At 42.2% G+C, this 123,765-nt stretch overlaps 10 protein-coding genes across 13 annotated transcripts; 6 read left to right on the plus strand and 4 right to left on the minus strand.

The window, feature by feature from the left end:
• Nucleotides 1-14,924: 14,924 nt before the first annotated feature.
• LOC105017851 (5-hydroxytryptamine receptor 1E) lies at nt 14,925-27,278 on the plus strand. 2 transcript variants are annotated; one of them, XM_020056126.3, is made up of 2 exons: nt 14,925-15,303; nt 25,790-27,278. In XM_020056126.3, the coding sequence occupies exon 2, from the start codon at nt 25,883-25,885 to the stop codon at nt 27,011-27,013; it is 1,131 nt and encodes a 376-aa protein (XP_019911685.1). In that variant the 5' UTR covers nt 14,925-15,303; nt 25,790-25,882; the 3' UTR covers nt 27,014-27,278. The 2 variants fall into 2 exon arrangements, with proteins under 2 accessions (XP_019911685.1, XP_010881101.1); XM_010882799.4 differs by lacking the exon at nt 14,925-15,303 and adding an exon at nt 24,835-24,956.
• A 1,126-nt stretch (nt 27,279-28,404) lies between these two features.
• On the plus strand, nt 28,405-45,110 carry znf292b (zinc finger protein 292b). Of its 2 annotated transcripts, XM_034287788.1 has the most exons (9): nt 28,405-28,585; nt 33,202-33,356; nt 34,379-34,457; nt 34,689-34,824; nt 35,016-35,218; nt 35,651-35,787; nt 36,104-36,245; nt 36,334-38,560; nt 38,594-45,110. In XM_034287788.1, the coding sequence occupies exons 1-9, from the start codon at nt 28,424-28,426 to the stop codon at nt 43,792-43,794; spliced, it is 8,442 nt and encodes a 2,813-aa protein (XP_034143679.1). In that variant the 5' UTR covers nt 28,405-28,423; the 3' UTR covers nt 43,795-45,110. The 2 variants fall into 2 exon arrangements, with proteins under 2 accessions (XP_034143679.1, XP_028970395.2); XM_029114562.2 differs by having other exon boundaries at nt 36,334-45,109.
• A 192-nt stretch (nt 45,111-45,302) lies between these two features.
• cx28.8 (connexin 28.8) lies at nt 45,303-48,537 on the minus strand. Its single transcript, XM_010882800.4, has 2 exons — nt 47,853-48,537; nt 45,303-46,822 (listed from the first exon to the last, which is right to left on the minus strand). The coding sequence occupies exon 2, from the start codon at nt 46,802-46,804 to the stop codon at nt 45,998-46,000; it is 807 nt and encodes a 268-aa protein (XP_010881102.1). The 5' UTR covers nt 46,805-46,822; nt 47,853-48,537; the 3' UTR covers nt 45,303-45,997.
• Nucleotides 48,538-48,615: 78 nt separating this feature from the next.
• smim8 (small integral membrane protein 8) lies at nt 48,616-49,454 on the plus strand. Its single transcript, NM_001311056.1, is given in 2 exon segments — nt 48,616-48,887; nt 48,998-49,454. Coding segments are annotated over 2 exon segments (276 nt in total). The 5' UTR covers nt 48,616-48,770; the 3' UTR covers nt 49,157-49,454.
• An 840-nt stretch (nt 49,455-50,294) lies between these two features.
• Nucleotides 50,295-67,729, plus strand: LOC105017854. The gene is made up of 23 exons (XM_010882802.5): nt 50,295-50,796; nt 51,095-51,169; nt 51,263-51,383; nt 51,860-51,962; nt 52,797-52,910; nt 53,000-53,116; nt 54,339-54,499; nt 54,775-54,921; nt 55,167-55,269; nt 55,444-55,572; nt 55,676-55,861; nt 56,020-56,276; nt 56,445-57,440; nt 57,546-57,654; nt 57,839-57,946; nt 61,415-62,956; nt 63,058-63,180; nt 63,282-63,410; nt 63,538-63,730; nt 64,114-64,238; nt 65,160-65,350; nt 65,753-65,886; nt 66,061-67,729. Exons 1-23 carry the CDS (start codon nt 50,775-50,777, stop codon nt 66,291-66,293), a joined length of 5,418 nt encoding a protein of 1,805 aa, XP_010881104.3. The 5' UTR covers nt 50,295-50,774; the 3' UTR covers nt 66,294-67,729.
• Nucleotides 67,730-69,703: 1,974 nt separating this feature from the next.
• On the plus strand, nt 69,704-75,591 carry cfap206 (cilia and flagella associated protein 206). Its single transcript, XM_020056448.2, has 12 exons — nt 69,704-69,902; nt 70,004-70,087; nt 70,170-70,260; nt 70,346-70,534; nt 70,668-70,826; nt 70,904-71,118; nt 71,637-71,756; nt 71,879-72,074; nt 72,198-72,338; nt 74,609-74,802; nt 74,898-75,041; nt 75,200-75,591. Exons 1-12 carry the CDS (start codon nt 69,795-69,797, stop codon nt 75,425-75,427), a joined length of 1,869 nt encoding a protein of 622 aa, XP_019912007.1. The 5' UTR covers nt 69,704-69,794; the 3' UTR covers nt 75,428-75,591.
• Nucleotides 75,592-75,731: 140 nt separating this feature from the next.
• On the plus strand, nt 75,732-79,731 carry slc35a1 (solute carrier family 35 member A1). Of its 2 annotated transcripts, none has more exons than XM_010882806.3 (8): nt 75,732-75,922; nt 76,833-77,013; nt 77,166-77,325; nt 77,424-77,576; nt 77,716-77,782; nt 78,270-78,446; nt 78,849-79,001; nt 79,187-79,731. In XM_010882806.3, the coding sequence occupies exons 1-8, from the start codon at nt 75,910-75,912 to the stop codon at nt 79,318-79,320; spliced, it is 1,038 nt and encodes a 345-aa protein (XP_010881108.2). In that variant the 5' UTR covers nt 75,732-75,909; the 3' UTR covers nt 79,321-79,731. The 2 variants fall into 2 exon arrangements, with proteins under 2 accessions (XP_010881108.2, XP_010881107.1); XM_010882805.3 differs by having other exon boundaries at nt 78,849-78,983.
• A 289-nt stretch (nt 79,732-80,020) lies between these two features.
• Nucleotides 80,021-88,813, minus strand: rars2 (arginyl-tRNA synthetase 2, mitochondrial). Its single transcript, XM_010882808.3, has 20 exons — nt 88,668-88,813; nt 88,302-88,375; nt 87,724-87,826; nt 87,131-87,214; nt 86,867-86,964; nt 86,027-86,082; nt 85,811-85,894; nt 85,632-85,708; nt 85,375-85,533; nt 85,047-85,153; nt 84,478-84,573; nt 83,994-84,054; nt 83,819-83,895; nt 83,590-83,714; nt 83,172-83,239; nt 82,264-82,373; nt 82,024-82,113; nt 80,459-80,533; nt 80,288-80,351; nt 80,021-80,165 (listed from the first exon to the last, which is right to left on the minus strand). Exons 1-20 carry the CDS (start codon nt 88,722-88,724, stop codon nt 80,079-80,081), a joined length of 1,752 nt encoding a protein of 583 aa, XP_010881110.2. The 5' UTR covers nt 88,725-88,813; the 3' UTR covers nt 80,021-80,078.
• Nucleotides 88,814-90,679: 1,866 nt separating this feature from the next.
• On the minus strand, nt 90,680-95,473 carry akirin2 (akirin 2). Its single transcript, XM_010882810.3, has 5 exons — nt 94,954-95,473; nt 92,257-92,400; nt 92,005-92,154; nt 91,816-91,887; nt 90,680-91,668 (listed from the first exon to the last, which is right to left on the minus strand). Exons 1-5 carry the CDS (start codon nt 95,129-95,131, stop codon nt 91,658-91,660), a joined length of 555 nt encoding a protein of 184 aa, XP_010881112.1. The 5' UTR covers nt 95,132-95,473; the 3' UTR covers nt 90,680-91,657.
• A 1,950-nt stretch (nt 95,474-97,423) lies between these two features.
• On the minus strand, nt 97,424-102,030 carry cnr1 (cannabinoid receptor 1). The gene is made up of 3 exons (XM_010882813.3): nt 101,792-102,030; nt 101,613-101,676; nt 97,424-100,617 (listed from the first exon to the last, which is right to left on the minus strand). The coding sequence occupies exon 3, from the start codon at nt 100,561-100,563 to the stop codon at nt 99,157-99,159; it is 1,407 nt and encodes a 468-aa protein (XP_010881115.1). The 5' UTR covers nt 100,564-100,617; nt 101,613-101,676; nt 101,792-102,030; the 3' UTR covers nt 97,424-99,156.
• Between the last annotated feature and the right edge of the window lie 21,735 nt (nt 102,031-123,765).

Genomic DNA, 123,765 nt, shown 5'->3' on the forward strand with positions numbered 1-123,765 from the left:
TAACCTGTTGCGGGTAGCGGTAGCATATTGACGGTGAGGGGAAAATGTCCACTGCAGCCAAGGCTCCAAACCAACAGCAGTCCTGTCACCGGATCTGTCCTCAGGTTAGAGGATGGGGCGGTTTAGAATACGAATCCTCTTTACTAGCTAAGTCCATTTACACGTACACACAATTATTGTAAACTTGGTGTAGGGGTACTGGTAGCGGTAAACCACAAGCAGGAATACACAAGGTTGTAACGCGAGTTCTTCCACAACGGTTGGTTGGCATATAAGACAATGAATGGGATGTGAGTGGCGACATCTGATACACTTGAGTTTACAGTAACAGCATTCGGAGAGTTTTTTTTTAGAGGCAGGGAGATGAGCAGCATATTGTTTGTGCCGTCAGTGTGCCTAGGTTTTACCAGCCACAGATGAAGGTGGTCATGAACTGCGTGGGACGCTGCAGCCAACTGAGAGCACGCGGCTCCATCAGGCTTAATATATACTCGGTCTCAGGGGGCCTGAAGAGGAAGAAAACAGCCTGCTAAATATAGGTATTTCTAGAAGTCACTCAGCGCGGAAAGAAAAAGTGGCATTACTTTGTTAGGGAGTGCCAATAAGCTTGTCCATTTTCAGTTCAGTGTATCGATTTTGTAAACATTTGCATTGGATGTTGTGTTATTTACAGACCAAGCAGGAGTGTGTGCTTCATTTATGTTATCCAGCTCACTCGTTCCAAAAACGGATATTTTAAGATGCATTGTTTGTGTTGCTGGCTATAATGTCTGATAACGGTGGGAACAAAATAATTTAATTGTGCCTTATTTTTTCACATTTGGTCGTTGAATCTAGTGGCTTTATATTTGTTCCACTTGATTCTGCCCCTTATAGGTTTTCTGTACAGACTATACGGGCATGACAAAAAAAGTCATGTTTTTTCATAGGTTTCATGGATCAACGCCACATTGTATTTAGAGGAAAAGAAGCATAGAAATAAGCCTAGCTTGAAATTAAGCAATCCCACAAATGATTGGAGAGGAATGAGTCAAGATCCTGATTTCAACAACAATGAATAATTGTCTAATTCAGACTTAGGTTTTTGTTCAAAATGGAATTTGAAAGTTTTAAATAATCCATTAAAATGTTGGCAGTATGAAGTGTTCTTGATATGGATCAACGACATTAACAATCTCTTAGAGGCGCATTTTCATCCGTTGCCTTCACTGTGTCATTCAGTTCTCTCCAAGAGCAAAGAAACAGACATGACTGGAGTCATGTTAAGTGACGCTGTGACTCACTTTAAAACTACTATCAGTGGCACCAAGAAAATCATTGGGAATCATTTGGAATCATTTGGAATCATTGTCTCAAATGTAATAGGATTGTTGAACGTTGTTTGCTTTCCCTAAAGGAAATTCAAGGATTGTACACGTCTAAAATGAACACAACATACAACACAGTCTAAGCCTATATCCTACGCAATGCAGTACAATATATGGAAACAAAACCAACATTGCCGTGCCAGCACAGTTAAGAAGCTTCTCTATCTTCAAAGACAAATGTCAGGTGGCTCATTCCAGGGCTGATGTGAGACTCAAGCAAAAGCCCAGAGATTCATTAAATGATCAAACAGACTCAGAGGATCATTAAGCTGATGCATGTGGGAGCATTTATGCAGATAATTATTCATAATTAGGTCTTGTCATGCACTTCCATTCAAAAGTTTGGGGTCACATAGAAATGTCCTTGTTTTGCATTAAACATACTAACCCGATTCCAAAAAAGTTGGGACACTGTACAAATTGTGAGTAAAAAAGAAATGGAATAATTTACAAATCTCATAAACTTATATTTAATTCACAATAGAATATAGATAACAAATCGAATGTTGAAAGTGAGACATTTTGTAATATCATGCCAAATATTAATTGGCTCATTTTGGATTTCATGAGAGCTACACATTCCAAAAAAGTTGGGACAGGTAGCAATAAGAGGCCGGAAAAGTTAAATGCACAGATAACGAACAGCTGGAGGACCAATTTGCAACTTATTATGTCAATTGGCAACATGATTGGGTATAAAAAGAGCCTCTCAGAGTGGCTACTCCTGGCTACACAGAACTACTCCTGTTCTGTGAAGGGAGTAGTACACAGCATTATACAAGATCTTCAGTTTCTTAGCAATTTCTCACATGGAATAGCCTTCATATTTCAGAACATGAATAAACTGATGGGTTTCAGAAGATAGTATTTCGTTTCTGGACATTTTGAGCCTGTAATCAGACCCACAATTGCTGATGCTGGAGATACTAAACTAGTGTAAAGAAGGCAATTTTTATTGTTTATTTAATCAGCAAAACAGTTTTCAGCTGTGCTAACATAATTGCAAAAGGGTTCTCTAATGATAAATTAGCCTTTTTACAGTATGTTTGTTTTTCTCTTTGGTAATCCTGCCCTGTGTTGTGACTGGTGACTGATATCATGCCTCGGGTTGGGGACATGGGACAATTTACAATTAGTAGTCACAGCTTAAGGTGTCTTGATCTGTGACGCAATATTTTTATAAGGTATTTTACATTCAAACAAATCCAGATTCTCCAAATGCAGAATGCCTCACATGTATTGTTCAAGAAGATGATGTTCGGCTCAAACAGCCATGGCGAGTTAAGTCGCTACAAACATTAGGGTTTTAGTATAATCAGTTTGCATTTGCTCTTAGAGCAAAAGATTAAAATGAGCTTGTGAAACATGTTTGGCATTTTATTAAATTTGTTATTAATTTATTTATCAACACATAATTTTACAATCCATAACAGAGACATTCATTCTAATAATAAGAGGAGTATTAAGAGTTATTTGCTGGGGAGGGGCCAGTGCCTCAACCAATATGATGGAAAGGTTTCTCTCAGAATAAGTGAAAGAGAAATACTATGCAAGGATTTAAGACAAAACTGAAAGAAAACTAGACCTTTCAAAAAAAAAAAATCGTATGTTGATGATGTTTTGCTTTGCTTTGTACAGCTCTGAATGCAATAATGTGAAAATCATTTAAATCCTAAATTCAATAAAAAATTGTACAAAGACAACATATCACATGTTGAAACTGAGAAATGTTATTGTTGCTTAAAAAATGTGAAAGAAACTTGTTTATTTCAGTAAGACAATGCCAAACCACATTCTGCACGTATTACAACGGTATGGCTCTGTACTAAAAGAGTCTGGGTGCTAAACTGACCTGCCTGCAGACCAGACCTGTCACTCATTGAAAACATTTGGCGCTTTATGAAACAAAAAATATGTCAAAGGAGACCCTGAACTGTTGAGCAGCTGAACTCCCATATCAAGAATGGGAAAACATTTCACTTTCAAAACTACAGCAATTTGTCTCCTCAGTTCCCAAACGCTTGTAGAGTATTGTTAAAAGAAGAGGTGATGCAACACAGTGGTGAATGTGCCCCTGTCCAAACTCTTTTGAAACATGTTGACATAAAATTCAAAATGGGCATTTTTCCAAAAACAATAACATTTGATTTGTTGTCTTTGTACTATTAATTAAATATAGGGATACATGATTTGCACATTGCCTTCTGTTTTTATTTGCATTTTACACAGCGTCCCAACTTATTTGGAAAAGGGGTTGTAGTCCAGCAGATACATAAAATAATCTTGCTTTTTATGATTGGCTTATTCAAAAAAGGTGTTCACTAAATATGGAATAGGGTGCAATTTGGGACACATCCTTGGGTCTCAGAGAACGCCAACAGAGTAATGTGCAGACACACAGCTGCATTCTAGCAGAGCTACTATACTTCTGTCACAATCTATCTGCTCAGATCCTGTTAACAAGGACAGAAAGGTTGTGCAGAGTAAGGCTTTTGGTTTTTCACTGGCTTACTTGAAAAGAGAGCGGCTTCCCCAAAGTACAGCACTCATGCCTAACTTGGAAACAATTATTATTTCCTCAAATAAAGTCTAAAAGATGATGCTTGGGTTTGGTTTTCCAATAATATTATACAGCACAGATTGAAAATGGGTTCCTGAAGGGCAGTTTGCTGAGCTGAGCCATGAGAACACAAACCATCCTGTTGCTATCGGCCAGATGTAGGATTAAATATATATCACAGTCTGCATCCCAAATGCCACCCTATTCCCTAAATAGTGCATTGCTTTCCCTCGCACCCATGTACTGAACTAGAAATAGGACACAGGGTTTCATCTGAGACAGACTCACTACCCATATAGGGCTGCTAACTTGAACCACTGATCACCCAACGATAGTGGACAAAACTTTGAGCAAAACAAAGAACTTCCTTCTTATCAGATTACTCTGTGAAGATAGGACATGCACACTCTCATGGTAATCTGATGATGAGGTTCTTCAGAAAACAAGTGCACGTGAAAATAAATGAATCAGACGTTGCAGTGCACAAGTTGTAAATAGTGACCTCGGAGCACCCTGTCGTGATCAGAAGGAGGCGGTTATGGTGGGTTTGCATCCTGGATGCAATCCAATTTCTCGCATAAAGGGCACTACCTTTGAAAGGGCACTGTAGAAAGAATAGGATGCCATTTGGGAAGCAGGCAGTGTTTCCATGGCACTGTGCAGCCCGACTAGGGCTCCAGCTCACCCCAGCACCGCCGCAGGACTTCCAGCACAGTCGGTGACTTTGGTGGGGCGAGGCGAGCTTGATATATGGCTCGGCTTTCAGCATTCAAGTCCAATTGAACTGTCTCCACCACAGTGGATGGATGGACAGTGCGCATGGGGCACATTAAAAACAATGACTTACTGAGACAATCACAACACAACAGGAAATATGGTTGTCAAGGTGAAGCATTCGAATGCTGTAGAAACAGATTAGAACAATTATAGAATAGAATCAAGCTATAGCTCTGGGGGTTTCTTTTGTGTCAACAAATTCTTTCCTGTTTTACATACAGAAGCATTTTCCACTCACATGGCTGTTGTTTATTGCAGTACTAATGCGTTCAGTGCTGGCCTTTGTTTTCCTGAAAATTAATGTAGTGTTTGAATTGTATTGTGTTCAATGAAAGAACAATAGCAGTCATATCATCCATTTTCTCTTTGGATTTAAATTTGACATCGATGGATGACCCTAACAACAATAGTAGGATTACATTTTGCGCTGTTGTGGGATCTCAGAACAGGATCGTATTTCATACCCGCGGTGTTTCACGGCGCTCAAAGAGCTGACCTTGTGGCACGCAACACTTTTATATCTTTCCTAGACTCCGCTCTGTTAACAGGCAGGGACTGAGTTCATCTGAAAGCATATTCTTCACAAAGCGCCTATCCAGGCAACTATTCTTATACCCACAATGCAGTTGGTCTGTGAAGATTGGGACCTTTTCGCCTCCTGTTTCTTTCCTCCGCATCAGTCTTGTTTTTGTATTGCGTGTGTAGTGTTCTTCTTTGCACTCCTGGGAAGAGAAAATGATATTGCATCTAGGTTGAATCTGTCTCCTGTAGACCTTTACGAGTACGGCTCAGGTTCCCGAGCTGTGCTCATGACTCTTTTTCTTATTTCTTGACAAGGTGACAGATCGGTGAAGCAGTCCAGGTATCAGTTCCAATGCCCAAAACAAAATAAAACACAACCAGGTTGCTGGGATTTTTTTCCTCCAACATTACTACTAATCAAAGGTTCATATTTCTGTCACACCCTGTGACGTCTTGAGCAGTGTGAGTATTGCAACAAGAATTACTGCATTAACCTATTATTTTTACAATTTGCATCCGAGGCAATTGTTAGATGTCACACTGACCTATTGTTCCTATTGGGCTCTATTTTGATCCCTGCAAGATAATCAATGCGACACTCGTGCTTTAGACGATGGGCTATTTTTCTCAGCATGATTGTGTTAGGATCCTTTTAGGAACATTGTGGTCTTAGTTTTTTTGCCAGATAATTTATCTTGCACTGGACGTCCTGTTCCAGTAAAACAGTCGTAGATTTTGGTTGAGGAGAGCAGAACAACAAAACAACAGATAATGTCCTTTTATTCTGTGAATATCAGAATCCTATCAATTCTGACAAGGAGTTTCTAAATATTGATATCACGATGTTCCTTCAGTTAAATGGTTTAGTGGAAGTGATTTTTTTCTGATAACATTCACATTATCTGCAAAAACCTACTGTACCTGCCATCTAGTTCAATTGCAAAGAAGAATGACACCTCGGAGCTTGCATTTAAAATGAGCTGAATGCTCTGCTATTTGACCAAGGTTAGCGCTCTTGCGTGAAACATAACCCTTATCCTAACTTTAACCCATACTTAATCTTAGCCTTAACACTTACCCTAATCGTTTTATATTTCAACTTTAATTGAATGCTTTCAGAGTTAGAATATAAGCTCCGCCCGCTCCATTGACCAAACAGATAATATTTTTTACCCATCTGCTAATCTATTATCTGTATCTTCTGTACAGTGCTATTTCATCTTTATTTATTTTTTCAGATTCAAAACCAGAATGTTCCTTCAACAGTGACATTTCTGTCAGAAAATGTGACAGTCGAGGCCAATGGTAACGTAATCTGGTAATCATTACTAGGGGTCTTTTTGGAACATTTCAGGCAGTCCTGGTGTTTGGCTGTTTTTCCACCCTCTTGTCCAGCCTCTGTATTTTGGTGGTGATATTCTGACTGGGTGTGACGTGTCTAAGACATGACAAGGTCACTTTCGGAAAGAGGAGAGATCACTTCGAGAACATTGCGTTTCTGGAAAAGCATGGCAATTTCAGCGAGGTGATCATTTGATTTGAGTGCACCTTTCTTTGTCAGCTTGATGCCATTTTAGGCCAGGGACACATTGTATCTGTGACACAATATTTAATTGCTAATCTAGTGAATACAGTGCCAGTAACCAAGGCTACTGAGATTTTTGACAGAATAGTAACCTCTTGGTACTTTTTGTAATATCACGAACCACCAGAAATAGATATATAACAGGAGGTCTCTCCCCTATTCAGCAGAACTTGGTATACACCTGGCACTCCCCTTTTTAGGCAAGGGTAGTTCACACTTTGACCTGAAAGATAGCCACATCTACTGTTTCACAAACAAAAATCAACAATTAAAAAATCCATGTCAGTGGATTTCTTCATTGACCTTGATTTTCCATCCTAGACTAGGATTAATCTGTGTCCACAAAACTGGCCCTAGATGTTTAGCTGCCCTGAGAAGGTCAGTAAGTTCTAACTTGGCAAGTCTGCCATTATAGAGGTCTCCTGCATGCATGCAGTTTTTGTGTATTAAACTTCATACATATAGAAATTGTTGTCTTGCCTTTTGCATTCTCCAAAACACTATAGGACATAAAGACATTTTATATATGACTCAGAATTGACTGCGTTGTTTCACAGAACACCTTTTATTTTCTTATTGCATCAAGTTCCAGTGCTGATCACTCTCTGGTCACCTCAGCTCTACTACACAATTCATTCATACACTTTTCATTATCTGAGTATCTCACTAGCCAATCAATTATGTTGGAGGGTGTTTAGAGTCACTACAGAGTGCGAGTCAATACAGGCAGATGGTTAGAGTCACTACAGGGTCCGAGTCAATTCAGACAGGTGTTTAGAGTCACTACAGACAGGTGGTTTGAGTCACAACAGGGTCCGAGTCACTACAGACAGGTGGTTAGTATCACTACAGACAGGTGGTTGGAGTCACTACAGACAGGTGGTTGGAGTCACTACAGGGTCCAAGTCACTAAAGACAGGTGGTTAGAGTCACTACAGACAGGTCTCATAATTTAATTCCTATAATACTGAACTTAGTTCATTTGGAGACAACATGGCCTGAACGGTCCTTTGCTGAAGAAAACTTGTTTAGTGTTACTATTGTTCTAAACATTGACATGACCTGAACATATTGTCAACCAGACAGAAATACATTTACATCTAGCCAGGACCAATGGGCAGAATGCTGACAGACGAAAGGTCTTTATTCCACCAATTATCTCCTGCTCAGGGAGCCGTTTCCCCCGTTTCACACTTCGGCGACAGTCCTGATGTCTTCATTAGGAGTTGGATGGATGTCTTCATTAGACGTTGGATGGATGTCTTCATTAGACATTGGATGGGGCCTGGGCAGAACTGCTGCCGAACACCCAAGGATGACTCGGCACTCTGTGAACGCCCCTGAGTAGCGGTTCAGATTAACTACGCTCCTGGGGATTTTTGTATAAGATAAAACCTTGCGTTGAACACCAGCTCTGCCTCGTCTCTTCAGTCCCACTCAGACACTGAAGACAGCGGTTGAGTTGGATGCACCTGCTGATCTTCTGTGTGTGTCTTCGACCTTTAGGCGACCTGCTCGTGGAGTCACCTCACATCTTACCCTTTAATGATGGCATGTTCTCTTCCAAGAATCGGTTGGTATTCAACTGCTAGAGGGCCGCTGCACTGCAGCTGACCTCGTATGGAACCTCTTAGAGGGATGTATGTATGAGTGTGTGTCTGGTGGGGTTGACAGGCAACCCTAGCAAATGGATAGAACGGGCACATTTTATCAGGTTTTTAACTTTATTTTTAACAACAAAAAACAAGTTCCATGAACTGAATATACTAATAAGAAATTCTAAGATGTGAATGCTGCGCCTATAACCTCCAGACCCCGTCAAAAAGAAAGACAATATAAATAAAGACGTGGACACACAACAAGTGATACAGTAGCTCAGTCCACAAGTCATTCCGACCTGTAGCTGCCTGAAACGGATATCCTGCTACACCATGAAGACACAGCCCCGGAAAACATCATATCTTCCAATGTCACATAACATACAATTATGCTGACATGTCCCCTGTTTCCCGGCCCTTCCAAGGGGATGTTTCCTGTTCGAAGCAATCAGCACCACAGGGTTGGGTCGCCAAAGTGTGATCGATGGGTGGGCCAATCAACTTTGCAGATGACTCGAGTCGATTCTGGTCTATCTCATTCACTGGCGCCGAAGAGTCCAGGCGCCACGGAGAGATCGACCGGTCGGTGGCTCAGTCAACCCTCCTAACAAACCCCTGGAGGTGGTGGTTGACCTGGGGGGAAAAACTCTTAGTCAAACCCCATCCGGCTCTGGGTTTCTAATGTAGAAAACATCCTCGTCTCCTGCATCAAGTCTTGTCTGGGTCCGCATTAGTTGCATTATGTTGTGTGGTCCGCAGATAGGGTCATCCGTCCAGGTCCTACGTAACTCTAGGGCAGGACGCGCGCAGGAAAGCTGACCCCATATACCCGGGGTCACCCACTGGACCCGAAATCCTCTTCTGGCAGGTGGACGGCAGAAAGGCAGAACAGAAATACATCCAGCCGCCTGAACTTTCTCCCCTCAGGCTGTGGCCCTCATTACCCAGCCATCTGCCCCACAGGACAAATAAGACAATGCTCACCACATCAAGTCACCTCCAAACTGTCAACCTTAACATCTACACTACATTGCCCTGAAAACCCACGTCCTTTCATCTGGGTGAAATGTGCACACCAACTGTAAGTCAATATTTACTGAGTACTCGTTACATTGTTCGCTCACCATCCATTGGACTATATACACATAGCAGGGCACGTCAACTCACCATATTTGTATTGTATTCTGGGGGCCTATATGTTGTCCGTCACAAGTTACTTAGTGATTAAAGGGGATTTTGAGCTATGGCCCCTGGTATTCATCTCATAGTCCACCTTATTATCCTACATAGTGGTCTACCTTTGACCAGTTCTCATAGGGTGGAAAGTGTGCTGTCTTGCTGCAATGCAATCTCAGCCTGTGGCCCTGTGCTCCCTCCCATGCAACCGTTGTCGATACTTGTTTTTAGTACCAGGGTTGGGGTCGATTCCAGTCAATTCAGGAAGTTGACAAGTGCAATTCCCATCATTAGTTTTCAAGGAGGAACCTTCTGAATTCCAACTGCAGTTTAGCTGATTTTTCAAGTGCAACTGGGAGTTGGATTCACTTTTCAATTGGACTGTAATTCTCTCCAACTCTGTCCAGTATGTAATGGTGATCAATCGCTGTAATGGCATTCATCAAATGTGTGTAGTGGTGCAAAGTCCTTTCTATCACAACAAATAGAACTGTGCAAATTCCTCCTGGAGCTAGAAGTAAATGGTCATGGCGATCCTGGGGAAAGGATTGCATAGAATATGGAGTGCTTGTGTTGGATTGAAATCTTTGCAGCCAGAAAAGCATTGCTTGATGGAAAATGTTATGAATGCAGAACTTACTCAATATTGTGAATTGACAAACTCTTATATAGGCCAACAATCTATCGATAATGTTTTTCTATCTATGCCCCAGAAGACATTCTTGATGTGATAAAGTGCTTCTGCGAATTGAAATGTCAGTGATTCATAATTCTGTCACAGTCGTTCGATGAGTGCCATTCGGTCGATCGGCCTTGCATTGTATGAATAGTGGTTATAAAGTACATCAACCCATTCAAGGGCAACTCTGAATAGGGTACAGTACCAGTCAAAAGTAAGGACATGCTTAGTCACTCAGGTAATTGGGTAGGTTTGTCCAGATTTTTTACTGGTACTGTATGTTCACACAACATTGCGCCAAATGATTTGAACATCTCAAGTTTGCCTGTGTTAAATGATGTTACTTAACATTATTTATTTTGAATCGATAGGCTTTCAGTCAAGATCTCAGAAATAAATAATATATCATAAACAAGTAAGGTTCTCTGTCAGAAATAATTTAATAGCTCTGTAAGCAAAGTGACAATTTCTTTGCAAATTCATCCACATCACAGAATCAAAAGAATGGTTAGGATAATCACTTCAAATAATTTCTAAACTGGTGATAACCTGGAACCAATGACAGGCCTATAGTTCCATTAACCACTGAAGCACAGTACCACACAAGATGGAACCAAAAGAAGGAACTGAATATCCTCTTTAAACTACAGCATGTGAATCTACTATCTTGACAATAAATACATGGTATAGGTTGCAACTGAGTTGACCCCTAAACTAATGCATCAAATTGGTTGGGGGTATAATACACTCATTCAGACATACGGCAACTGAGCTGATTGCAGCTTTGTGCTCCTTTAGGTCAGAGATGGAACTTTCATTCATCATCTCTGCATCAGCTACAGGCTGTGTTGAATTACAGCCAGGTTTTCATATAGAAATTGCACAATTTAGAAAGCATTGCAGACCTGTTTCATTAAATTGTACCTTAATCCCACTGTCACATTCACAGACATTCACACAGTGGCTATTAAACACCTAGTGCAGTTTTGCAAGGCTTTCCTGTGAAGTCTAATCTCATTTCTAAACCTCTCCCCAAGAGGCTCAGAGAAAAATTCCCTGGGGCCAGAAGCCCCAGCCTGGTAAAGGGTTGTGAGGTTACATCCTGCAAGACTGTTCAGGAACACACTTCCTGTTTTTAGCCAAGCAATCTGCACTGGTTTGTGTGTCTGTGTTACTCTTTTACTATCTTAGCCTTGTGCCTGAGATATTACCTGTCCACACTTTCTCAACAGTCCTTCTATCAGTTTGCTTTGACTTGTAATCTCTTCATACACACCGTAGAGTCTCACAGAACTCATAGAATCTCCCTGCCCCAATCCCAGTCATTTTCCATGTGGACTAGTTCATACTATTCTGGAGTAATTCGTTAAGGGAAGGGGAGTACGAACCAAGTCATTTGATTTGTTTAAAAATCTGTCGTAACATTAGAGGCAGGATTCTACACAATGCCTCTTTAAGGTTAGGATATGGGAAAATCCTGGTTGGAACCAAAAACTCTCACAAGGATACTAAAACAAGGGGAATAAGACCTTGTAGGGATATTTCGCCGGTCCCCATGAAGGAAAATACTATCTTGCACCTAGGGTTTGGTTTTAGGGTACAATTAGGGCTAGGGTTAGAATTACAGGTAGGTTTAGAAATGTTTGGGTTCCCCACAAGTGTGGTAAAATGTTGGTAAGTGTGTGCGTGTGTGTTGGTAAGAAGTGCCAGACAGCCAGTGAACACCATGAGATGCACCTAGCGATAAGTGCCCATTTGAAAGCTAAATAGAAAAGGACACACCAGGACAGTGTTCATACCTCAGTCAACCATGAAATTGGAAAGTTGGAAAGCTGGTGATTTTGAAGACAATGGGCACACTTTTGAATGTGCATGACATAATACACCATTTTCCCAGACCCTTTTTCCCCGGCTCAACAGCGCCACTAATACAACCAGTGGCCAGCAATCACAGAATCCATCTTTAAGGTAATGAGTTAGCGTTCTGGTGTGAGGCTATGGTTGGGTTTTTGGGGTTAAGATTACGGTTTAGTACAGGATTATGGGATAGTGATGAAAAGGAATAATTATTTAGGTCCCCTCGTAATGTGTGTGTGAGGTTGTGTATGCTTCATTGTCGCCCCCATGTAATGTCCCGATGTGTCAGAATGCCTATGAAAACCACAAGCTGCTCCTAGCGACAATGTATCAAGTCCATCTCGAAGTGCAAGAGAAAAGGACAGTGCAGCAGTGCGAGAAGGTGTAACGGAAGGGATTCCTTTCTGCTTTCATACCGGACCAACTTGTGCGGTTTTGTGGTGAACGGGACATTTTGCCAAGTGAAGTAAAGTAAGTCAGTAAAGCTAGAGCCACCTATTGAGCAGGGGCACGTTTCTGTGTTAGGGACCCTTGCTGTATAATTTGGATCCTTGCTGCACAATATAGTTGTATATTGTGATCTGGTACAACAAAAATGTATACCAGATGACCTCACATAGTCTTTCAACACAATGTGGAATAGGAATTACAAAGCAAGTACTCATTTTCAGTGTATCAATAGGAGTTACATATTCTGCTCATGTCTCTGACAGTGAATTGGCTCCCAATAATGGATATAAGCCATTCCCTTCGCTCACTTTCAGCCATTTGGGATTTGTGAAAATACGAGCTACACACACTGAATCCACATTAGTATTCATGTTTTAATGAACAGCTTCAGCGGAGGACTCCAAATTAGCAATTCATTGTTGTTATTATTATTAATTGGTTGGTTTATTGTTTACCCTTTCATTTCGGTAAACGACATACTATATTGTAGCTTACTTCAAATCACAAAACGGAAGGTGTTTCATGTATTATTTAGAATACCAAACTAATTCTCTATTACAGTTCTGTACATTTTGTATATTGGTAGTATTTTTCATTTACCTTAATTCAAACGGGTAATCCAATAAACAACAGTTTATTTTTATTGAACAAATGGCCAACTGACAATGCACATGATGATCACACATAATATATAATAGACAGACACATTTCCCCTATTTGTTGGCTATTTTTTAAAAGATAGAAAAAGATACACAGGCTTTATTTCTGTACAGGAATTCATTCTTGGTTGTCTATATACATCTTAAGTCAGTAATATGTGTTTTCAACTAAATATTTGTCATCAAGCTAGATACCAAGATATTAATGAAAGGGAACTTGTTCAATTTGTGAATTGTCCAGAGAAATTAAATGAAAATGATTTAGATCTGAGTTTTGCAATCTAGAGAATATAATGTTTGTTTTGCATTCAGCAATAATTTAAGATGTAATAGGGACTTCTGTAATGCCTGACAGTCAGACTGTGAGTAGGCAACAGCTACTAAGCTACAGAAAGTGCAGTGGAATATAATACAGTATCATTAACATAAAAATGAATGTTACCATTTTTCTCTGCATCTCCATTATAATTCATAACCAGTGTATAACCAGTGTAATATATAACCAGTGTAACCAGTGTAAATAACCAGCACACTCGCATGCACCTCACGAAATTCAGATCTGACCCCTTCAGCCACATAGCCTGAGTACCATCACTCAGATAATCCTCAAAGCCTAGGCAGGCAGCATCATTAAGGCCTAACCACCTCAACTTGCTCATTTAGAGTGAATGATCGACAGTGTTAAAGGCCTTTGACAGGTCCACACACAAAGAGGCACAGATCAGCTTTTCGTCAAATTGTGAACGCCAAGTTGTTACTAGTTCCTCCGGTGCCCCTCGACTGCGGCCGCATTAGTTTCGAATCCGGGCCCCGCCATTGCAGAGGAAACTCTGCAAAGAGATAACAAAGTATGCTACAATGTGATACTCACAGACGTACGCCCTAAAATTTGACGCAATCCTGTGAAATCAAAACTGGTTATAATCTAACTGTAAAACAAATGTTTCACTAATTGGCTGGTGCATTACTCAAGGCAAAGAGAGATCAGTGCAGTAGTTGTTTCTTAGCCATGTGCCACACTACACTTGGGTATCACTAGGAAATCTTTCAGACGCTCTTACCCAGCCACTTACTGCCTTTCCACACTGGTACTGAAATCGATGTCATATAACCCTGGCTGTAGGTGGCATCCCTCTTCACCATCTGAGCTTCACAGGACCACCACACAACCTAATGCTGGTGTATATACATGTCGAAATTGGCAACCTCTTGTTGATGTCCTGTGTGTGGTTGTGCCTTCCTTTAAGTTGTCTTGCCAAACAATTAGTGAAAATGACAAGCCGAAAAGAGCGCCAGCAGATCTGGGACTGGGCAGTGAATCAGTCACACAGGACGTACAAACCTACATATAGTCCATCTGATTAAAAGACCTGGGATTAGTGTCTCAGTGATATTGATAGGCCTAAATATGCTGTATGTCCTCAGATGTTGCTCTCCAATGGGCTTAAAGATGTTCTCGTGGGATTTTGGTCCTTATCACCAGACCTCAATTCCTACTTTACACAGGCCTATTAATTTTATCAGTGAAATGTGTAGAGTTGGACATACTCCTTAGTGGACAGACACAGTGCCTTCCCGTTGTCTAACTGCTATATTGCGTTGTAATGCTGAACAGATTTTGGCAAAAAGCGCCCCCTAGTGTTACAGTGCTTTAAATTTCGGTTTTTGGTTATACCCACAGCCGACGTTGATGTTAAGGTGACGAAACCAAAAGCAGCCAAGTGGCTGTAGAAATTGGCAGAATGATTTGCATGCGTTCTCCCGATGAACTTGACAGTTTTATAACAATGCGATCGGTGCAGAGCTATGTCCAATTCGACTCTAATGGCCCGGTTTATTCCAAGGAACTACGGACCCGCATTGGAAAATCTTCGGTGGGCAAATGTGAGGACACCTGATGAAGGGTTCTGTGCGTGCAATCAAGCCGCGGGAAATTGGGCTAAAAAAAAATCCCCCGCCTGGTTGAAGTCTACATACGTGCAGCAGAGATTACAGGACGGACGGTTTGGCTCTATCCATTTACATGAATAATGGGAAATGACAGTCCAAAAGAGTTTGGAAAAACAAACCACGGTAAGTGATGCGCGGCGCCCAAAACTCACCTACAGTTCTTAATGAGCGCACGCGTACCATTGTGTTATGGAGTTGACTGTAGACTGACCATTCACAATTTTCTCTAACTGAATTGTCAGTTAATGTTGGTATAATTGCTGATCGACTGCTATTATTACATTTACAATAGCGACAGTGAAAATGACTTAAAAATGTCTGACTTTTTCTAATAGTAGCAATACCTATATTTTAGCTTATACAGCTCAGTTACTTATTGAACTTCAAGGTCGAAAAACGAAGTCGGTCAGTTTTCTCCTTCAGGGAATACATTTTATTTCATTGGATGTATATTTGCTCATGCAGATCTAGGAAAATGTTTCGAGGGTGTTGGCCTATCTTTCCAGAAAAACAAAAACTGAAGTTAAATGTTTTTAATTGAATAATGCTTAACAGAATGCCTTTGACAAGTATAGCGACTCCTGTTTAAGAAGTAGGCTAGGCTACAGGCTATCTATTCCATATCACTAAAATCCCATTGCTTATTGAAAGGTTGTAGATTATAATTTATCATAATTAAATATAAAATGACATATTTCTCCATTTGTTAAATATGAAATATAAATTTTGTCCTTTGGACAATTTAGAACATTAAGAGCTTTGTGCAATATAAATTCCACGTGATTAGGCCTATTGAAAATGAATGAAAATTACACTGTAGTATATGTGGCTACACGAGAAAAATATAGCAGTTGGCTCAGTGTAACTGCAGTACGAAACGGCCTCCCATATGACGCAGCGGTGTAAAGCTCTCATTCGTAGCAACCTGGCTGACCACCACAGTCTTGGTTCAAGCCTTGACCGTGCCACAACTGACGAGTGGTTTTGTAGCCCACTGAGAGATGCAAATTGGCCAGCATCGCCCGGTGAGTGGGGAGGCATCGCCAGCAGGAATTTCCTGGTGTCTTGGTGTTCTAGCTCCGGGCGCCTGCAAAGCTGAGTTCGTCAGGTGAGTGAGCGCTCCCTAGTGCAGTACGTACAACATCCAAATGGCTAGGGAAAAGTTTGCCTTGATCTTCTACTCTCCGGAATCAGTTGGGAATTGTTGGAATTAGACGTGGCTTTAAGAACAATTGGATATAACGAAAAGTGGGAGAATGAAAGGGAGATATGAAATGATGTGAAAGGGGGGGGGAAATGGGGTAAAACAAAAATATTTGATTGCAGTCATTACACTGCAATTTTCAAATTTAGTTGACTGCTATTATACTTTAACTGAAGTTTGCAACTGTATTTCACATGTCAGTTTCAAACGACATTGCACCATGAGGAATTGTACAGAAACATAGAACTCTGCACACCATTTCCCAAATTGCAAAGTGTGCAATGGAGTATGTATATGTACTTTTACTAGGCTATCTGTGTGCAGGGGCTGTGGGTGGTAGGCCCATCACCAATTACATGTGTTTGTGTTCGGTTAGCTACGTTAATGTTGGTTAAGTTGACAAGACAGAGAATGCAATATGAGCATCTAAGAATAAACGTATATACTAACATTGGTGGCATCAGGAGATTTCTGCTGGAAATAAATACTTTTTTTTTATAGGGATGCGATTGATATAGATCCTCAGATATTCAATTTGCAGAGATTAACTCTCTCATTCCATCCTGGTTATCTGAACAGGAAGTGATACCACTGGAACCGAATTATTTTGCAGATGACAGCTGAAGTACAGAAACGACAGAATTATAGAATGTACAGAATTCAAAATACAAGCAGAAACAAAGACACACAAATTGATGATAGGAAGGCATTAGGCTTTCACACAAATTATATAACGTTGTGATTTCGGTCCAGATGATCAGGATCAGTCATTATTCACACTTAGTTCACACATGGCTCTTTGCAATGTCTGACAGCTGCACTTTATTAAGCTACTCTACAGCTTGAAGTCCGTCCCAATTGGCACCCTATACCCAACAAAATAGTGCGTCTGACCAGCAGGGATCCTTGGGCTCTGGTTGAAAGTGATGCACTATGCAGGTATTAAGGGTCCTTTTGGGATGCGACCATCTCTCTTCAGTCCCTTGCTCTGGCATTTAAAGGCCCACTCCAGCCATTTAGCACTTTTTTATTCTTACCATATCATAGGTTTCACTTATTCTAATGTTATGTCCCTTATGTAATGTAACATTACATTATAAACACCTGGTTGGACTGGGGCAAGTGAAATCCCATGTTAATGTCCTGGTTGCTATGTTAATGTCCTAAATTCTACATAGTTCACTTAATGTCTGTTCAAGCAGACAAGCATTGAATAGGAATCATCCTGCCTCAGTTGCTCTGTGAACATTCGGTGTATCGTCTATATATATATATATATATATATATATAGAGAGAGAGAGAGAGAGAGAAACTCATCATTAAGTGACTAACTTTACTTCTCTGGATTGGAGAGAGTTGATTAGAAAGGGAACTGTTGTTGCTGTAATCTACCTATTTTCCACATGGAGAATAAACTTTACATACAGCTCCTTCAAAGGGATATAACATTTTTGAGCATGTTAAATCAAATGTTTCTCTTACTTTTGGTGATGAAATCACTTCAGCAAGTATGGTGTGTAATTGCCCTTTAATCGCATGTCTGGCCCTTCAATTGTGCATGCAGGAACAAAAAAAGAGTGTGCTGATTTTGGATGTATCCTTAGCCTGCTGCTGCTATTTCAGACAAATTAACCATATACACAAATAATGTACTCACTGTATTTTACTGGGAAGCCTACGTTGCAATTTTGAGAAGATCCTCTGAATGTTTAAAGTGTTTCTGTCAACCCGCAAGACATGTTTATCATTGTTAGCAACCGCACACAGAAAGGGCAACATGCTGGAAATGAATTTCCAGGTATTGTATTAAGTTTGGCTTTTTAAACCAATAATGACTAAACAGGGGTTGGGTAAGGCCAAGGTTGCATTGATTAAATTGTAGCCGTGAGCCTGCAATTTCGGATACTTCCCAAACCGTTGGGACAAGAGAGACCGTTAGTAACAGTTAGTAGCTTTTTGCGTTACTATTAACCAAGTAACCAGCTTTGGTGTGACTGGGAGTGAATGGTAGCAGAACAAACATATCACCATCATAATGAAAAAGGAACACAGTCGTAAAACAATTGCTTTACTATGACTGGGCTACATTGGACGTTTACATTTTTTCCCTACAGCACAGCCGGTTTTCAGTGATAGTTCTGTGGAATGTCGCAATGCGAACACTTCTGTGTGGAATCTGAAGTTGTCTAAACCTTTGTGTAGCGTTGTTGAACCTCGTGCTTAAGGCCCTATGTACCCTAATGTTAATGTATTGATAAGACCTTTTCATATCTGAGATTCGGCCAGACGGCTAAGACAATAGCCTCAACAACAAACAGCCTATGAGTGTTGCTGAAGCGGAAACTGCTGCTACATCTGAGATCTGAGAGGATTGTTCTGTCTCCTTTTGTCATCCTGTACACAATACCATAACACATGCGGCATCACTTCAACCAGGTTGCTCGCTGGTTTACAGGAAGCAGCCGATGTCATGGTTCATTCCTAGTATTACCCGAGGAAGGCCACAAAAAACCGAGATACTCTGCCAGCTCGCTTCAGCAGTCAGGCAAAAATCAATACCGTCATACTATTTTTCCTTCCGAGGCGCCATTTAGTACATCAGTCGAGACTGATGACTCGTGGCCTTGCTTTCTGTCGATCGTCGTTCTTAATCACCACATAAAATAAACTCCTCACTCTAGCAATCCTTTTATAGTGTCAGACGATCACAGGCCAAGGTTTTCTCTTGGGGTGTCTCTGTCGTTTGGGATTCTGTGGAGGATATAGTCAAGAGATAAAGGAAGAGAAATTGCAGCAAGAGTTGAAAAATGTACTAACAAAGAAGAAAAAAAAAACAGACGAGTCGAGAAACACCAATGGCTTAAAACGAGGTTGCTGTATAATTGCCAATCCAATTAAAATATTGACATCCACACAAAGCAACGGTGATTGATTATGTATTCATGTCTGTAATTCCTGTTCTGTGCGGTTTGGTTGTGTCACTTGCAGGTTGAGGATGCCCTGAATGACAAAGAACTAGAGGTAACAAGATTATAATTTTTATCATGAAACCAAACCTTCCCATCCAATGAAACAAACAGTATCAAGTGCATACATTATTTCATTCCTCACACTGGCCACCGATGGGAATCGAACCCACAACCCTAGTGTTTCAAGTATGATTCTCTTCCAACTGAGCTGCATGGCTCTCTGAACAAAACTGCAACATTGAACAGAGACATTTGAAAACAAAGTCTCACTTCATGTATCCCTGTGGAGCTGTGCAGTGTTTCATGTGAGATGCCTACCACCAGAGTTGCTTCAGTGTACACATCAAAATTGCTAATGCGAAGTTACACCTCACTTATCCATTTCTCCGAGTTATTAAATAAAACGGTGGAAGTCACACAGGACATGTGTGACATTCAGTAATAGCAGAAACTGCAGCTCGCGGGGGTGCTATCACGCCAACATGGGGGCCTTCTGCCCCCACAGAACACCCAATTTGCCCATGCCAAAAGAGAGAGAGAGAAGCATCAGGGAAGCAGTCTAGTCTCAATTCGCTTCTTAAAAGGCTCCATCCTCAAGCGTTCCCACTGGTCGCTATATTACCTGTTCTTATCAGCCTGAGAAAATGATATTTACGTTTATGGTGTTGCGCGTGATTCGGGGGTGAAATATAGGCCAGGTGTTTACTCCAGGCGTTTATTTCTGCTGACAGCCGGAAATTTTTTTGTTGAAGTCTTCTCTTGGAGATCTAGGAATACAGACGTATAGTGTTTTCATATTCAGGATCACGCTCTTGACAAAGAATCTTGTCATACACAGCCTTTCAATAGCTTATGTAGTCCCTCACTGCACTCCAAACACGAACTAGGTAGCCCCTAAGCACTAACCCATGGCACTTTCCCGTCGACATCGGATGCAGTTTTAATTACCTAAAGTGCTGGTCCAATTCACAAAAAGCTGTGAATTGGGCCCATGGTTTAGCCTGAGGTGAGGCTAAACCATATCACCCCCAATTCAATGCGAACTGAAGTCACGTCTGTAACGCTTGTGGTCGTGAAGTGTAAAATTCTAATCAACACAACTACATTTTGGTGTCAGACTCCTCGTGAGGTGTGTAGCTAGGTGGGGAACTCCACAGAGAATCAGCCAACTCACTTCCAACACGTGCAATTGCAAGTATACTCAGATGTGACTGCGTAAAAAACATAATTTAAGGGCTGAGGTTGTAGGTTTTTGGGGCTGTCTACACCGCCCCTTTCCTCCTCCGCCAATGCTCAGCTTAGGGGAAGCAGTTTGCCCCATACTTAATCTACTTCCAGTTCATTTGTATCCGTCATGCAGATTTCACCTCGCCATGATACATCCCATTTGGAGCCTCTCTTTTCTGTGTCATAAATGGCACCATATTCCCATTGTAATGCCCTAGTCTGCCTACCTTGACCAGAGCTGCGCAATACTCATTACCAGAGCTCTGGTCAAAAGTACACAATAAATAAGGAATAGGGGGCATTAGGGATGTGCCCGCTCTCTGTCCCCTAATGGGCAGAATGCATTCAGAGCTGGGTGGGGGTATGGAAGTGCCAATATTATGCCTGGATGTTGTAGCATGTCCAATTGGATGTGAAATTTAAATGGACATACTGCTGACCTTCCCTCGTTATACTTCCATTTCTATTTCCTGTCACCTCTTTTCTGAGAGAGTTATTGGTCCCTGTCATTTTTAGGGATCAGGTGGCAATTTCTCTGCCGGTCTAGCTTAATTGCCCTCATTGATTTAACATGAATGTTCCTTTCTCTGGCAATGGGATCACTGGGAACATGTTTGAAGGATAGAATCGGACTAGTGTTGGCTAGGATCGATTTACGGTATGTTGATGATGGACTTTGTGAGACAGGTCCAAAGGGACCGGGCGTTTTTTTAATTTATTATAACGCAGGATCACAATTGCAATCTCCACTTTATAGAGACCATCGATTTCTCCGGCGTGATGACAGCCCAGTAATAGCATCATCGAGACCTCTTTACTGTGACATCTCTGGCTCCCAACAAAATTAATCTCAGTCAGGAGTCAGTAAGTGATTTAGATTTAGACATTGAATACATCAAAGCTTTAAAACCCAATGATTTTGTCCATAAAGACATCCTACTCCCTCTGGTGCCCAAAGCTCTATGGTCCATGATAAATGTCAATGCACTAGGAATTATGGTCATTTGTCTGTGCTCTTAATTGTAGTAATTGGCCTTTTCCCTCCTGTGAATTATTGTACTTTACTCAATGGATTTTGAGATCTGTTTATTCAAGCAATGACAAAAGAAAACATATATGGAAATAAAATGGATAATATACACAAAATACCTTACAGACAAAACCAAAACAAACAGCATGAAGACAAAATGTTAAACAGACACAAGCCAAGAGTACATTTTGTAAAAGGTTATTTTGGAGATTACTACAGTCCCTTGTGTTGCCCATGTAATCATTTAACTTCATAGCAGATAGCAGCAGACACCCCTTTAAAATACAGATTGAGTCAGTCTGCTTCCAGAATAGCTGCAGAAAATAGCCCCGTTCTCAAGCTTAACAGGAATGTCTGTGAATGTACATTTAACAGCGATAAGATAACGTTTCAACAATGTATTTGTTCTCCTTGATATTGGGAATAGTGAGTGTGTAGTGGATCTTGTTACAGATGTCAGGCCGTACCTCCTCGCAGAATTCTGTGGCTTAGTCAATTCCCACATCCTTTGAAGGGGGATGTAAGAGGATTCACACTGATCGGATGAGATGCAGTAAGTCTTAGCAATTAGTACTTTGATGGATTCAAAGTAGAAATAATGTATTCCTAGTAAGAATCAATTTGTTTTTTTAAGTCAAAGGGCAGATTGACCACTACTCATCCGGTAGCTGGCTGTAAAACCAGACATACATTTAATGTACTAAAGTTGTCCTTGTACCAAGTGAAGCAAACTCAATATCATTAAACGGACTGAATAATAGTGGATTCACTGGATTCACAACACAGTATCATATAATATTTAGTGAATATTCAACTCTTTCCAGTGGCTTTTCTGCATTTAACCACATAGATTGTGTTCCTGTATGGAAAATAGAAATTTAGGGCAGAAGTAAAATAAAAAAATCAATATCTAGTAAGAATCTGTTAAGATACCTAATGAATGACATATCTAATCTCATTATACATACCCTCCCTGGCTGAATTACCCAACAGTTCCACAGAAATAGTAATTAAATACATTTACAAACTGTTTTTCACAGCAGTCACAATGTGAATCCCATTAGCAGAAGTCATCAGTGTTCCACCTAATCGTGACAATATCAGTTGACAATTCAGAATGATTAGGACAATTTAGCATTAGGTAATGCAATAATCAATACTGAGAGTTTAAAAATAGAAAAGATACCAAGGAGTCCAGCCTACACTTATTTCAAAAGTGGATTACAGGAAAGACAGATGTAGTGAAATAAATCTGATCGATGTTTACAGGCAGTGGCTTGGTCGCATCCGACTGTCTGTCTGTTTCTAGAACAGTGTTCCGGAGAAGAGATGAAATGTGTGTTTTAAGCAAGGTTCACTCCATGACACTTAGCATTGGGACTGTTGCCATGGTCATGTAGGCCGGTGGTGCTGAGCAGTGATCTGTCGAAACATTACTGTAGCTCCGTGGCGTGGCTGTCTAACAGGAATAACTTTTACACACTGCATCAGGGAAGAGTTGAAAAAACATTGCTTTCCATTAAGTGCAAAGAATGAAGATTATTTATGCTGTCCGACGCAAAAGATTGTGCCGTTAGTATTGGAGTAATGACAGGGAAAACAGTTATCACAAAATGGTGACTTATGTGACTTTGCGAGACTAATTTATGCTCAGTGATTCTTCATCCTACTTAAATTAGCACTCTATACATTATGCTTCAATGTGCAGCTGGCCCTTTTATTTAAAACTACCCAAATTCAGGATTTGTGCCCATTTTTAGAAAGATCATCATTGGATGTGTGCTATTGCAGCTGGCCTCAGTAATGGTTTAGCTCATATTTTAAGCGTCCACTTAGGCAGGTAATGATCAGCTTAGGACATGCTGAAGAGATGTGGAACATCAATTTGGTCTCTGAAACAAAGATTTTGCAATACATTTTTAGGTACTTTATGCTCTGCCGAGGAAATATTAAACGCTTCTGAAATTACGATTCAAATTCCATTGTGACTGAGTCTTACAGTGAAATTGCTAGACTCAGTGAGCAAACACATCAATAGGCGAAGGTTATTGCATGGTGTATGAAATAGAGTTGGGTGGTCTAAACAACACGGACAGATTCGATTTAAATATACTTAGAAGTACTAGGAAGTGATGGCAGCGTTGGAGACGTGGGGTCATTCCTCGGGGGAGGTACAGCACACTAACGCGTAAGGCGAGTCAAATTGCATTTTCAGAACTGTGTCAATGAAAGGAAACGGGTGTCTTTTTTCCTTCCTAACGGACGATACACGCAAAACACGATTACACGCATGAAGTAAAGGCCCGTCATTTCCCACCGAGTGATATCGTCGTTGAGCCTAGGCGTAATCACAAGGAACAGGGGGAGGCATTTTGAAGGACATCTCACTGGTTGCAGTCTACAGATGATTAGCCTGAATAACATAAAAAATGCAATATTCACATGTGTCCTTTCAAGTCCTTTTAATGAAGGAACACACACCTACCAGGTGCACCATAAACGACTGTGACTAATGCCTGTATTTCAGTCAAATATTAGTCTCAAAGGAATGCAATCAGCTGTCTTGACTACAGTATACCCTATTTCACAATACGACAGGGGTGTTTGTGAGACCTTACACCTCTGAAATGGCTTTTCTTATCCCAGTCGGTAGCTACATTAAGGAAGCTCTGGATGGCTCTTGTGGGAAGGCAATAAGATGTATTGCCCACACACCATTATATTCAATTAAGGAGGGCCTGCATGAGGAAGGCCCTAGTAATGACTACCCAATTAGATGAATAGTGAAATCCTCTTTGAAAGGTGCTTCCCAAGCCAGTTTTATAACATGTTTCAAATATATAGATAGCCCACAATTGTTGGATTAGTCACACATTTTTTTGTTCTTATCAATTCCCTCTACTCCCTCTAGCGGATTCTGTTAGTAGTTACGTCCTGTTTTACTGGCTCGTAAAAATATTTTTCAGCCCTTTTACTTAGGCAGAAAAACTGCTGACAATCTCGAAGGGATGCAAAAGACTCAATTATTCTATAATGCGTAATTACTCTAAATTATTTTAGCACTTTATTATTGACCCAAGGAGAACTGTAACTGCTAATGACCTTAGCTGCTCTTCATGTTGTGTATTCAAATACATACAGTGGTGTGGCCCACCTGTCCGTGTTTATATTGACTCAGCTGAGGTGTGCGTCAGTAGATGCAGAAGTGAACGTGCTGACAGATGCCGCTGAAATGTTCCGTCTGACTAATCCAGGAACAGTTGCGTCCCAAATAGCTTCTGTGTTCTCTGTGTGTAGAACCATGGGGTTGTGGTCTGTTCGACTCCAAAACGCAACATGGGGGAAGGTAAACACAGCATGCACATTGGCCGCATTTGATCTGTATATATGGCCCTTGTTGTGCTAAGGGTTAGACAGGACTTCTGATATTAAATCATGTTAAACTTTGATTATTCAACGTGGACTTTGCTTACGCTGTTATTAGCCACAAACCAGTGGAACGTAACAGATCAAAAGTGATACACTATGTAGGGACTAAGGTGAAATGTAATATATATATTTATATATATTATACAATACAATACTGCCAGATTAGAGTCTTATGTAATTAGAATGTAATTAGAAATCTGGTACAATAAAATATCTTTATGTGAATGGTATAATAGTGGGTAAAGGAATGTTTTAATGATCATCTTCTTTTAATTTGTTTAATTCTAGACAAAGATAGTGTGGACAATTATCAGTGTCCTCCAATTTAGGATACATCCCCTTTGGTCTACTCAGTTTGTTAAACGTCTTTCCACCTCCCACATGACAATGCAGTCTCCTTTTAAAGGGGATGATCATTAGGGTAATTTTGCATTTCTTGCCATGCAAGAAAATTAATGCAACAACAGGATGTTCGAATTAAACAATGGTATCTCTATTGAATAATCACCTCCAGTAACCAAGGGAAGCTCTGTCAATAACAATACCAGGTGAAAAATACAAACACTAATTTAGTGTTTGTCAGAGAAAACAAATGCTGTACTCTCAACAATATAGCAATTGCCAAACCTGTTTGTATAATGATGTCCAGTGGAAGTTTTATAAAGTATCAAAGCTCCCTGGTTCACTGAGGTCATTATCTGTTAAGAGATATCCACTTTCTAATATACTGTACCATATATTTTTATGCAGTGTATTACAGGGTGACCCTTGACCCGTAGTGGGCATCCTATCCCTGGGAGAGAGTCCGTCCAGCAGAAGCGGGAGAGCCAACCCTGTCTGGGGATGGAGAGGTACCTTGGAGGCAGTTCCACGGGTCCCAATGTCACCAACAGCACAGGAGCCCCAGACAGCTCTTTCCCGGGGGTGGTGTTCACGGACAGGACGGTGGTGCTGGCGGTACTCCTGGGGCTTCTTACCCTCCTCACTGCGCTGGTCAACGGTGCTGTCATCACAGCCATCTGCACAACCAGGAAGCTCCACCTGCCAGCCAACTACCTGATCTGCTCCCTGGCGCTCACCGACTTCCTCGTGGCCCTCCTGGTCATGCCGGTCAGCATCCTCTACATCGTCACGGAGACCTGGTCGTTGGGCCAGGTGGTGTGCGAGGCCTGGCTGAGTGTGGACATGACGTTCTGCACCTGCTCCATCCTGCACCTATGCGTCATAGCGCTGGACCGCTACTGGGCCATCACCAAAGCCATCGAGTACGCCCGCAAGAGGTCGGGCCGCCGGGCCGCCGTCATGGTGGGCGTCGTCTGGATCATCTCGGTCTTCATATCCATCCCGCCTCTTTTCTGGAGGCACCGGCCCGGGAGCCAGGGCCCGAAACAGTGCATCATAGAGCACGACCACGTGGGCTACACCGTCTACTCCACGTTCGGAGCGTTTTACGTACCCATGACACTCATCCTCGTCCTGTACTATAGGATTTACAGCGCGGCCAAGACGCTCTATCAGAAGCGGGGCTCGTCGAGGCATCTGAGCAGTCGGAGTGCCGAAAGCCAGAACTCTTTTAAACACTGCCGTGTGGCGCACACCTTCTGTGTGTCGGACCTCTCCACCTCAGACCCCACTCTGGAGTTTGACAGGATCAACGTGAACATCCGCATCCCTTCCTTTGAGACGGAGATGGAGGCGGCCGACGAGAGGAACCAGATTTGCACCTCCCGGGAGAGGAAGGCGGCACGTATCCTCGGTCTAATCCTGGGGGCTTTTATCCTCTGCTGGCTGCCATTTTTTTTAAAGGAGCTCCTTGTGGGCTTACAGCTCATAACTGCCTCGCCACAAGTGTCAGACTTTCTAACCTGGCTTGGCTACGTCAACTCACTCATTAACCCTCTGCTCTACACCAGCTTCAATGACGATTTCAAGTTGGCCTTTAAGAAACTGCTCAGACGAAAGCAGCGTCCGTAGGCCCTCCATAGGCTCGTATGGAACATACAGCATTGCCCCATTGAGGTTGACATTTGCATTGATGTCAGTTATCAGATGCTCTTATCCAGACTGACTTAAGGTAGTGAATGCATTAATTTACTCACTTTTTCTGTTCTGGACCTACGTGGGAATCTAACCCACAGCCCTGGCATTGCAAGCGCCAAGCTCATACCAAGGGAGCTACACAGAACCCCATCAGAGAATGTATGAAGGAAGATTCAGTGCAGTGTGTCAATTGGATATATGGCCGGTGTAATGTACTTATCTAAATAAAACGGAATATCAAATATGTGCTGCTTCCTTATCTTTTCTGTTAATGTACCAAGAATAATTAATTTAAAAAGGCTTTGTGAACTGACAACGTCTGTTAAAACATTGTTTTAACAGTACATATTCTATGTATTTCAATTTTATGTAAATGTATTTTGTTACAGTTAACCATCAAAGCCTCACATGAACTTAGTAGATTCTATGACTGTGTGTTGTCCGACCTAGGGGTTTGAAAGTGAACGGTAATGCACTGAACTGAACACCATTCCTGTCTTTGCCTGATGGGTTCCCTTCTCTCTGCCTGTTTCAACCTATATTTTGAAAGCATTTTTTGACATAAGAGTGGAAATGTGGGAAAGGCAACAGAGATGTCACACGAAAAAAGCAGCATGCCAGAATCAAACTCGCACTGCGGTAGAACCACGTGAGCAACAGAGGCAGCCGCAGGCCGCTTGACCACAACGTTTTAATATCTTGACGAATGATATGACCTAAAAAGGTCTGCTGTACTCATCTAATCCCCACCCAGCACAGCCGTTAAAGGACTGGCCTAGTACCACGGAGCCCTGCTACTCCATAGGTTTCTTTCTATGTTGCAACCTAAATGGGGAAGTTGTTTGAGCTTCAATTCTTCAGCATCTTATTGCTTGCTTTTTGGGGCTTTAGGCAGGCCATTTGTACAAGCAATTTGTGACAATATTTGTGAAAACTGCTGACTTTAAAAAGGCTTCGGAAACTACATTGAATTGATGTATACGTTAGTTTTGTGGGACAAGACTGAAGCTCAATCTCAAATCCGCTGTAATGAATACGATACTAGAATGATGTTGAACCGATTCTTTAATGTACAAAAAGCATGAAGCAACGATGAACAAACCCGCTCATAATTCCTTGATTGCTGGATGTCTGCAAGTTTACTTGAGACATGCAAAATGCGAGCACAATCTCCTTAAAATTACCTCAGCTGTTACATTATGCCTGAGCGCCCCAATGTGGAATATGAACCGGGAGTGCCTCTCGGTGGACTACAGTGGCATTTCATTCTGCGTCAGTGCGTAACGATTTTAGTCACATGCTATCTGTACGCGGCAGTGGTACGCGACGGAGTTGGGTGTGAAGATGGCGGACGAAGAGGCCGAACAAGATCTCAGCGCACAGACCGATACCAGTGCAACGATTGCGGCACTCCGAGAGAAATTGCAAGTGTTATCAATTACCCTGAGGAACAGTACAGACTCTCCAGCTCAGTCGTCTTCTCGGTATTGTCAAGACTTTTGCCAGGTTAGTTCTTTCTCTGTGCGTGTGTTGGCCATTCCAAAATAACCCTCGAGCCTGTCATTAGCATACTGTAAGCTAGCTAGCTCACTGTTGGCTGATGTTAGTTGTCAATTGGACTGCTTTGACTGTAGAGTGTTGACGTTATCAATGGTTTAACGGTTTCCTTATTCTAGTAAAATGGTGGACTTTATTTGTTGTGACAGTTGCTGTTGGGTTCTACTTTGACATTCGCACGATGCGGTAGCTAACTAACTAGCTTGCTCGCTTACGCTATTGAGCTAGCTAACGGTTTTGATGTTGACACTCGGATATCTTCTTGATGATGTGTGCTGACATTGAGTTATCATAGGCGCAATGAGGAGGTGCATCGTTACCCCTGGTTTTTTTTTTCATCTCAAATTCACCCAGGGACACCATAGCTTTTAGTAAAGCTAAACTATAACCATAGCTGTCTCAGCTTGTTAGTCATCTCCCAATTTTAGTACTCTAGTTAGCTAATCAAGTAGCGTGCTTAGGTCGCTAGTAGTACTAGCTAACAAATCATGGCTTTGTTCTGCCTTAATGTTAAAGGCCGCAGGTTTTGCTGACACGTTTCAAATAAAAGTGGGACGTTTGTGTCAGTGCATGGTGTCAGATTTTCAGAAACAGATATCTAGTTGTCTCATCATGTTGTCTTATTGTTCCTGATAGTGCGTTATAAAATTATGTAGGCATTGTCACAGTTTCAATTAACTACTCCCCATACCATCTTGACATGGCCAGTTGTGAACCTTCGTCAGCATGTCAAAAAGATCCTTTTGATTTTGCACAACATCCACCCACTTAGACCGATGCAAAACTGAAACTGGCTACGTGTTTTACTTCAGTGTTTCTTTGATGTAACTATTGTTTTACCGGCATGTATTTCTTCCCTACTATCAGATACTGCCTATATTAGTTCTGCTTCACAAACTCCAGTTGTTATTCGCATGTGTAATGGAAATTTTATTTTAATCCAACTCCCTGAAACACCCTCAGAGCCAGATCAAGGGATCAGCACCTTTGAGGAATCTATCGTTTTTCACCTTGTTGGTTTGGGGATTAAAACTAGCAACCTTTTGGTAACTGCCCCAGGAGCATAACTGCAGGAGTAACTCCACCATGTAATGAACACTCCTATTACCATGTTCTTGCATTTTCCATTGTAATTTGTCAGCTCATAAACAAATTGTTTATTGAGTTAGTGTAACCAAAGCTATATATATTTTATTCAATACGTATTAATTTTTTTAACCAATGGCCCAGCTGGTTTCAAAACCCACAACCACCCCTAGGCTGTAGTCATTAGTGCACATTGAGGCCCATTGATTGCTACCGTAATCAGTTGCATAGTGTCCTAAAAGAACAGTAACCGGTGCTGACCCTGTACGCGTGCCGTTTTGATCCTGTAGAAACGTGTTACCGATATTGTTTGGCCTTTGATGTTGCACCAGTTGTTGCAGCAGAATTATTACCCAAGCATGTGTGATTATCTGTGGCTTGGGGCAGTGACCGTCCGTGTCCTGTGTGGGAGGATGTATGGACACTGAGGATGGATGAGCAGAACTGCAGCGTGGTTTCGATGTGATCATCGTTCATGTCCCCCCCCCCCCCCCCTGCACATTTGTATTCAGCACAGCGTGTTCGCAAAAACAACATGCTAGTTTAAACTTTTTCCCCACATCCCTGTTGGAGATTCGTAATAAGTCTGCTTTGTTTTCCTTCATGGCCTGAAAATATATTTTATTTTTACTGGGGCTTGGTTCAGCCACGTCATGCACCTTGGTGAAGGTTGCTTGAAAGAGCACAACACCCGGAGTGGCCAGCTCGGATCCCAGATCCGCCGTGACACTGGCCCCCCTCTGCTCATCATGCTGGAAGAGTGTGGTGGTATTAGGCTACCAGCCACGACGGAGAGATGTCAGTTCATTAGCGTCCCGCCCGCCCGCGGGCCTCTGCTCTGTCAGGAGGCCGCGCGTAGTCTGGAGGGTGGAGACACGCTGCTACCCCCGGGCCACAGCGTGAAGGGTGATGAATATGGATGACTCCACTGTGCTCGGTGCTGTTATTCTGGCTGGACTGGTGGCGTCTGAGCCTTTCTACCAGACTTCTGCCCAGGTCCCCCTCCTGCCTTCTCCTTTGTCTAATTGGGACCAGATCAAAATGGAAGGGGTGTGTCGTGGACGCTGTGAGGAAGGTCCAACAGAGGCATTGTTGTACTGGATTATTTACATGATTAGGCTTGTTTCAACTGAGCATTAGGCACAAGGTATAGATAACACCTGACTGCTGTTTGGTTTTGTCGTTTTACCATTGTCCCTTTACCCTTCGCTCTCACAATTGTGTCAGAGAGAACCAATCTATCGGTTTTGGTTTTTACTGGTGTTGCTTGGTGGGTTTGATATTCCCTGTCAATGCCCCTGTGTCAGACTAGGGTTGCGTTAAGGGTCTGTCGAGAGAGGCGGGAGAAAAGCAGAGTAGATCCTAGTCCAGTCCCAGCTTATGTGAGGCAATGCTGCGGCTCACAATGAAATGAAATACACATGACCTCCGACCTCAGCGGTGTCTAGCAGCTGTGATATTTCTCTCCGACGGTCTGACGATGTTGATGGATTATATCCCTGCGTTGACACACTTAAAATAGAGCACTGGGCCCGCGTGTGTGGATGGTGGTGGTTTGTTGGGGCCTGTTCGTTGTGTTCACCACAGGACTCTGTATGAACGTGTTCCTATCAATTAATGGGGATAACTTTGTCCGTCAATATGAACGCCGCTCTTTTAAACTCTTAATGGTGGTTGATCTTTTCCCTCTTTTCCGATCCGGTCGCAGCTGTGTTCGAACTCTGGTTCAGGTGAATTAAAAGGGCAGACGTAATATAAACGCCTGCAGAGAGATGGAGACTTAAGAGGAAGTCGGACAGGTTGTCTTAGCCGGCTGAATTGGCCCCTCTGTCTGTGAAAATGTACAAAGTTTACTGGTGTCTCGTCATGAAGGCAGATTTGCAGAGGTCGTTAGCTTGTTGTTTTTGTCTCAGCAGTGACAGACAGGTGGAAACACCCAGGGAAGGGACTAGGCAGTCTGCAGCGGTGTTACGCGCTGCGGGGAAAGTGCTATGTTACGGGAGCCGTCTGCCCTGGCCATTGCTTAGTTTATCTCCCTGGCTGCTCTTCCCTCCTGCAGGTTAATCGCCTGGCAGACCTTTCTAATCATAGCTGGCTGGCCCAAGCTTCCTTAATGAACCCCCTAATCGACCCTTACATTGCGCTCAGAAGCTTAAAGGGATTTTCTGAAATGAAGCCCTTTATGTACCTCCCCAGATGCGGATGAAATTGCGCTGGCCATTTTATGTCTACGTGTTCAGTTTGAAGTTGCCCTGTTGCATTAGGGCTATTGTGTTGATTGGGTAGCCAGATATTGGTGCACTGCATGCTGTTAAAATGTCAATCGGTGACATCACTCTCTCTGAGACCTTAAAGTAGTTGTTTCTGCTTTTTTGGAGGCTGAATGGTAACAGTGCTTTGTTTGTGAATGTTGTCATATTCAGAGGGACATTTGTGGGGGCCCTGCATTAGTCGTTCTGACACTGGAGGAAGCAAAACTTGCCCTGGTGACGAGTCCCAGATTGCTTTGTTGGGCTTGCCCAGCTGTGATGGTTGCTGTGGACAAGGTCAAAGGGGGGTTTCGTGTAACGGGTAGGGAATTTGTTATCCGGTTGGAGTTAGTCGGGACACTTTGTGGGTGACTGCTGTTGGTGTGTTCAGACGGCCATTGGTTTGCAGCCCCACCTGGGGTGTTTGGACCGTGGTGGAAGAGGAAACCGTTACAAACCTCCGGACACAGCCTCGCGTACCTACCTTGGGGAAAAGTTATCCTTCTGTTCTACAAAAACATTGTCAAGTGGTGTTAGTTCACCGTCCACCATAGCTTGGTTAGGAGCAGAACTCTGATACTCTGGTGGTTTAAAATGGATATGTAACCATTGCTTGTAATTTCACATTGTTTTTGGCAGATGCTGTTGCTGCCGCAATCAACAGGGTCTTCACTGTGAATCCCATTGAGATGGCTAAGCGCTGAGCCTTTAAATGTACCTCACAATTGCAATGTTTTGGTTTGCACTGTCTTGCAACTTAATTAAAGCAGGCCCTATCATCAATGAATTGACTGGGATTGTCTACATGCAACAGTCTCGGTGGCGGGGGAGATTATTATTATTTTGTTTTGGAAATGTCATTTAGATTTAGAGAATCTTATCAATCCTGATATAGTTTCAACTTTTAAAAACCAAAAGGTTCATCAACTTCATCTACTCACAACATGTCAAGTAGTAATAATAATAATAAATGAAATGCTTTGTTTGAGTGGAGAAGTTCTGCTACAGTCCTGGGGGAGGAGAGTCCTTAACAAGTCAAAATCAAAACTCTTATTGAAGTGCAACTGCTGAAAATCAGCACACAGGTTGTTGTTTTTTTTAGGTTAATTATGGAAAATTATGGAAATCTAATGATCGCAATCCTCCACAGGGCTTTCTGTGAATTATCTGATTAGTGGATTCAAGAAACCGGCCAGGGTTGTGACATTCCACTTCTCTCCCTGTCTCCAGACTCTGGTGGAGTATGCTGACCGATGGAGGATCGAGGAGGAACCACTGCCTCTTGTGGAGGTGTACAAAGTGGCCCTGCTGAGCTACGCCCAGGCCTCCCCCTGCCTCTCCTCCAAATGTGAAAATGTTCCCCTTGTGCTTGAAAGGCTGTCACTGTGAGTATGCGTGTCTTGAAGGAGGGTTTTGTCTTGCTGCTTTTTCTTAATGGATATACAGTAACATAGAAATGCGCTGTCACTCATTTCAGGGCTGAGCCATATCAACAATCAATGTGTCGCGATAAGTGGACCCAGTTTCCTTGATAACAATATATTGCAATAACTTTGTGTTAAAAATGCTGAGTACAATTGTGCCATTCTGCTAACTAAATTAGTGTAACATTAAGAAGTACCTCGATAATGATATATATTTCTATTGAGGTAATTGGGTCCACTTATCGCAGTACAGATTTTTCTTGATATCGCCCAGCCCTGACACATTTACTGGTCGATTACACCCAGTTGGGAGGCGGCACAGGTTCTAATCCAGGACCTCGTCCTCTGGATCATCTTAACATCTGGATTACTGCTGCTCATTGTTGCTAGGACTGCTGCCGTGTGCAGCCAAACCCTGCAACTTACCCACAACTCCGCAGCCCATATGGTGTTCAACCTCCCACCAGGGGAACCGCTTTCCCTTGCGGCCCGGATAGTGGAGTCTCAAGCCCATTTTTAGGAACAATCTGAAACTCAGCCTTTTAGAGCAGTGGTTCCCGTCTCCGGTCCTCAAGGACCCCCAACAGCACACATTTTTGTTGTAGCCCCGGATGAGCACACCCGATTCAACTCAGTGAGAGCCTGATAATTAGTTGACAAGTTGTATCAGCTGTGCTTGGCTGGGGCTACAATGAAAATGTGTGCTGTTGGGGGTACTTGAGGACCGTAGTCAGGAACCACTGTTTTAGAGGAGTACCTGTAATAACTAACCCTAACCCACTAGGCTGTCTTCATTAACTAAATGCTTGCTATGTTTGCTGTTTGTGTTGTCCTCTTTCCAGCACTAAGTAGAATGTACTAAATACATCCAAGTTGAGTGGTTGTTTTTGCGTAGTTCCTTAAAATGTTTTTACTGAAGTACAGGTACTGTAAGACGCTCGGGATAAGATGCTGAATGACTCAAATGTAATATTACTGTACAGGAGCTGTGTGGAGCTGCTGCTCTCCCTGCCAGAACATTTCTCAGATGCCTTGTGGGGTGAATTCAAGTCATCTGTTCAGGTAAACAAAGATGCATATATTTTCCTGTAGAGGCTGATGTTGCATTTTTATATTCCTTCAGATCATGTGAAATTTCCCCAGGCGCAAAATTGGTTTGGTTTCTTGCCCATCGTTAGGAGTGCTCCTGTTAAAAAGTAGCATTAGAAAAATATCTGCAACATTTAGTGCAAAATTTCTTACAAACGTATGGTGCTGCTCGTCGACCAACCAGTGAACCTTGATGTGTTTCAGTTGGCGCACTCCAGGCTGCAGGAGAATGGCATCGGGCAGCTGTCCCTTCTGTCTGCCGTGACCCAGGAGACCGGCGTTTGGAGTAACGACACCCTGCGGGACGTCCTCTCCGACCGCTCACCACAAACTGAGAAAGGTCAGGGTTTTTATTTATTTTTTACCTTTAAAAGAAAACGACAATAAAAGGGGAAAACTCTTTACGCAGCAGTGCATCTATATACCGGAACAACTTGGGGTTCTAGGTGTTATTGAACTCTTGCGCATTTCAAACCGCAATTCTATGTGTATCATCTCTGACTGAATGTCCGTTCTTTTTTTTTCTTTTAGTTCACCGGTTCCTTGAGCTGGAAGGACCGGTTCTGTTGGAGATGCGGGTGAAGCACCTTATCAAGGAGAACCATATGGAGCGGGCTGCACGGCTGGCCAAGGCGTGCGCAGAGTATCCCCACTTTGAAGGAAAAGGGCACTTTAGGCAGATGTACCTCGTCTGCCTGTGTGCTGTCTCAGCTCAGGAACCACTGATTGAGGAGGTGGGTTTGGACTGCTACTTTAATACCCCCTGCGTCCCAAATGGCTTTTCAAAGATCATCCCTTCAGAACACGGCCCGCTGGGCTCTGATCATGGGAATAATAGGCAATAGGGTGCAATTTGGGAACCACTTATGAAGTGGCCACCCCGGCCAACTGCCAAACAGTCCCCATAATTTGTTCCAACAAAGGAAACGCATTTGTTTGGGTTATTTATTTGTCTAAAATCGTTCCATGTAAATCAAATGTAATATTCTTTGGTTAATTATAGCAATTTTTCATTTTCTCCCCCTCCTTCACTAATAACATGAAAATAAAAATAAATATTTATGTGTATATTTTGAGTGAATTATTTTAGATCATCCCAAGTGCTGCCTTTGACCCTCAGGGGACTCCAGTTCCCCAGTTAAAGACAATGTCTCTTCTCTACATAGCTTTCCAAGGTGGATTGTCGTGATGCACTTGAGATGATTTGTAACCTTGAGTCAGAAGGCAACGACAGGGGTGCCCTCAGTGTTTGCTCAGCCTTTCTGACACGACAGCTTCTTCAAGGAGACTCGTACTGTGCTTGGTAAGCAACACTTTTCTGATTTTAAACCCCACAACAGGGAAGTTACTTTATCTCTGAGACCACATTGTACCAAGTCCCCCTATTTTGGAAAGATTTGTTGCATTGTTAGTGCATCCGCATGAGAAGACTAGTCTTATTTCTCTTTCCTGATTTCAGACTGGCCTCTTTAAAGTTAGGTTATGTAGGAACAATCGATTTTACCCACTGATGGAACGCGCTTTCACTAAATTAACAGGGCTTTCATGATTTGTTTTTGTTGGGCAGGATTTTCCGTTGAATAAATCTGGAATTATATGATATTGTTTATTTCCTCTAGGGAGCTGACTCTTTTTTGGAGCAAACTGCTAAAGCGGTTAGAGTTGTCTGAAGAGATGTTCCTGGACAGATGTTGTCAGATGTCTTTGCTGTCCAAAACAGTCTTCCATATCCTCTTCCTCATAAAAGTAATTCAATCAGAGGTAAGCTTTCAGCTTGACTTCCAAGTATTATTGACACAATGGAAATTGAGGCGAGGTGTTTATTTATTTTAATAAATGTTTTGGACAGGTGGACACTGTTGGACTTCCTGTGTGCATTGAAATGTGCATACGGGCTCTGCAGTTAGAATCGAGTGACGGAAACAACAAGGCCACAATTTGCAAAACCATCTCCTGTTTGCTGCCTGCTGATCTGGAGATAAAGCGGGCCTCCCAGCTGACAGAGTTCCTCCTGGATCCCACCGTGGACTCCTACTACGCTGTAGAAACTCTTTACAACGAACCGGACCAGAAGCTGGAGGAGGAGAATCTCCCCATACCCAACTCACTACGCTGTGAGCTCCTCCTGGTGTTCAAGACGCAATGGCCCTTTGACCCGGAGTTTTGGGACTGGAAGACACTTAAACGTCACTGCTTGGCACTTATGGGCGAGGAGGCCTCGATAGTGTCTTCCATTGACTTGCTGAATGACAGTGAGAGCCCAGAGGCCCCAGAGGAGGAGGAGGAGGAGGACACAGCCCACGTTGAAGATGGGTTCAGGGATGTATCGGAGTGTTTTATTGACACCACACAGGAACTGAATGAAATAACTGATAGAAGACAGAAAAACAGAGAGACAAAGAAACTAAGAGAGAAAGGGTTTATCTCTGCCAGGTTTAGAAATTGGCAGGCGTATATGCAGTACTGTGTTCTTTGCGACAAGGAGTTTCTGGGTCACAGGATTGTCCGTCATGCACAGACTCACTACAAGGATGGGTTTTATAGCTGCCCAATATGCGCAGAGACCTTCACCACAAAAGACATATTAGAGCCACATGTGGCATCACATGTAAAGCTATCATGCAAGGAAAGACTAGCTGCAATTAAAACAAATAAAAAATTGGCTAATCCCAAAACAGCTGCTCCTGTTATAGCAGCTCTGAAAGCGAAGACTGAAAATGAACTCTGGTCAAAAGATTCCAACAGTGATTACCAGGTACACAATGGGGAGTTCCTTCAGACTGAAACAGTTCAGACCAAATTCATTGGGCTTAAGTCCGAAAGCACTGAGGAAAACACGTGCCCTGTTGCAAACTGCAAAAAGGGATTCAAGTATTTCCGAAATCTTCTGGTGCACGTGAAAGCGCATGGAGATAACGATGAAGCGAGGCGCTTTCTTGAAATGCAGAGCAAAAAGGTGATTTGTCAGTATTGCCGTCGCCAGTTTGTTAGTGTCACCCACCTTAATGATCATTTGCAAGTGCACTGTGGTGTTAGACCTTACATTTGCATACAGTTGAACTGCAAGGCCAGCTTTCTCTCCAACACAGAGCTACTTGTTCACAGGAAAGGACACGTCATATTTAAAGCCAAATGCATGTTTCCTGGATGCGGGAAGATTTTCAGTGAAGCCTACAAGCTATACGACCACGAGGCCCAGCATTACAAAACATTCACCTGCAAAGTCCCTGAATGTGGAACAGTGTTTCATTCTCAGGCACAGTTGGATCTACACCGTGAGGAGCATGTCACTATTAAGGATTCTGATTCTGACCTTTGTTATTCTCGAGACCAGAGGATGCTCTCTGATCAGGCTTTTGTCTCAGAGGAGGTCGATGAGACATCTCAGCTATCCACATCCATTGCCGTGAAGCATTCCATTCAGAATCTGCTGAATGCTTCTGAATTTCCAATTCAGAATAATCAAGAATACATGATTAAAAGTGATCCCCCAGATAAAGAAATGTACCCATTTTCAGAAAGCTCAGTGATACGGTCGACCACAAATGCACAAACGCACAACCCAAATAAGCAGACACATAGGCCCCTGGACCTCTCTGAGACTGCTGAATATGATTTCGTGATTCCCACACCACAGCAACATAATCCGTTATCTTCGTACCAAGATACTGGGGATTTGGGCCATGCCATGCGTCCAAATGTTTTTCAAGGTCCAGTCCAAAGTGTACGGAATGATGTAAATTATGGATCCACAAACTACAATTCAGACTACAGAGCAGCAGTCCCAGTGCAACCCCCTCACCACCAGCAACAACAAATGTCTGCAAACGTGTCATCAGCAGACCAAACCTCGCATTACATGTCAACTCAAACTCTCCCATCTTCCTCTCACACTCTTCTTCCACTAGTAACCCGTTTGCCTGCCAAAACACAGTGTCCATTACCAAGCACTCCTGGCCCACAACAGTGTCCATTACCAAGCACTCCTGGCCCACAGCAGTGCGCGTTACCAAGCACTCCTGGCCCACAGCAGTGCGCGTTACCAAGCACTCCTGGCCCACAGCAGTGCGCGTTACCAAGCACTCCTGGCCCACAGCAGTGCGCGTTACCAAGCACTCCTGGCCCACAGCAGTGCGCGTTGCCAATCACTCCTGGCCCACAGCAGTGCACGTTGCCAAGCACTAAGGCCCCCCAGCAGTGCGCGTTACCAAGCGCTAAGGCCCCCCAGCAGTGCGCGTTACCAAGCGCTAAGGCCCCCCAGCAGTGCGCGTTACCAAGCGCTAAGGCCCCCCAGCAGTGCGCGTTACCAAGCGCTAATGCCCCCCAGCAGTGCGCGTTACCAAGCGCTAATGCCCCCCAGCAGTGCGCGTTACCAAGCACTAAAGCCTCCCAACAGTGCACGTTACCAAGCACTAAGGCCCCACAACAGTGCCCATTACCAAGCACTCCGGCCCAACCACAAGGAGAGAAAGAGCGACACCACTGTGCTTTGGAGACATGCGATCGCAACTACAGTTCCTACAGAAGTGTTACAAAGCACATGAAGGCAGCTCATCCCGATTTTTACACAGAATGGAAAATTGCTAATCGAAAGAACAGGGAACAGGAAAAGGCTGAAAGGGCAAGGAAACCTGTTCTGTCAAGTGTTCCTGAAATTGGGAACAGTACTGCTGTTGCTCCGCTACGAAGTCAACCAAGTAATGATGAACCTGTCGCAGTCAACAGGCAAAATGTCATACAGCCACCTCTGTACTCAAACCCAAACCACTCTTACCCTTCCCATTCACCTGGTCTTCAAGGCCAGGCTTTCCCTAACCAGATGGACAATATCTTAGATCCCATTGTACTCTCCCAGTTAGGAAACAACTCAAATCAATATAGAGCACCTAGTATGCCATGGCAACAACCACCAGAAAACAACCAAATCCACAACAGTTACTCCCCCCAAGTATACTCTTCAGATGTGCAAGGGATGCCTTTAATGGATACTGTCGGTGGAGGGATGGATGTTCATGTTATTCCATCTGATCGTATGTTGGGATCTAATGTGCAAAGACCAATCGAGTCTATTCTACCGCCACAAAGGGATAATCATCTTCAGCCTGTTTTCCCTTCTTACATGGACATTCTAAAAGACTCAAGTCTTTCAAATCAGATGGAAAATGTTACACCTTCCTACACACCACAGATTGAAAATGATCCATGTTCCAAATTAAACCCCTCTAAAAAAAGTAAAGGAATGCAGAAAACGACTAAAATGGAATCCAACTTTGCTCCTGCTGCAAACTTGCCACCAAAAACCAACAGGGAATCTCAAGATGGCAAAGTAAACTCTGGAAATCCTGAAAACCCAACAATCAAAAAAGTAAAGCGTAACAAAAGAACCAAGTGGCCTGCTATTCTTAAAGATGGAAAGTTCATTTGTTCTAGGTGTGGTAGAGCATTTTCAAATCCCAAATCACTTGGAGGCCATTTGTCCAAGCGTTCACACTGCAAAGCTTATGATGAAACTGAGCTCCTAACAGCAGATCTGCCGTCATCCTTTCTTGATCTTCTCAATTCAGAGCAACTTCTCAATACTCCGCCCACGCAATCTTTACTATATAACCCTGTTACACCTTATGCAAATGAAGGCAAACAAACTGATGACATTCTTAAGCAAATTATGGATACTCCAAATATTTCTAATCTGTTTGAGTCCACTGCGACTCCCCAGCCGTTGTTCCAGAATCCTTGTGGCCCCTACGGACCTGGTGGACGCTTGCCAGAAAGCACAGTTATACATCACACAGCTGACATCCAAGTAAAAACTGAGAGCGAATCCTATAGAGAGAGCTATCTTCAGCCAACAATGGACCCTGGTTTTGGCAATAGTGCATTCTCTGATCCACTTCTTTCTCAGATGCTTGTAGAAAACAACCCTACAGTTTCACTTCACAGACTTCCCACAGACCATATTGATCATTTACTCCGAGCTGAAACACTGATGAAAATGAAGGAGGTCAAGGGGAGTTCTAGTGAATCAGATTCAGGCGGACTCTCTAATGATGGACTTTTGGCTGCCATGGCCAGTTTGGCACAAAACCTTATGGCAAACCCAATGTTACAGGTAACTTCGCCAGACCCTCAGCCTCAACACAGTCCAGCAGCAACAAGCAGTAAACCACTGGAGACTCAGAGGAATAGAACAGAACAGAACATCAAGAAAAGATTGCGTGAACAGATTTTAGCTGGAGACTTTCAAAGAAGAAGCAGTTTATCTCGGGCTAGCAGCACTGACACCTTTGCCAGTTTGAATCCGGTGTCATCCAATATCGCAACCAATGTTATGCAACATTTTGAAGTAAATCAATGTTCTCAGCCTTCCAATACTATTGATAACATAATGCCAGTATTGTCTGCCCAAGTAAATGGAGAGGCACAAATGCAGAGTTCCACATCCACTCAGAGTTTCACTCATTTCAGAGAGGCTTCCTCTCAACACCAAGAGATACCTGCACCTATTGACATTGTTGCAAACGATGTGGATTCTGGCCCGACTTCCATACCTGCAAACCAACAGCATTGGATTATGGACATTCAGACTGCATTAGAGAGGTTAGACTTAGACAAACAGGTGTGTGATTTTACGCCAACACTATCCTCTCCAAAACCTAGTTGCACCGATATTTGCAAGGAAACTGAAGTATTGAGGCCTAATGTCTCGAACGATAAAGATTCTTATGTTCCTGATGGCTGTAGGAAGCCTTTTATCTGTGAGAATGACAACTGCAATTACAGTGCCATGACAAAAGATGCCATTTTAAAACATCTTGTCAGGGCACACAGTTACACCAGTGAGATGATATGTTTGTTGAAGAAAAACCATGGGAAATTTGCACCGTTCTCCTGTAAAATGTGCGATAAGACTTTTACCCGAAATTCAAACCTTAGGGCACACTGCCAAACAGCTCACCGAATGACTCAGCAGGAGATTGCGAAACTAAAAATTAACCGGCAGTCGAGCAACACTGTTGGATTTGATATTAGCGACAGTAAACAGCCTTTGCATTCAGGGCCTCCTTTGTCTTGTCAGATGGGCGCAGCGCCTCACTCCGTAACTGAGAAAATTACCCATCGACATTCACTCCCGGATGTCAACCAGAATCGAAATGAGACTGGAAACAACTTCTTTGTTTCAGGAGAGGGGGTGAAACAAGAACACCCGTTGCAGCCTTTTGAAAAGAAGACTTCTCAAGGCATGGCTGACCGAAGATTTCATGATAATAGTCTCTCTGTGGGAATGCAGCCAATGAAAAATATACCCATTCGTGATCAACCATTGACTCCGTTAATACCGGGATCTGAATATCAAATGAACGCGCACTGCTCGGCAATACCCCAACAAACCTTAGTGGCTGCTCCTGATGCCAGTCAGTGGTCAAGCGTACCATGCACACCCGTTCATTCAAGGCCTATGTCCACCCATTACAGTCAACAATCCGGAGGCTACCTGGCAGAAAGGTCTGCTTCAGTGACATCGACTGCAGCAGATCCCCTTGCAGCTCATACAACCTCGCTAGACAAAACACCCAAAATCAAGCAACCGAGGGGGCCAAAGCCTAAAGTAGAAATTCAGAGGAAGGTGAAAGATAAGAAGACTGAGGCAAGTGGGGCCTTCAGTCCGTACAGGCCATATCGTTGTGTTCACCATGGATGTACAGCAGCATTTACCATTCAGCATAATTTAATTCTACATTACAGGGCAGTCCATCAGTCTGCCCTGTCCACGTTTGAAGTCAACAATGAGAATGATCAAAATGAGGAGCAGGAGTCTAAAAAGGACATTAAGCTGGAGGGGGTTATGGAAGAGCCGGAGGGCGAAATAATCCCGGTGATGGAATTTAGATGTCAAGTGAAAGACTGCTCGCGAGTATTCCAGGATGTCCCAAACCTGTTGCAACATTACCTCCAGCTTCACAAATTCAGCGTGGATAAAGCAGGATCTCTATTATCAAACATCAACCTAGGGAGATTCCGTTGTGATCAGCAAGGGTGCACGGCGTCCTTCACGGCTTTTTGGAAGTACATCGGACATATTGAGAAAGAACACGACAAGGCAAAACTCACCAAAATGGAGCCTGTAGATGGGATGTTCCAGTGTGATGTTGAAGGCTGTGACCGCGCTTATGCTACAAAGTCAAACCTGCTCAGGCACACCATGAAGAAGCATCATGAACTTTACAAACTCCAACTGATGAATCAGCCAAAAGGTGAAGATGGTGGGAAACCTGTGTCCAAAAACTCCCATTACCAGATGACTAAATCAAGTGATGGCAAAGAGAACATAGAGAGCAACAAAAAGTTTACACCAAAGGGAGGTGACAAAAGGAAAATGACAGAAAGTACAGGAAAAAATCATTGGACAAAATATGGAAAACCTTCCTTGAAAAGTAAGGACGAAGCATCTGCAATGTGCATAAAGAAATCTTCCTTGCAATACCCCTGCATGATCAAGGGCTGTGATTCAGTGATGAAGTCTGAACGGAGCATCATGAAGCACTACATGGGACATGGACTGTCTGAGAGATATCTAGAAGAGCAGAGAAGCCACTTCATATTCTGCAAGAAATACCCCAGACGTAGAAACCCCCACGCAGCCAGGAGCGACGACTCAAAGTCTGAGTCCTCCTCTGAGATATCGGAGAGCGAGGGGACCGCAGACACCGGCCTAGAAGGAAGTGAGTTTGATGAGTATTCCAAACCTGTCTTACGGAGACGGGGGAAGAGTGAACTGTCTAATGGTAAACCTTCATACGATGAAAGTTCAGAAACCGTGTCCGATGGCTCTGTGACAGGGAAACGCAAGAGAGGAAGGCCACAGAAAACTGGGTTTGAAAAAATTGTCAAACGCAAGAGAATGTCTAGGTTGACCAGGAGTAATGCTGGTGACTGTGGAGAACATAGATCCGATTATGACTCCTCTAGCAATACCCTTACCCAGGATGAAATTAACGATCAAAGTGAAACATTGACTTCCTTTAAGCCTATGGGTTTTGAGATGTCTTTCTTAAAGTTTTTGGAGCAATCAAACACGTCAAAAAATTCTCTGAAGAAGATTAAACTAAGAAATGCTACAGTGTTGTGCAAAAGATCTGATGCACATTTGCACTACCCAAAAGGCTTTGATACTTTAGAGTTTAGGAACCCCCAGAAGTTGACATCACTTACCAATGTAAAAATTGTAGTGGACAAAGCCTTTTCAGGTGTTGCTGATACTTTGCTGAAGCAGCTCCAGGAAATGAGACCGACAGTAATATTAAAAAAATAGCAGTTAGTTTTAAAGGGATAGTTTATCCAAAATTCATATTTTTCTTAAAGTTCACTTATGAAGAGAGATTCTAGAAGACACATAGTCATTCATTTCAAACAATCCATTATTCAGCTCTGTCACAGTCTGTAAAATGTTATTAGCATCATTTCAAATAATTAATGGAAACCGCTCGTATCGCTATCGCAAAGCTCCATTGCAAGCAGCAAACTACTCCAAAACACGTCAAACTATATTCAGTAATCTGTTCAATTCGGTCAGTTCATCTATGAATTGGCTGTATCCCCTGAGAAATTTTCTTCCTGCTCATATTCAGACATAAGTATTTTCCTTTGACTGACGTGATAATCAAAGACAAAATGGGCAACTTGCTTTCTAGCTAGTGAATACTAACTTTCGTTTACTGTGTATTCACTTATCTTCCCGAATGTACGCGTGGATTGATACAGATGTGAACAAAATTGACACAGGTAGTACCCGTTTATTTGAAATGGAAATTATATTGCGGAAATGTATTTCAAGGAATTCCACTTGTCTTAGTTTGGAGTGTTTTAGAGTAGATTTCCACTTGCAATGCAGCTTTGCGATAGGGGTATGTACGGTTTCCATTTATGAATTTTTACGATGCTAATTACTGACTGAGTCAGAGCTGAATAATGGATTGTTTAAAAAAAATGATGACTCTGTGCCTGAAGGACAATCTCTGGGTAAGGAGACTGTCACCAAAATATGATTTTTGGACAAACTATCCCTTTAAGTGACTGGCTGAATGTTTTCGGGGTTTTTTTCTCAAAAAATGGTAACTCAGGATTAGAATGGTTTTCAAACTGCTGCAGAATGGTGCCCTAAATAATATTTTTCTTTTTTTTTTTTTACTGCAAAGTACATATCCATAGTTTTTCAGTTTTAAACCTATACAGTTACTATAGTTATTTACTGTAACTTTGAGTCTGTGAAATCCTTTATTTCTCACATACATGAGCTAATTTTATATAATATCTATTATTAGTAGGATGAATTAATAAATTAAGCATGCTTGTATTTATGAAGCTTCCCAGCACATTATATTGGCTTTGCAAATTATTGTTTTAAATGGATAGCAAAATAACAACATGATAACATGTCATGTGATGCTAAGTATCCCCATGGGACATTTAATGCAATTGTCCTTCAAACAAATGGAATGTGATGTTGTGTATAGTTTGTGAATGTTGTTGTTTCAACATGCCTTGTAAATTTTAATTTGTATGTAGATGTATGTTGTGTGTAAATATTGTTTTTTTGAATCTACTGCCACCAGCAGTCTAACTTAATTGAGATAAACATTTTTATTACAGAATACATTTCTCATTTGTGTTTGTTTTGCATGTGGTCATGTCAATTTGTTGTGGGGTTGAGGGGTTGTAGAGAACTTTATATTCCCCATGGTAAGAAATGGTTTTGGAGAAATAATTTGAAGATCTGGCCAAGACATGAAACCATACATAAGGAGAAGGTACAAGGAGGAAGCTCATATAATCAACAAATGGTCTGTTTATTGCTTGGCGTGAAACAATTCTTATGATACTATATGACCACTTAACAACATACAATTGTTAAATGTAAGTTATTTGACTTTCTTTTTTTAAAGACCTGCAGAGCACTATTTATCATAAGGAGGTAAACTTACTGTACAGTTATCAGAAATATTAGCACAAATGTTCAGAACATATCTGCTGTTACTTTTGTAAGCTGATGTTTCAAATATATTTTTTCAACAAAATTGTTACAAGTACCTCCGCTACTCCCCATTTAAACTGTCCCGGCAGTCCATCTATCAGTTCTCCGTCTCCTCATACGCATGTCGGACACGCAGTACAATTGAGTCGGTGGCAGTTCTTGTTTAAACGTTGTCTTGTTGACATTACAGGCAGAATTCTACACAGTGCCCCTTTAAATTTAAGTGTTGATATATCAAACAAAGATGTTTATATCACCACAAAGCTTTTACTCATCTGTTCCATGAAAGAGGAAAGCGATGGAATGAATCAGCCAAAGTATAGATTACAATGAGACATTGTGAAATTAGTTTTGGGGGTTTAGGGGTTGGTGCAAATCAGTATATGATACCCCGTTAAGACTCTGAGACCTTACGGCCTTAAACTCAAGCCTAATTCTAAGTTACAGTATCTGACAAAAAAGGTCCTGAATTCTATTCAAACTATTATGAAATGGAATGTGATTTCGAAGGGATGGGTTGGTTTCCATTTGTAGCTGGATGTTGTGATCCTGTATGATCTTTGATAAATGTGTGCTGAAGGGCAGAGGAGAAACTGTCAGGGACCGTGTGACCACCGTGCTTGTGAGCTCTCTCTTCAATAGGGACGTACCGCTTGCTAAAACACTTCCAGCACTGTTTGGACAGGATGTACACCATCTCCAAGATGTTCAGTACAATGCACAATATGGAAGTGCAGCCCATGATGTAGAGGAAGACCATCTTCTCTGTGGCTTTGGAGATGTAGCAGTCCACGGTGTTGGGGCAAGGGTCCAAGCTACAGCGAAGCAGCCTGGGAACGCTGAAGCCACTGTACAGGAAGTAGAAGGCCAGGAGGGAACCGACCTCAAAGGCGGTTTTAAAGACTATGCTGAGGATGTAGGTGCAGAGCAGGCCTCCGTCAATCCTGCCTTTGTCCTCGTACAGCTTCCGGCCGTGCCTGCTCTCCCTGTTTTCGCGGTAGGCCACGTGCAGGGCCACCAGCAGTGTGGGAGTGGACACCATGATGAGCTGGAGGGCCCACAGGCGGATCTGGGATATTGGGTAGAAGTGGTCGAAGCAGACGTTCTCACAGCCGGGCTGCAGGGTGTTGCAGACAAAGTCCTTCTGCTCGTCTTTCCAGACCTGCTCGGCAGCTGCCACGTACACCAGGATGCGAAAGATGAAAACGATGGAGAGCCAGATTCGCCCGATGACCGTGGAGTACTTATTCACCCCGCTCAGGACATTCTCCAGGAATCCCCAGTTGGACATCTCTCAGGTACCGTTGGTCTGTGGTGGAAGAAGACACTAGGGTCAATGTCCCTAATGGCGACCTTGTCTTTATACGTGCCAGTAAATGGTGAACGTGGCAGCGTTTCTCCAACTCTTGTTGGGCGCCCACAGTCGTCATTGTATTTGGTCTATTCCAAAGCTAGCATGCCAGAGTTGTCCTTTTCAAAAGACAACCATCATGCCCCTTGAAAAGGTGAAGCAGGGGTGCAAGATCAAAGCTACCACAACTGAAATGTCTAGGGCTCCTTGAGGAGAGGTCTGTTAACCAGTGTGAATTTATGTTATAAAGACAGCCAGGGGGATACAAGGTTAGCTATCAATAGAGCCAGTCCTGATGGACGTCACATGACCTAGGAATCTATTTCAATTGCATTTCTACAATGAATTTAAAGCACATTCTTATCTGGAACGATTTCATGTTGTAATTGTAACATAGTCTACATGTAGACTATATGAGAAAATGACTATGGGATGTTTCATTTTTTATCTCTAAGTTACATTTTTATATCCACTTATATTCTCCACCATAAATACTAACAGGTATTATTCAGTAGCCTATAATTCTTAGTTAAAACCACTTAGTCTTATATTTCACTATCAAAATAATAAACATTAACCATGTAGTTATTTTGATATAGAAAGTGTAAAATATCAAGTTGATAAATATGTTTAGACTTTCGTTTAACGAGGAAGGCATATGTTCCTCTTTTAATAAGCTACGGGTTGCACTCATTAATGTTCCATTTCTGTATCTGTAGAATTTTATGTTCTGCCAGTAACCTACAATTATCACATGAACTCAAACCTTTTATGCATTTATTTACCCCTTATAAAACCGAAAACTATATGAAAACTGTACTCTTAATGGAATAAATAGCCTACCATTGATTCATATTTTAGATTTATTTCAAATTACGTAGGCTATAAAAAATGTGATGCTGAACATTTGTAAGGTATCGCGGTATAAACCGAAACGCTTCAGGTGTCTGTTATAATATATTAAAAAGGGGGGGAAAAAATAACTCACCGATTATAAACAGGCAATTGCAATTGTACTCTTTCGGGAGCAGATTTTCCGATGCTCCTATAGTGACTAAGCCAAACACACCTGTTGATGATGCCACACCTATTGTACCGTATCCGAGGGTTTATGCGGCAATGAGACGAGCAGCAATAGTCTAGGTGTTTGTTTTTCTTCCTGCCTACGAGTTTATCATTTTTTATAAATTTTGGGTGGTAGGTTTAACATGACGCTGTTCACAGTCGAAGCAACTTCAACAAAGGTTAAAAATGAAAGAAAATCTTACTGTTTTCGTAACCTGTAAGCCTAACTACACTTTGAGACTGCAATAATTGTTCGACCACCCTTCAGTTTGTTCTGAAACACTCGACATGGTGACTTTAAATGCACATGTCCCCTGAGCATATGTGATGGGAAAAACAACAGTTCATGGGGTAATGTTGCTACACTGGTCATGAGTGAGAACTGGTGCCATACATTTTTTATAGCTAGGCCTTTTTCAGGTGTCCTGTGACTTAATTGTTAATAATGGATATCCTTAATTTTCCTTCTCTGCCAGGCTCAATAGCTATTATACTTTCGTTTATTTGTGGAAACAACTATAGTATAAAATCTTTGTGCCTGTTTTATTCTTTACATTGTAAACTTACTAAATGTCAGTGACACTTCAAGGCTAATATAAAAAAAAAATAGTTTACCTACTCCAGCCACACCGTGGCGCTGTAGTATAGTAAAGAAGTAACGTGCAGACCCTGTTTCCTTTTGAGTCGTTGACTGTTATGACTTTCAAAACAAATGGACGGGTTGCGGAAGGGGTTTTTGATTGTGCGGAATGTTTTCTATAATTGAATTACTAAAACGCTTTGAACATCTTGATGTAATAAATGTCAATATTGCCTGTCTAGCTACTTAAGTAACTGCAAAATGTCAACTGAAAACGGTAGGGAGGCTCCGAAAGAGGCGTTCAGGATTCCTGGCCTGAGAGGAGCGAAGACCACTACGCTCTTCCGAGCTGTCAACCCAGAACTTTTTATTAGACCAGTAAGGCTTTTCTACTGTAACTCCTTGGTCTAAATTGTCATTACGGACTTGACTTTTCATCGGTATCTTCGGTTCTAATGTAATGTTTTCTGTTTTTTCGTTCTTCACAGAACAAGCCTGTGATGGCTTTTGGACTTGTGACAATCACTTTGTGTGTTGGCTACCTGGGCTATCTTCACGCCACCAAAGAGAACGACCAGGAACTCTATGAAGCTGTTGACAGTGAAGGGGAGAAATACATGAGGAGGAAAACATCTAAATGGGACTGATTATCATCACATCAGTTAGAAACATAGTCTGGAAGTAGCTTGGGTTAAAATTACTTGGTCAGGTGTATAAAACAATTATGGTTATTAAATATTGTTACAACTTGGAAATATGTAATGTCAGTTTACATAAAGAGTAAAGGTTATATGAAAGAGGAATGATTGAATTACTCAATGAGCCATTTGCTTTCCCAGTTGCATCACCATTTTCTTCATAATTTGGTCTTGAATTCATTGTTTTCTTATTGCGAGGAACATTTTAGTATTTCAAAACAAATATAATTAAAGCAATATACCGCCCATAAGATGGGGTTAGGGCTTGAATACCTGTGTTTTGGGACAGCCACTGTTAAAGCTAATAAGGAATAACTCTGAAAAGGCAAGGAAATCCAACATGGGTATCCTCAATACCTCACAGCATCCTTCCTATTCGTCACACAGAAAGACACACAACATCAGAAAATACCTTGGCCTCACAAGAAGAAGGTTAAGATATTTGGGGTTGTGAGGGCAGTCATGACATCTAGCATTGTTGGTAATGTGGAGAGAACCCACCCAACCGCAACCTATAGATGAGATGGAGGGTAGGTACCAGGCTACAACTGACTGTCCTACAAGGAAGACAATGCAAGAGCTGGAAGACACTAATCAGATTAGGTTCCACCTAATTGCTGTAACCAATAAACTAGTGCAGACAGATGACTTGGAGGAAACAAGGCAAGCATTTCAACATTTCATCAGGCAGCATTTTGAAGAATTAAAGCCTGAACAAGCTGTATTCTCCTATCACAGAAAACTGTCTGGAAGTGAATGAAAAAGCTCCCAGCAAAACATGCATATACTTTAGCCCTTCGTTGTTTACCTGCAACAAAACAACATTATTTATGTTCTAGATCTATTCTTTTGAGTAATATTAGATTTTTTTCCTGTCTGATATCAAAGTAAATGGGGAAGGGGGTCTATGAATGGAACGCTAATCACATACCATATGCATTTACTGTAGATTTTAGTCATTTGACGTATTCCCTTTTCTAGGGCGATTAACAAGTTACAATAACATTTTAGTACACAGTATCCTGGACAGCTGTTTTATGAATTAACTTGCATAAATATCGGATGTTTTATGTTGAGAAAAAAAAATCATAATTATATATAACAGGATTTATTTACATTCGTATTAAGATGAACTGTCAGACAGCACTTTAAAAAAATGTGTGCGTTCCATTTGTGTTTCTACTATTCTTTTATTTCTGTTGGCCGATCATGAATCTCAAAATAAGCAAATATCCTAGTGCAATAAATTTAACAGAATGTTAATAGATTGGCGTCTTCACGTGTATGCGGTGTTGTGTAGTGATCATTCCCCGCCCTCCAATTTTGAAGTTATAAATGGTTCTAGCTGAATGCACTGAATGGGAGTGTTCGGCCGTGTGATCCGCTTCGGAATGATTGTAACATGGCGGAAACTAATGGACTAGAAACCAATGTCTCGTTCCCATTCCACAGAATATAGATAAAATATGACTTCCCGTTTTCGTGGGTTGTTTTGAAATCGTCCTCATTCTGGCGGGCAAGGAATTTTAAATGCTTTAACTCTGGAATAGAACAGTAAAACCCAATAATGAGCCGCCGCCACGCAACAGGTAAGGACTGAGGCAAGTGCCACCCTACAGCTTGAAAATATGTTTGTAACGTAGTTACGATGCAAACAACCCTCGCGGATGTTGAAAATGAGGTTTGTGGTGCAACATTTTTGGTAGAAGTATCTACAAATAAGCTATGTTTTAAATACTGTGCAGTAGTTGACACTGGCTACAGAGTTGGGTGGGGAGCGAGGAATGTATCGGACACTCAGGTTTCAACCATTCACGGAAAAAGACCAATGAAATGTTCTCCGGTATGTTTGTAATGTAAATAATCGTTTCCCGCAAATCCTTTCAGAATTCCAAGGGGCCTCCCCCTCACCACCGTTGCCTCCAGATCATGTGTTAAACTCGGGAGCAGTGGTTTTTCCTGGTATGCTATAATAAAACCTAAATTCACAATGTCTATATGCTACAATGTGCAACAAAAACACTAACAATTAGTAAACTGAAATTCTCTCAACAGGTGCCTTTGATCAACATGGATGCCCTCTGGTTGTGTTTCCTGTGGATGCTCATGGCAACCTTTCAGATTTAAGCAAAGCAGAAGTAGTTGATTTCATTAACTACTTTCGATATTTGCTCAAGTATGTACCCATATTTAATGTATGTGTGTTGGAGCCTGATTTTAAGGTTTTACACACATGCGTGTCATTTTAATTCAATTTAATTTTTACTTTGTTCTTCACCCTGAAAGTTTGCAATGGACCAGGAGAAATTGTAAGCCCATTTCAGTTTAGTCTTCATGGCCACTAAATCTTCAGTTAATTTTAACCTGTAGGTAAATATCAGTAGAAATAATGGGGTGTATGATCTGCTGTGTCAAATATCACCTCAAGCAAGTTAACTACTTTGGTTTTGTGCTACTTAAATTGGCAACAAAGTATTGACGTATAACTAACTTTTACGGCTCGGGTGATGGTTAGTCAACTTAAGTGTCGTGTGGCTATGGAATCATGGATTATAACTTGTCTTAGACCATTAACTATTCAGGCGGAAGAACAATCTTAACATGAACTATTCCAGTGTGCCTTACTAACAAAACTTTAAAATATTTTTATAGCAAAAAACAGGAGAAGGAGAGCTTGGTTTCTGTTGTGGCGGATTTAAGACAAGCCAGTCTTACCACAACAAGATTCATTGCTGAAACCATTTTCCTCCTTGAGGTACCAGTTGATCATTTTGCAATATGTAGGATGGATTAGTCATTGATTACTGAGTCAATATTTTACATTTCATACAGATACATTTTGTTTTAAATACCGTGATCTGCATCTTATTGCTCCACCTCTTTGGCTGTTCTGGTGGTATCTGATCTCATTTTTGTAGCCATTATGTTTAAAATAAAACTTGTACTTGTCTGACATCTCTTCAGGGTCTGGTTTTTCAAATTATCCATTACTCAATATGAAAAAACATAGAACAATAACTAGAACATGAGTCAGAATTCAAGTGAATTGTTCATCAGTTCTCTTCATATCTAGATTTAATGTTGTGATATATAAAAAAATCTGGGAAGGAAAAACAGACCTTGAGCACATTGCAGTGTAAATTCCTGCTTTAATGGTTATAGTGTTGTTCTTCTCAGGGCTTAAAGACTAAAGCTGTGGGTGGGTGCTGGATCACATGCATACAGGATCATATGCCCTCAGTTAGTTAATAATAGGGGAACTTTTTAAGGGCATTAACTGATCAAAATCTGTTACATGTTTGGAAATCTCCTCTACAATATTCACTGTGGTCTGTGGCTTTGTTTGTCTAATGGCTTTTTGTAGAATTTATTTAGATAAATGCAGATTCTCAGTTTCTGCAAACGCACTCATGCGTTTTGTTTTGATAGTGTTTGCAATTCAGTTTTGTGATTTGCATGGCCAGTTTAGCCTCCAATGGGACATTTTTGCTTCTTATAAAGCCCACTCTGGGTAAGCTCTGTGTCCTCTGTTTTACTTGTCTGTAATTAGCATTGACAAAAAGAGTAACTTTAGTTTCACCCTCTCTAGCTCCATAGGAGGACTGTTCACACCATGTACATTATTCAACCGAAGAAGAAAGACGTTCTGAAACTGTTGCTGAAACTGTTGGTACCATCAAAATATTATGTGGCTCCCTTCAAGGTAAGATTTCCCTGAGGTTGAATTCACATGTCTTATGTATCATTGAGCGAGTGTGTGTGTGGTGTCAAACATCATATTACTGCCAACAGAGAGTTCTTCTGAAAGAGGTCTTCGAACTTTCCAACTACATTGATAGAAGCCAGTTAACCGCGTCTTTAGGAGGCTACCTGGTTTATTGTCATCGAAGTTGGGTTACATTTATCAAGGTATGTCTTCTACAGTTAGCCCTAAACAATATTGCCCCTGCCTACCTCTCTGACCTTCTTCTTCCATATCGACCAACACACACTCCGTTCCAGTACTGCAGGCCACCTCATAATCCCCAAGTCCAAGCTCAAAGGCTTTGGTGACAGGGCATTCTCAAGGGTTGCTCCTCATCTCTGGACCTCTCTCCCCAAAACCATCCGTGACTCTGAGACTATCCCCATCTTCAACACTCATCTGTTCAAAATCGCCTACCCATAGCCACGCCAAATCCCACTCTCTCAATCTGTGTTTTTTTTCTCAGTGTTTCTTTTGTTTGTTTTTCTGTTCCACGTCACTTTTGTACAGCATCTTTGGGTCCCTGAGAAGCGTTATGTCGAGTGTCCTAGAGGTCAAGTGAAAAGCTATAACTGTTACACAATGTGCGTAGTGCTTTTAATAATTCCAGTCAAATAAATTCAGCTTTCCCCTGATTAATGTTACGCGATGCATCTCTGGTCATGAATGCAATGCGTGATCTTAAAAGGGTAATGTTTGCCATAGCAAGCTTTTGCCTGGTTGATTATCTGGAGGTCTTATGATCAGTCATAACTCCACTAAGTTTAACACTGTATCATTGTCCTCTATTCAGTGGTTAACAGACGACCTGTCCTCTGCGCTGGATTTTCTGTATTGGATATAAAAACGCTCAGAGGGCAAGATGACTCAGCTTCCATTCCATGCTATATTTCTTCAGAGTAAACAACATTCATGTTGAATTAGTTTAGAGAGATGTGTGCGGTCAGTGATTCATCTGCAGGGATCCATTTGTGAATCCATTCATGAGATTCAGTGATGCAGTCCCTGAGCCATTGTTGCCATGGTGAAGCCTGCAGAATTGCAGAGTGCGACCAGCTGACCTCATTACTAAGTGGAAGGCCCCCCACCCCCCCCCCCCCACCACCATTTGATCATATTTACTCATGTTCCTCTGGGCATCTATCCATGTTGAGTGTTCATTAGTACTGCTAGAACAGTGTGTTTCAGGGATATCCCTCCCACCCAACCCCCAAAAAAACATGGCAGTTATGGAGGTTCTCATATTTGCTGGTTTCATTATGGATATTTTTGCATTTTGTGTAACTGACAAGCGTACAATTTAATGTGGTCTTTGTATTCGACTGAACTGATTCGTCTTTGTTCTCCGCCTACATATTCCTTGAATCTCTTTGACTGTTTGTGCAGGAGATTGATGCATTTGTACGTGAGTTCCTGTCCGTGGTCCAAAGGCTCCCGCCCTGTATATCCACCCTGCAGGACCTCTCCAGACAACCAGTGCCCTCCTCCTTCAGCGAACTGAAGGACTTCTGCTCGACCAACGAGGCCAAGTTCCAATTGCTTAGGAGGTATGGAGCTGGGACACCTTTTTTTTTTTCAGTTGCCCAAAATTCCTAGTGTTGGGATAGTTGATTTACACATGGTTACCGTACATGTCGCATACTTTATCTGTTGGCGCTTTAAAGGGATTAGGGGACTTGCCTAAAATTGCCATGCCCGTTAAAGGATTTCCTTGAACAGCTCCTTGAATCGCAAGGACTCTTCTACCCCAGCTTTGGCTGAACGTGTGACGTTCTCCACAAGTACGTAGGGTGTCTTTTAACTCGTCTGCCTTGGTGTGTAGGGACCTTGGTTTGGATGAGCTACTAATGCACTGTGAGTGTCTGGTGGAGAAGCTGCGCTGCCCTGAGACTGACTTGTGCTATCAGGCCATGGCTGGGACGGCCCTGTTCACTCACACGGCCTTCGACATGCTGCAGAACTACAGCAGGTACATGCGTTGTGGTGGAGATTGACCGAGCCAAGTCGAGTGTGCGCCTGGAAGGCGGAGTTTGAGTTTCTGTATACACTGTTGAAGAGTTTTCCTGTACTTTCCGTACAGCGTGGTCACTGGACACGTTTCATGCGAAGTTGTGAGTGGATATTATGTAAGCAATGTGTATAAGACTGTTGGCTGGCTCTGCTGCTGTGGGTCTTTCCCATGGGTTTGACGGTGTCTCGTTGCCTTTGTTGAAGGATCACTGCGGCTGTGGAAAAAATTGAGTTGCTGTGGCAACAGGCTTTTTCAAAGGCCCACCTCCAGCTGCGTGTCTTCCAGCTGCGCGAGGAGGCGCAGAAGGTGGGTGATGGCACATGAAAATTACTCTAGTTAATTTTTTTTGTTCGTTAGGGCAAGCAAAAAACACAAGTGCTCCTGTTTCTTCTATTCAGTCCCTAGTCTTGCCTGGTTTCCAGTTATATTTCATAGAGGCTTATTTGAAATGTTTGTCGGTTTATTTTCACAAACTTCTAGATAACGGAACAGATCAATGGCCTTCAAAAAGAGAAGCTCCGGCCTTACAGGATAGAGATTGCTGAAGATGCCAGAAAGGCTGAGATGTTAACATCAGAATTTGAATCGTCCATCTATACTCCTGCTATGGTGAATATCAACATGTATCGGTTTTGCTCATAAGGTGGGGTACACTTTTGAGTATTCGGATCCTGTATGGGTCCGAAATAAACAAGTGTTGTCCTCTTATCAGGCCTTGGTCCGCTGTTCTGAGGACGTGATCCACACACTAACGGAGATTGCGCCTCTTGGCGATGCCTGGACGAGGGAAGAGTGGATCCAAGATCTGAAAAGACTTAAGGACAACTTCCACTCTGCTGTAGCAGTGCCTCACCAGACCCTGAAAGCAGTCTCCGACTTCTACCACTACCACAGCAAAGTCTGGATCCTGTTTCCTGACCTTTTTGTGATTTCTGTGTCTATGCCCACTTGCTGCTGTTTTAGAGTTCACTGAAGTGAAAACGATTAAGTAAATGAGAAAATAGTATTTTTAGGCATCTGTTTAATCCAGCGTTATGTTCTGTTTGTTCTGTACAGGCCAGTGGTTGGTACAACAATATCCTATGTGAGAACTTTCTTCAAGACCTTCTCTGGGGTGGGAACTGTGACAGCCTCCCCAAACAGCGCCACACACTGGAGACGTGTGGTCCTGTCCCTGTCTGGAGGCAAGCAGTCTGTGAATTCATGAGAAACAACCCCTCACCTGACATGAAGGAGCTGCTCCAGCTGGCTCACCTGGCCAACGTCCTCCCCGACGCTCAGCTTCAGCAGGCAGGCAAACAACTGGCCCAGCGGTGAGTGTTTTGAGCTCCTGCTTAAATCTGATGCGAATGTTACACATCCTCATGATGAAAATGAGTTTTTAGTCGAACAAAATACTTTTGTAATCCTATGATCTGCATGGGATTCAGCCTGTTCACCTGCCTAGTGAAGTTAACCCTAGTCCTAAATCGTGCCTTCAGGTGCATTGTCCTACGTAAACTCCTGACCTCTCCGGCGGCGGTGCCTATCCGTGACCTCCAGCTGGCGCTGCAGTGGCAGTATGAGTTCCTCAGGGGGGACCACCGGGATGGGGCTGTGGGCCGCGAGCCCAGGGCTGTTCACAGTCCGGATGGGCCATGCCGTCCGTCCGCCTCAGACCGCCTCTCTAAGGATGGCGGCATGCACAGCCGTGGCTCCATGTCCCACCTCAGGCACCACAGGGCCCCTCAGGGCAGGTCTCCCTCTAGTGCGGTGTCTGGAACGGCTGTGGGAAAGCCTCCCTCCCTCAGCTCCTTTGACTCCGGCTTTGATGGAGCAGGAAGCAGCCATGCGGAGCTGTTGGCGGGGAGGGAAGGATGGGAGGGGTTGTCTAGGTTGCCAGGAACCAGAGACCCCTACGGGCCTGTGACCAGGCAGCCCCAGATCCACGAGGAGAACATCTCCAGCGTCTCCGACTCGGAGGATCGCCGGGACGAGTTCGGCCCCGTGGCTAATGCCCCCGGGGCCGACGTTCAGATCGTCCCTAAGATAACGTTGGACTCGCTGAATTTTGAGATCAAGCTGAAGCGGTCGGCCACCCTCCCCCAGAATCCCTGGCTCAGTCTGCCTGTGGAAGACCTGGAGAACTCGTACACGGTCACCATTACCCAGAACCTATCTCAACGTAAGCGGGACGTTAGCAGCCCGAACGCCTCGGAATGCTCCCGCCACACCGACCGGTCGTCCGCCCATTCTCGAGACCAGCCAACTCAGACTGAGGTGCACAAGAGTGCAGAGAGCAGTGGCTCACCACCCAGGGGGCGTGTCCTACATTCACCGGACAGCTTTGAGGACTCCGGAATAAGCCCCATTAGAAACGTCCTCTCCAGCACCATCACGGAGTCCAGAGATTTGCCCAACTACACAGCAGAGAGTGTACCTACTCTACTCTGGGATACGTATGATTTCCATGACCCCAAACAGAACACTTGTGAAAGGTAATGTTCTTGCGTCTGCTGTCATGGTCCTCTCGTCTGCCTGTCTTGCATAGCAAACTTTTTAAAAGCAGAGCCGTAGTTTATTTTTTTATTGTATTTCTTCAGGATAACCAGCTCCATGGCTGAAGGCTCTCTGAGTGACTGGGACCTGAAGGAGCAGGAGGGCCTGAGGGAGGTGGAGGTGATCCTGGAACGGACTGCTGGAATACTAGAGGCACGTTGGTACCGGCTGTTCAAATGGCCCATGGATGGTCTTCATGTCAATGCAAAGTTAACAGCTAGAATCTGTGGTTTGGGGCTTCAGATGTGCACATTACCCAGATAGGTTATCGGGATCTAAACCACAGCCGATTTAGGTTAGTAACTTTTGTAAACACAAAGCGTTTGGTTTTGTACAGGAGGAAGAAAGTGTGATTGCACAAGAGCGTGTGTTGGATGTTCTTCTGAAGTCCGAGGACACAAGCAAGCCCTGGGCGTCATGGGGCCTCGCGGAGCAGCTTGGTGTGGTAGGTCACGTGTGCGAATGATTTCTGAATGTTTCTCATTTATTGCTGCTTCTTCAAGATGTGTTGAACACCAGAAAGACTTGATTGAGATGTTGGTCTTTGTTGGTCTTTATAAATTCAACCTACTTTTGAAGAACATCTGCTCAATAAGTGTGGCGTTGGCTGTACTGAAGTTGTACTGGGGTTGCTCATGCAGTATGCCCTCAGTAGCCAGTTTATTAGGTCCATAACCAAATTCGTATGAATGTAGCACTTCTAGGAGCCCCTGAACAAGGCAGACTGAGGCATTCAGATACCAGGCACCTTAGGGCTGCTGCAATGGGAAAATAGAATGACGGGCTGTTCTGGAGCCAGAGCCTCACTAGAGGTTCACAACATTTTAGAGCTCAGCACTCTTTAAAAAAATAATAATGATGATGACGATGAAGCCTTGCATATGTGCATGTCTGAGAAAAAGGCCATTTTCTACAACTGTATCTGCATTTAAACTTTTTAATTTCAGCCCATTGTCACCCTATCTGCAGTGTTAGCAACATAAGTTGGTATATGCTATTAATACCCGGTCTTGTTACTATATGACTCTGTTGGTATGGTGTCTTTTGGGTAATGTTCTGTTGGGTTTCACCAAGCTAAAGGATTTACAAGGCTTTGTGTGGGGTGGGTGGGTGGGTGGGTGGGTGGGGTTGGGCTTCAATTATAATTCAATGTGTTTCACAAGCAGAACATTTCCCACAAATGTGGAACCATGCTAATTTAAATGCATGAGACTCAATGCAGGTCTTTGATCCTTTGTGGTTTTCCTGTTGACCATAATGTGTTGACGCTCTGTTAAAATGGTTGATATTTTCCCAGTGACAGTGAAGTGTTTCCTGTTAAATATCTTATCACATTGAAAGGGAAATTATTGAAGTGTTTATTGATTGTCATTTTTCCACCTTTTTTTCCACCTAATATATGCACCAAACTAATATATTGAGAGAATTTACTGAATGTGACATTCAACCTCCCATACTGCATTTGGCAGCTTTGAGACCAACCAATGGGAAGTGTAGACAGATCATAAAATATTAAGGTTATAGCCCTCACCCTCATTCCAAACTTTTGTGTAAGCAAGCGTTGGTCTCCAGTGTTTGTTGAAAGCAGACGGACCAATCGACTGTTTTTATATTTTGTTTGCAGTAGTACACTGGTGTTGTAGGAACTCTCTGGTGTTAAAACTGAAATTATTCATAGTTGCAAAGACTTGCTTGACAGGTCTCTACTATTGCATTTCCTGAGGTAATTTCTTTCTGAATGCAACCCATTGACTTAAAAAATATATATACTTTAATATTCCTTGTCCTTTCTCCTCTTTCCTTCTCAAAACCCCCTGGAGGGGAAGGCCAGTGTAGGGTCATCTGGGTTTCTCCTCCAAGAGCTTTTGAAGGAAAGCGGATACAAGGAGTATGAAACAGAGAATGTTGCACTTCGTCAAACGTCAATATGCCCTCTGAAATATTTATTGATCAGCGATGTTCGGCTCCAGTTTAATCCCAACACTTACCCCATTAAAGTAAATGTGGTCTTTTAGTTTGACCACCCTAATATAAATACTAGCCTACATTCATACTGTTATTCTCTACAGTGGATGTTTTGTAGAGCTAATAAACTGTTCAGAATTGAATTGAAAAGATTTGGTTGGTTTAATGTCTACCCTGTGTTCACTAGTTTGTTGTCTTTTGGTGGGAGTGGAAGGGCTCTGCACCAGGATATTTGTGGTTTATTGTAGCTTAAGTTCTTTGTTGGGGCATTTTCATTATTATTTTGTTTGCAGAATGTGCTTGAACCGGTTACACCTCACAGCTGTCTGGTATGAAAAAGAACCGGTTTTGCCTGATGAGCTGTAATTTCTGTATGGCTGAATTGTGAATATATGGACAAAGTCTACAGTGTGAAATTATATTACTGGCAACATTCATAATGATCATCAGCAAGCACAGTGTAGTTAAATTAATTTGCAATTACACTGCCAGACTGCTTGCTTTCACCACAAGGTCCCTGTTGTCCCGGTATACATACATGCATACCATTTTTAACAATTTCTTGAAAATGAAAAGTTTATCTCATAAGTGTTTAGACACTGCCATGGCTCTCCAAACTAAACTCTTACATCCTGTGTCCTTTGATAATCTTCAAAATTGAAGTATTTAGTTGTATGGTTTGTAGTGACTGAAATGCATCAGAATGGTATTGGAGTTCATAAAAACATCAGGCACAATCAAATGGTGTAAAAAATGATTACTTGTTTCAAAATGCGATATGGCCAAATTCCCTTTGTGTCCTTCAGGCCAGGGTCCAGGATGAAATGACTGGGGAGCAATGTTAAATTTCTATTACATTTGCAGTGTTTATGAGGAGAATAAACTGGGGAGGCCTGGTGTCCTTCAAGACTTGTGTGCATCATAGAGGGGAATTGAAGACATGAGTTACCCCTTCAATGTGAGGGGTCATATCTAATGGCTGAAACGGTTGACCACTTATTGGTGTGAAATTAGAAGCATTCGGTGCCAGTTGCTGAATAGTGGACACAGTTTGTGTTATGCAACTTTGGCTCTAGGAGGGAAGTGTCAATGCAGCCAGTGGGACCTTCTCTGAAGGGATATGCTGTGACTAAGGCAGGTATTCCTCCACAGACTAGCACTGGTCTGCAGGCCTGGGTTTGAGACAGACCTGTTTGACCATACGTGGAAGTCACATGACATTTATTGTAATGGCTAGAGAATTTAAACTTAAACTAACCATTTTTTGTTTTTACGCTCGTCAGGATGAGTCACGACTGAGTGGAGGAATTTATGCTGGATTGTGATAATGTTAGGTCTAAAAATGCACCCTTCTGTTCTGAGTAAGTTCAACAATATAAGGTTAATTCTTCTATTTTCAAAGTGAAACAAAGTAGGCAGGGGAATTGTGTTGTGAATGGGACAAGAACAAGGAGTAACATCACATGAATATTGACTAACTGAAGTTTGTTGCACCATCTAATACCTAGTGGATTCCAAAAGGGTTCTTTTGGCTGTCCTTGCAGGGAATGCGTCTAAATAATCCTTTTTGTTCCGTGGGTACAGCCGAGAGACCCTTTTTAAGTGTGACAATATCAAGCATTGTCTGGCATGCTTGGTAATCACCATACAGGGCCTGAGCTAGTGTGATTGCTGAAGGGTTAGCTGCATGTCCTATCGGCAATTCTGGATACACTAGCTTCACCCTTGCATGGGTGCTAGCAAGCCTGGTAGATAGTGCTAGATGGAAATAACCAACCAATCCAGAAGAGCCTGGATTGGCAGTGCTGAATACTTGAGTGGTCAAAAGAACCAATACTGTTCAGTGTTGTCATTTTTGAAATGCCACCCTGTTTACACTGCCACACCTGTGCTTGCACCATCTAACGGTCTTCCAAACGTTCCTGTGGTAAAATGTTTTGTTTTCCAGATGTCATCCAGTGACTTGAAGGCGCAGGGTGTCCTGGGCCTTGATGACAGTGTTGCCTCCGCAGACTCTGACACCTGCAGCGAACCCCGATCACCAGAGGCAGTCACCGAACCGGAGACTTCGGAGTGCGTCACAGGCAGCAAAGGAAAGCCGCTCGAGACTGGGTTGACATTGCCAGTGGCCCCTCCGTGCAGCAGAGGGGAGTTTCTTAAGGAGCTGAGAGGACTGCGTGTTCTGGATGAGCTCATCATGGAGGAGAACGTGAAGATCCACGCGCTTCGGCGGGCTGAAAAAGAGAGCCTGGACAAAGTCCCGCCTCAGTCGGCTGGCTCTCAATGTATGAACAAGGAGAGGCAGGCCTTCCTGTTAGAACTGGAGAGAGAGAAAATGGAAGTGGAGAGGATGGAGAAGCATCTTGATAAAGAGGGTCATTTCGAGAGGCAGCTAAGCAGAACCAGGAAAGTAGTGAAATGCTCTGTAATGGAAAGGGCTTCTGTACTAAACTTGGAGGAGGACAACGCGCTCTGCGATGAACTTTTGTCTGACTACAGGCACAAACACCACGGTGAAAAGCACTTACCAGCGCTGCGCCAAGACCCTGCTACCATTGATTCTAAAGAATCCTGTAATACTGCGACCTCCTCTGCCAAAATGCCGGTATCACAAGAATTTGTTCAGGGCATAAATGGTCAGCCTCCACATGCTAACACTAGTGTGCTTGGTTGTGGTGATGCCATGGGAGGAGACACTTCCAGCAACAATGATTTTACTGAGCTCGCTGCACCACAACTTTTCTTAATTCCACCAGAAATTAGTCATGATCACAATGAACTTATTGACAAGGTTGTAATCCAACACTTTGAGGATACAGAGAAAGGTTTGGACTTAATATCTGGGGAAATTGTTAGAAGTTGTTCTGAAGAAGCTGCCTTGACACCTGAAATATGCTCTGAACATGGAGCGTTTGACCCAGGTGGTAATTCCAACGACTACCCAGTGCCTGCACCGAGAAAGTTACTTGCTGTAAATGACAATGGTCACTTGTCAGCACTCTGCCCTGGACCTGTTTCAGACGCTATACCAGTATCACAAGAGCCCAACATTACCCCAAAGCCTAAAGAGACGAGTCTCAAACCAATGGCGTTATTGCTTAGTCCTGTTCCCAGACCTGATTTAAAGGAGTGCAGCGTTGACCGCAACAAACAACCCCTTGTGGATCTAGAACTATCTTCACGTAATGACTCCCTGGGTGCCTGTAAACAGTCCACTCTAGACTGTTGCTCTTTGGAATCAACCGTGACACCTGTTGTCTCTGACGTTGTTCAAATGGAAATGCAGCTATCCCAGAACTCCGTTTTAACAGCAGATTCCAGTTCAAATGAAGAGCTTTGTTGTAGTTCAGCACATTTACCCACTGGTTCACATGAACCAAGCGGAACTGATGACCAGAAAGGGGTGGAGATCTCTAATGGGTTTCAGAGATGTGGGACTGCCAGGAGGTCACCTGTCAATCAACCCAATCTCTGTCTCACCACCAGGGATGTAAGTCATTGATTGTAAAGGCATTTCCAAAGGCTTGCTAAATATTGTAAATTACTCCAGGTATGTGTGAATTAGAGTCAATGTCTTTGTTTTTATGACAGATGACAAATTTCAAGACTCCGATCGTGCTGGACACAGGATCTGGTTTGATGAAAGCGGGGTTTGCTAATCAGGAACTCCCAAATACAATATTCCCAAATATCATTGGGCTGCCCAAATATGAGGTAACTGAGCAATGTTTGTTGCAAGGGGTCTATGTTCACCTCTTAATGGTAGGGTATACGTTTCCTCACATGCTCAATTGGCTTCTGGCTTTGGTTAACAGGAAATAATGAATGGCAAGCTAGAACGTGAAACCTACATTGGACATGAGGCTCAACACATGAGGGGAGTCCTGACATTGAAGTATCCTATGCAGAATGGAATTATACGCAACTGGGATGAAATGGAAAAGGTTAATGTTCATTTCCTGTAACTTGATCCAATATTCTGAATAATCAGATGAAAGTTTTGTGAGCTCTGAAGTCCTAGTTACCTGGCTGCGATTTTGAACTTTTGACATCCGGTTTGTACGGTTACAGATTTGGCACCACACGTTCCAGCAGCTACACGTAGATCCAGAAGATCACCCTGTTCTACTGACCGAGGCCGCAATGAACCCGCATGAGAACCGGCAGCGCATGGTGGAGCTCATGTTTGAATGCTTCCACGTTCCTCTCACCTATGTGGCCATGCAGGCTGTGCTGGCGCTATACGCAGCAGGGAGAACCACAGGTGAACAAGCTTCTTAATCTACTGGCATGGTTGGACCCCTGTCATTTGTAGATGGTGATGGCCAGTGTTTGGTTTCCTAGATAGGCAAGATCCTGTGCCATCTGTACATAATGAAACAGCAACCTGAAACCATTAAATGGAAACTTGGGGGGGGGGGGGGGAACTAATTGAGCCATGGAAAAACATGCAATTAGTTATATTATTTTGACAGTTCCAATGAATATCATAATGAACAAGTTCACGTTCCGGAGTTCTGGACTGCGTGCTTTCACCGTCTTGTTTGAACCGGAAAATGTAGGTTATTGCTTACAGGCAAGGAGAGCTGTTTTTGCTTTAATGGTGGTCAAGAGTGCAGATGACCTGGTTCCTCTGTCTCCTACTAGGCGTGGTCTTTGACTCTGGGGATGGGGTGAGCCATAGTGTCCCAGTGTTTGAGGGATACTGTCTACCTCACGCGGTGCAGCGATTCACCCTGGCTGGCCATGATGTCACGGTTCAACTTAAAAAGGTATTGGATATTATTAATGCGTTGTCCCGGTGTGTCATTTTGACAGGCTCTTGGTCAGATATGGTTGTTTGATCAATAAAACGATTAGTTTTATTGATCAGACATAATCCTATCGATTAGCCCAATTTACTCTGACAGAATGACACCCTACACTATTGAGTGAAGGAGACCAGGAACTTTTAGATGAATGCCAGCTGCTTTCACATTTCCATTATCATGCTGTCACGTGGTTGCATGCCACGTCTTGGCAGATGTTACAAAACATTCCTGAATCTAGAGTTCCTGTATTGTTTTGATGAGAAGGGGACAAATGAAGCTTCTGTACAGCACTGATCAACAAATCCTGTAAATGTAGAGGAGTTTAAATGAAGTCTCTTATTGTCCAACACCTGAAATTGCATTACAGGCTCCATTTCTGTTACTAAGCCAATTGTCAAGAAATCCCATATACAATCTCTGGCGTTATTGGAGGGACCATCTTTTTACTTGGTAATAATGTCATCACAAGTTCAGAATGACACCTTATTACTAGAATGAGTGAATTCTCAAGTCTGAAATTGCTTCTCATGTATTTTAATGTAACCGGTGAAACGGCTTGTCAGTTAGCATCAGTCTGTGCAGATTTGAATCAGTCATGTGACTTGCTTTAAGGAAAGGAAGTAGCAATTGTTCCTAGTGATTGGCATTTTGAGTTTTGAGTAAATCATTTTTCAATGCTCTTGTGGGGTGAAGGTAGCTATGCCTTGTGGATGACCGTTGTCATTGTGTTCTGACGATCGCTGTTTCAAAGCCTGCCTGTGTTGGTGACCCACAGGGGGTGCTATAGCGATCAACGGAAGTTTTTCCAAAGGGGGTGTGCTGTAGCCGTCATTTGTCGGGTTAATGGGTATACGGTTTCTTTACTCTACTCTTTTGTCCCAGCTCCTGCAGGAACAGGGGGTGTGCATGCGCACTTCTGCTGAGATGGAGATCGTGAGGGAGATGAAGGAGAAGTGCTGTCGGGTGTCCCAGGGCTATGAATCTGAGCTAGCCTGCGGGAGCTCGGCCAGCAGTGAGACTCATTACACCATGCCAGATGGACAGGTTATCCGGCTCGGTACAGAGAAGTTCAGGTCAATCTCTAAAGCTGGACATATATCGTGCGATTTGGAAATGCTCCCATTTACTGCGGTGCCCATAAATAATTGGCACATCAATACCGATTAGGAGAACAAAACCGCAACTGAATGTGAGCAGGTCAAAGCTCTGCAAATGTTCCTGACCAGGATTTCTCCCCAATCACGTATTTGGGGCTGACAAAATGTGACGTGTCTGGCATAACTGACCCCTTGTACCTCTCATTGAAAGGACACTAACCCATATTAGTGACATGGGAGTTCTACTGATGTAGAAGATGCAAGTGTTAACCTCTGTAGATAGTCATTTTGTTTATTAGTTTTGTGGAACCAATGTAATCCTTTGGATTGCCACCAGGGGTCAGCGAAGATCTCTTAACCAGTGGTGTCTTTCTATAGGGCTCCGGAGATCCTGTTTAAGCCAGACCTGATTGGTCGTGACCATTACGGTATGCATGAAAGTATTTTCAAGTCGATCCTCAGGTCGGACATTGACCTCCGGCGGAGCTTTTTGGGGAACATTGTCTTGTCAGGTAAATTTCTTCGGTTTATCTGTGTACTTCCCATGTCTCCTCAAGGACTGTACTCCAAATGAGACCATGTGCAAATGTGTGGCAGTTCTTCTTGGACAAGTGGTGTATGAAGTTAGTTGGGTGTCATTTGAGAAATTATGCATTTTCTATAATAAAAAAATGTTTCCCATAAAGGTGGAAATACCCTCCTAGCAGGCCTGCCTGAGCGGCTTCAGAGTGAAATAAGAACAATGGTGCCTACGGACTTGGCAGAGAGTGTCCGTGTGACCAGCCCAAAAGACCGGGATTTCTCTGTGTGGTGTGGAGGTGCAGTTCTGGCCAACTTGACGTCCTTTGAATCGGCCTGGATAAGCCAAGAGGAATATGAGGAATACGGCCCCCAGATCGTCTTTAGGAAGTGCTTCTGAGCTGGAATGCTTTATTGGTTTGGACTCTTCTGAAGTGTGTGGATATGTGCAATATTGCCCTCCAGTAGTGGCACATTTGTGTTGGTGCCTTTTAAACCTCCTCAATGGTTTTCAACTGTGACCTATGTATAATCTTTTTTTGATAGGAAATTTCAGGCCACCCGAACAGTAATGTGATTTGTGCATAACTGTGGAAGAGAACCTGATTGAAGTCTTTCCTTTTTATCATGCTTTTGTGTCAAAGGTAGATTTACTTAACTGTTTAAGGGCCCATTTTATCAATTCTCTGGTCCTGAGAAACCACAACAATGCTACAGCTCTGGTAGGTTTTGGAACTACATTGTACCCCAAACTTATTGTATTTGTCATTTTTGTTTGTCAGTGAATTTTTCTATTTCTTAATTTTGAAAGCTAATTTAAACTTTAACAAAGTCAATGTTTATTTTCTATGTTGGTGAAAGGTAGGCTATTCAGTTTTCCCAGTCAGACTTAATTAATCAGCGCAGGTGGATTGTTGAGTCCAGAGTAACTGCCGGTGTGCCTGAATGGTAGAATGACTGTTCATCTTACTTCTCCATATGTGTTTTTGCTCCTGATTCTCCACTTAATCTAATTATTATATTGCAAGGCCTATATTGAATTCCTGCATTTAAGAGTAGAATTGTGCTAAAAATGGATGGTGCATTGCAGGTTGATCCTTTAACCCCAGATGTTGGTTTAAAGGGGCCCTTCATTCAATGTTAAAAAAGACACCTTGATTCTGGACTCTGGTTTGACTTGTGTGTTCCTTATTTGTTTGACTTCCTTACTATTGTATATTCTCTTGTACCATTGACTTTTCCAATTTATGAATATTGATTGATCTTTTGTATGAATTGGTCTTCATTTTTATGTGCATGTTTTCTACTATAAGTGTTTTTGACAGCAAGTACCTCAACTTGATTGTGTATGTTGATTCATCAAGGTTGTCTGATAGCCAGGGTTTAATGAGCTTTTTGCCACTTAAAAAGTGCCTTATTCTATAATATGGATGAGCAGTAACCCTTATTGGTTAGACCCAGTAACAACCCCATTTTATCTAGAGTAGAACTGCTGATGCTACATTGTCACTTAATTACTTCAGAGGTTTGACTTTGATGCACCGTTTTTGCATGTTCTCTTCAGTGTGTTATGTGTTGCCTTGTTTTTCTACTCTGTAAAGTGGAGTTGCCATGTGAACTCAGTCTCAGGTTTTAAGTGGAAATCTAAGCGATCCCTGTGGGAAATGGAAATGCCTCCGTTGTGGAGGCTAATGAAAAGTCAGCTAACTTCATTTATTGGTGGTCACGAGCTGAATTGAATTCCCACCCTCCCACAAAGTCTGGCTGTAGTTTACCTAAACCAAGTTCTGTATGTCACGTCTGTTTTTATAATAAATTTTATCGACCTGTACTGTATCTGTTGTATTGCATGTCAGTTCTGCTATGGAGGGGTTTTAAATTTTAGCTATGGATTTTGAAGGGATGTCTTTCAATTTTACCCAGTGGGATACTGTTAATTGCCGCACAATGGAGCTGTGAAATCAGTTTACATTTGACAGAGGTGGATTATCCATATGTTTTTATGCGACAAATAATGGAAACTGGTTTAATCCTATTACCCATGCCAAATAGCATTGGGCTACAGTATCTGGCCAAGCATCGGGGGTAGGCGACATGGTGAAGTGTCTGCAAAATGTTTATGCGTAAATCAACGATGGAATCATTTCCGATATTCTATTCGACAATATTGAATGCACGCGACAGGGCTTTAGCAGGTAATTGTCAACATACATTTCAAAATGTCAACACATTTTTACACATTTACACTGAACAAAATTATAAACACCACTTTTGTTTTTGCCCACATTGATCATGAGCTGAACTCAAAGATCTAATACTTAATGTACACACAAGGCTTATTTCTCTCATATTGTTCACAAATCTGTCTAAATCTGTGTTAGTGAGCACTTCGCCCTTTGCTGAGATAATCCATCCACCTCACAGGTGTGGCATATCAAGATGCTGATCAGACCGCATGATTATTGCACAGGTGTGCCTTAGGCTGGCCACAATAAAAGGCCACTCTAAAATGTGCAGTTCCACATGTAACCACACCAGCCCAGGACCTCCACATCCAGCATCTTCACCTCCAAGATCATCTGAGACCAGCCACCCGGACAGCTGCTGCGAAAATCGGTTTGCAGAACCAAATAAGTTCTGCACAAACTGTCAGAAGCCATCTCAGGGAAACTCATCTGCATGCTCGTCGTCCTCATCGGGGTCTTGACCTGACTGCAGTTCGTCGTCATAACTGACTTGAGTGGGCAAATTCTCACATTCGATGGCGTCTGGCACTTCATACGTTAAGAGAGGTGTTCTCTTCACGGATGAATCCCAGTTTTCACTTTACAGGGCAGATGGTTTCGTGTGGATGAGCGTTTGTCAACGCTGTGGATCGAGTGGCCCATGGTGGCGGTGTGGTTATGGTATGGGCAGGTGTGTGTTATGGACAACAAACACAGATGCATTTTATTGATGGCATTTTGAATGCACAAAGATACCATGACGAGATCCTGAGGCCCATTGTTGGGCCATTCATCCATGACCATCACCTCATGTTGCAGCATGATAATGCACTGACCCATATTGCAAGGATCTGTACACAATTCCTGGAAGTTGAAAACATCCCAGTTCTTGCATGGCCAGCATACTCACCGGACATGTCACCCATTGAGCATGTTTGGGATGCTCTGGATTGGCGTATACGACAGCGTGTTCCAGGTCCTGCCAATATCAGGCAACTACGCACAGCCATTGAAGAGGAGTGGACCAACATTCCACAGGCCACAATCAACAACCTGATCAACTCTATGCGAAGGAGATGTGTTGCACTGTGTGAGGCAAAAGGTGGTCACACCAGATACTGACTGGTTTTCTGACCCCCTGGACTGCCCCAATACAGTGAAACTGCACATTTTAGAGTGGCCTTTTATTGTGGCCAGGCTAAGGCACACCTGTGCAATAATCATGCTGTCTAATCAGCATCTTGATATGCCACACCTGTAAGGTGGATTGATTATCTTCGCAAAGGAGAAGTGCTCACTAACACAGATTTAGACAGATTTGTGAACAATATTTGAGAGAAATCGGCTTTTTGTGTACATAGAGAAAGTCTTAGATCTTTGAGGTCAGCTCATGATAAATGGGGGCAAAAACAAGTGTTGCGTTTATAATTTTGTTCAGTGTAGTTCGCTAAAAATGAGCCGAATCGAAACGCACAATGGCTTGTGAAATGCGCGTATACTTTTCATGCTAATTTCAGAACTTGCCAGCACGCTCGTGCATGAAACATGTTCGATAAATGGGTGGAAAGTGCGGTTGCATCGTCACCCCGTTACCATGGCAACCGACAGTAAAACCTGATGCGGTGCGGCGACGGAGATTCACATTATGGTCAAATTTAGCTTGACGGCTTGAAATAATGTCTCGTGCACAAGCGGAGGGTGTGATAAAAAACATAATTCGAGAAATTGCTCAAGAATGTGCAGGAAGAGGACACGTTGTGTCGGAAACTTTAGTGGCTTTCATGGTGGGTGACTGACTTGCAAATACTACACGAAACGTTGCTATGGGTGTTGCGTGAAAATGTTCAGTTTAATTGTTTTAAGTTGCTGTTATCCCTATTATTAGGTAAAAACTGTGGTTTTAGACCCAAGAAATCTGTTCAACGTTGATCGGACTCTAACCAAGCAAGATGTTAGAAAACTTGTGGAAGTAAGTGCATACTAACTTCAAATCATTATCATCGCTAATCGCTAATATCTTGGCCTTGTCATCAGTGTTTTTTCTTTTGCAGTTATGTGTGGACAAGCTCATGGACCGAGGAAGCCCTGCCCTTGACACAATCAAAATGCAAGTCTACTTTGACATGAATTACACGTCTAGACGTAAGTAGGTGAGAGCTATGCCCAAAAGAAAATCCTGAACCAATGTATCTAATCCCTTTAACCTTAAAGGTGTTTTGTGTCCTAGGTGAGTTTATTGAGGAGCACCAGCGGGTACTTCAGTCGCAACTAGTCCCAGTGGTTCGAGAGATCACTGACAGTCGAGTAAAAACACGCGAGGATCTGGAGGGTCTTTATTGTAAGATAGTCAGTTATGTTCTGCTGCACTCAGGACTCGGTTCCCCCAAAAACATCAACACAGTTCGAGAGGCCACAGGTACTAAGGACTATTTTGTACCACTAAACTCCAATTAATGTCCATAGAAGTGATTGTGGGAATCATCCCCATCTCCACGATCAACTTATTCTTGTTTTGCTCACAGATTACTTTGTTTTCATGTGTTTCGCAGCTTCCTTACAAAGCGTCTTTCCTCAGTCAGAGCTAGGGACCTTCCTGTCCCTCATTAAGAAGGACAAGGAGCAACAACTCGACGAGCTCAGCAGAAATGTTACCGGAATTTGCCTCTTCAACAAAGACAGTGGCAAAGGAGGGGAGGGCATTGACGACTGTAAGTTCCTCATTCATTATAGAATTTGTCAGAGCTCCAAATGTGCCCTGACATCTTGTCATCAATTTCCCATATAGTGCCGGCCATTCTGAATGAAGCCATTCCCTCCACCAGTAATGAGATTGAATGTGAGCTGGAGCTTTCTAAGACTTTGGCCTGGCAGTACACAACCCTGCTGGAGAGGTTCATGGAGCCTGAGGCTGAGACCAAAAACTGCATTGTTTCCATAGATATGCTTAAACAAGCCCTGTATAATGTACGGCAGCATGAAGCTTTCCTCAAAATTCTTCTGGTGAGTTCCAATATGCCTTCATGAAGTGAATGTATTGACGATAACCGTGATATTTAAAAAATGAAATATTGATATCATGTTAATAATACACATGATAATATTGTATTCACTTGGCAAAACTGAAGTTGTATTTTTCCAAAACATCCTCTTGGTGTTAGGCCTTGTGGATCTTTTGTTTATCCGTTCATCTGGTTGCCTTTTCACTATCCATTAAGTGTAATTGTTCTTTTTGTACGCTTTTATTTTATTTATTTGTACAGCTATGGTTACAGACTCTCTCCACCTCCATACACTCATATTTTGAGTGTAATTAATTTGCCCCAAAAAAACAACAAAAAAACATTAAACGAAGTTGGAGATGATTTTGACTGATAGCATTTTTTTTTTCTTCAAACTGTCTGTAGATACCGTGATAATCGTGTAGTGAAAATCTGATGTCGTGACAGCCCAAATTGCTAAGCAAGTTTTCTGTTGCATAAATATATTTTACCCAAGCCTCTGCTTTAATTCTTCATCAGGCAGATGTAGTTCTATGTGCAAAGCAAGTTGAATCTCTCCAGACTGAACTGAGATCACGGATGAATCTTTTGAGGCTCACCGTGCATTCAAAGACTGCAGTACCCACTGGACAGGTTTTTGTAAGTGTCCTCACACTTACACTATCGTTCAAAAGTTTGGGGTCGCTTAGAAATGTCCTTGTTTTTGAGTCGCCCATAGTGTCTATAGCTCAAGCACTTTCAAATGATGTATCCTCTCCCAGCCTCATTTCACAGCACTGGCAAAGTTCTGGTCAGGTCTTCAGAATGAGATGGTGCTGTTGAGTATCTTCCGTAACATAACAGTGAACCTGCGGCCCTTCCTGGCAGCTCAGTCCCAGCTCTTCCCTAATGGTCAGTTGGAGGACATGCTTGGGTCAGAGACCAAGAGTGACGAGGAGAGACTGAAGGAGTCTTCCGGCAAGTTACCTACTTTAAAAAAATGTATTAAATAAATTACCAAATATATAGCACTGCATTTCTTACATATCTGTTATTAGATCAGGATTGTTTTAAGTCACCTCTCATGTTTTCTCTTGTCAGAAAACCGCATTGACCCTAGCGAAATAAAAACACAGGAGTGGCTTTTGCCTGAGACTACCACCAACTTCGACAAATTACTGCTGCAGTACAATGGAATTTGTGGTTATACTCTTGTGAAGAAGGATGGACTTTTACTACCAGGTATGTGGCAGTGTAAAATATAAATATAACATTTTATACTCTTATACAGTGGTGTGAAAAAGTGTTTGCCCCCTTCCTGATTTCTTTTTGCATGTTTGTCACACTTCAATGTTTCAGATCATCAAACACATTTTAATATTAGTCAAAGATAACACAAGTAAACACAAAATGCAGTTTTGAAATGAAGGTTGTTATTATTAAGGGAAAACTAAATCCAAACCTACATGGCCCTGTGTGAAAAAGTGTTTTTGTTTATCACACAAGTTCAATTTCTCTAGCCATACCCAGACCTGATTACTGCCACACCTGTTCTCAATCAAAAAATCACTGAAAAGGACCTGCCTTACAAAGTGAAGTAGACCAAAAGATCCTCAAAAGCTAGACATCATGCTGAGATCCAAGGAAATTCAGGAACAAATGAGAACGTAATTGAGATCTATCAGTCTGGAAACGGTTATAAAGCCATTTCTAAAGCTTTGGGACTCCAGCGAACCACAGTGAGAGCCATTATCCCTAATGGCGAAAACATGGAACAGTGGTGAACCTTACCAGGAGCGGCCGGCTGACCAAAACTACCCCAAGAGCGCAGTGACGACTCATCCAAGAGGTCACAAAAGACCCCACAACAACACCCATAGAGCTGCAGGCCTCACTCACCTCAGTGTTCATGACTCCACCATAAGAAAGAGACTGGGAAAAATGTTCCAAGACGAAAACCACTTCTGAGCAAAAATAACATTAAGGCTTGTCTCATTTTTGCCAGGAAACCTCTTAATGATCCCCTTTTGGGTACATACTCTGTGGAATGATGAGACTGATGAGTTGAACTTTTTGGAAGGTGTCCCCCCCATTACATCTGGCGTAAAAGTAACACCACATTTCAGAAAAAGAACATCATACCAACAGTAAAATGTGGTGGGAGTGTGATGGTCTGGGCCTGCTTTGCTGCTTCAGGACCTGGAAGACTTGCTGTCATAAATGGAACCAAGAATTCTGCTGTCTACCAACAATATCTTGAGGCCATCTGTTCATGACCTCAAGCTGAAGCGAACTTGTCTTCTGCAGCAGGACAATGATCCAAAACATACCAGCGAGTCCACCTCTTAATGGCTGACGAAAAACAAAATGAAGACTTTGGAGTGGCCTAGTCAAAGTCCTGACTTGAATCCTATTGAGATGCTGTGGCATGACCTTAAAAATGCAGTTCATGCTTGAAAACCCTACAATGTGGCTGAATTACAATCAATCAAATTTATTTTATAAAGCCCTTTTTACATCAGCAGATGTCACAAAGTGCTTTTCCAAAACACCTAGCCTTAAACCCCAAGGAGCAAACAACAGTGTTGAATTTCAGTGGCAAAAAACTCCCTAAGAATGCCAATATTTAGGAAGAAACTTAGAGAGGACCCAGGCTCAGAGGGGTGATCAGTCCTCTTCTGGCTGTGCCAGGTGAACATATTAAGATTACAATTATAATAATTAATAAATAGGTGTGGGCTGAGTCTAGATTCTATTTAAACCTAGTCCAGGTTGGAAGCATGACCTGATGGGACAAGGACAGGGACAACACGGGAGGGGGAGGTGTCAGCACAGTGACTCAATCTGCAACACAACCAGGAGGACTCTGGACAGGGACAGCAACGGGTCCCCCAAGCCAGGTACTCTGCAGATGTTGGCCAGGACCTCATGCACTCCTAAGTTCAAAACGGGAGGAGACTGGGGAAAAATCTGAAAATGTATTCCTCATATCAACAAGGATTTATAGTGGAGAAGGAGAACTTGGTGGAGAAGAACTGACCCTACTCCCCCAGCACAATAATATAACAGCGTAAGACCTTGTGACTGAGACAACAATTCTGCAAAGATGTATGGGCCATAATTCCTCCACAGCGCTGTAAAAGACTCATTGCAAGTTATCGCAAATGCTTGATTGCTGCTAAGGGCGGCCCAACCAGTTATTAGGTTGTAGGGGGCAATCACTTTTTCACACAGGGCCATGTAGGTTTGGATTTTGTTTTCCCTTGATAATAACAACCTTCATTTCAAAACTGCATTTTGTGTTTACTTGCGTTATCTTTGACTAATATTTCAATTTGTTTGATCTGAAACGTGTGACAAACATGCAGAAAAGTAAGAAATCAGGAAGGGGGCCAAACACTTTTTCACACCAGTGTATATAGACAAAACATATTGTAAATATTTACAGGAAGTCTTGTAACATGCACATTTATTATATGCAATTATATATTGCAATGTATTTTTTTCTTCAGGCAACCCAAACATAGGAGTGCTTAAACATAGGGAGAAATACTATGTTTTCAGCTCCAAGGAGGCAGCTTTAACATTTGCGTCCAAGCCAGATGAGTACATTGCCCATGTGGCAGAGATAGCAAAGCAGTCCCCTGTGCTTATCCAGCTAATCAAACTCCACCAGCAGTTTGCCTGTGTAACTCCCTATTCTGAGGTATCATGTACAGTAAATTCCTCATTCTACAGAACATGCGTGTTTTTTTTTTGTTTTTTTTTAACCAACCGTTCACTAAAATCGTGTCTTTGCAGATGCAGTCTGGAGAGAGATTGTTGGTAAAACCCATTACAAAGTGTGACGGCAGCACTCAGACAGACACTCATTTATTGGAGACCAACATTGTGAAGTCCTATGAGTGGAATGAGTGGGAGCTGAGGAGGAAAGCAATCAAATTGGTCAGTGATTTAATTGATTTGACGTTGACTGGTCTGTGGTATAACACTGGTAGAATTGCTATGGACTTTAATTCTTATTTTGTTTATGACAAATTACATTTTTTACACTCAAATTTAACACAAAAATGTAACATCTTTACTCTTTTTGTATTTTTCAGGCCAATCTTCGTAGTAAAGTGACCCACTCAATGCAGACGAATCTAAGTCACATGAGGAGGGATAACGTCACCCAAACCTACCTGCCTAAAGATGTTGAGTGCCAGAGCAAGAGGGACGGCAAGAGTAATGTACCCAAACCTCAGGTGTACCTGGCTGGTCTTAGAGGAGGGAAAAACAAAACCTCACATATGATAAAAACAAACTTAACCAGATCAGTAGACGAATAACCTATTTTTCAAGTAATAAAGATAACGCATGAAAATACCTGTGTTTGTTTTACTAAAGCTTATTCTGCTGGGAGCATACAAGTCGTATTATTTGCACACTGAATAACAAACACACTTGGTCAAACAACTGTCTTCCAAAGCTATTCACATAACCAACTGTAAAAGCAGCAACATGCTGAGAAGACAGCCTGTGATGGGACGGACATTTGGAGTCGGCATAAATTCCACCCGCCGGTGGCCCAGCGTACTCCGATTTTAAAGGAAGTGCAACAAAAACCCATCGGCGCTCGTTGCATCATGGGAAAGTTTTTGCAGGAACTGTCACTAGCACGTTAAATTGATCATGAGAGCCAGACCGAAAGATGAAGGCGTGATTTACTCAGGATAGCATACCTGATTGTCATAATTGCAAAGCTCAGACGGACATGACGAGGTGATAGTGTTGAATCCAAATTGTCAACCCCCCCACAATCAATTTCAACATGGCTAAGGATGGTAAGTGGAATTTGTTAGCTATGCTATTTCGAACTAAAGTAACTGCAGATGACAAAATATCGGGTGTGTTATTTTTCTTTGCTAGCAATGCAGTTGTCTTATTTACAGCTACAAATAACCCAAAAAGCAACCGCAGTTTAGAAACTGTTACTAAATATCAGTGTTATCCAGCTATATTGCCAGCTTCACAGTTGTGAGCAGTTCGGATGTCTCTGGCTAAACTTAGCCCCTATAGCTAGTTGTTTTTGCTAAATCGGAAAATATCGTCCAGAGAGAATTTGACTCCTTAGTCATTGTCTTAGTAACGAATTCAGATAATGTCTGTCCAGATGTTTTATTCCTTAGAGTTACATTTACTCGTTTGTCATTACTTCATGCTGTAGACACTGCCCTTACCAGAGATGTGGACTCGAGTCACATTTTGAGACTTGGTGAAAAGAGAGAACCTCTGCAACTTGACTTTGACTTGATGCTTATGTCTTGTGACTTAACTTCGACTTGAGCTGTATGACTCGAGGGACTTTAGATTTTACCAGCACCTTCCTTTCGACCACTCTCACCTCTGTCTGCTCGCGATTCCCGTTGTTACTTGGGACTTGACTTGAAGGTTAAGATTTTAGACTTACTTGTGACTTGCAACTATGTGACTTGGTCGGTCCCTTACACACAACAATTACAGTCAAGAGTACAGTGTAACTGCGACCACAGAAATAAAATAAATGTCTTTGCTACAGCAATTCAATAATTTTGCATCAGAAAGTACGGTAAACCAGCAGGGTACTACACTGCACTTTTCCTGTAATCCAGAGTCCGAAATATAAGAGGAGATTGCAGTTACTGACTTTCTCTTTAAAACGTATTAAAAACTTCCAGGCGTCTTTGAGTTGGTGACACTATCTTCTCTCCACAGAGCCGGTCAGTGTGGTGTTCAAGGTGTACTGTTTGTCAGTGATGACACTGGTGGCGGCAACGTACACCGTGGTGTTACGATACACAAGGACAATATCGTCGAGCACTATGTATTTCTCTACAACTGCAGTATGCGTCACAGAAGTCATTAAGTTGTTCTTGAGCCTTGGAATGTTGATCAAGTAAGTTTGTTATAAGGGCCCTACTATCCTCTTTCTATGACGTTGATTACTGTCCAAGCGGACTCCGCCTTTTATAAATACAACACCTTAATTATTTTGTTCAATTAATACACTTCCCAGATGCTCAGCTTTTCCTAATTTTCACCTCGCAGAGAAACCGGCAGTTTTGACCGGTTAAAGGCAACCGTAGTCCAACATGTGTTTCAGAGCCCGAAAGAGCTACTGAAACTGAGTGTCCCATCTGTGGTGTATGCCATTCAAAATAACATGGCCTTCATTGCCTTGAGCAATCTTGATGCTGCTGTGTATCAGGTATCGACTTCAAATAAAAACAGCACATTTAGAAATTACAAATGTGTACTTCCTTCTTGGCTCACACTCAATGTGTTCCGCTGTGACTTCCTGTCCAGGTGACTTATCAGCTGAAGATCCCTTGTACAGCCTTGTGTATGGTTCTAATGTTGAACCGCACTCTGAGCAGATTACATTGGTTCTCCATCTTCATGCTTTGTGGGGGTGTTACGTTGGTACAGTGGAAACCCGCCGAGGCCACTAAAGTCCAGGTACCCTATTTTTTCCCTCCTTTGGCCTGCATTTATCATTGTTGAGGTTCTTATGGCTTTACATATTATTATTATTTTTTTAAATGTGTTCTGACATCTCTGCCTTGTCAGGGCCTCACACCTGTTGTAATGTTTTCAGGTTGAGCAGAACCCATTTTTGGGGTTCATGGCTATTGCTGTCGCCGTGTTGTGCTCCGGATTTGCAGGTGATATACAATAACCTTGTTTTATCTACACACTGTACCATTGGTAATCAATTACAGGAATAGTGAGTGATGATAATTAATCAGAATCACTGTTAGTTGCAAGGCACATTTCTATATGCAAACACATTTTACTGTGTATATTAGTGCTACTATAGGACAGAATACATGTACATAAAGACAACCTACAGGACAGAATTCATCTATGTAACGACAACCTACAGGACAGAATTCATGTACATAAAGACAACCTACAGGACAGAATTAATCTACGTAACGACAACGTCCGCAACCCTTGCCGGCACGCTTCCTAGCCATAAAGCAATGTACCTTTAAATTAAGGCGGCTGATTACCCTTTCTACAGACGGTACAGTTCACCGCCACTATAAGGCACCAGCCAAAGCAGTGATGGGGAGGTGAGGATGGACTCCACAGGATCAATAGAGAGGCTTTCGTGCATTGATGCCTCGTCTCGTTTTTCCTGAACAGGCGTCTACTTCGAGAAGGTCCTGAAGAGCACCGACACGTCCCTGTGGGTGCGGAACATCCAGATGTACCTGTCTGGCATTGTGGTCACCTTCGTTGGGGTTTATATGACTGAGGGAGCTCAGGTCCTGGAGAAAGGCTTCTTCTATGGCTACACACCGTGGGTGTGCTTTGTAGTCTGTGAGTACTGTGCCTAACTGGATACATGTAACACATCCTAGATTACTTTCTACTTGCGACTTCAGCAGTAACCAACTGCAGTGTCTTGAGTATTGAGCATCATAAGGGTTGAGGGGTAACTGCTACACACAAACATAATTCCTCAGTGAAGGGTTCAGTGACGTGAGTTCAGTCTAGCAACCAAAAGTCTAGCCAAATTCTGGTTTGCTAGGTCAGTGTTTCCCAATTCTGGTCCCAGGGACCCCAAGGGGTACATTTTTGTAATTTTTTACATTTCCCCAATCACTCACACACCTGATTCAAATGGAAGACTTGATGATGGGTTGATTACGTCAGTCAAGGGTGTGGGTGGGTGGTAGGGGCAACATTTGAATCAGGCGTTTGAATCTTTCCTCCTTCCAGTTCTGGCCAGTGTGGGAGGCTTGTACACGTCGGTGGTGGTGAAGTACACAGACAACATTATGAAAGGATTCTCTGCAGCAGCCGCCATCGTTCTCTCTACAGTTGCCTCTGTCGTTCTGTTTGGACTACAGATAAGTGAGTCTCTTGGCGTAGGTACTAGTAAGAGTTACTGTACGACAATAGTGCTTTGTACTGTTTTGGGCAGTACTGAAACTAGGTGTGGTATCTTGTTATACTAATGTCTCAGAACAGTAGAATCTTACCAACATTCTTTGCTGTGAGTGAACTGATATATTGTACAGCTGGTTTCCAATAACTGTTTTCACTTTTGAATGCAGCGGTTAGCTTCGCCAGTGGAGCAATGCTGGTGTGTGTCTCCATATACCTTTATGGACTTCCGAAACAAGACACCACCAAGCTTCCACGAACAGATACAGACAAGGAGGCCAAGCAGAAACTCATTACTGTCTGAGGTCTGAGTCTGGAAGAACTCAACAGTTGATGGTATTATCTGAACTCTGTGCTGGACTTTACCACAAGGCCCATTTTCACACTACAGTCCTTATTCTGAAACAATGCAATTGTTGCCAACGACCTTCAGAGAATAAAGATTAATCATTGATTGATGCTGGAGAGAAGGGACTTTAAATAGCGCTGTGCTTAAACTGAGGCAGAATGACTGTATTGTAGTTTGTCTATCAATCAAGTATTTGCCTATATAAACAAAGTATTATTCACACAGCTGGTGGGAGTGTCTTGTAGAGAGCCAGGACAATAAGTGCATGTATATTCATGTTTTTTTAAAGTGGAGTTTTAGCATTGTAGCCATGTGTTTATGTAATGTTTTGATCCGTCAAAATAAATGTTGATGACCTACCTGGCAGATTTGAAGTATAATTTCCACACTAATGACCTGGGAAAAAGTACTGCTGCATGTTGAAGGAACATTTTGAACACCCCTCATAGTAAAATACTCCACAGTTCATGTTCAACATGCATTGTATTGTTTTTCCTTGTAATACAGGGCATTAAAGTGATCAGTGTCTAAATTTAATAAACTGTTAATTGCCTATTGATTATGCACTGTATAAGCTAATTCCAAATTGTGAAGGATAGATGTCTGTCCAGGATATATTTGGCCAGTTCCTTATCCAGTAAAAAAAAAAAGAAACAAGTATTATAACATTTATTTACATTAAGTCAAACATTGTTTAAGCAGGTGGTGAAAGGTCACATTTTCTCAACTGGTGTGATGCCCAATATCCTCATCCCATTGGCTAACACGGTGCAGACACAACTGAAGAGCTGCAGCCTAGCCTGGTCACAAGGATAAACAGATTTGGTATCCGAAGGGTAAACAGTAGCAGGCTTATTTCGTGTATACAGAGTTTTAAATTACTTTGCATTGGGCCTTCGAGCATATAATCAGTGCTCATTACCTGTGCGACAGCCTGAGGGCTTCCTTTCACTGGCAGATGTCTGTGTGCTGAGGCAGCAAGGTGACTGGGCAAGCAGGAAATACAAACCCAGTTTATGGTTAGTTATCACAGAATAAAAAGTATGAAAAAGTGTAGTGTCTGGATTTCTCACATGAACATCCTGCTCAGTACCTCAGAGTCATCAGGAAGTTGACCAGATGTTTCGGCTGGAGATCGCACGCAGATTGGTATAGAACTTCATCATAGCTGAAAACAAATGGCCACATAGTCACAGTATGAATGTCATATGTGAGAAAACAGCAATTTATCTGAATGTAAAAGAACGGCAAGTCCTGGTCTGAAATCAAGACGAGCAGTGACGGCATTGATATCAAAACCTGTTTGTGTACATATCAACATTTCGGGCACGCATCCACACAGTTCACATGCTTGATGACGGAGTGCAATTCTTCAGGAAATACAGCAGTTTTTATTAACCGTTTTCTGGCACTCATTCAGGCAGAGAATAGTTCCTGGTTGGGTCACGAAGTTCAAGAAACAAGAAAATGTAAAATTCTAGTAGGATGTTGGAAACTTCAAAGTAGCGAGCCACAAATATATACGAGTCACAAATACATAATCCAACTTTGAAATAAAAAGCACTGTCAAGAAACATGCATAGGCTGTAATTTCACAAACATGTAAGTCAAAAAACAATGAATTTTTAACAAAAACAAAGGATGATTAGCAAATTATTTGTTCGAAACATGTTTTTGTGAATGTTACAGCATTTGTCACCCGGGTTTTACAGATTTGTGGCTTGCATTACATTGGTCAGTGAGGTTGCATATTTGTGAGTCACAATTTTACGGCTCGGGTGCATATGGAATCCAGATTAGGACTTCCTTACTTCCGGTTATGCTCTTCAATCTTTAATTTCATCACGGCAACTCATAATGTGACTCAGTAGTGTGTATGGCCCCCACGTGCCTGTATGCACTCCTGGCAATATTTGGGCATGCTCCTGATGAGACGGCAGATGGTGTCCTGGGGGAGCTCCTCCCAGACCTGGATCAGGATATCAGCGAGCTCCTGGACGGTTCTGTGGCGCTACTTGGTGGCTTCAGATGCACTGATGCGTAATGTTCCAGAGGTTCTCAATTGGATTCAGGTCTGGGGAACGTGAGGTCCATGGCATCAATGCCTTCGTCATCCAGGAACTGCCTACACACTCTGGCCACATGAGGCCGGGCATTGAACCCAGGGCCCAATGCACCAGCGTAAGTTCTGACAATGGGTCTGAGGATTTCATCCCGGTGCCTAACAGCAGTGAGGGTACCATTGGCTAGCACGTGGAGGTCTGTGCAACCCTCCAAGGATGGGTCTCCCCAGGCCATCACTGACCCACCACCAAACCAGTCATGCTGGATGATGTTTCAGGTAGCATAATGTTCAGCAGGGTGTCTTTCACATCTGTCGCGTGCTCAGTGTGAACCTGCTCTCTCATGTGTAAAGAGAACAGGGTGCCAATTCTCTGGCGAATGCCAATCGAGGTCATTTTGTAGGTCTCTGGCAATGCTTCTCCTGCTTGATTATCCTCGTGCTTAAACCAAAAGTTGGTCATTTTTTCTCCCTGACTTCTATAACACACTAAAATATCAGACCACATTCAATGTGAAAACAGCAAAAACTCAGACAGCGGTCAAATCCTGTTCCATGGCGGTATATATAAGAGGGGTTGGAGGGCACTGGCTTACCGAAGGAGGTGCTGCATTATCAAAACACTCCTCTGGTCTAGAAGAAGTGATGGGTTGACAGTATCTTCCTCTCCATGCAGACGTATTAAGCTGAAAGCACATTGGTTGTCGAGGAGTCAGATCTGACTAACACCCTTAAACCAGTCAGCTGAGCTAGCACATGCAGTTGGTTCCTGTATTGCAATGGCATTCCATACCGCTGAGGGGCTCAGACTGATGAAGGCTTCCCTCCTCACTCACCTGCACAGCCGGGCATGCGTGTACTGTAGGAACACTCCCGTGTCTCCCTGGGCCTGGAGTATCCTGTCCCAGTCAAACTTGTAGTCTGACACCAGAGGCCCTTTAAAATCCTGATGCCAGGGAAAAACAAACAGCAAAATAATAAAGAAAGCTGGGACAAAAGGAATGTGTGAGAAGATAAATCAAAATACCGATTATGGGTGTCGCTTTCATTGCTGAATTAGCAAGGAACACTTTATTGGTTACAGACAAAGATAAATGTGGTGTGTTGACATGGCAGAGGCTGTTATTCTAGTTTTAACTAGGACAGCGGTTATGGCATATTGTTGTCTAGCCTAGGGTGACAGAATAGGGCCAGAATATAGTGGATCTGTAAAAACAGTCTGAGGTGGTTGGTTAGCCTCTTATTGGTCAGTTTTCTTTTTCATTGTAGGGCTTCATTGTAGCCTACAACATTGGTTACAACACAGGCTACCACACATCTGCATCTGACCCAGTTAAAGGGTTGATTGTTACAGCTGGTTAAGCTTGAAGACATGTCTGGCCATGATTACGAGGGGGTAATTTGGAAGCAGTGAAAGAGTTTGACTTCACTGTGTGGAAGTGAATAATGGCCTGAATACTTGTATACTATATGGTATGACAGATTGGTATCCGAAAAGATTAGTATGTCTCAAACCAAAGCATGCCAAAAGTTCCCAGATAGTCTATTTCTGGGGGATTTACGAAGTATGCATCCGTGCACGCTTTTTTGGGAATTTTCAATTGTTTGGACAGAAAGAAATAATCGAATATTGGAATTTTCAACCCACTTTAAGTCTCTACTCACAGGTATTAGACGAATAAACCGATAAGCTTTACACGGACCCCTGACATGTCAAAATCAAATCGCTGTCAAATGGTTTCACCTGAATTATCAGAGCGCTGATCCCCACTTTCTCTGCTGTGTCCTCTGGATCATCCATTTCCTTGGTCGCTGAAGAGAGAACAGGACTTATTTCATTTGACTAACACGGACTATACACCTGGGCCGAACACCAATTGTTCACTGTCTCTGCTTAAAGTCACGCGTCAAAAGCAGACCACTACATAGGAAACAGGGAGTAACGCAAGCATTTTAAGTTCCCTTTTTTCAATACACGTGATATTCAGTGTTCTGTTGGGGCAGTGCTGGCTCAAGCCATTTGGGGGCCCTAAATTTGATTTAGGGCCCCCTCTCCCATGTCGGTCGGGGGGGGGGGGCTCCCTAGTGATCGGGGGCCCTAAGCATTCCGCTTATTTCTAGAACCGGCCTTGCGTTGGTGACACTCTGGTGGTTGTCCTTACTTTTGGCCTGGCTCATGTTCCTCAGCATCCTTGCTTGGGCTTCATCCAGGACATCTTCCAGGAACACCACCTCTCCCAGCCTCGTTTTCATTCCCTGCACCAGGCCAAAAGGCACGTGCTGGCACCTGCATACAGACACATGTAGACATTGAAACCAGAGAGTCCCATAGCAAAATCTGTTAAAACAATTTACTGGTTTGTATTGCGACAGCTGTGTACACAGGGTTACCGCTCAGCCCACAGGTGTCCCATGGCCAGAAGGATCTGGAACAACTGCTGGAAATGATTCCCCTGACTCTTGTCAGTCTACAGAAAGAAACCAACATGCAAAATCACGCTCATAAATGATTTGTTTAGTAGATCTTTTGGAGAGGGCTTGAAGTGTGGTTTAGCCTTATGCTCACCACGTAGATCATCTCATCAAAATTATGAATTTCCTTGCGATTTATGGCCGCAGCAAGATCTCTGAAACACAGCAAAACACTAATAAAAAAAGATTCAAATAAAAAACTAGGAATATCAAGACTAAATCATGCCCGAGTTCTCTGTATCCTGGTTAAAAAAAAATGCAAGCAGCCATGACTGAAACAACATGGGGCTGAAATGGGTGTGTTTTGTTTGCTAACTGTCAACTCATACCTACCATAAATTAAATATCTTAAACATTCACTGTATGCTCGAGAACTGGTTTGGCAACCACTAGCTGTCAATCAATACCCAACCCTGAAATATCTAAAGGATGAATCTAAATCACAGATTTGACCACTTCAAAAGACACTGTGACAAAATTATCCTATATCCATTTGAAATAAATGTTTGACTAATATCAACGCAACACAGGTCATTTTTCGCCAGAAAAAATAAATAAAAAAATCTTAAACAACATACCTGGTAATATAGAGGGACGTCCCATCACTGCGTAGTAATGTGGAGTAATTAGACATGTCCCCAGATGGAGATAAATCCACCACACCTGTCCCTTTCCTGTTAAGTTAAATGCACAACATTACTCTACATAGAGTACATTATCACTGCAACAAGGGAATACTACTTGCTTATGAATTCCAATTATTGTACATATTGGACAAAATACTATTTCACATTTCTCAACATTTAGATATTTTAAGAGAATAGTTGTATTCGTCAATTTACTCAAATACTGATCAAGTTTACCTAGGTATTAAATATTGCATTTGGGCCAAAGCGTATGAATACACTCAAATACAAAATCTGAAATAAAAGTAATTGTTTTTTGGCCTGTGCATTTTGAATACCACAAACTTAAATACACACGTTTTTAAATCTAGATCTTGTAGATTCCTCTCTGTACATAACCCATGTTATGTTTAACTAAACATAACACTCGTCATGTGTCATTGTTTGCTTAGTTCCTGACATTTACACCACACAATTTCATAACCAGTAGAGGATTACGGATGTTTGCCGTCGTGACATACTCTGTTGTTTTTAGCAGGCCTTGTGTCTGCAGTCGAAGCACCACCTCCTGGGCCTGCTTTTGGTGGAACGACTCCCCGGAGTAGACGTCAAAGTGAACCCCTAATCGCTACGGAGGAACACATCAGACGATAAAAACAATTAGTTACCAAAGAGCAACCACCATGTGCAATAGCAACCCAACCTCGTGGACTTCAATTCAAAACACATTTTGCTTTAAAAACACCACAGAGGTTTAAGTCGATTCTCGTGACAGTTACATTTACGAAATAAGAGGATAACTCTACGACAACCGCTTGGCTAGATAATCCGAGACGTGCGGCACAGCACCTTGTAGACCTTCCGGTACTCGGACACCGTGATCTCTCTAAACTGTCTCCATAGTGCCATGGCGTGTTGCTCATGCTGTTCTAGCTGTCTGAAGAACTCTCTGCCCGCCTGTTCTACGGCCTCATCGTTCTCTGCTTCCCGGTTCACCTGGACGTATACCTGCAGGACGCACGCACGTGTGTTAGAGTAGATCCCTAAACACAACACAAAAGAGCAGTTTAAATCCCCAAGAGAAATATTAAATTTTACAAACTTACATCAAATAAATGTTGTAAGGGATTCATTTTCAGCTTCTCCTGACACCCAAAGCTCTGAAAACCAGCTGCTAGCAGACCTGTATAACGGACGGGTCATCTTATCACAAGATCATTTACAATGAAGCTTTTTAGTTAAATTCTTAGTTTTTCCGCTTTTTGTTATTCGCATGTAAAGTTACCAAACTGCATTCCCCAGTCTCCCAGGTAATTCATTCGGATGACATTATTTCCCAAGGATCCCTTCAGGTTGGCGATGAAGTTGCCTAAAAAGAACAGTATTTTTCAGTCAAATCATGGATACAATAATAGAAATCTGAATTTAACATGGATAGATACAATATCCAAAAAAAGGCTGCCCTCTGCTGGTATGTTAAAGGACTTCAACTGTGTCTCACCAATAATGGTGGAACGCAGATGTCCGGCATGAAACTTCTTGGCAATATTTGGAGAACTGTAAGACACATTTTTTATTTTTAAAAATCAGGAAATGCCGCCAAATTAAATTAGTCTCATAAAATACTTTCTTAATATACACTCAGTTGCCAGTTTATTGGGTGTACTACCATCTTCTCAAAAAAGGACAGCTCCTATTCAACCAGTGGGTAACTTGGCCATTGCTCGATAGACAGGCATTCAGTAACGTTAGAATGGCCCACTCCGTTGGCCTCGTCTTGTCGCACTCTGTGTTAACACAATTAATTACAGCTAGTTCAATACTAGTTGCTGGCTAAGAAATGCTCTCTCATCCGAGCAGGTACGCAATGGCAAATGCTTTGGTTGAACGAGTAGCGTCATGAAACCACATATTGTCTCAAGTGATTGTGTGGCTTGCTCAGTTCCCAGAGCTCAATCACCTATTTGGGATGAGAAGCAACAAGCTGTTTGCAGAGTGAATGAACCGCTGTTCACTATATTAAATGTGATGCCAGTGGCATCAGCATGGAGCACTGTGGGACGTTTTCTGACCATTCCAATTAACGGAATCCACGCACCAAATAATTCAGGCTATTCTGGATTCAAGAGGGTTCCAATTGAGAAATAGATGGGTGTACCTAAGGAACAGGTTCCCGAGTGAACATTTGGAAACAACAGTATTATTTACTGCATAGCTGTCGCCTCCATGTCATTAGAATTTCACTGCTCAGAACGACACTTATTTTGTGCATTTGACAATAAAAAAAAGACTGACTTTATTGACAAATGCTGTTTGAGAAGAACAGGTTTTACTAACTTACCTAAACTCAACCACTGTTGTTCCTTTCTTGAGGCCTTTGAGGAGTTCACTTTTCATCCCAAATTTGTCACGTTCTTTGCGTGACTGCTCTAAGACTTTCTGAAATAACAGAAGAAAAAACAAACTTGTTACATTTAATTTTCAGCCACTGAAAGAAAAATAGTTTTTTTTTAAAAATTACAAAAAAAACACTGTTTAAAGGTGCAAGTCTGAATTGTTTTAACTGACATGATCATAAGTAAGAGCAGAAAATAAGAATATTCACCTGCACCAATTGAATCCGGCTAACTCTAAAATGAATCACTCCCCGTCCAGCAAATATTTCTTCAACAACATCATCTTGCTGTAACTGAAAGGAAATACAGCGCTCTATAACTGGACAGGAGGGTAAAATCTACATATCACTGAACTGACAACTCAACATTCTGGGTTAAAGTTTCCCATATGTATCGATACATTTTTCCTCCACAATCCAAACCATAACACCCAACTGAATGCTAGCAGCCCCACTGGTCACGAATGTGGCAATGCTATACCCATGGTGTACAACGTAGCCACGTTTAAACAGAAAACCATAAGAAATAATGTTTGAATGTTAAATACAGTTCTATTTGAATTCTCTCATCTGTGGTAATTCAGGAAAATATAATTAAACAGACTTAAAATACAAGTCTCAGTGCGTGGCCATCAAAACATGTTGGCTTATGACCACTCTGACAAAAGGTAGTGTATTTTAAAATGTTTTTTCAACATTCTGACTTGTGAGGAAGCTTTACCAGTTCATTCCTGGCATTGTGTCAAACTGTATCTATGTATATCAGGAATTGGTGTAATAGTCTGATATATTAGAGGCCACACCTGATTGGCCAGAGTCTTGGTTTGTGCCTCGAGGTCTCCATTATCTGGCAGGATCCCTTTCGACAGCAGAGCTTTGACTGACAAGCGGAAATCTGGAGATTGCCTGTAGAATAACAATATCCAAAGAACCATTGCAAAACACAGGCTAGCATTTTCTACATATACTTTGTTCTGTAGGCGGCTCTGCCCCTCAGTTTATGTTAAGGGTAAAAATGGTTACGGAAAGGCTATGGTTAGGTAATGGTTAGGTTTGGGGAAAGGACAAGCACGAACCCTGGTAAAATGTTCTCTCTTCAGGTAAAACAAATTACATTTCAAAAAGAATGTAGCCTTATTGAAATGAAACTCTATTAACACTGAGGCAGACAAAGGTACTTCAGAAAAGTCTTTATTTGACTGTTAATTATCATGTTTTTGAGTAGCGTATGTTTTTTTTACTGTTCAGTACTTATTATCGCGTTTTGATTGTATAAATGCGGTGGTTTAAGTCGATGTTTTTGATTGAGTGAAATGTATAAGGACCCAGGACCAGACATTTCATTCAGCAGAACCCACCCTCTCCCACTCAAAAACTTAACTGTTTTTTGGAGACTGGGATTGCACATAGAGCTGAGATGAAAGTATCTTCGGGCAGCCCCAAACACCTGGATAACTACATCATGAGAGATCAAACATGAAAACGGCGTTCAAAAAGTATTCAATACACACTATAAAACCAAATCACATCAACATCATGATTACCTAGTAACATATACCCCGAGCTCCATTCAGAATGCACGATCAGTTCGAACTGGCCTATGGAGATTATTTATATAACAGACCCAAAAATAATTTGAAAAAGAATCAGATAATAACAATTGAATTAGATGCTATACGCTATGCAAAGCTGGGAAACCCAGTTTGCTAGCTAGCAATAACATTTAAATAAAACATTTTAACGATACCTTCGATGCAATTCTTCTTCTGAAAAAACAAGCCATGTGTATAGGTTGTGTTACCATAAATGGCAACAAATGGTTATAACCGATTATTCCACATTACTCTCATGCATTCTTATGCTTTTGCCACTTTTGACATTCAAAAAGCAATTTCCGGCTTGAGTGATCTTTGAACTCAAGACTCAGAAGACTTATCCAATCAAAATGTATTTGATGACTACGTCAGTGCTTAGCGAGGGTGCGTTCAGTTTTCAATTCGGCGCTGCTACATGAATTCTCTTCCCCAATCGAATCCCTCTTATTAACAAAAGCGAAAACACTAAAATATGTTGTCAACCGATTTGCCATTCTGTTTGTGTTTATATATTCTGTCTTACTTGTGAATGTTTTGTTTTGACATTAAGTGGTCTTACTTGATTTGCATTGCCTGACTTGCAGCAATAATGAAAGTACATTTATGGAATGCCCAGCAGTGTCTAGCTCTATAAATGTAAATGAATAGAATATGCGTCCGTAAAACCAATGATAACATAAAAGGGAGACAGGTGGCTATTGCAAAAGCTATGTTCAACAATTCATGTTCTTTCGAACGTAGGAGCAGAGCAGGAAGTAAAAGCAAGAAAACATCCTTGTTGTAATTCGTTATACCTCCACTGGCAACAATTACTTTCAGATGCATGAACCAAGTCAGTTAACAGGATTTAAAATATATATTTTGCATATTACCAAATGTAATTTTCAACACAATGCCAGTTTGGAGTCATTGCAAGTGTATCCATAACTTTAACTGTCAAATTCCTAGGTTAGTTTCCAAGCATAAACAATTACAGGTGTGGCCAAATAATTTCACTGTTGAAATTCAAATATATTTTGGTATCAGCATGTCTCTTCAGTATCCAGAACAACCCCCATTAAAAAATCTGAATTTACTCATTTTGGATTATTCCAAGAAATGTCTGGCCCAGACAATATTAATCAGGACATTCTAGAAGTACTTTAAAAATGACTAGATTTCAAGCAGGTGAATTTTACTTTTAATTTCAACTCACCTGTGTTAAGCCGCAATATAAAAATCACAAATTCACACCGATTGAATGGAGGAAGTGACTCACTCTCCTGTTTTGAGCCACTGTGCATACCAGAAGGAGCATGGAGAAGTCAGACAAGATTATGGCCAGTTACCGCCATTCTCAATGCTACAAGTCCATCCCCGAGACCTGGATGTTCCCAATTCCACCACTCATTATGCTATAAGCTAGTTTAAAGGCCCATACCACTGCATCCAACCTTCATGGATGAAACCGCAAGAGAAATCTTGATGGAAGACCGCAGCCAGTTTGTTCAAACTCAGTGAAAGGGGACTGCATGATAGGGAAGGGTGTAGGACTGAGTTCCATATTGGGGGAGACATTTAAAATGTTTGTGAAGTGTTCTTATTGTTGGGGGGGGGGGCATGATTGCAGTCATTTTGGCCAAATGTTGTGCCACAAATAGTCTGGGGTGTCAATAATTTGGTGAATGTGATTTTCTCTAAAAAGTATACAGTCAATTCTAATGTAAGGACAAAGGTTCTGTATTTAAATTAAAAAAAGAACTGTGGAGACCAAATACATGGTCAATGTTTCAACAGATAAGTTATTTGAAGAAAGTGCAAGAGTGCGAAAAGAGAAGTATGTCACTTCCCTTTTCAGCCAAATTCAACCATCTGTCAAAACGCAAGTGCTCGGCTCACACACGGGAGGCAGCCTGGTTCTAAAGCGGATGTATTCCACTTTTATCCGGTGCAAAACTCACCTAAACACAGGAGCCTGAGCCATACAAAATAACTCCCTCAGTGATTTTTAAATTACATTCCACTGATTGTCATTTCTTTGGCATGACACAGAACACAGAACGGAATGTTAACCCCTGGCAACCAGGCCACTGATGTGGAACATAGATACATAGAGAAGCTAAATTGAACAGATACAGAGTATGACAATTTATGCCTATGAAAAAGACCACAATGTCAAACAGGATCACCCTTTAATGAAAACCTTTTATTAGTTAGCTTTCCCCAAACCCAGGTCCATTAATCTACATAGCCAATTAAAGATTTTTTTTTTAATAAAATCAAAAAGGATAAACAATAGCTAAACCAAAAAAAATAAAATTGTATTACAAATATCCTTTACAAGAGTAAAATCTAACCATAACTGATGAATGCCAGGATGTCCTCTCCTCGAGTCCAGGTTTTTCAGTGATTTATCCACTTTCTTTGAAGTGAACGCCTCTCTCTCAAAAAGATACATGCTGATTTGCTGTGGCATCTTTGCAAGAACATTTAAAAAAAGCATGTTTATGGAACCAAATAAAAAAAATCTATGTTTTGTTGCAGTCATAGACAGTCGATTAGGGCTTCATTGCCAAATCCTTGTCACCTGTCTTGGCTTGACAAGAATGGCAATGCAGCTGGCAAGGGCACAAACAGTCCTGGGACAATGGCCGGCACACCTGGGAACAGTCCTGGGACAATAGCACACCTGGGAGCAGCAGGTCACTTTATAAAAGGCATCAGGAAAAAAACAAAAAGCCTAGCAAATATCAATATGGCAATTAAAATAAGGGAGGCCACAGGTAGAGTTACTTGGTGGCGGAGGTCCGTATACGTGTTGATGGCAGGAAGCACTCCCCAACGTTTCGATCCAAAATAATGACACCCTATTCCCTACATAGTACACCATCTGACTGTATTGGCTCTGGTCAAAAGCAGAGTACAGTTATAGGGAATAGGGAGCCATTTGGGACGCGTCCCAAATACCAGTTGCTGAAGGGAACATAGTTGCCACGGACAGAAGCCTGAGATGCCATGTGCCCACGGGAGAGGTATGGCACTGCTACAAGCCCAGCTAGACCCACTGAGTCCCTGGAGCATACGGTTGGCAGAGAATCAGCTGGGGCACTTTTCAGCAAGAATAAAACGTGAAACTGGTATTCCATCAAACACAGGGTTTCACTCAGGAAACATCTGAAGAGGAAAAGAGAGCAATTGTGAAAACACATTTAGGTGGTAACGAGTTCACAGTGTATCAAGCAAGATAGAGAAATGACACGGGCGTTTATGAAGAGGGGGCATTAAAAACTCAATATCATGATCGAAATGTTTGTTACTCACAGCTAGCAGGTTGCTCTCCAAATCGCCGCATTAGCTGATCATGAGTGAACTTGACAAAAGCATCGTATTGCTCTGCATAAAGAGGAAAGGATCAGGAGAAGTTAACTGACCCATACAGTCTGAGAAATGGAAAGAGCTATTTATTCTGCCTTTGAAATAGAGTTAAAAGAAACGGTTTCTCTAACGCACCTGCTAGTTTTGTAGTCAATATTTCATCGTATTCTTCTCGTATTTTCTCTTCTCGTTCTTTAAGCAGTCGTTCACAGATCAACCCAACCTGTTTCAAGGTAAACAGAGGCTGCTCTTTTCTAGATGGGGACACGGCACCAGAGGAAGCACCTGTAAGGAAAAGTCAACAGCATTATTTCATTATTGGAACGCCAATGGTCTTCAGTGGATGAACCGACGGGGCCCACTGGCTGACTGGACCCACTGACATACCTGGCAGACTGGACCCACTAAGGATGGAGCCATGGGCTTGTGACTCCAAAGGACAACAGCCCTCCGACTGCAAAAAGCTGTTCTCCAGGTGCCTTCGTTTCTGCATCCGCTTGTACTCCTGCTTGATGTTGTTTAGGATTTGCTCTGTAAAAGGAAAACCATGGCTAGATTACATTAGGGCCATTTCAATCAGTCATTCCAAATGACATTACTTGGTACATCTCCTTATAAGGAAAATTCAGCCTTAAAAAACTGTGGGGTGGGTTTTTTTCTGCATTCTTAGATAATGACCAACTGGAGGTGCTTCAGACATAATTAAGCACAAAAGCAGCATTTGTTAAATTTCACCCGTGGAAAGTTCAACCAATTACATTTTTGTTAATTAATCCGGCTGTCATATTTAAAAAATAAAAAGTTACCCTTTATGGCTTTTGTGGCCTCTGTTTCTCTGACTGCTCAATCACACCGGAGACAGGTAGACATGGTTGTCCCTGTTCGCTACAGCCATTGGTTTGGTCTCAACAAAGTTTCAACAAAATGTTTGGTGATCAAGTTGACACATTTTCTCTAGCTTTGTAAAGACTACAGATAAACGGGAGCCCTGTTCTCCCCCACCAAGGCAGGCATTTCAAAACAGGGGCAACACTAGTTCTCATAAATTCCCAGGGGCTCGCTAGTCAGCTCATCTTTTTGAGATTGTGAATCATTGGCTGCGTCTGATGATTGAAAATCACTGAAATTGCTATGACTTCTGATAGATTTCTGAGTTGTGAAAATAACTTAATTCATCCTGAGGAGCTGCAGGCAAAGGATACACTAAAAGCTCTATTCATGACTGTACTGAAAAGCCTCTTATTCAGAATAGGAATCTCATTGCAGTCTCAGTTTTATACCTGCCAATTTCTGCTTTCAACATGGTACATTAATACACACCGGGCACACAGTGTTTCTTTATACATAAAACTATTAAGGTCTAGTTAGAGTTGGACACAAGTAGACTGTAATGAGGTTTGCTTGACAGCCGCGATGAACATTTATAAAACGAACAAACTGTTCACAAATTGGCCATTGAGAGGTTCCTTGTACTGTATGATCCGTGGGTACACTCTCACAACTTACTTCTGGGAGAGACGTTTGTGACACTATGTAAGGGGATGAGGCAACTTGATCCATGTTATCATTTTTATTTTTTATTTCCCTGTATGGCACCAATATACTGGGACACAGTGCCTTTAACATACTTTGTATTGAGAGCCTGTATTTTTTGTAGAATGATCTCCGATTTCAACTTTGTAAATGGCATCTTCTCTTTGGCAATATTATGCACCTTGTTGAGTTTCACTATGAGCTCAGCATCCCTGCTAGCTCAGTTCTTTGTCCCACCTCTTCCTGGTCAGCCTCTCATCTTAGACAAGAATAATTCCCACTTCCGTTTGACCAACTGTTGATACATTTTTTAATCCGCACTGAAGCGACCAATAAAACCCGAAATCAGTCGCAGTCTGAAGCCACGTAACATCCTATTAACAGACATTTATAGGTAAAAAGAGGAGCAGTGAATTTTCCCTATAATGGGGATACGGCTAATTTTCTCCCTCCTTGTGGAAGACTGTTGAATTACAGCAACAATAAATTTAAACTGTGGAATCTGAGCATTAATACAATATGATTGCATTTTTCATTGGAAGTTAACGTGCCTGGATAATGAGAACAACAGAAACATCTGTTTAGATTCTCTCTCTGTAGGTTGCATTCCGCCAAACCAACTCCACTCCACTTGCTTTACTTTCACCTATGGTCGATCAGCAAAAGAAACATTTAAATATGCAATTAAGACGAAACAAAGACTCCCTACACTATTCAATGCTAATTTTCTCGCTTGAACAGTAATTGAGTGAAATGTGTCGAATTTTGACAAACAGGGGGGGGAAAAAACATGTATTTTGCGTGCCACTTCTTTAAGAGAATCTGATGATCGAGTGTCTTAGTGAAACAAAGAGAGGGATGGAGCCACTTTTCATTAGACAACACAAGCCGGTGTCTCCCCTGTGGACCATTACAAATTCTGCAATTTAGGATGTGCGTTTGTATGCTCTGAAAATAGTTTCGGGTTAGGAAATGTTGTGAAGCACCGATAAGCAGATAACTGCCTAACGCCACCCTAGCAAACGAGCAAGCCAAATAAAACCATTTAAACCGAGGCAGATCTACTACATAAACATTTGAGACAAATAAGGCTATTGCAACAAACAATAATTCTAATTTTGCTGGTTAAGTGTGCATCAACTGAGTCGGTACCTAGCTAGCTTTGTTACTACATTGAACTGCAATGTCCGTTAGTTAGCAAGCTAGTTAATCAAAACAACATTCCAGGGCCCGGTTTCTCATAACATAGCATTACGGCTTCATCATGTTCATCATGAGCTACATAGCATAATGTGGTTCTGACGACAATATTTGCATTGAAACTTGACTATGAACAACTGACGTTAGATCAAAGTCACGGGTTTAAAAAAATGTATACACGCTTTCAGGTGTATCGGGTAACGTTAACTTTGCCTAAATAGCTAAGCTTGCTGAGCCAGCTTATTGTATGGCGTAACTTCGTAGATTCATACAAAGGTGCCCTAAGAACAAATAAAATAAGTTCATTGATTCACACACGTCTCAAGTCTAGTACCAAAAAAAATTGCTAACCGGTTGTGAGTCTGGACGACACTTCTCCAAATGGTGAGGGCTCCATGCGCAGATATTTCTGGGGTGATGAGGTGGAGGTTGCGGGAGACATAGGGGCGCATCTTCTCCTTTTGGGGGACGCCTGGTTCATCAATGGATCGAAATCCATAGTCCGTTTCAAGGTAGCCCCACAAGCCATTTCGTTAACAATATTATATTACTATAAAAACAAGTAAAAGTTGTCGTTTTCGGAATGAGAGGATATAATAGAGTTCCTGTGACAGGGCCCCTCCGCTGCCTTTCTTCTCAGAATAACGAACGCTCAGGGGAAAATTCAAGTTGGAACAAATGGCTTCGTTTTTTGTCTTTCGGATTCATAAAAGCATCCACAACCAAGTCCCCGTTGTGGTCGACTGTTAGATAATAATCAGCCAATCACTTATTTGAGGCCAATTACAGTATTAAACCAGATGATAGTAGATTTAAGACAAAAATATTTTTCTTCCAGCGTCGTCGTCAAATTACTTCCTTGATGACAACCAACATGGCGTAAAAACAACGTGAATTTCCAAATCTGACCTAATGGGCATGCGCAAAAACAACTGTCGTGCTGGTAAATGTAGTTTATTTGCCATGCAGCTTTCGGACGTTTATATGCAATATTTATGGGTTTTTAACTACATTCCCCAACTGAGCCGTGAATGCCAAAGCACCCACCAAATTTAAATGTCCCAATAATTTTTGATGATTTGAGAAATTTGAATAACGCTGTTAGTTAATGGCCGTGTTCAAGGAGATCACAACTCCAAACGACTGCCTACTGATTGATCGAAAGATCACATTGCACAATAAATAACTGATTATAAGTCAATCACGATTTACCCCTGAACATTTTTGTTTCATGTTCTCAAAAACAGACCCTTATCATGTACAGAAATTGCGAAAAGGTATTCCGCAACAATATATACACAATATAATTCCGATTTTCTGATTGTGCATCTACTCAACTTACTTTCCATTTCCTCGTGACAGTAAGCCATTTCTGTGCTGTGGTGTGATTAAGTCCCAACAGTATTGTAGATATCTCAATACACTTTTTTTTTTGTTTAGCTTAGACTGGTCCAGGTGGGTGCCAGGGGGCTAGTATAAAGGTAGTCCTGCCATCCCAGGACCCCATGCCTCTAGAATCAATGGTTCAATACCCTACTCTGCTGTTTTGTCCCTGTTATCGGTTGCTGAATCTTCATTCCCCATTCTCTGAGTGGCACACTGGTCTAAATCAGTGGTTCCCAACCAGGGGTACTAGGACCCCTGGGGGTACTTGGCCTCTCCACAGGGGGTACTTGAAAACACTCATGACACCGTAGACTTACTAGTGAAATTAAGATGGGGGGGTACTTCAGGGGTACTGAAAGCAGTGCAAAAACATTTTGGGGGTACAGTAACTGAAAAAGGTTGACACTGGTCTAAATCACACAGTAACTCCTTGTCATAATGGCCCAGAATTTTTAATCTTGGTGGTTGCATACAAGTGTTTGGGGGGGGTCCCACAGAGGGAGGCTTGATATGACTCTGTGCCATCAGAGGAGTAGATGGTTTTGTTGGATGTTGGACAGGGCTGCCTTGTCTTGTTGTGCTCTGGTAGCTCAGATGCCTGCAAGCCTAATCATTGTTGTTGACTGGGGGGAATCTTGTCCCCTGATTTCCACATTGCACTGAGCAAAGCACAGGTCACTTATTATCCCAATGTCCCTTGCGAGAGAATGGACATTGCCATTGAAGACATCTACTTTTTAATTATAGTAAATTGGGTGGTACATTTTAATACATACATCTGAGGGCAGGGTGGAGTTAGTACCAGATCTTCTACACTGATCCAATGTTCTCCCTATGCCTAAGGCATAGGGAGAACCCTCTTGTGGCGTAGGGTTTTGGATTGGGTTTAGATTACAAGAAAGCAGGTCTGTATCGAACATATTAAAGTAGGATGGTTGATTTTGGATACATATAGCCTTTTTCAATTACAAACTCGGACAATGTAATTTTTAAGTAATTTGCTCTCAGGCCTAATGTGGACAATGAAAAGTTGTCGGGAAAATGTCAATCGTGTGTGGATGTAAGGCCAGTGTTGAATGTCATCCACAAGAGGGCGAGAAAGCTTTAGGAATCGCTGCTTCCATTCTGCTCCGGGTTAATAAGATGTTGTGTTCATCCTAGACTTGTTGAGACAGCGTAGTTGCAGATCTGACACCAGTGTACGGCTCTGTACCCTGCAAGGGCGGATCCTACACATTAGGTGCTAGATCTTGCACCTTTTCAAAGAGAGTAATTCAGAGAAGGAATGATTTGAACAGGAATTTTGGTTCACTTATTTTGGATGGCGGTTAATAGGTTTATCCAATTTCTTGAATTGGGATGGTTTTGTCTTTTTTTGTAGACTGAACACACCTACAGTTGTTCATCAAAGAATTAGGAACACAGGCAGCAGACATGATAACCAGCTGTGACTTTATTCAAGAGCTTGGAAACATTACATTGCAATCTCACAATTTATTTTTCCACAGACACTCCTCAGATGCCACCACTGTACAAAAGCCACTTGACAGTTGACATTAGATCTCCAACACTCAAAGCATACTGGTAAACAGCGGTCAGTAGTAGTTTAACATCAAGATAAATGTCTATAGAACAATTGTGCTAACTGAGTGATAGTTCTAGATTTAATGTCCTATATAATCTAATGGAAAATTAAATTTATCAACACTTGTAAGAGGCTCATTTTCCATACAACGCATACACAGCTTCACTTCCATAGTAAAATTTTCTCAGTAATCATTAAATGCTTGCTTTTGATAAAAAGTTAACTGAAGTCAACCTAAAAACAGACAGGCTATCTAGTTTTTTTGTTAATCCAAAAGCTAGGCCTGCTTGAGTAGCTTTTATTTCCTAAAAAATATATATAAACCTCATCAACAGTACTAAATTATATATTATGATAACACTGAAACAATTTCATAAGATGTTTACAGTAGCCTCGGTTGAAAAATATTTGATCAAGTTGCAAGGTTATTCACAAATGTACTGAATTAATTGAAATCCACCTAAAAGTGATCTGAATTATATCTATGGCATGTACTTCTATGTTTATTATGGTAGTGGTAGTGTATCCATCACTGTAAAAGAACTGCACTGTATTTAACACTGTACAATTGTTTGGTATACATTCATTTTTATCTAAAACATACCACTAGAGCCAATGCACATCAAGATTAGAGAAAAAGAGGTGAAAGGCAGAACAAATAAGATTATTGTTGGCCGGCATAACTGTATGTATGTTTCAGTCTGTCAGTACCTGTATGTACCTTAAAGAGAATGCTATTGTTGATTTTTGATTTGGTTAACACAACTCGCAAATTAGCTTATTAAGGCTTCAAATGGCAAATTGATGTTGTTGAATTTAATACTGTAGTTTTGAGATTCCTCCCCCTCCTATTATAGGAAAGAGGACCCAAACAGTGAGTGGAGTTGTCTACACAAAGTCAGGTTTTGTTTCTCCTAAGTCTTGTAAGTTATTTTATTATTAAAAAATAAACTCAGCCATGTATAAAAACAGAATACATGAGCAACGAATCCTCTGTTGCTTTATGAATCAAACATGTTCAGTATTATGTAAACAAATATTAAAGTTAGACCCTTATGTAAATTAGCTTGAACTCAAACAACACACTATACAAAGTTAATGCCTCGTCTGGCTGCCCAAAGCCTCAAGGATGTCTTCTTTATGGTACAAATATTGACATCTTGATAACATATTAAAACATATTCCTAATCAAAAACTTCAGTAGCCCCTTATCCCATGAATGAACATATCAATATTTCAGAACCTGAATTCACAGTACAAAAATATACTAAGCCTTCATTAATTCACCACCACTATCTACAGTCATGAAGAGTATGGCCAACAGTAGTCTTATGACAGTCTTGGATAAGTCAAACATATTTTGAGTCTGTCCGCCCTCTTGGTCACCTTTACAAATTAATTTGGCACTTAGGCACTGGAACACTACACTGGCACACTTTAGAAACATAAAACAATGAAATCATGAACTGCTGAAGCTTAATGGGTGTAATTCATTACATCCTGTGGAAGGTCCACCACCCTCTCTTTTCGAAGGTCCCTCTGAAGCCTATGACACAATATCGCCGTTACGTAACGAGGACCAGCTACACAGCTTCAGCAGACGTCTCGGTAGAGACAGACATGGTCACTTTGGCTATTTTCACAGTGGTCTTCACACAGCTCTCCGCGGCCCTGTGGGAGGTGATGTGCCGGTTCTGGCAGTCAGACTCCAGACTGTTGTCCAGCTGCTGTGCACTGCCCCGGCACGCTTGGCATGAGCTCATGAAAGCATGTCGCAGGTCCTTGCTCCTCAGGGCATATATGATTGGGTTGACGGTTGAATTGAGCAGACAGAGCATGCAGGCGAAAGCGAACACCGTCTTAATGTCGTCGTCCATCTTCCAGAAGAGGTCATAAACCATTATGGCGAGCACTGGGCCCCAGCAAATGACCAAGACCACCAGGATGAGGACCAGGGTCTTGGCCAGTCGGATGTCCATGCGTGTCTGCTCTGGGCGGGTGCTCTGCACCTTCGTTCCGTCTGCTGAGTACACCACCAGGCTCTTCTGGGAGGTGCGGCTCAGCATGCGCACGGCATGGTGGTGGGCCTTCCACAGGATGTACATGTAGGCATAGATGATGAAGATGACTAGGACACTGGTCACCCCGATCCAGAACATTAGGTACTTCTCGTCGATCAGGGGAAAGATATCCGAGCAGACAGACTTCAGTTGCTTGCAGTTCCATCCCAGCAGGGGGAGCACTGCGAAGACAATGGAGATAGTCCACATCACGCAGAAGGCGATGACCGCCCTGGTCCGCGTGACGATGCGTCTGTAGGCCAGGGGCCTGTGGATGGAGATGTAGCGGTCGATAGCCGTGAGGAACAGGCTTCCCACGGAGGCCGTGAACGAAGCAGTGACTCCGCCTAGCTTGAAGAGGAACACGCTTGGCGTGTCTTTCCTGTGGAACACGTGGAAGTCCAAAAAGCTGTAGACGAAGATGACGCTGCCCAGCAGGTCGGCCACAGCCAGGCTCCCTATGAAGTGGTAGGAGGGGCGACAGCGCAGAGTTCGGGACTGGAGGATCACGAACAGCACAACGAGGTTCTCCAGCACAGTGAATGTGCCCAGGGTGAGTGACATCACTGCCACGGCCAGCTGCTGGCTTGGTGTCAGGATCATGAAGCATTCCATGTCCATGAAGTTCTCGCCACACTGAATGCCGGCGCCGTCGTCTTCAAAGCCGCTCCGGTTGCCAAACAGGTCCGTGGCATTGGTGGGGAAGAAAGGTATACCTTTGAAGATGAGTTCTTCATCGCCGGGCACCTTGTCTTGGAAAGAATTACCACGGAAGGCAGAGAGGGGTTTCTGGACGGACAATCTGCCCTTGGTGAAGTCAGCGTTGATGGTGGCATCATCGTAGCTGGCATCGTTGGAGCCCAGATACTGCAGTCCAGAGGTTATAGTCCGGAAGGTAGTGTCTGCCACACCATCCAGCACAGACTTCATGACTGGGCCAAATGGGTGCACAATGCAGTCTAAGGTGATCGGTCCCTGTTTAACCTGTGAAACGACGAGAGAAATGTTTGTCGACATGTCAACGTGCCAACATTGAAAAGGAGAAATTAGGAAACACAGCCAGATTGATATTCCCTCATCACAGTTGACAACGCTTGAATCACATATTCCATCGCCAGAATTCAACCATATCTTGGTTTTTCCTCACATTGTTTGATGGAGCAAAGTCATCAGGCTGTTGTAATTAAAATACAAGATATACTGTGTAATTATGGATTCTATAAATCTTGCATTATCACTTAAGGAGTCTAAGAAACAGCCCTTTTAGTCAGTTTTTTTTGACCGAGTACACTAACCACAAGCAAAGGGAGTTGACTGGTTTTTAGATGTTTCCTTGCATGTTGGTGACACGGAAAGAGCAATTACATTTCTGTTAGATGTGCAACACAAGAGACACAGGCTATTTCGTTTACGTGGGAACCCATTTCTGTCGGTTCAGATAAATCCAGCAGGTCAAGTCGGAGGTCACGACAGGATAGTGTTATAGTAAACCCCTTTGTTACTCTCGTAACCTTGGAGAAACGCGCTTCGTTTTAATAAGATGTCCCCACAGGACGGAGCAGATTCAGGTGCAGCCACAAAGGCTGACGGTGTACCCTATTTACACCGTTATCTTAACGGCTTCCGATTTTACTAAATGTTGTGGTCTATTTCCTAGTCCAAAATAAATTTTAACTTCCCCCCATTTACAAATTCAACAATAGGCCAAGATGAATATGCCCTACGTTGGATAACGTTTCACCTTCACCGTCTAACCTTTAATTTAAAGATATTTAGTTCGATGACATTGCATAGTCTTCGTTAACTTTTATGTAAATTTGTGGATGTCTGATGTGGGCTTTAGTGTTAAATTGCGTATTGTCAAATGAAAGAAACGATAGCCTACTAAATAATAGCAATACATTCGAATATACACAAGTATGCATGTTTCTTTAAAAACTTAAAGCGGCAAATAAAATACAAGAAAAACAATAATTTACCTTCACATTGCTCGCCCAGGTGTAGACTCCCTCCACCCAAAATGTATCCAATCGTTAATCCAACCTTGACGCGCAATACAAGACCTAAAGCATTATGATAATCACAGCATAAATCTAAACACATTTATCTTTATAAAAAATGACTTTAACCAAGCATCCACCCATTCACTATGTATTACTTTATATGCTTTCTCGATTGGCGCCCAGTTCCTCTGCAGACAGTCAGACTGCCCTCTCATACAATGCGCCTCTCTTGCTGTGGACTGAAGTTGCGGCTGTTGCGATGCCTGAGTTCTCTCCGTATGAGCGTGAAGCATGGCTTTACAAAACCAAATCACGTGCTGCGAAATGCTCTCTGTATAGATTTCCACTGCCAACCCCAAAGCAGCCGTCAAGTGCAAGAACAACGGAGTATGCAGACACAATAAATAAACGGATTCAGTCCCAAAAGCCCATGCACTTGGACAAATGGGCAGCAGCACAAATCCTGAAATGTGCATTATTTTTTAGTGCATTATGACTCAAATAGGTTAACAGATAAGGTTAGTAGCAGACATCTGCGCATTTCTCAATGTCAGTGGTGTCATTATGAACAAAGACATTCTGCAGTTATAAGCTTATCTATCCGCATCGAACGAAAGTCTTGTTTTGAACAATGGCAACTACTGAATATAAATTAACTGACGTACAGAATAGGTCAAGGACGAGTTTTGTGTACCTTCAGGGTTTGTAGTTTTTATAACTTCATGCGTTGTAACATCTACTCATTTGGGATCACGAATTGCGCCGATCGATAAGCTATTTGTAGCTGATTAGGCCATGTTTTGTCTTTCTTCAGTCATCTTCAGCCTCTTTTCAAACAGCTACATGAATGTGTACTTTCCCCCTGTCATGTTATTGTTGAAGGATTACACAGGCCATAGCAGAGAGAAGATCCAAGGACAATGTCTGTGAAATAGCACATTTTCAGTCTTGATAAATTACAGTCAAATTACTTCAAATACCTCAAACCTGGATTCCATGGTTGTGTATGAGAAAGAGTGTGGTTTTATTACGACATGTGTTTGCATACACACATATTGGTAGAGGCAATATACACAAACAATAATGATCTGAACGTGTTTAAGATTTGAGAATGAGTGAAAACCTTGTAAAAACTCTCCCATCTTAACTGACTTGCATTGGATTTTGTTACACTACATGCAGTAGGTAAGTGTGAGAGAGACAGAGAGTGCATTTCTACAGATGTTGTTTTTATATACGTGATGGTTTAGGCAATACTTTACATGCCAACAATTATTACGGTCTGATATTTACACAGATTTACATGACTTCATAAAAATTCTCCTGAGCCGATTGGGGATTGTTGTGGCGATGACAGGGCTGCAGGACAAACTGAGATACGTAAGAGATGTTGTAAGTCACCCACAATTTTCCTGGAGCGACTACATATTCACTCTTTTGAGTTAACATTTACAGTGGGCCTCTTGCCTCTCTCTCTAAACAACAGGAAGCATATTTTACAATCAACTTTCCTGCCACGTTCGGACTATGGTGCCACGTTCGGACTATGGTGATACCTGCCACGTTCGGACTATGGTGATACCTGCCACGTTCGGACTATGGTGCCACATTCGGACTATGGTGATACCTGCCACGTTCGGACTATGGTGCCACATTCGGACTATGGTGATACCTGCCACGTTCGGACTATGGTGATACCTGCCACGTTCGGACTATAGTGATACCTGCCACGTTCGGACTATGGTGATACCTGCCACGTTCAGACTATGGTGCCACTTTCGGACTATGGTGCCATGTTCGGACTATGGTGATACCATTTATGAAAACACAACAGAGACGGCTTTAAGTGCACTGTGGGATTTCTCCCAGAGTGAACTTTGCTTTATCAAAGAAAGCATGTTAAATACTCCTCACTGCATCCTACATCAAGTGAGCTGGTTCTCCTGTAGATCACCACATTATTCACATTTACATTCAGACCTAAAAAAGCTTCCAACATTCCTCACTTCTCTAACTAAATAAAAAAAAACGAGGCACCAAACCTGTTCACAGTGAAGGCTTGCGGTTCCACTAGTCAGTGCAGATGTAGCTACTCAAGATCCACTTTCTGCTTTAAAGAAGCAATGCCGATACACACACTAAGCCGCCAAGGACATATGAAGTGACAGGTTGGACATGTATGAAAATCAGGACAAAAACAGAATGACAGAATGTAAAAACCTTGTTTACAAACGTTAACAATGGCAGCGTGAGAGAGAGAAAGCACAGCTGTTAGACAGCAGGTTCAATTACTAATGTGGTTGGGCCCTGAGACTGTGGTGGATGTGCATTCAACACTCTATAGTCAATACTGACAGCTCTAAATGATGTTTTAATAGGCTGTGGGCGACAGCCTCTAATCAACAAAAATACAGTAACAGATGAGGGTGATTGATGATTATTTCTATTTTCTTCTGTTTATGTTCTTTTTTTAGTGCTGTTGATGTTTACGTACACATATGTTGGCCTCCAAGGGTCAACAAAAAAAACATTGATTAGGTTGAATGTAAAACTTTTCACTAGGCATTCTCCAAGCACCAATAGTTTGATTAACACTTTCATGAGTGTTGTAAAGCCAATCCTGTGCTCTAAAATAAGGAATTCTCTGCACTTTGTTGTGGAACACAAGCATCCATGGAGGCTAAGGTTTTCAAGCCCTCTCTCTTTGGACTACTAAAATCATCGTTTATGACTACATGTGTTAACCTTTCATGTTTACATGTGTAAACCTTTCATGTTTACATGTGTAAACCTTTCACGTGTGTTTGTCCCTCATCCCACTCACAAGGGCCCCTGTGATACTCTAAAACATAGTGGAACCTTTAGAATTCTGTCATAAATCAGGAATGAGCACACCCCACTGACTGCATGATTACGTTTGGTGACAACATTGTTCTAATAGCGCAAGCGCCGCAATTGACCATCCGGGCCTCACACCATATCATTTTGACCATCCGGACCTCACACCATATCATTTTGACCCTCCGGGCCTCACACCATATCATTTTGACCACCCGGGCCTCACACCATATCATATTGACCATCCGGGCCTCACACCATATCATTTTGACCATCCGGGCCTCACACCATATCATATTGACCATCCGGGCCTCACACCATATCATATTGACCATCCGGGCCTCACGCCATATCATTTTGACCACCCGGGCCTCACACCATATAATTTTGACCATCCGGACCTCACACCATATCATTTTGACCCTCCGGGCCTCACACCATATCATTTTGACCACCCGGGCCTCACACCATATCATATTGACCATCCGGGCCTCACACCATATCATTTTGACCACCCGGGCCTCACACCATATCATATTGACCATCCGGGCCTCACACCATATCATTTTGACCATCCGGGCCTCACACCATATCATTTTGACCATCCGGGCCTCACACCATATCATATTGACCATCCGGGCCTCACGCCATATCATTTTGACCACCCGGGCCTCACACCATATAATTTTGACCATCCGGACCTCACACCATATCATTTTGACCCTCCGGGCCTCACACCATATCATTTTGACCACCCGGGCCTCACACCATATCATATTGACCATCCGGGCCTCACACCATATCATTTTGACCATCCGGGCCTCACACCATATAATTTTCCCCCGTTTGGACTCAGGTCAGCACCATATCTTTTTGAGACCACTTTCTTTCATGAACGGAAACATCCAGTTCTGATCACTGTGATTAGGGTTCTATTGCAGACATAAGAAACTCTCTAGCTGATTTAAGGGAGAGACAGACTCATGAATCAAATGCATTTCCCATTACCAGTGATAGCCATTGGCTTTCTCTCCACCAACTGGCACCTAATTGCCTAAAGTAGCCCACCCCCATTGTACTTCTACACATTTTATTGTTACAACATGAAATCAAAATGGATTTAATTAGGGGTTTTTGGCCCTGTATCAGCACAAAAATAAGGCCATAATGTCAAAGTGAAAAATTCAACCTGCAAAATTGCTCTACATTAGTTTTGACCTGTGACATAACAATACACAGACACATATAATTCATTGGCAGTTTCCGCTACACGTTACTGTCCATGATCACTAGACCAACAACCTGCATCACAAGCCAGGAAGGATGAACTGAATCGGTCGGTTGAGAATGATGATTCGCCGATCCCATTCAGCGGATGGCTAAGCCTTGAAGTTCCACTAGTCTGTACTAGTCCATACAGATCTAAGCAACTGTAGGACCACTATATAGGGAACAGAGTGCCATTGAAGACGCATCCTTCGAGTGCTAAATAGTCTCCAGTCTGATCACACAGCCTGACTCTCTTTGTATTGGGAGCTACACTGACGAGTTGGGTTTTCTAGATTTTACAATGTCAACCGTCCGTGAGCTCCTCATCCATCTCCCAGCCTAACTGATCTGTCCTGGCTGCTTGCTTAACCAACTCCCAACCTGATGGGCTAAATTATCCCCTGACACCTAAACCCTACAAATATGGCACTGATTAAAAGTGCTGCATTATATAAGTAACGGGTAACCCAGTGAATTGAAACCAAATTGCCTAGAACAGGACGGACTGCAACGACTCCATCATTTCTAGACAAGCGTTAATGAAAAGCAGTGATTATGGTAATCGTAGTGCATAATGAATCTTTTGGTAATAAAGGATTTGATAAGAAGTCAAATTTGATTAAACGCTGCGCTTTGTCATGTACTGACGAGCTAACAAATGGATACATGGCTGTGTTGTTTGGCCAGAGTTAAAACAGTAAACATTGATATAATTGTATTTTCAGTTTTAAGCAAGAATCTGAAGATGCAGAGAAAAGCAAAAAAGGAAAAACAAGTTGAGCCCTGATGCATCCATAAATAGCCACAATACAGCAATGATCTATTTATGGGTGTGCATCAGTTCTTCTGTATTCAGTTTTGATAAATTACTGTTTCTCCATCCTTTGATTAATCTAGCAGCAGTTTGTGGTACGCCAGAATATCTCTGTGCAAGTTTTTTACTTGGAAAGAAGCTGTGTTTGTAAAAACAAAATGCAAGTAACCTGCAATTTCAACTTCATTTCAAATGTACATTTACAAAAAGAATGACTGCATAAAATAAATAATGCAAATACTGACCTATATCGTGTCCTCGACAACGGGCAGATTACATTATTTCATAATTGTGCCACAGAAAGACCACCGAACACATAAATCTGAAACATCAGGTCATCATTTCCACTCATCATGGTGAGAGCAAGCCAATTGATCAGACAATGGGAGCTTACGGAGCTGAAACTGGGACAACAAAATACATTATAAACATTGTGAATTAAGTTTGCTGGAATACTACACTGCTAATGATGTAAAAAAAAAACGGTGTCGTTTAGGACTGCAGGGCATATGAAGTCATGAGACGTGCGCTTTTACAGTGTAGGCAGATCCTAACACACCAGTGTTGGACAACAGGATCTTGCTAGTTTGTGTTTGGGACTGCCCACATCCTTTCCTAGGTTCTTCCCACTCGGCTTCACCAGCCTCCCATTGGAAACAACACCTTGTGGGCTATCAAAAATATGGTAAAAATCTTTGCCAATACCATTTCTTTAGAGAGAGAGTTTGTTTTTATACAGAGCTGAAATGAACAATATCTCCTTTCAGTTTCAATGACAGTAATCTTCAAATAAAGGCTTTACTTTTCATGAAATGTTGTAAATTGGTTTGATTACTGCTGAAAGGTGAATGGCAAATCTTGTGAGAAACAAACCCCTACTGTGTAAAAAACAAATCCCCTACATGGATGATGAATTTAGGGCTGGTGTGAGGCTTAAAACTCCATGTTGGATTATGATATGAGGATAAAAAGGTACAAGACTACAGGCGTTCTCCTGATATTGAAAAGTCTTTTAAAATATACTGGGACAGAAATCCGTTTTATGTTTGTATCTGGAAGAACTTCAAGGTACAATACTGATAACGTGGCGTATCATTTATTCTTGTTTTGCAGGCAAATCATCCGTTTCATTATGGCCACAACACGCCTGTCTGCATTTCTGACTTAATGCTAACTTCCTTCCATTTATCAATTTGGGGCCTCTTGAGCCCCCATGTTGTGTTTCTTTTACAAAAAATAAATCTGCCAGAAACGGAAATCATTGTTTGAAATCATGTGTAAAAGTCAGTACACCCCCTGAGTTGTCTTTTTGTTACATAATTGGACACAAGGATATTTTAGCTAAACCCCAACCACATTTATTTGTAAAGGTAACCCAATTAAATAAATAAAAATCACACAAACAAATATAACATTGAAATCAATCATGCAATAACAATGAACAGAAATGCAGTTACTGTCCTTAAGCAGAAAAAAGTTACAACACCCTTACTTTTACCATCATGTAAAATGGCTAAAATTATAATCAGGTGGCCACAACAGGTAACAATTATAAGAAAATCATTATAGCAACTTGATAGGCTACCATAAAGATAAGAAGCTTGATCTGGTATGGTCTGAAATAGGACTGTGATGGTAACTGAAAAAATGCAAAACGTAATAGAAAAATAATACAAACGGAGTAATGTAACAAAAGGAACAGTTATGGATGAACAGTCAGGAAAATAATACAAATGAGGTAATGAAACAAAAGGAACAGTTATGGATGAACAGTCAGGAAAATAATACAAGCGGGGTAATGTAACAAAAGGAGCCGGTTATGGATGAACAGTCAGGAAAATAATACAAACAGGGTAACAAAACAGCAGCTATTGAAGTCAGGGGTGTACTTACCTTTTCCGCACAATGGAAGATTCAGTCAAATGTTTAATGAATAAATGATAGGAAAGTATAATCTTTTAGTGCCATTTGTTAAATTACTTAATCTGTTAATAGTGTTGAAGTGAAGATTACTTACAGTAAGGAGAACAAGTATTTGATACACTGCCGATTTTGCAGGTTTTCCTACTTACAAAGTATAGGTCTGTCATTTTTATAATAGGTACTCTTCAACTGTGAGAGATGGAATCTAAAACAAAAATCCAGAAAATCACATTGTATGATTTTTTTATAATAAAAAAAATCACCTACTAACCAGTAAGAATACCGGCTTGGTTTTTCTTTAAGAAGCCCTCCTGTTCTCCACTCATTACTTGTATTAACTGCACCTTTTTGAACTCGTTCCCTGTATAAAAGACACCTGTCCACACACTCAATCAAACAGACTCCAAACTCTCTACAATGGCCAAGACCAGAGAGCTGTGTAAGGACATCAGGGATAAAATTAGACCTGCACAAGGCTGGGATGGGCTACAGGACAATAGGCAAGCAGCTTGGTGAGAAGGCAACAACTGTTGGCGCAATTATTAGAAAATGGAAGAAGTTCAAGATGATGGTCAATCTCCCTCAGTCTGGGGCTCCATGCAAGATCTCACCTCGTGGGGCATCAATGATCATGAGGAAGTTAAGGGATCAGCCCAGAACTACACGGCAGGACCTGGTCAATGACCTGAAGAGAGCTTGACCACAGTCTCAAAGAAAACCATTAGTAACACACTACGCCGTCATGGATTAAAATCCTGCAGCGCACGCAAGGTCCCCCTGCTCAAGCCAGCACATGTTCAGGTCCGTCTGAAGTTTGCGATTGACCATTTGGATGATCCAGAGGAGGAATGGGAAAAGGTAATGTGGTCTGATGAGACAAAAATAAAGCTTTTTGGTCTAAACTCCATTCGCTTTGTTTGGAGGGAGAAGAAGGATGAGTACAACCCCAAGAACACCATCCCAACCGTAAAGCATGGAGGTGGAAACATCATTCTTTGGGGATGCTTTTCTGCAAAGGGGACAGGACGACTGCACCGTATTGAGGGGAGGATGGATGGGGCCATGTATCGAGAGATCTTGGCCAACAACCTCCTTCCCTCAGTAAGAGCATTGAAGATGGGTCGTGGCTGGGTCTTCCAGCATGACAACGACCCGAAACACACACCCAAGGGAACTAAGGAGTGGCTCCGTAAGAAGCATCTCAAGGTCCTGGAGTGGCCTAGCCAGTCTCCAGACCTGAACCCAATAGAAAATCTTTGGAGGGAGCTGAAAATCCGTATTGCCCAGCGACAGCCTCGAAACCTGAAGGATCTGGAGAATGTCTGTATGGAGGAGTGGGCCAAAATCCCCTGCTGCAGTGTGTGCAAACCTGGTCAAGAACTACAGGAAACGTATGATCTCTGTAATTGCAAACAAAGGTTTCTGTACCAATTATTAAGTTCTGCTTTTCTGAAGTATCAAATACTTACGTCATGCAAAAAAAAGCTAATTAGTTTATCTAAAATCATATAATGTGATTTTCTGGATTTTTGTTTTAGATTCCGTCACTCACAGTTGAAGAGTACATATGATAAAAATTACAGACTTTTACATTCTTTGTAAGTGGGAAAACCTGCAAAATCGGCAGTGTATCAAATACTTGTTCTCCCCACTGTATACAAACGTCCAAATATGTAACTTTCCAGGGGGTGTACTTACTTTTTGACATGATTGTATCTTCTTTCAGCTGGTAACATTTCCTCCCTCAGTCTACAAATTGAATTGAAAATATTAAGAGTGGTACAAGGGAAATACTGAGGGCTGATTGCTTTTCATGTAAATATCAGCTCGAGTATTCTTCCATCGCTCAAAAGTGATTACTAGATTTGGAAAAATTAAATCCTAATTCGGACTGAGAACAATCTGGGACTGGTCCCAAATCTGCTGTGAAGTTGCATTGAGGCCAAGCCATGATCACAAATTGAACCATTAGTGAATTGGACCAAAATGAAATTCAGTCAGTGCCATTAATGGTTTGATACAGGATTACATTAAACAATTAGTAAAGAGCATCTTTAATTATATGTGGATCAGTTAGATTATTTAAGATGGACAGTTAACAGATTGGTTACGATGATTCTTTGCATTCCTCCATCCAAGCATCATGTTGGACATATAAGACAGACCTGCATGATGTTTGTTTTTTTAACCAAAAAGAAGTGTAGAATCGATGGAAAACACCATTTTAAAACGCTAATATTTCTCTCTGCAGTCTAGAGGAAAAAGTTTCTCTGCACAGTGGGGCCCCCAATCCAATGTTGTCTAGAGCCCCCAAATAGCCAGGGCTGGCCCCGTACGTGACTCCCACCTGTTCCCTTCCCAGCACCAGGAAGACATGGCACTGGTGACAGCCAGCCAACACATCTATTCCTCCCTTTCTCTGTGGATATCTGTGGATGACATGCGGAGCAACCACTTGACTCTACAGAGCTTACCCAACCAACTGCCTCAGATGTTGTTGGCATGACAACCACAGAGGATTCAGACGAATGGTTTCAAGGCACACACAAGGATGAGACGCATTATAGAGCTGACACAAAGGGGTCCTTTTCAGCAGGAACTCATCCAGATTGAGTACAATGTTAAAAAAAAAAAATTACGATCACAAGATGCAAGTTGTCCAGAAGAGGTCCGACCTGTTTAAAGCAGGAATTGGCAGTTGGAACAATAACAAAGCGGGAGGATTCCTGTAAACACTTGGGGATGGGCCTAGAGTAATGTAACCACTGGGAAATCATCTTAGACAGGTATGAATGCCAGGGCGGACCATCCATGGGATCAAAATGATGGTTCAAACCATGTTTTGGTTTAGAATTGCGTGTAATATAAGTATTAGAGTGAAAATTGCTGATATTTGGGTATATTTGCTCAGGTACATCAGTCAAACTGAGCTCTAAAGGCATTTCAAAGGTATATTCTTCCAGAATCAATGTAGAAGGGTCTACCAGGAGGTACGGTGGTCTAAGTTGTTCTTTCCCGGCACTGAGTTGACCACCACAGTCTAGACTTGAGCCTTGGCTGTGCTGCTAGCTGACTGTCGGCTGGGAAGTTGATTGGCAAGAGTTGCCGAGGAAGTGGGGAGCCATCATCATCTATCAGGCGGTTTGGGGCACTTGAGAATCGAACAGAGTGAGCATACCTTTGGACAAGCTGACCTATGAGACTTCATGGTTGGGAGAGCCGTGTGGACAAAAGCAGAATTGCCTGGTGCAGTGGAAAGCTTGCCGTAATCTTCAGCTCTCCTGAATTCCTCTTGTTCAGTCAAGCAGGTCTGCAACACAAATATTTTCTGGAACTGACAGTTGAAGTCATGCAGAGCAGAACAGAAGAAGAGAAAAAAAGCACTACGGCTCCTCCACCAATAAGAATAATAACTTATTGATCCATTCTCCTTGCGGTCCACAGAAATACTTTCTGCTTTGATTCCAAGTCCCCAAAAGACACCCCAACCCCCAGAGATGTTGCAGCAAAGCAGAATACATCAGCACTTACAGCATGAACTCGGCTAGGGGTATTCACATCCTACCCCATGAAGATTAGTTGGAGGAAAGTAGATGAACCCAATATCGTGAATCAATTCAAATCCCTGGAGTCAAACGATAGCATTGTGTCCAACTTGTTTTTGCACTCTAAACATTCTGAGGTTCAGCAAAGGATCCTTCTAAATTCCTCTCAGTTCTTCAAGTGACTTTGAGTTGACAACACTGAGAAATGTCCCCAAAAAGGTTCTTCCTGCCCTATGGGACGTGTAGTTCATTATGATGTAGTTCATTATGAAGCGCACTTAATTACTGGTTGTTCGTCAAGGAATCTACTGCCAAACTGAAATGTGCAACAGGAGGTGCAGGCAGGTAACTAAGCAATTAAAATATATCCTCAGGACTAAAGGTTTCTCCCTTAATGTTTCTCCCATCTGACTGACCGTAAATCGTTTCATGAAGGTGCGAATATAAACACTGTTATTGGATACATTCGAATGTAAAACAGTTAACAAATAGGTAAGGATACATCGAATGCTAGCTACACTGAAACAGATGACTGATCTGCTAGCATTTGTGGTGTCCATCTGCAATATACTGACGTGGGGACCTGGCGCCACCCATCCCAGGCCCGGCCTAAAAGCCTGATAGTTGGACAGTCATCAACAAAATACATGTACCTGCATGCCTTTGAAGCAGGACATCCGGGTCACAATCACCCTTATCAACGTTCCTCACCAAATCGGAACCCCAAACACAATAATAACGGGCCTGAATACTTACAGGCATGAGATATTTCAGTGTTTTCTTCTCAATAAATTACACAAACGGCAACACATTTTTACAGTGCATGGCTTTGTCATTTAGTGGGTACTTCACGTGTTAAATGGTAAAGAATAGTGCTTTCTATCCAGGCCCATAAAGAAAAATATATACATTCTGAGAACCAAGCGCTGTATTTTTTCCTTCATCTTTTTTGTCCGTTGTTTTCTAGGGAGGTGTACTGCACTCCTATGACACCCTATGACCAGGGGACATTTTTCAGTGCCTGCCGTTAAATATTAAACGAGCACCACTACAAACGCTGCACTGGTAAGACGTCCTCTGGGATGTTGCGTTAGAAGATGCTCTTTGATGTGGCTAGGGGCAATATGGCAGGGAATTCAAGGTCCAATTCCTTATTACGGCATAATGTCATAACTCAGATCCGCAGAGTTTGATGCCCCCCCCCCCCCCTCCCCGCCTCTGCTCAAAATTACACAAAAGCTCTGTGCAATGTCTGTACAATGCCTCTTTCAGTCCAAATCCACGCACTGTATTTCTCATGAACCCTAAGCCCCCCCCCCCCCCGATCCAAACTCTTTCGCACCCCGGCCTCAAACATGACTGGAAATTCCCCACAGCCCTGGATCTCAATGCTAGATAATTACAAATATGCCAGAGTCAGAGAGGGCAATTTCAAACATCTGTCTCTCTTTACACTCTCCTTCAAATCACAGTATCTCAGAGATTTCCACTATTCTGTACATATCACTAAAGGCGTTACCTTGAAATGTAATCATTGTACATTACTTAATTCACATGCCAATCACTCCATTTGCTGTCTTCACACATTGGATTTTGTTGTAATTATGACCTTAGCCTCTGAAATGTGTCTGAGTTAGCAGAATGCTTTGAAAGCCATACCTGCTTTGAACCAAACAGGGAACATCATGATTGGACCCATGTAACTCAGATCCTTGTCTTCCAAACTTTGGGATGTTTGGAGATCAGTGCCCAATGGCACAAAGTGAAGGTACATGGAATTGGCGCTGGAATGCTCAGTCAGATGGATTTCTACACTAACACTTAGTTGAAACGACCATTAATAAATATTTGTACAGCACAAGTAGGTAACTAGTGTCTGATTTTGTGAGGGTTAAGCTAAATGGAAAGGGTGTGGTTAGGCGGGAATCAAGGAGTAGAATATTTCAACTTCACCAGATATCTCAGTCAATCCAAAAAAAAAAAACAGCTATAGCACCGCTGTGACCCTCTGTACAGCATCGAATTTGTCACAGTGACAGAGTCAGTCTGACATGGCATCTCTTCAATATTAGGAAATGTGCTCTCACACCCCAATCAGCCTCTGTGCTTACGCTTGTTTGCCCTGGCCCTGTGCTCGGGCTGGGGTGGAGGATGAGTGAGAGTGACGGGCATGTCGATGGTGAGACACGACAGCATAGTCATTATGTAGTGGACAGTTGTAGGGAACAGGGTGCACTGTGGGATGCAAACACCGTCTTCAAGAATGCCTGTCATTCAGAACATAACTGTTCATCCGCTTTTCATGCATCTCAATCGACACTAGCAGAGTAGCAGGCGAACGCACTTAATGAAATAATATGTTACGTACTGCGTATAGGGATTTCCTCAAATGAAAAAAACGACTATGAACGACAGACGAAAGCCGATATAAAAGTAAATTATTAAATGACCACAAACATAAATAGTGCTTCACTTTGCTTGTGCACACAACGTGCACACACATGTTCAGTGGTGCCCAAGAAATGCCTCATTGTTCTCACTTCTGTCTTTGAAGAAGTATATATTTTAGCTGAGGTTTTTTTGTTTTCTGTTCAGTTGGCCCATGAAGGTTGGAGGGGAAGAGCCTGGGGTAGTGGGGGTCTTGGGTGTTCTAGAGCGGTCTGTAGTGCAGGTGTAAAATACATTTTTTGAAAAGCAGAAACAATAACAGGCAGGTTAATTAGGAAACAAATATCACATACACCTTCTCAATGAATGCATTAACGTCACAGTATGGGCAATATGTTGTTGTGTCGGCCTGTATGGTTTTCAATAATGTAATCATTTCTTTTGGCTGGTCTTTGGCATTAGCGCAGAGCTTAGTTTAATCTCTGCAGTGCCCCATTATAGATCTCACTCCCTTTTATTATTCCTGCTCTGGAATCAGTTCCATCCCAGACCCACAAGGCAATTAGCTCCAATAATGTCTGTCTATTTGAAATGGGGCCGTCTGGGTGCAGTGTGCTCCAGCTCAGGACAGATCTCGGGGAGGGATTGGGAATTTCACGACTGTGAATGTGGTCAGACTGGAATCGGTAAAACTCTCTTCTAGTCAATGATAGCGATGTGGATCAGTTAGAAGCAGAACTTAATATACTGGACTTGTTGTTTTATTGTTTTTAAGTGGTCCATAGCATATGCATTCATTACAAAAAAAGTGTTGTTTGCCAGGTTTGATTGTCCCCATCAGTCCTGATGCTCCTATTGCCTGTTTATAGTTCCATTTGTATAAATTCCAAGGTGCCCTCTCACCAGTTTTTGGATTGTGGAACGCGTAGGCAGGGTTGCCAGATGGGGAGGTTTCCCGAACAATTGGGTTATTATTTATGACAATGTGTGGGCAAAAAGGGGCGGGTCGATTTACAGATAGGGTTGTATCGGTTCAGGTGTTATTTTTATGTGGGAGATTTTTTGCTGTTTACAGCCAATCAAATCTGGCAATGCTGCACGTAGGGCTTGTTAGATGGTCACGGCTAGAAGCGAGTAAGGCAAGGGAGAAATCATTAGTAATATTGAACCATCTGGATGTCACACTGATTACCTTTACAACTGACGTTGTAGTCACTGTCATTATTGCCCCTCGAGGTACACAAACTGCTGCTTGCCAAATTGCTTCGGTAACGCGACAACTGTCACCATGTGTCGTAGCTAACTCGCACCATATTTCTTTCTCCCAAGACTTATTTCAATTAGTAGGTGGCACCCTACACAAAAAATGATGTGCAATGAACAGATGCACAGTAATTCGGTGTAGAGTGACAGGAGGAATGAATAGAGCACGCGTCCTTGCGCGTACCCTTCAACAGGGTTGCCAGATTTTAGTGACGGTATGCTGCCCAATCACCCACGGACTCCACATAAAAAAAATGCCCAAACGCTTATTTTCTATACAACCCTATCTGTAAATTAGACCCTCCCAAGCCCATTTTTGCCCCAACACTGTCATTAAAAATAGGCCAATTGTGTAGGAAATGACCCAATCTGGCAACACTGTGAGAGAGGTGATCCATCTCCATGGATAACAGTGGTGCAGGTTTGCAGACGTTATTAAGCCAGGTTTCCTGTTTACACATTGGGATCAGTGCAATGCCCTAGCGACAGGTTGAATCAGGGGATTTAGTTAACCTAACAAACCCCATTCTGAAATTGTATTTGAGGTAAGTGAAGCATATACTACTATAGTAGCTTGTCACAGCAAGGTAAGTTTTGGTATTCATCGAAATCCACATGCTAGTTGTAATGGAAACCTGTGACGTTTTAATTAAAAACAGCGTTTCGTTATTATCCTTATTTGGGAAATTTAAAAGACAGATTTTAAGACAGATCACGTTGGCAGAGTCTCATAACGACAGGCTATTGAACAAGTAGCATTTCAACAGAATGGGCTGGTGGGAAGATGTAAGCATGGTTTAACAGAAAGCAGGAGTGAAAGGAATGTGATATTTTGTACCATTAATGTCAAAGATCTAAACACCTAACTTCCCAGGTAGATCCTCATTTATTCTTTTGTACAGAGCACCAGTTTTGGACCAGTAGGGTAGTAGTAGACCTGTAGGGTAGTAGTAGACATGTAGTGTAGTAGTAGACCTGTAGTGTAGTAGTAGACCTGTAGGGTAGTAGTGGACCTGTAGTGTAGTAGTAGACCTGTAGGGTAGTAGTGGGCCTGTAGGGTAGTAGTGGACCTGTAGGGTAGTAGTGGACCAGTAGGGTAGTAGTAGACATGTAGGGTAGTAGTAGACCTGTAGGGTAGTAGTAGACATGTAGGGTAGTAGTGGACCTGTAGGGTAGTAGTAGACCTGTAGGGTATTAGTGGACCTGTAGGGTAGTAGTAGACATGTAGTGTAGTAGTAGACATGTAGGGTAGTAGTAGACCTGTAGGGTAGTAGTAGATATGTAGGGTAGTAGTGGACCTGTAGGGTAGTAGTAGACCTATAGTGTAGTAGTAGACATGTAGGGTAGTAGTGGACCTATAGTGTAGTAGTAGACATGTAGGGTAGTAGTGGACCTATAGTGTAGTAGTAGACATGTAGGGTAGTAGTGGACCTGTAGGGTAGTAGTAGACATGTAGTGAAGTAGTGGGCCTGTAGGGTAGTAGTGGACCTGTAGGGTAGTAGTGGACCAGTAGGGTAGTAGTAGACATGTAGGGTAGTAGTAGACCTGTAGGGTAGTAGTAGACATGTAGGGTAGTAGTGGACCTGTAGGGTAGTAGTAGACCTGTAGGGTAGCAGTGGACCTGTAGGGTAGTAGTAGACATGTAGGGTAGTAGTAGACATGTAGGGTAGTAGTAGACCTGTAGGGTAGTAGTGGACCTGTAGTGTAGTAGTGGACCTGTATGGTAGTAGTGGACCTGTAGGGTAGTAGTGGACCTGTAGGGTAGTAGTAGACATGTAGGGTAGTAGTGGACCTGTAGTGTAGTAGTGGACCTGTAGGGTAGTAGTGGACCTGTAGTGTAGTAGTGGACCTGTAGTGTAGTAGTAGACCTGTAGGGTAGTAGTAGACCTGTAGGGTAGTAGTGGACCTGTAGGGTAGTCGTAGACCTGTAGGGTAGTAGTAGATATGTAGTGTAGTAGTAGACATGTAGGGTTGTAGTGGACCTGTAGGGTAGTAGTGGACCTGTAGGGTATTAGTGGACCTGTAGGGTAGTAGTAGACATGTAGTGTAGTAGTAGACATGTAGGGTAGTAGTAGACCTGTAGGGTAGTAGTAGATATGTAGGGTAGTAGTGGACCTGTAGGGTAGTAGTAGACCTATAGTGTAGTAGTAGACATGTAGGGTAGTAGTGGACCTATAGTGTAGTAGTAGACATGTAGGGTAGTAGTGGACCTATAGTGTAGTAGTAGACATGTAGGGTAGTAGTGGACCTGTAGGGTAGTAGTAGACATGTAGTGAAGTAGTGGACCTGTAGGGTAGTTGTGGACCTGTAGTGTAGTAGTGGACCTGTAGGGTAGTAGTAGACCTGTAGGGTAGTAGTAGACCTGTAGGGTAGTAGTGGACCTGTAGGGTAGTAGTGGACCTGTAGGGTAGTAGTAGACCTGTAGGGTAGTAGTAGACCTGTAGGGTAGTAGTGGACCTGTAGGGTAGTAGTAGACCTGTAGAGTAGTAACAAGGTCAACAAACATCCCTAACAGTGTTTAGAAGCAGATGTAGACTTTCAGAGTGAAAAAAGTGCAAAGTCGAAATCCTCATATAATGAGCTGGCTGGCTTCAACAGCCCGCTTACAGAAGCCTTCCACTTAAAAATCTAAGTGTGTCATACATGTTTAGACCTCAAAAGCATTCTAGTGTCAAGAGCAATCCCCCCCACCCAGGGGCGTCGGACTGGGGGAAAAGGGGTATTAGGTATATATGGCCCTAACGTGTAGAGGGGCCCCTCGAAAATGTTTGAATCTTGAATAAAGAGGGGAGGGGCCCTCAGAGACAGCGGTTAGCCTATGCACTGGGTTATGACGGTCTGCCTTTCACTTCAATACCTGGTTATGCCCTTCCCCTCACCTCTTGCAAAGCTTGCGCTTTCTTTGTTATGAGATGGGAGACCTCTCGGAAGTAGCCTACAGCTATTGTGTCCATATTTAATATCTTTGCTGCATTGCCATGAGGGAACCGGTAAGTAGGCTTTTGTTGAATGAGTCCATATGTTGGGTAGAGTGAGATTAATCCAATTTATATTTCTTATTATCAACCAAATTGCCTACACTCCATCTTTCATCTTCCCTCCTCTACAGCATGACATCATCACCTAGTGTAGAAAATAACTACTTGTGTGTTTGTGGTAGATACTTCTGTATATAGCATTACTGTACTACTGTACATAGGGCTAGTGGAGCACTGTGTTTGATTCGAGCAACTGGTTCTGGAGGAGACAAAAGTCAATACCCCTTACTGTTTGAGCAAAACCCAAAACTAGTATGTGAATTTATTCAGAATGTACAGTCTAGGGAACACAGTCGTGTTTGTCACATATGGAGCTAAATATGAATTCTTCCAGGGTCACTGGTATATTTTCCCTTGAGGATGTCTTGTCACAAAATGAATACTAGGAAGTAATATGTGCCCATCATGCCAATCCAACTAGTGGGAGGTGCTTCAGGAAGCATGGGTTGAAATCTTTTCAGATTACCTCAACAAATTGTCAACTAGAATGCCTAAGGTCTGCAAGCCTGTAACTGACGAAAGCAAAGCTTGAAAGACAATTATTATTTCAATAAAAAAGTATTTTTTCTAACCATGCCAATGACTATATTCGCTATTCATTTTGGAATATTTCCTATTCAAACTCATTTCATGTGTGTTTTCATGGAATGTTTGCATATTCCTGTAATTCTAAGACATTCTACAGCTCCGGAAAAGAGACCACTGCACCTTTTTCTGTCCTTTCCAAAAAAGTCAAAAAGGAAGGATTTGAGTGACAAACAGGTTTAAAATTAAGAGACCACTGCACGTTGAACGCTTCTGTTCCTCACTCAAAACTTTCCTTTTCAACTTTTTTGGAAAGAAAAGAAAAAGGTGCAGTGGTCTCTTTATTTTGATCCAGAGCTATACATATTAGCTATTTGTTAGCTTAGCAGAATTCTCAAATTTAGGGCAAAGAAGGGCAAAAACCTTAGAGAGCTACTGTAGAGGAGACCAACAAAATAAGAAGAGCATAAATTATACAGTGGTCCCCTCCTAGTGGGCCACTAACAAGCAGGGCTTTGAAGCTCAAACGGTTTGATAGCTACCCGTAAGCTTTGTAAATTCATGCTGACTCAGCCCCCCTGTATAAAGTTCCAGTTTAACAGCTGATTAATGTATACCCATAAATAGTTCATATTTGAGCACTGCACCTCAGGGAACATATAAATGCTTAAAACCCAATTTAAAATGAGTGAAATTGAGCTACTATAGAGGAGATTTTAAGATACATGCTGCTTATCTGTTCTATTTTTATGCAAATACATTGATTGGTCTTTTCCGCAATGCAGGAACATACTTCTGTAGTGCAACAATGCCAACTACTGTAACAACTGCTTCTACCAAAAAATTATTTAGCCGCAAAAAGGGCTGCAGTGCTGGGAATAAGTTATTTTGCTACTGAATGAGGAAATGTAATAAAGCGAATGCACTAAAAAAGTATGTACACACACACATTGAGTAGCTTAAAAGAAAATATAACAAGGTCCACAAACACCCAGACAGTTGTGGAGAAAACCTGTCAACTCCCTTAGGAGGCTCCCTACATTTGGAATGGGCCCTCAGATCCTCAATAAGTTATACAGGTTGCACCGCCGAGAGCGCCTTGACAGGTTACATCACCACAGGGCACCAGGCAACTCAGAGAGCGGTGCGAATGGCCGAGTTCCTCACCGTGACTGGCTGCCCTGCACCCGAGATTTCCACCAAACCAGCCGTGTGTCAGAGCAAGGGCCTGAAGATAATCACTTCCTCCACCCAACCCATCGACTGTTCTCTGTACAGCCTGAATGACATGCGGTGCCCCCGACCTCAAGGCATGCCTATATGTACACAACACCTAAATTGCTTTTTATTAAGTCGTAAGATCAGGGTGTGTTTGGACCGGCATATTGTACTGATGGTGGGGACTGCTGCCTGTCAAGAGGAAACGTTGTCTTGGGTAAAATATACATTTTTGGGGTGATATTGGCAGAAATGGTACAGAAGGTGTGGTTCCTGACTCTTGTAAAATACCACCGTGGAATGTGGATGTGTTAAAAAAGATTCTGTGGACATGAAATCTGAAGTTATAACAAATCTCTCCATATAACAAATCACAGTGGAAAAAAGCTAATAAATCTGATTTAACAGTTCAGACCTTAAATTCCATGGAACCAGGTTTTAGTCTGATTTCAAACTACAAACTGCTAAGAAAGCAGTTGGAAATATCTGATTTCATGTGATTTCCATTCTATAAGAAGTTATGTATTCTTTTGGTAAATCTATTTAATCCGACTGGACATTTTTTGTCATTGACTTGATTCACTTTAATTCGCCCGTCAACAGGCAAGGCTTAAATGACGGTCCTCATTGCTGCGGCACCACATGTGTTCCGGTAGTCAAACACTTGGTCCAATCAACACGTAAAATAGGTTCATTAGGGTTTACTGTAATTGCATCTGAACCTACCAAGGCTTTTACATATTGATGATGATGAACGCAACACTAGACATCCATAATACAGTGTCAGATCACTGTCATACCTTGTCAACTGACTGCTCACAGGGCAATGACAGCAATGTATAATTGAGTAATTAGGGTGAAATGTCCCTTTAGTGCAATAGGTGGAAGATGGTCTCGTACACATCATCACGTAACGACAAAAGGGATACAAAGGACTGATCATTCTGGAAAGACTTGGGTAGGCCTGATCCCATATTTGACAGTTCCATAAGGAGTTGGTACGAGAGCAGGAAGAGACAAGCTACCAGGCTAGAAACTGGGCACGGGCAGTCCAGACAGACATGAGTGCAACAAGGGAACAGCATGGGTGCCTTGAAGCCTTCAGGGCTGGTAGGGAAATGTGAGGTAGACATGTCGTGACGGGAGCAGAAGGGCCTTGCCAAGCCCACAATGCTGATACCCGGGCTCCACTCCTCCTGCCTAGCATGCCGTGCCAGCTATAAGGCTGTCCTAGCCGTCGTGACACTGCAGTCCTGATGAGAATGTCATACCGTAGCCTACATGGTGTGTTTAAAATCAGTCTGACTCATTTTTCGCATGGCAAACCCTGAGATGGATTCATGGGTGGAAGAGTCCGCCAATAATAGATGAGTCTCCATAGAGGTTGGCACTGAAAAATCCATACAATTAAATGTCTCATTTCAGGGTAATTGGGCCAGACCAGCCTATTTTCAAGCTCATAAAATAAACAGCAAATGTACATGAAGAAGATGGAGGAGTTCAGATATGACATTGTTTTAGCACAATTGAGGCAATACCGAGAAGCCTGTAGTATTAATATAGAGTTCTTCATTGTGTCCAAATACGTAAGCACAAATTAACGCTGTGGAAACATTTTAAACATAGTAAATGGGCTATTACTAATAAGTAAAATATTCATGTAACTTCAGGAGCATAACCCCTTAATTTGTACCTTCAGCAACATGCAGTTGTCAACTCAAATGACAGAGACAACACTGTATTCTGAGTTTTTATTGCCTGTATTGAGGGAAAAGCTGTATAACACTAATCTATAACTGCTTTGCAGTGTGGAAGACCCACAGAACATCTCTATAGGAACATTACTGTGGAAAATAATTTCAGCGTCCATTACGATGACTGCTACAAAGCTAGGTAAGCTAGATTTGCGATTGATAAAATTCATTAAAGGTAACTGGGAAAGGTCTCCATAAAAATGTATTGTAATACTAATTACCTTTCATTAAATTAATCCTCAATAGCATTTTTGTTTATGTAAAAAGTAGAATGTCAAGTAACAAAAACTACCAACATTGCTTTTGTCAAAACATGCTCTTGGTAAGAAATTGAACACAACATACCATGATGTGAGAAAGCAAAATGCTAACAATACGCTAAGATGGCTGATTCTAGTTCTGGCCCACCATTATCTGTACACTCTTTCCACTATCTCTGCCACGTTGACTATTTATAAAAGGGCTTGATATCAGAGATGATCATTATTATGCTGTTGTGGTCGTCATTAGAAACCTCAGCTAATCATGTTCAGGAGTAGTACAGCGTGGCATCGGCTCCCCCGGGGTCAGATCCAACAGAGAATGCCCGATACCCGACACTCACTGTAGGCCAGTGTCTTTTTCAACTTGACAATGTTGTCAGAATGATGCTTAAGTTAGAATTGCAGGCCACACACAGTAGTTGGTGATTGGCTCCTCTTCAATATAGTTCTCTGAAAGGTGAAAGCTTAAGGTTGGGAAGGGGCAGGTCCAGGGGGCCTCTGTCCACCAGCTACCTACCAAATGCTGAAACCTAGTCTTGAATGATATCAAACAAACCATTCACCACAGTAATCTAATAAACATACAGTAGTTGGACCCTGAATTAATTTTGAGGCAACCTTAATGACCCCCCCCCCCCGTGTCCATAATGTTTCATTGGGTGATGATTATAGGTGTCTTGAGATGGAGAGTGAAAATGCGCCGTTATGGCGCCAAATGATCCGACTCTTTCAGGTGAACGGAGCCAGAAGCCGGCTCACCCAAAAGACAGGGAATGCCCATCACTAGCCGATATGAGCATGTTTCAAGTTTATATCCAATCCAGTGGCGGTTCCTCATCGGCTGTGTAGTTGGGCGGTGCTAAATGCTAATGGATTGTTAGGAGAAATCTAAGATTTCTCGCCAAAACAGAGACAAACACATGAACGCTATGAACAGACAAGTCTGGCGAGGCCACACCTCCAATCTCACCTGGCCTCCAAGCCAGTCCTGGATTAAGAGGCTATGAACAGACCAATAGAATCCTTCATACAACATTCATACAACTAAGTTTGTCTATATACAGTAGCCTACTGTAGCTGAAACCTGTGGTCAAACAAGAAACGGGGGGAGTAGTAATGTGTATTGGATTATGTCTGCCATACAACACACCTATGTACATTAAACCATGCTGCAAGATACAGTAGCTACATTTCTCAAAACGCCGAAAAGTATCAATTGCGTTAGCTATTACCTCGCGTTATGTCGAGAAGACATTCCAGCTTGCAGATTAAGTGTTTTTTTAACTGATTG

The sequence above is a fragment of the Esox lucius genome, chromosome 18 (genome assembly GCF_011004845.1).
Source record: "Esox lucius isolate fEsoLuc1 chromosome 18, fEsoLuc1.pri, whole genome shotgun sequence".
Lineage (NCBI taxonomy): Eukaryota > Metazoa > Chordata > Actinopteri > Esociformes > Esocidae > Esox > Esox lucius.

Excerpts from the sequence above, each read along its gene's own strand:
- akirin2 (XM_010882810.3), bottom strand. The coding sequence starts at position 95,131 with ATGGCTTGTGGGGCTACCTTGAAACGGACTATGGATTTCGATCCATTG. Across the intron at positions 92,401-94,953 it reads GTCGTCCAGACTCACAACCG|AGCAAATCCTAAACAACATC; the intron begins GTTAGCAATTTT and ends TTCCTTTTACAG. Across the intron at positions 92,155-92,256 it reads TAGTGGGTCCAGTCTGCCAG|GTGCTTCCTCTGGTGCCGTG; the intron begins GTATGTCAGTGG and ends TTTTCCTTACAG.
- znf292b (XM_029114562.2), top strand. The coding sequence starts at position 28,424 with ATGGCGGACGAAGAGGCCGAACAAGATCTCAGCGCACAGACCGATACC. Across the intron at positions 35,219-35,650 it reads AGGAACCACTGATTGAGGAG|CTTTCCAAGGTGGATTGTCG; the intron begins GTGGGTTTGGAC and ends TTCTCTACATAG. Across the intron at positions 35,788-36,103 it reads GGAGACTCGTACTGTGCTTG|GGAGCTGACTCTTTTTTGGA; the intron begins GTAAGCAACACT and ends TATTTCCTCTAG.
- rars2 (XM_010882808.3), bottom strand. The coding sequence starts at position 88,724 with ATGGTAACACAACCTATACACATGGCTTGTTTTTTCAGAAGAAGAATT. Across the intron at positions 83,715-83,818 it reads GGACACCTGTGGGCTGAGCG|GTGCCAGCACGTGCCTTTTG; the intron begins GTAACCCTGTGT and ends GTCTGTATGCAG. Across the intron at positions 80,352-80,458 it reads AACTTCCTGATGACTCTGAG|TCACCTTGCTGCCTCAGCAC; the intron begins GTACTGAGCAGG and ends CTGCTTGCCCAG.
- LOC105017851 (XM_020056126.3), top strand. The coding sequence starts at position 25,883 with ATGGAGAGGTACCTTGGAGGCAGTTCCACGGGTCCCAATGTCACCAAC.
- cx28.8 (XM_010882800.4), bottom strand. The coding sequence starts at position 46,804 with ATGTCCAACTGGGGATTCCTGGAGAATGTCCTGAGCGGGGTGAATAAG.
- LOC105017854 (XM_010882802.5), top strand. The coding sequence starts at position 50,775 with ATGAGCCGCCGCCACGCAACAG. Across the intron at positions 54,922-55,166 it reads ATGCTGCAGAACTACAGCAG|GATCACTGCGGCTGTGGAAA; the intron begins GTACATGCGTTG and ends CCTTTGTTGAAG. Across the intron at positions 55,270-55,443 it reads TGCGCGAGGAGGCGCAGAAG|ATAACGGAACAGATCAATGG; the intron begins GTGGGTGATGGC and ends ACAAACTTCTAG.
- slc35a1 (XM_010882806.3), top strand. Across the intron at positions 77,014-77,165 it reads AGCCTTGGAATGTTGATCAA|AGAAACCGGCAGTTTTGACC; the intron begins GTAAGTTTGTTA and ends TTCACCTCGCAG. Across the intron at positions 77,326-77,423 it reads TTGATGCTGCTGTGTATCAG|GTGACTTATCAGCTGAAGAT; the intron begins GTATCGACTTCA and ends CTTCCTGTCCAG.
- cnr1 (XM_010882813.3), bottom strand. The coding sequence starts at position 100,563 with ATGAAGTCTGTGCTGGATGGTGTGGCAGACACTACCTTCCGGACTATA.
- cfap206 (XM_020056448.2), top strand. The coding sequence starts at position 69,795 with ATGTCTCGTGCACAAGCGGAGGGTGTGATAAAAAACATAATTCGAGAA. Across the intron at positions 70,827-70,903 it reads AGGGGAGGGCATTGACGACT|TGCCGGCCATTCTGAATGAA; the intron begins GTAAGTTCCTCA and ends TTTCCCATATAG. Across the intron at positions 72,075-72,197 it reads GAGACTGAAGGAGTCTTCCG|AAAACCGCATTGACCCTAGC; the intron begins GCAAGTTACCTA and ends TTCTCTTGTCAG.